Here is a 101,327-nt window from a genome sequence, read left to right on the forward strand (position 1 = left end):
TTGCCCAGGTGGGTCTCGAACCCACGGCCTCAGGCAATCCACTCACCTCAGCCTCCCAAGCGTGGGATTACAGGCTGAGCCATTAAGCCCAGCTTAGACTCCTTATATATTTTTAAAGAATTACATCCTTTCACTTTGTTTTCAAGGAATTTCTCAAGATATCTATTTGCTGTTGTGTACTTCCTAGTTTAATCTTCATATCTGAAAATATTTTTATCTTCATTGAGACACTGCTCACATACCACACAACTCACCCACTTAAAATGTACAATTCAATGGTTTTTGGTATATTTATAGGCATGTACAGCATGCCAGTGAATTTTAGAACATTTTCATCGCTTCATGGAAACCTCCAACACCTTTTGGTTATCTTCCTCTACTCCTCTGCCCACTAAAGCACCCACTAGTTATTTTCCGTCTTGGAGATTTCCCTATTCTAGACATTTCAGAGAAATGGAGTCATGTATGTGGTATTTTGTAACTGGCTTCCTTCCTTCAGCGCAACGTTTTCTAGGTTCATCCATACTGCAGCATGTATCAGCACTTCATTCATGCCCCATATTCTATTGTATGGGTGTATCACACTTTTCCTATCCATATATCTTTTAATGGACACTTGGGCCTTTCTCCCTTTTGGCTTGATGAATGACATTGCGCTCAGAATAAAGCCTCTATGCTGTGAGGGGGGCGCAGGCCTCAGAAGGGAACTTCAAGCAGAAAAGCCAACTCGATGTTGAATTTTCGAGTGATGGCTCTGGCATTGTTTGGAGGTCTGCCAAACTGGCAACCACGGGTATAGACGACTTCGCGGCTAAAACCAAAATCAAAAGATACCAAGAGACTAGGACTTGTTGAGATTTCACCCTTCCTTTATCATCTATTTGCCATAACTGAATTACTGTAGACCATACAGAATCTGGTTTATCTGCCCAAAGGTGAGGGTCTGTAGCTATCAAGGGACTCAGCCCCAAGCTGGCTCAGAACTAGCTTAGGTGGTTGAGAGGGTGGATCACAGACAAGGCTGTAGCCAGCCCCCTGCCAGCATAATGAAGTTGAGTATTCTGGGGTGTCAAAGCTCCTTTCGAGTTCTATTACATTAAGGTAAAAATTGAGGGTCCATAGCAGTATTTAGACAAAAACCTGAAACTTACCTTGGAAAAATTCCTCTCTGTTCTTTCTATAGACTGTGGTAGACTAAATGGCCTTGCCTCCAAAAGCCAACACTCAAATGCCTGCAACCTCTGACTATATTACATGGCAAAAGAGACTTGGCAGCTGTCATTAAGATTACAGATCTTAAAATAGGGAGAGACATGGGTGGGTCCGATCTCAGCACAAGGGATTTTACAAGCAGCGCACTTCCTCTGGCTGGGGCAAGAAAGATGCAGCAGAAGGGAAATGCAGACAGATACGAAGCATGAGAGGGGCTTGATCCACCAACGCTGAAGGGAGCCAGCTAGAAAGCACGAGCAGGAATGCGGTCAGCTTCCAGAAACAGGACCAGGCTGCAGCTAACAGCCAGCAAGGAAATGAGGAACTCAGCCCTACCATGGCAAGATACTGAAGTCTGCTGACACCCTACATGGCTAGAACTCATCTACAAGCTCTTCCCCCAGAACCTAGTTAAGAAAGAGCCTGGCCTAACTGACAACTTGATCTTGGCCTTGTGAGGCCTTAAGCAGAGGACCCAGTTGAGCCACACTGTACCCAGACTTCTGAGCCATGGAACTGTGAGATGATAAATGGGTGTTGTTTATGGTGATTTGTTCTGGTGGCAAGAGAAAATTAATATATAAACTTCTTTTTTTTTTTTTTGAGTTGGAGTCTCACTGTCACCCAGGCTAGAATACAGTGGCATACTCATGGCCACGCTAGTGTTGACCTGCTGGGCTCTGGCGATCCTTCCGAAACAGCCTTCCAAGTAGCTGGAACTACAGGCATGTGCTACCATGCCTGGCTAAGTTTTTTAAAAATGTGTTGTAGAGACTAGGTCTCATCAAGTTGGTTGGGCTGGTCTTGAACCCACGGGCTCAGGCAATCTTCTCTCCTCGGCCTCCCAAAGTGCCACCGAGCTCGGTCATAAACGTATTTTTTAAAAGCAAGCAGAATTCACAAGCGAAAAAGACTCGGAGCATAATTCTGTCTTCACTGCAAATATGCAGTATGTGGACCTATCCTGCCATCTGTGCCCCACAGCATGTGGTTGTATCAGGTGGAAGACGGGGCTCTCTTTTGGGGATTTTCCCTCCAAAATTTTCTGCAACATCCTGAAATGGAGAAGGGATTTCAGTAAGATCAGGACAGCAGCAGGAAGATTACCCAGCTACTGTAATAATCCAGTTGAGGAATGATGGAGCGGGGTTAGCTGGTATGGAAGAGTCAGATTGGAGAAGACTGATGTTGATTCCTAACGGTTCTAGAAGGGCTTCCTAGCTGGAAGACAGTACTAGTGAATCAGAGAATTCAAGAGAAGGAATAAGCTTGGGAAGAGATGATCACAATGGAAGTTTTGCTTGGGACATGCTGAGCTTGAGAGGCTTGGAGAATTTCCAGGTGTCCAGGAGATAGCTGGGTATTGAAAACTGGAGCTCAGTTGATTCTCGAATTAGAGACTCCAATTTGGATATGGAAATTGGTAAAATAATGTAAGTAGAAGTTACCCAGGATATGCTTGTGGGTTTTCTTTAAAATATAATAAAAGGAGGAATGAGGAAGAGATTGTTTGCTTGAGGTAAACTAGAAAAGGATTGGGGAGAGAAAGGAAGACGAGGGATAGAAAAGATGAGAAAGAAGCTGACTAAGGTAGAGTTCATTGGTATATTACTAGTGAACTACAAAAAAAACAGAAATGAATAAGAAGGTGGTACGTGATCTCCCTTAGAGGGAAAAAAGGAAGTACTGGGAAGGCAAGAAGTTGGGGAAAGTTCCTGTGAGCCACCAGGGAGCACGGCCAGTCCAGGACAGCTGGATTCCTGCCTGGGTGGACGACGACGGGGTGGAACTGGCCGTGGACAAGGGGGGCACAGGAAACAGGGACCACGTCCAACCAGCCACTTGCACAAAGGGAGCTTCATGCTGGGTGTCTGTTACTTGGGAGATGTTAAGACTGTGTTCTCTTGAGTACATCATTTACTCAGTGAAGATTTAGTGAATTACAAAATCATCTACAGGGAAATCGGAGACTCCTTCCATAACCTTTTCTGTGGATGCATGCTGCTGCACGAAGACTGAAAAACGCAAGTTGGCTTATGCAGAAGCTACCTATGCATTCAGCAGTTTCCCCCATGAAAAGCTCACGATGACTTTTCTTGATACCCTTTGCTGAATCCCAATCTGTGAAAGTATTTGAAGACTGAACACAGCAGCAGGAAAGAGAATAAGATGCCCACACTCCAGATCCTAAGAGGGTTCCCTGCCAAACTACCAGCTGTGGAGAAACCAGCCTAGCCAGGGAAAGAACCATTCAGGACAGAATGTTCCTCATTTTCCCAGCTGGTCGAGATGAGTTTAAAAAGAATTAAACTTCAACCCATCCCAAAGCACCAAATGATAACTTTAGGCCACAGACTGGATGCGATACTTTCATTCTCTTTTCTGATGCCTTTGTTTTTGGCTAAGAATCACAATAGCTATCAAGGATCTCTTAAGCTCTAAAACACTCAGTCCAAATGTGCATGTGTGAAGTGGCTCTGGTATGTTTTATTGTTGCCCTTTAAAAATTGCCTTAGACACTGGCCCAATATTGTTGCATTCAAACATATTTCTGCCACAAGGACTGAAGAGTACTTAAGTATAATTTTATTCTACTCGCATCAATGCCATTTACACACAAAAAATGTTTGGATCACTTCGTAAGTTATAACATTCCAGGTTTTAATATTATAACAAGGACATAAACGATCATTTCCTGAGTTAACAGTGCAATGGAAAATTTAATCTGTATTGCTAGTAAGACATTTTACAGCATAGAAACATGATCAAAGTGATCATTTACTTTATCATGTCATAAAACACAAGTGATTATTATAGAACAGTGATACAATTCAAATGGTAAGGAATCTGTGATTCATAACAAAGAATCCTGTATGTATCTGTTGCCATGATTGACTTTCCAGGTCAAATATCAGTAGTAAAATAAGTTACGGTACAAAAGAAGTTACCTATATCGAAGGAACGTCTGACTTCATTTAAGAAACTGAAGTCAGGATTCTAGTTAACCTTTTATTATATACAAAAATGCTCTCTTAAAAAATCCTAAGCAATCACAAATTTAGATAAGCTGGTTGAATAAAGGACAATGGCAGCTCTTCATGCTGTAAAATCATGGATCTCATCTTCAGAAAAGTTGAGATCATGCAGAAACCTGAAACAATAAAAAACATGTTTCTAGGGAAAATGTTTAAAAATAAAGAAATAAGATCAAGTTTACCATCATAACCATAATACTTTCCCATTTTCCCCATTTAGTATGAATTCTTTGAAAAAATTTATCACTTCTAAAAAATTAACACAAATTCCAAAACATCATCAAATATCTAACTCATAAAATATCAAATATCTAAATATCAAAATATCATCAAATATTTAAATATCAAAATATCATCAAATATCTAAATATCAATTGTCTCATAAATATCATAATTTTAAAAAATAGTTGGTTTGAATCAAGATCCAATTAAAGTTTACTCATCATGATTGGCTGATTAGTCTTTTAGGTTTCTTTTGATCTGTAAGTTCCCTCTCATTTCCCCTGCCACCATCCTTTAATTTATTTGTTGATAAAAAATCAGATTTTTACGTGCTGCATCTCCCACAATTTTCATTTTGGGGCATCCCTGTGGTATCTCCTGACAATATGTTGCTATGGCCTCAAATGATCCTCCCATCTCAGCCTTCCGAGTGGCTGGGACTACAAGCATGTGCCACCACATCTAGCTAATTTTTTTATTTTTTTGTAGAGACAAGGTCTCACCATGTTGCCCAGGCTAGTCTTGAACTCCTGGGCTCAAGCAATTCTGCCTTGGCCTCCCCAAAAGCTGCGCTTACAGGTGTGAGCCACCATGCCTGACCTTTGTTATCTGTAGTCACTGTGCTAAGCACTTCACAGGCCTAAGTCACATTGTTTCTTCCTTTTTACAGGTGAGTGCACTAGAGTTTAGAAAGGTCAAGTAACTGGCCCTAGGACTCCCAGCAAATGATTGTAGGATGCTTGTAAGTGGTAGGTAAGTGGGATTCAGACCCCACCTGGCAGTTTCCAGAGCACACACACGTTATATCAAAGAGGACCAGTAGGGCCCAGACATGAGGAGGCCACCTGGTGCAGCAGTCGAGCTCGTCACACCCATCCTACTCTTCCAGCCACATATCCCGCCTCTCCCAGGCAGGTGGCTTCATTCTAGCCAAGCCATCGAGTCTTAAGGTGCACCCTTAATGCACCTGTTCATTCTCTGGCTGCTCTGCCCCTTTCTGGACTGGAATTTCTCAGTCATCATACCAAGCCCAGGTCTTTTTTGAGCACGCAGCTCCCGATCCTCTAACACACACACACCTAGGCAAAAGTGACTCCTCACTCTGAATTCCTGTAACACATTGTTTTTAATGCTAATAAGAGTATTTACAATGTTCTGAGTAATATTTTAGTTACCAGTATGTGCATTTGTTTCCACCACTAGACAGCATGGGCCTTGAAAGCAGAGACTGTTTGGCCAGGCATGGTGGCTCAAGTCTGCAATCCCAGCAGACTTTGGGAGGCCAAGGTGAGAGGACTGCCTGAGCCTGCAGGTTTGTGACTAGCCTCGAGCAACATGGTGAGACTTCGACTCTACAATAAATCAAAAATTAGCCGGGCATGGTAGCACGTGCCTGTACTTCTGGCTACTTGGAAGGCTGAGGTGGAAGGATCACTTGAGCCCAACAGGTCGATGCTGGGGTGGCCGTGAGTGTACCACTGCGCTCTAGCCTGGGTGATGGAGTGAGACTCCAACTCAAAAAAAAAAAAAAAAAAAAAAAAAAGCAGAGCCTATTTTCTCCATCCCTGTAATGAAGTGGGTATTGAGTGGATGAGAGATCCACTATTGGTTGCGAAGTTATAAGCTTCTTCTTCATTTATTTTTTTAAAAACGGGCGCCCAAGTCTGTCTCTGTTTCCCCATCATACAAATTGACAAATGTTTACCAAATATGGAGAGCATGTCTGGGAGGGCTATATTTCTAACTCAGGTAGCAGACACGAGGTTACCTTGAGGGGAGCCTAGGAGTGGGGATCCCACGAAAGAGTCGTTCTTAGCAAAAAGTGGGATGTGATGAAAGATCTCTATGATGGACAACTTTTTAAAGTGCCACATCCACGAGGCTGACGAAGACAAGTCGGGCTTGGCAGCTGCAACTCCAGTACTCGGGAGGCAGAGGCGAGCGGACTGTCTCAGCCCAGGGGTTCAAGACCAACCTGGGCAACTAGAAGAGACCCTGCCTCTGCCGTAAGTCAGAATATTAGCTCGGTGTCGTGGTGCCTCCTGTAGTTCCAGCCGCTTGGAAGGCTGAGGTCGAAGGACTGGCCAGCAGGTCGGGTCCTCACTGAGAGTCTTAAGGGCAGCTACTATGAAAAGCAAGTACTGATTTGAATCAAGCCACATCTCCGTGTGCTACGCAGCAGTGCACGGGTGAGCGACAGCAGGGATCTGTGTGTGGCTTCTTGGCAATGTTGGGAAAGCCAGCTAGAACAGCACTGAGAGATTTGCTCTCAGGTAAAACAGAAAAGAAAGCTATACCGGTGACAGTCAACTTAAAACATGCACACAAAAAAAGATGCTAATTACTTAAAAGTATTATTGACCAGGCTCAGCGACTCAGCCGGTAATCCCAGCACTTTGGGAGGCCAAGACGAGTGGATTGCCTGAGCCTACGGGTTCGAGACCCACGTGGGCAACTTGGCGAGACCTCGTCTCTACAATAAAGCAAAAATTAGCTGGGCATGGTAGTGCATGCCTATAGTTCCGGCTACTTGGAAGGCTGAGGCGGAAGGAATCGCCAGAGCCCAGCAGGTCGAGGCTGCGGTGGTCAAGAGCGTGCCACTGCACTCCAGCCTGGGCGACGGAGTAAGGCTCCAACTCAAAATAAATAAATAAATAAATAAAAGTATTACTATACTGCAATCTATGAAGTACCATTGAGAGGCTTCTAATATGACAGTGTCAATACAGTGACGGTAAGATTCTTAGTCTTTTAAACCATATCATTCATTGTCACTATAATTTCAACAAATTTGCTTGAGCTTCAAAAGACTGAAAGTTTAAGTGGAAACTTAAATTTTTTTTAAAATTGGGAGACACTAACTAGAAGCACATTTTTCAGAAAGTGTTAAAATCCAGCAATATACTTATATTTAATTAAAACGCTTTTTTGTTTTAACTTCTTGTATATTTTATTATATATTGTATTGTTTTTATTTTTTTGAGTCAGAAGTCTCATTCTGTCAGGATGAGAGTCAGTGTCATGATCACGGCTCACTTCAGCCTTGACTCCAGGCTCAGACGATCCATGTACCTCAGCTTTCTGAGCAGCTGGAACTACAGGCATGTGCCACCGTGCCCGGCTAATTTTTAAATTTTTTTCGTAGAGATGAGGTCTCCTTATATTGCCTAGGCTAGTCTTGAACTCCTGGGCTCAAGTGATCCTCCCGCTTCGACCTTCCAAAGTGCTGGGATTATATGAGTAAGCCACTACACTCAGCCTAACACACTTTTTAAATACAGTATGGAGAGAAATACTTTGTAATGCCTTTATTTATTGGCTGGGGGGGGTCAATCTTTTTTGTAAGTAAAATTAAAAACAAAATAGCAAGATATAAAATTATCTAAAAAATGTTAGGCTCAGTTATAGACTAACCAAGAAAAATGGGACATTTAACACAGCCATATTTTAAGACCATCTAGAAATATAATAGTGACTATATTTAACAAAATATTTTACCATGTCATCTTACAGTTACATCTCATCAAAGTGAATCTGAAACAGGATGGTTACTACAACTGACTTTTCATTATCCAGGCTTCAACTATTAGTCTTGCCTTATTTATGTTATAGTCTCTTCCTTTTGTCTTGCTGCCTTGGCTTTTGATGACTTATTTATGATTTACTAACTTTCACCCAGTTGCAGAGGGTGAAGATCAAAAGCTACAATGAGATGGATATTGCTTACTAATGACTATATATTATAAAACTTTGGGACGATTATGCAGTCATCAAAAAGGACAGAACTTCACAGCAACCTGGACAGACTTAGACTCTATTATACTAAGTGACCTATCTCTATCACAGAAACAAAGAACCGAGTACCACATGTTTGCACTTACAAGCGAACCTTGAGCAATTACTGCCACACCCTAAGAAAGGGATTGGCAGCAGTGGGAAACGCCAGGGAGGGTGGGGTGCAACAGGCAGCAGTGGGAATCTGCTGGGGGAGAGGAGGCAACCTCATCAACAAGCGTACGTGTGTAGCGAACATTCGTATGCCTAACCCTGAGTTGTACCCCACATCCAAAAAACAAAAAATTCATCCATCCATCAATCAAGCCTTGATGGAAAAAGAGGCTGAGCCTAATGTACCAAAGAAGCTTGTGGCTCCAACCTCGTGACTGTGTCCACACTGGCAACACTGACTGCTGCCCAAACCTAACTTTTGTGTTCACACGAGGGGTGACCCCCCAAACCAGAACTTTCTCTTGGAGGGCAGGCCCCTTGTAGCGCCCTTGGAACTTGTTTCGCAGGATCCGACGGTCAACCAAAGTTTTTATCCGAAAGTTTTGAGAAGGTTGCATCATGACTTGCAGAAGAAACATCCCAAATTGGGGCAAACAGGTGACTGGTTCTTCCACCATAACAAGACATCTGCCCACACCATGCTGAGTGCTCAGCAGTTACTTTTTGACCAAAACCTGCATGACCCCATGCCTCACCCTCCCTATTAGCGCGATTTCAGCCCAAGCAACTTTTTTTTCGTTTTCCTGGTTGAAAAAAGTCCTCAAAGGGAAACGTTTTGTGGATGTGAAAGAGGTGAAACCAAAAAACGGCAGACGCGCTAAACGGCATCAAAACTGTTAATTCAAAAACTGTTTTGAGAGGTGGAAAAAGTATCTTGATAGGTGTATTATATCAAATGGAGAGTACTTTGAAGGTGACTGACGTTTCAACATGTAAGAATAAATACACAATATAAATACATGGCAGTTTTTTTTGGGGGGGTCCTCCCTCGTAATCCAACACTATGGATAATCCTGGCCTCCAATCCTTCAACTATATGAAGATTAAAAGGTTTATTATTTGCTTAAACTGTAGCAGATTACTAAAGTGCAAGTCCATATGACTAGGAAGAACTGAGAGATAAAATCCCTGCTATCTCTGAGAGATCTTCATTGCCAAGTGCTGGACATTCTGTTTCCGGCCACATACACTGCGACTCACCTTAGTCCTTGCTCTGTGAATGGTGCTGGTCCACAAATGCAGATGAGGACTCTGGATTTGTCCACACTTCTTTGCAAAAATTCAGAAAGAAGAGCTGGTGAAATGTGTCCCAGTTTGCCATTCCATTCAGAAGTAGGTGCTGAGAGAACAAATTCAACATCAAATCTAGGGAGAATAAATAGTTTTTAAAAGTCAATTATTTAAAAAATATATCATAACATTTTTTAAGTTCAATAATACATTTCTCCCCCCAAGTAACAGTTTAATATATAAAGATCGACGTACTTGCTAGAAAACCACTGGGATGGATGAATTATAAGTAAAGGTTGAACAAAACATACAAGTAAATCCGTATTTACTAAGGATTGGCTTTTCCTATAGATAAGAAAAGTCATTTGGCATTTTTTTTTTTGCGGTGGACCTCACTCTATCACCCAGGCTGGAGTACAGTGGCACACTCATGGCCACCACAGTCTCGGCCTGCTAGACTCAGGCGATCCTTCCGCCTCAGCCTTCCAAGTAGCCTGAACTACAGACGTGTGCTACCACGCCCGGCTGATTTTTTATTTATTGTAGAGACTACATCTTGCCCAGTTGCCCGGGCTGGTCTCAAACCCACGGCTCAGGCAATCCACTTGCCTTGGCCTCCCAAAGCGCTGGGATTATAGGCTGAGCCACCGAGACCAGTCTGTAACTTGGCATTTTTTCATTGAACCCAATAGGATGAGCGCTCCAAGGAATCTCAGAGAATGCCACAGTCCTATGAATAATCTGCTGGCGTAAGTCACAGTCAAGAGCAATCACCAGTGACACATGAATTTTCATCTCTGGCTCATACCTCTCCAGCGACTTCCATACCCTAATAACCGGCTAACTAAGAAAACCACTGACTTGGCCGTCTCAAAGGCCCCCAGCCTCAACCTGTGATCTCGGAGCTCCAGACCCGACATCCTGAGACCACACAAGCCAGAAACCCGGGATTTATCCTGAGAACCTCTGGGTCTCACCCTCACCTCCGACGTATCACCAAGTCCTGGCTCGACTTCTCAGCCTTCGCTGCCATAACACTGCCCAACCTCTTCCTTCTGCAGTGTTTCTGCCGCCCCTACCACAGCATCAGCTCCAGGGAAGCCCTGTAGCTCCACCAGCCAGGCGTCTTTGTTTTGTGTGTCGCCGAGATGTTTTCCCACTCACAGCCCTTCCTTCCGGTTGTAAACACGCAGTCCCCAAGACCATGGCTGCATCGTCTACCTCCCCAGGGGCCGTGTCTGCTTTGGTTATCACTGTGGCCCCAGCGGCCAGCACACAGGAGACAGACACTCAAGTACCGTGGAAAGAAACCGATGAAAGTAAAAGAAAGGGCACAGAACCAACACAGAAGGGAAAACACCAGATAAGGTCTCACAATGTCAACTACAAACCATTTCTTCCCACAGGCTTAGTCATCTACTACATAAACTGCGGGCTTTTCGAAAAGCTGCAATAAATTCAAAATTCTCTACTCTGTTGCATTTTGGCAAACATGATGAATTCTTACTATTTCAATAGCATCACACCAAACGCATTCCTACATGTTCCAGTGAGTAACTGAGATATTTTCTGAAGAGTTGCAAAGACTGGTGGCACATTAATTTAAATCTTAAGAAAACGTTGACGTGAACAGCGTCTCTTGTGAGGGCTGAGACCCACAGAGGAGAACAGCAACGCTGCGAGGCTGGCACAGCTGCACTCACATCTGTTTCTCAGCGGGGGCGAAGTTCCCAAGGACTGAGGTGCCTGGCACAGCAGCACTGACCAAGAACACCAGCCAGGACTCGAGAGCTAGTCCCAGCTCTGCATGCAGTCCCATCTTCAAGGTCCTACGTGCCCATTTGTGGAATTTCTCACGATTCTAATATTCGATGATTGTAGGCTCAAAGTGCCTGCAGAATTCGGTTTACTTCTTACCTGCAAGGTTCCCCTTTAGTAGGAGCAGCAATACGCGTCCACCCTACACAAAGCAGTCTCCCCAAATTCTTTCGCTAGCCCTCTTTTTCCTTCTGAGCGCCTAAAATCAAGACCATTTTAGATCATTTCAGGGTGTGTGCAGGATTCGTGTCTGTCCTGTTCACTTCTGTAATCAGGCCTTGCTCAATGCAAGCACACACAAAGTATCTGCTGAATAAAAAAGGACTTTACTGACAAAGAGGCCACATCAGCCAAAATAAAAGCTGTGCTGAGGATGAAGCCATGTGCTGACATCTATGAAGCGACATAAAAATGTACATGATTTCATAAGTGCATTTTTCTGGGGAGAAGATCCGTAATCTTTTATCAGATTATCAAAGCGGACTCAAAAGCAGCCATAAAACCACTATCTTAAGAAATTTCCAATTATACACAGATATTTGGATAAAAGATAGAAATTGCCCTATTGAATTAAAAGATAAAAAATGGTTTTCTGTGGTTCTATTTCCAGTGATCCTACCTTTGGGATAAAATTGCTATGATATATAAATTACGGCTGAAGTCTCTATAATCTTCAGTAAGTGCCTATTCATAATTTTCCTTTTCTGGGATGCTTAAAAAAAAAAAGCCTAATCAGTGGCTACTTTCTGCAGACATCTACTAAATGGAAATAAATAACCGAGATTCTTACATAAATGGGGTAAACTTCTCATGCACTTTGTGTTTATTCACATACTGGTACCTTGACTGTAATTCTAGGCACTCAATGGAAAAAGTAAATAAGCAGTTTGACTACAATTTAAGGATACTGTAAAGAGGCTGCTAGCCTGCTTATCTCCTCCATCTTAGGACCAGAAGCAATCCCAAGGTAAGACTCAAGAATTCTCTAACGACGGATTTCTTGTAACATGTCAAAACATACACGGTTCCTGTGGAATCTTCTCTCCTGGATTTTTCTGAATACAGGCCAACTTATTGTCTGAAACAATTATAGCTTTGAGATGCTAGAGGCATGGGGGGACGTTAGTAAACATCCTAAAATTCTTTCATAATTTCAAAGTGCCAGAAGGGACTAGGACCCTTGAACAAGTTACTTGAAAATAAATTCAGATAATTCAAAGCATCACAAAGAAGTGAGAGTATAGACCTGCTATTGATGAATGCCTATGTGGTCTAAAACGTCAGTAAGGGAAACAAGCTTGTCAAAAAATTTATTGTAAAGTAGGCTGATAGTGATCTGACAGCAAAAGTCTTGAAATGCAAGACTTCGGTGTACATGACATGCAAGCCTGCTGCCATCCAGCAATTTATTCCCCCCTCTAGCCAATCAGCTTTGACACCGACCTCCTCCCTATTTCTCACTTGTCCCCTACCTCCCCATTTTTACTGCCACCATTCCAGATCAGGACCTTATAGCTCTTGTCTAAACTACTACACTAATAGCCTTCGCCCTTTATCCATCTGACACACCACCGCCCTTCATTCTCCTAACAGTCCATATCCAATCTTGCAGCTTCTTTGATTAGACAGTTTCAGTGATTTCTCATTGCCCACAGATTAGGATTTCAGAGTAGCTTAGGCCCCAGCTTTTCCTGGTCTTTCCAGCTAAAGAAAAATACTTGGAACTGCAAGAAAACTTGCTATTTGCTCATGAAAAAAATAGCTCACAAAGCTAGGAGTGGAAATTAGATACAATATACATAATTATGGGAACATTTCTCAAAATGAATCTGATAAGACACTAGCATGCCTCCAGCTGTTAGTAGTTATTTCATGAAAACAGGCTAAGTATCAAATAAGTTTGGGTTTTAAAAAGTTAAATGCATTTCTCTAGAATTTTGGAAAGTCTTGAATATGCTAAGTTCTTCAAGAAGGTATATATTGTTTTTCAAACTTATTCAATCATAGAGCCCATAGGGGGGAACACACAAACATTGCAAGGAGCACATTCCAAGAAACACACCATTGGAGGAACACCTCCTGGGAGGAACAGAAAGTGGTATAAGGGTCTGGATTAGGGGCCTGCACATCTGTGTGTATCAAAGGCTGGGGAAAAAGGGGAAAAGTTCCAGCGTATTGTTCAATTTACGTATGCTTCATAATCATCAGCTTTCTCTATCTGAAGTTGAATGGATACAGCGTCAGTCCCAATACTGACAGCAGAGTACAGAAACATACAGGCTACAGAGCCTGCCTGTACCACAGGGAGGAGCGCGCAGGCGTCACCGGCCTTCCTCCCACGTCCACCCAACATGCAGTATTGACGTAATGTATGAATTGCATTCAAGTAATGTCGTAATGTATGAATTGCATTCATCACCTGATCTTAGCCTACCCTGTTCCTCGACCGTAACACATCACGAAGATTCCAAAACCGATGGAAGTTTTGGTGGGTTTATTTTTATAGTCATTTCATAGTATCCTTCATGCACAGTATTCAGTTCAGCGAAACACCTCTGCTCTGTCACTGAAACACGAGAACATCCCAGCCCTCATGTCTTCACTCATGCCATCCCACGACCCCAATTCCCGTCAACAGAAATGCTGTTTCCCAAAGCCCCTTCTTACATGAGGCTCTGATGTCCCTAGTGTCACAAACATGAAATTACTTTCTTCTCCCTAGAATTCCACCACATGCTATCTGTTCCTCTCAAGGCACAAACTACACTTCAGACCTTCTCCACCATTAGGGCAGTCTTCCTCATCTACAGCATCTTCTCCCCATGCCAGACACACTTCGCAACCAGTGAGTCCGCGAGTGCTTAAGGCGATGCAGGCGATCTTCTCCCTCCTGTTGGGGCAATAACTGGGCAGACGGCCCTCTCTTCTTCTGACCCCTCCCCAGTTGCTGGCATCCTCCTCTTCTTCTCTTCCCCTTATGCCCCCCATCAGTAACTCATCCTCCATTTTAAGGGGAAAATAACCACACTAACAATATTAAGTGTGTTGGGTAGAATATTCTGTGCTGATTACTTTTATCTTTCAGAGGCTACTTAGGAAAATGTATCAACAGCCTGAGAACACTTTGACCTACTGCTTCTGATAAACTTTTGTCCTGAATAGCTAGAAAGGTACAGGGTAACCTCTAATCACCATGTCAAATAGTAGGGAATTGGCTAAATAAATTATGGTGTGCCCGGATGACTGAATATAATGCAGTTTTAAAAACCATGGTACACTGCAGGGTTTTTCAGCAGGCTCTACTGGCTATTGGCACTTGGCGCCAATCATTCTTTACTGTGGGGAGCTATGCCCGCAGGATGTTTAGTAGCATTCTTGCCCTCCACCAACTAGATGTGAGTAGCATCTCCTCCTCACTTGTGACAATCAAAAATGGCTCCAGACATAAATGCTCCTGGGGCAGTGGTGCTGATCTAGGTTGAAAACTACCTGTTGATAACACTCTATACATAGAATATATACAATGCACTAAGTACAAAATGTAGTTGTTAAAAGAAAAGTCAGTATGACTACATTATTTTAAAAATACAAACGAAACAAAAAAAGGGCTCTGTGTGTGTGTGTGTGTGTGTGTGTGTGTGTGTGTGTGTGTGTATAGAAAGATATAGACTTGATGTTAATAACTGCTCTTTGGGTAACAGGATTATGGGTGATGTTATTCCTGTACTTTTTCATATAAATATGTATTAATTTCATAAATAGAAGGGAAAATAAGCAAAGACTGTTTATAAAAAGAATGTACCACTAGTTATACTAAAATAAGGTTAATTACCTCCAAAACTGACTTCTTTGAAAAGGAAGGAAGATAACTTGTCATGTTTACATATTGCAAACTGCTTCACTATCAAGCTGTCCCCCTCCTCCAAACGAGCTCTGCAAAAGCAGAGAACTCACAGAGCCAGCGCAGTCTGCTAGCTGGCAGGGTGGCAGTGGGCCCACATGTGAGACAGTCAGCTGAGCCTTGTAGCACTGTTCATGTATTGGAGAGAAGAGTAAGTGATCTTCAATTTGGACTTCAGTTTTACACGGTATTAGTCAAACCTGCTACTGCCCATAATTTGCCTTCTGTTTTCTCTCATTTTTTCATGAGAAAAAACTAAGATTTTACTAGACTTAGAATGCTGTGAATTGAACCTCAACTTCTGGAATTAGCAGTCAAGTATAATAATACATTTGGATAAAATTTGGGTAAACTAATTTTCTTCTGTTCAAACTTCATACTTAATGACATGAAAACTGGATTTAAATGCCAAACAAATCCTAAAAAATTATTTATAAAGCATCTATATTTTCACAATTCTATTGAGAGTAGCACTAAGGGAAAATGAAGAGACATTCACTAAACTGCATGAAAAAAACCAACGCAGTATCTTTTCACGTCGTACCCTGTGCACAGGCATACAGTACATGCCTAAACATATTTCATGAATGAAGGAAGTCTGTTAGAAACACGATAATTCTGGGCTAGGCACCTACACCTGCTAGCTCATGGATCACCATACCCATATGATTCTATAATGAAGGTATATTTCCGTTTTATAAGTGGAAAAATTGAGGCTCAGCCAGATCAAGTAATTTACCCAAGGACACAAGGTTAACAGTTTCTATTATACAATGTTATTTCAAGGAATTTCATTTACTAATAATATTATCTAGGTGAACTCTAGCATGCTTGCTGAAAATGAAAATATTAGCTCATACCAGCCTCAGTTTCCATCCTACCTCCTTGTTCTACAAGGACTGAGTAAAAGGCTGAGACCTACAGAAAGGAGGGCATTTTACCGTTTAACTACAAAATTTCAGAGATTTTAAAAAATACTCACAGTTCAATAATAATTTAACCAAGAAAATATGTTTAGGTAACATATGTGGTCATCAGAAAATTTATTACTAAAACCAGAAGTGACATAGGGGAGTCAAGATGTGGGAAAGGGTAATTTAACATATTTAAGAAGTAACAGCCTTAAATGCTAACCAAAATATATCTGCAAATAATTAAAATTATCTTCTATGTAACTGAACTTTTATCTTCCTTTTTAGTGTATGGGACACAACAATTATGTTTTGACTAAACAGTACTACCAAATCCCATCAATGAGCCTTTAAGGCTAAGGTTCTCTTATTTCAGCACAGAGTCTCAGAATATGGTATGTTTTCTGATAAACCAGAGCTGTCCACATAAGCATCGCATTTTTGTTTTCCAGAGAGGATCTGATCTGATCTTGACCTCACTCAAAAAAAAGTCCATGAGTCTACAGGGATGGTGAATCGTACAAGGTAAGAAGACAGTGCCAAGAATGCCTCGAGCATGGAGAGCAGTCTCCAGAAAGAGGAAGGAGAAGGTCAGGGAGGAGAACGCACACATGATCCAGCAGGGGAGAGCGAGAAGGGAGGAGAAGGCTGGAAGAGGGAGGATCGCGCCAGACCAGAGCCGTCTCTCGGCAAGCGGACGAGGGTCGCTCGCCTGGTGAGTGCTGCTAGGGCCAGGCATCCGGAAGTGGAAAAGAGGGGCCTTTCCTCATCCTCAAAACTCCAGCCTATGCAACTCCACCAACCCAAATTTCGTGGACCAAAACAAAACAGAACAAAAACACAGCGGACTCGGTTAAAAGACACTTATGTTCAGAGGCTGCCACACATTCCTTCTTACCAATCAATCTGTAAATCGAGTTTAACGCCTATTAATAAACTAAAAGTCATGTCTACTCATTCAAATACATTTCTTTAAGCAATTTTACAAAATTTCTTTTATAAAGGAACTAACTTAATACCTTTACCAAAAAACTACCAGGAATACTTTTTTAAAAACTTAGCTAAAAAAAGCTTAGCTATGTCTGTTCAAAATCTTTTAAATGTTTGTTTAGGAAAACAGAAACTCTAACAGATAAGACAGAAAACAAACACACATAGATACAGAGGTCCTCTATAACCACAATTCAAATATTGAGGGAGGCTTCACAGGTCCCAAGCATGTATGTGATTCTTCTCCAAATCTCACATTAGCTCCATGAAGCAGGAAAGATGTCATTATTTTATTTTGAGGATAAAGAGGCCCGTACAGCTTAGTAACTTTTAACAAAGCTTCAAGCCAGTGAGAAGTAGAATGGGAACTAGAATTTAGATCTTTAGGCTTCTTGATAAATGCTTCCAATTTTCCTCTTTGAAAATCAGTGTAAGAGATACTAGAAAACCTAAGAATTTGTATTTCTGTAAATTATTCTTAAATTGCCATGCTGCTACCTAAATATAGTAAATATCCTTAGGTTTATGTTCTTAGTATATAAAGAATAGTAAATGCTTCATGGATAAATAAAGGTCATCCATTATTTGTGAAAGTCATTTATTAAAAGAAGGGGGAGGAGGAATGATGGGAGACAACAGTGAGAAGGAAAAAAAAAAGCTAGAACAAACCACAGCCCTAACTTATTATGCATGTTCAGAAAATATTCAGAAGAACCTGGAGCCCCTGGGGCAGCCAACTGAATTCTCTCTAACTTTTCTGCCTCGTTCTACTACTGAGTTCAGCCTAATCAGAACTTTATTCTGTTGTCTACGCCAACATTTCCCATAGTGTATACTTATGCTGAGGACCACTGGTGATAGGGCAATACATGCTAATGTAAGCAAGCAAAAATGAAGAGAATCCTGCTAAACAATGCATAAGAAATTCCTCTCTTGGAAAGTCACAGTGGATATTAACATGTGGAAGGTTCTAGGAAATCCTGTACTATGTTTAATTTTGCTTAATCTGTTCTTAACAAATTTAGATTATCTGCCCCCCATTATAACAAGAAAATATTGAATTACAAAACTGGCTACTCTGGAACATTTTCAATGTAACATGATCATAAAGCCCAAAATACACCTTACTGATTCATATATGAGGTTATTTAGATCTTACTAGATAGTGTTTCTTGGGGAGGGGCATTAACAATATTTACATTTAGATAATTATTGATTAGTTCATTTTTTTCTTTGAAGGGGCTTCCAAGCTTATTCAAATCTCTAATCAAAGAAGATAAGGCCTAGACTTACTACACAGGTATAAATATTTAAATGCAGAACTAAACCAGTTTAATACCTTTTCTCTTTAAATGCTAATTTTTCCAACTGGTTTCTCCAAATTATATCATCCTCTGTTTTATTGAAGAACATCAGCTTCACTTTCCTTAAAAGAAGAAAAGAAAAATTCAGAAAGAACTGATTAATTACATTTAAAATATGCACAAATGGAAGTGAAAGTGAACTAGGTTGAAAGTTTTAGTACCGGGAATGTAATCCAAAGTATCAAAAACAGAAATGAGATAAAAGAACCAAGTTAAGAAAACAGGTAAGACAGGAAAAAAACAGAGCAAGACATGATGAACAAAGGAATGAGAATATGCCTACCAAAGTCCAGTGAGTAATCAATTTAGAATAACTTATACTAATATAACAGCCTCAAAAAGGCTAGTAATTATAGATAAAACTACATACCTGAGACTGGGTATATTAGTCAAAGCATAATTCAGTATTTTAACCATTGGTGTGAAGCCTGTTCCAGCTGCCAGCAAAAAGAGATCTTCTAATTCTTGGAACTTGGATATTTTTAAATTGCCCTCAGGACTGCTTACAGAAACAAAATCTCCTAAATGATAAAATATAAATGAAATCAGAAAAAAATAAAAACAAAACAAAAAACCCAACAGAGAAACTAGGAGACTAAAAAGCAGCTGAATTTAGAACACATAACACAGGATGAATACTTGACTTGCAGACTACCTATCAGTCTTTAAGTTACATGAGGAGTTTTAGGGGTAATCATTAGGCTCCAAGTATGTCTGGATTATATCATTATAACCAAATTAATAATAAGGTTTATGATGTCATTTCCATTATTTTCTCAAACTATCTAAAGCCTGAAATTTATGAACTACTGCAAAGTACTCATCCACAAATTATCCATAAAGAATTGCTTGCTAAACTAAATTATAAGAACCTCAAAAACAGAGTCCATGTATACAGAACTGCCTTGGATGGCACACGGTAGGAATAGATATTCACTATTTACACATCAGTTATTAACTGTAGTAACAGGATTAGTAGGAGAGAAAATTGAAATAGAAACGTATTCTAAAATTAAGTTGGTAAATATGCTAACTTCGTCACCAAATTTTTGAAAATACCTATCAATTAAAACAAAAAGGGCTGTTCTGAGTTTAATTCCTATAAAAACAAAAAGATGAGAAATGCAAACTGGAATTGGAGCACCCCACTTTACAATCCAGTATCAACACAGGTGAGAAATCAGTACCCATTTTCTATAGTGCAGCTGGTATAATCACCAGGTACCACTCATATCAGAAAACTACATTTAGGACTAGATTCAGGAATTTCCAATGTAGTTTTTAAAACGAAAAAATAAAACTGTCCATAATTTTGAAATGATTTCAAATACTCTGGTTCATTTAAAAACAATTCCTTTACTTGCCACTGCAGGGTAGTTAAGAATCTTGTGATAATTGATGTATTAAGTATTTAAAAATAATAGAAACTCCTTGTTATAGTTTGAAAGAGACCAGAAGACCAGAGTGTCCTTCAGAAAAAGGCAGTTAGTGGCTTACAGGATGCCTCACAGGATGGTATTAACTTGGTAACTTTTATCCACAATCAGGTCCTTCCAACATTACAAAATTGATTAGACTCAGGCAGGATAACTGATACTAATCAAATTCACAAGAGATTAAAGCACACATGCCAGAGTGGTAACTGATTTACAGCTGGGGTTATATGTATCTAGTGACCTGAGCATTACATGTCCCATCCAGGGTATCTTGTTTCCAGTATTAGAACACTTGAAAGGCCAAATTGATCAAATAAAAGTTGCTTAGTGAGATGGCACTGAAACAAAGATGTGGATAATTGAATGGGGACATTCATTTAGGCCACGATGCATCTTCAAGAGTTATTACTCCCATACAAGCATACAGTTCTCTAAGTGATGCAAGTATTTGTGCCATGTCTAGCTTCCCTAAATAAAGTTGCAATAACAGTTCATCGTGGTCTTTGGGCTTTTCTTTTCCATGCTCTAGGCTAACTCTACACCCTACTATGTTCATAAAACTTCTATAAGCTGGTTATAACACCATTTGCTAAGTTTCCACTTACTACATTACAATCATGTGTCAGTCCTTCTCTCACAAGGTGATTGTCACCTTCACTAGATTTGTGGGTATTCCAAAGTACTTCAGGTACACATTCATATACAATATTTTGGTTTATAAAACCAAGGATAACTAATAACAACCACTATGTATAGATTTCTACGCTTAACTTTCAGAGAATAACATAATTTTCTTTATTTCCAAACTTTAGTGGTCCACTTCACTGTCAGCCCAATATACTGCTAATGCTGTCTTAGAAAGAAGAACCTTTTGCCATTTAGGTAAAAAGAAATGAAAAGGAAACACAGAAAAAGAAGAAGACACAGAGGGCTTTAAATCTCAATCTCATTATAGTTCTCTATTCTTTCTTAAAAAGTACATTTACTGACAGCCTATTTTGTGCCAACTGCCACACCAGGTGCTGGAAATATAAAGACAATTTCTGCCCTTAAACTCAAAGTTCTGTAAAGAAGATTTTATTCTAACTCTTATTCAATGAACAAAGTGCTTCTGGGGGTTCACAGAAAGAGGGAGGCTTCACAAAGAACGTGATATTTCGTTTGGGTCTTTAAAAAAACAGCACTTGACAGGCAGAGAAAGGGTGGATGGGCACCTAACGTGTGGCAACTATGTGTACCTATGAACGAGGGTGACAAATGTGTGGAACTACAAGTAGCACAAGTTTTTTGTACAGCAAGAGATGACGCTGGAGGGACCACCAAAGTCTTTGCAGGCCACAGAGTACAGGAACTGGGGACCCATTGGGGGTTTCAAAGCTGCAGAACAACAGAATTAAATTTGTCCTTAGGGAAAGTTTGGAGGAAAACACTGGAAAAAGCAGATGAATAGAAAAATAGAGACATCAGTTAAAGTCAACTGTGAAAGACCAGTTACAGGCCATGCTGATGAGGCAGATTCACCAGAACTCAGTGGCTGCCTGGACTGGGAGAGAGAGGGGGGGAAGAATCAAGGATTTAGTCAAGGATGAACAGTGATGCCGAAAGTAATCAAGACAGAGAACAGGGAGTATGGCTAGTTTGGGTGGGAAAAAGAGAAGATGACTTTGGTGGTAGACATGCTGAGTTGGAAATATTTGAGAATTCCCACACAGAAACAACTAGAGGGCGGCTGGATTCAACACAGAGTGTAAATGAGGTTAAAAAATGCAAAAGATACTAACCAATCTGAAGATGATCAAGCTCTGGTGTGAAGAATCCAGCAGGATAGATTTTGATCAAGAAGTAAATGTATTTATTGTTGGGAAGAGCTGGTTCCTTAAACTCTAAGAGTAAGGAATCAGATACAGGTGTATATGGCTTTACTATTTCTGTACCTAGAAAGAAATCACAATAAAGAAATTAAATTCTAAAAATCCAAAAATTCTTAATGAAGATAAAACAAATTTTATGATGCTATCAGCATATATTTAAAACGATATACCCAATATGTATGTGATTCTGTGTTCTACATGTATATAATACATTATGCATATACACTACAAGCCTGTGTGTGCTGAAGTAATTTTAACAAATCAATACCTTGCTCATAATATAAACAATCTGTGTTTAAGTGTGGTCTAATCAAATAAGAATATATGTATTAATAATTTTAGGTGGCTGGGCTCGGTGGCTCACACCTGTAATCCCATCACTTTGGGAGGCAGAGGCAAGAGGACTGCCTGAGCTCAAGGGTTTGAGACCAGCCTGGCAACCTAGCAAGATCTCATCTCTACAATAAATCAAAATATTAGCCAAGCATGGTGGCATGATTCTGTAGTTCCAGCTGCTTGGAAGGCTGAGGTGGAAGGATCACTTGAGACCAGAAGATTGAAGGCTGTGTTGACTGTTAGCATGCCACTGCACTCCACCCTGGGTGATAGAGTGAGACTCTGACTTCAAAAAAAAAAATTTTTTTTAGGCAATCATCTATTCCATTAGCACATAAACTTTGTAATGAATCACAACAAAAATAACATCAAAAGTTTACCAAGCAGAAGTACATACATACTAGTTTTAATTATACACCAAATTGTTAACAATGGTTACTTATGGCCAATGGGCTCATTTGGAGGAGAGAAAGGGAGCCATTTCATGTCTTACTTTACATATTTTGAATTGTCCTAATGTTTTAACGTATTATATATTATTTTGGTAACTGAATGAAAAGAATGTCAATATAGCTACTTCTACAAATACATTATTTTTCTTAAGGGTAAAATAAGTAAGAATTCATTCTATATTTTTAGCTAGCCAAATTTCAAAAAAAGAAAAAAAAGTCACGACACATTTGAAAGGCCAAATTTTATTCGTGGCTTCTTGACATATACAGAATTAATCTATATGTAAATTAAAATACACTGGCAACAACTACACTGGTGAAGATACAAGCTATTGAATGGTAACCTGGTATTAAATGGTGACGAAGAGAAAAACTTAATAGTGCCATCATAATATACCTTTATCTATCAAATCCTAGCTGGCAGCCTGTTAGACTGATTGCTGGAAACACTATGACTGACATGAGAAACCATTTTCAGCCTTAAAAGGCCAAGGAAATGTTGGACATCAAAAAGAATAGTATTTAAAACAAGCGAGGTAGTTTTAGGATGAAAATGAGGAAAAACAAATTCACATTTATACATTTATAGAGCTTCTTATGTTGGTAGCACACACAAGAAAATCATGTATAATTATCCACTCATTTGAATTTTATAGATTCAACTTCACAAATGAAACAGCCCTAAGTAGCTACTAAAAGATCATATGCGTTTCTAGTAGTCACACAGGACCATTTGTGTAGTCCCTCACTTCTTTCCTTTAGGGTTTTGTTAGTAATAAATTTCAATGCTGGTATAACTATCTCTCCAACGACTGGCAATGTCCCTGTTCCATACAATACTGTGGCATAGCTTAGTTCCAACAAGTAGGAAACACTGCATCCACAAACCTAGCTGCCAGAAAACATTTATTACTAACTTAAATGGTTGCTTCCTAAAAAGATTAGTTCTGATTGTGAACAGCTTTTAAAAAAAGAAAATGTTTCCCCAAAGCCTCCATTTACCTTACCTGCAACAGTTAGCTTGAGGTAAACATGTTGCCCAATGGGAACCTGAAGATGAGTGCTTGGTGGCCGCATCAGACAGAAAAGCTTCGTATCATGAGTAATATCTTCCTTGGAAATTAACTGGCACTTTCTGTAGTATAAACCTAAAAAGTGATTTACTTTTTCTTATTGATACATAAATTATTAAGAAGAAATACTATACCACGAGAAAGTACTCAGCTTTTGCTTTCTAGAAGGTTTTGATTTCTCTAAAGCACCTCTACATTTAAAAAATTCATCAGTATTATAAGGTTAACTTTTTCACTTTATTTCCTGAGATATCTCGTGTCCAATACCTGTAAATATTTCTGTAATTTGAAAAATGAACTTTATAAAATGAATGTTTTTTTCCCCATGTAAGTTACTATACCATGTTAAAACCATTACATTCTAAAAAATTAAGCTTAATGTATTTCTCATTCACTTATAAGATAATTCCATCTTTTAAGTTTTATAGTTACAATTATATAATTAAATTGTACGTGTGAAAAATATTTCATAATGAATAAATTTATATTCCAAAGTCTTTTTTATACAACAGAAAAGTTCTGAAACTTAAGTTTTAAAGTTCAGCAATATGAGCACTACTAAAAATATGTCTTTGATAAAGGCAAAAAAAACCCCACATTCATGTCTCTGTTTGTGCATATGTATTCTATTTATATGAATTACAGAACGTTTTGACTGTCAAAAATGATTAAACAGAAAATAAATTTTTATGCTTAAAGGTAATAAATTTTAGCATCTGAAAAATTAATTCAAGTGAAAAACTGAAGATGCTAGGTCTGTGGTATTAATACACAAATTTAAAAAGGAATCAAGTATTCCTATAAATGCTGGAAATATTTTAAATTAATTTCCCAAGTTCAGAAAATAATATTTGTATACAGAGCAAAATAATACCATCTGGATTAGAAGAACTTATTATTTAGAAGTTCTGGAAGAATTACTACTTTCACTTGTAAATTCTCTTTGGATCTAAGCAGCATACAAGAATAGACTGAAGATAATCATTTCTTAAATTATTTCTTCTCATAAAACAGTATTTACAAAAATGTAAAGAAATCAACCCTGATAGTGCATTTCCTATCCTAATCATTCTCTCTCTCTCTCTTTTTAAACCTAAAAATATCTTAAGTAGGTACAGAAAGATTTTTGCCAGATCTTAGAAAGGGAAGGCCCAACTGCTAATAATCAATGCTTAATGGAAAACTGAAATTCACATATAATCCTAAGAAATCATTTTGGCTACAGGTGAATCCAACTTCTCTTCTCCCTTTTGCCCCTCAAAGATCCCAGTCACTCAGCTGTCCACCTGCTACCATGATGGCAGTAAGTACGTAAGTTTAGAGTGCACAATTTCACACAGAAACCTCAGGGCATCTTCAGGTCACAGCGCCAGGACATAGGCTTGGACCCGATCATGGCTAGGAGCACCACCCTAAAATTATCCTGGAGGGCCTAACCAGCACTGGACTAACCAAGGGGTCAAAGGACACACGCCCACCCACAAGGAGAATGAAGGTACAAATGATCTTATTTCTTTCTCCAGATTTTTTCTGGAATCCACTGTGAGAACACGGTCAGAGAGTCACCTACCACATATGCCTAAATATTTTTAAAAGCTATAAATCAGAGAAACAACTGTCAAATAAAGTAGGTTCTAAGCTGCACTTTGCAATATGGGCCTTCATGATGTTCTAGAAGGCTGGGTTCAAATTCAGAATCTTAAGCTCCTCAGAATACCACACAGTGAGATGGCAGCAGATGAGACCTGCATGCTTGCTGTCTGCTCCTTGCCTCATCCTTGGCTCTGTCGGACCCTGGGGCCTTACATGAACCTGGACACGCTGGCCCCTACATTCAAGCTCATCTACCAGCTCTCTCCCTAAACAGCCCTCGCCATCCTTGGATGGAAGATTTGGAGCCATATGGGCAGGGAGTTCCAGGGCCCCCGACACCTGGAGCGCAGTGTCACAGGGAAGAGGGTGTACTCCGGGTAGACGCTCCTTGGTCTTGCATGCACTGGCTGTGGGGGGGGCGTGGCTGAGGATGGCCATGCGGGCTCACCTCACCCAGGACAGGGCCCCTCTTGCCCAGTTCGAAGTGCCCGGGCTTTCCTCTGATCAAATCTGGTGTCGGCCATCCCAATGAGCGCTAGATGAAAACGTTCAGCTTCTGATTTGACAGCTAATTTCTACTCTGGCATTTGCCAGAACACATTTGCTAGATTATGCATCCCTCCAAATACACTTAAAACACAAGGAAATACTGGGTTATAGTGATTTACTGACTCTCCTTGTTAAAGGTCACACAGTATGCTTGTTATTTAACACCACAGAGATAATTATTTCAGTATTTTACTTACTAAAGGCTGACATCATTTCCAAAGAACATTCAAACTAAAGATTCTAAGAGTTTTCAGAAAGGGTGAGTTTTCACCTTTCAGCTGCACTGAGGAGAAAGACAGCACAGACAGATGGGAACTGTAGCATATGAGGAAAAGACGTATAAAGCAGATGGCATCAGCTACTTCAGTCTGGACAGTACCATTGTACAGATGTCAGGTTTTTGGCTTTGTATGCACAGATAATAAAGACAAATATAAGATGGCCAAACAAAAACATAAAACAGAAACAGTTCTGCTCCAAACCTAACTTCTTATATAAAATATGTATGATTAATATTGAAATACTCAGGATAATACTGAAATACTGAGGGTAATCTGATAATCTAGGCATACTTTCTTCTATTTATTTATTTTTAGAGACAGGATTTTGCTTTGTGGCCCAGATTGGAGCACAGTAGTGCAATCATGGCTCAGTGTAGCTTTGAACTCCGGGCCTTAAGAGATCCTACCACTTTGGCCTCCCAAAGTGCTGGCTGGGATTACAGGCATAAGTCACCGCACCCTGACCTCACTTTTTTCCTAAGGTTGTTTTCTCTTCTAAAAAACAGAATTTTTCAAGGCTAAAATGGGAAACAGACAAATTCTTTGATGAGAGACAGAAGTCACCAGGAGTCCACACTGCCTTCAATTGGGGTTTCCTTCTTGCACTTAGTACACTTTTAAAGCACTCAGTTATTCTTATTTTCCCTGCTGGAAACAGAAGCTTACAGTAGTAAAAAAAAAAAAATCCTGTCCAATGTCACAGGACACCTGAAGAAGATGTGGGATGGAATAAGACGCTATTAGGGTTTCCTGCTCAACTCAGTAGGCCTTCTTTAAAAAGTTTGAGAACCATGTTCTAGATTAACATATTGTTTTTTAGTGTCTTTCTGCTTATTTCAAGCATGTCACAGCCGGGCTCAGTGGCTCAGCCTGTAATCCCGCGCCTTGGGAGGCTGAGGTGAGTGGACTGCCTGAGCCCGCGGGTTCGAGACCCACCTGGGCAACTTGACAAGACCTCATCTCTACAATAAATCAAAAAATTAGCCGGGTATGGTAGCGCGCCTGTAATTCCAGCTACTCGGAAGGCTGAGGCGGAAGGATCACCGGAGCCCAGTAGGCCGAGGCTGCGGTGGCCGGGAGCGGCCACTGCACTCCAGTCTGGGCGACAGAGTGAGACTCCAACTCAAAAAAAAAAGGATGTCACTCTAAGCACAAATATTTATAGATTATCCCTCCGCCCTTTATAATTTCCTAGTGACTATTTAATGTCCAAATTTAGGAACCAGCTTAGCAAGTCCAGATTTCTCCCAGGTACGTTTCTTCCTCAACATCCCCATTTCTCTACCATTCTGATTAACAATACTTTTTTCTTAGCATTTTTTACTACTTTCAGTTATCTAAATATCCTTCATTTGTCTACTAATTTATGGTCTACTTTTTCTCATTTCTTCCTCCAAGAACTCCCTGAATCAACATAGGACAACCAACTAGCAGGACTCCATAATTAAAAATATAGTATATGGGGGAAAAAAAAACTCAAAACATACTAACATCTACAACACTTAAGACTACATAGACATGAGTACTTAGATATGACCACACAGGAAAAAAAAAAAAAAAACGCACTCTACAGCCACTCGATTCAATGGACATTTAGAATTTGTCACAGTTCATACAGCAGGAGCCAGGCTGCTTTAACCTTGCTGTCCGTTTCTTCTAAGACAGCGACTTTGGTTTGAGTGAACTTAACGGCAGAAATGATGCTCAGAATGCTTGAGAGCAAACTGTTTTCAAGCACTTTATAAATGTCTATTAAAATTATAACTGATAAAATAACTTTAAAAATCATCATACCTTCCTATACTAAAAAATAAAGTTTGAGTCGTGATATACCTTTTAAAAATACTATATATATATTTTGTTACTTTTAAAAAAAATTATTTAGCATTTTCACTAATTTTAATAAGGCTTCCATTTAATTTCTAGTGGTATAGTTTCATTATCCTCACCCAAACTACTCATATGTATAAGTAATATATTTAGAACATATCTTCAAACAGTAGGGATGATAAATCTCTATAGGCACATATCTATTTATATATTCGGGTAAAACATGGTGAATCAGAATACTCAAGGAACGAGACTTTCTACATATAATTTTAAAATTAGTATTATTAAATTGAAAACAAAGCACAGAGTTTTGGGGGTTTTTTTCGAGTTGGAGTCTCACTCTGTTGCCCAGGCTGGAGTGCAGTAGCACATTCACGGCCACCTGTGTCAACCTGCTGGGCTCAGGTGATTCTTCTGCCTCAGCCTTCCAAGTAGTCAGAACTACAGCATGCTACCACACCTGGCTAATTTTTTGATTTATTGTAGAAATGAGGTCTCGCTAAGTTGCCCAGGCTGGTCTCGAACCCCTGGGCTCAGGCAATCCTCTCACCTAGTTCCCAAAGTGCTGGGATTACACGCTTGAGCCACCGCACCCGGCCTTCCTTTTTTGTTTTAATTATTATTGTGAAAGATATTCCTGAAGCGTATTAAGATGTTTTGCTACTTCAGGGAAACTGATGAACCTTTCTTTCAAAGTAAGGGTTTTATAGAGTTAAGCATTAGCCTTAAGCTAGAAGAAAGGCAGCTCTTTCTCCAAGCTCAGATTCAGTGGGGCTCTTAGACAACAAAGCCATTTGGCAAAACTGTCACTAGCTGTGAACTTTCCTACGCCCCTCACCTTTCCTCACATTCCCTAAGCTAGGGGTCACCAACTCCCAGGGTCATGGACTGCTACTGGCCTGCGGCCTGTTAGGAACCAGGCTGCACAACAGGAGGTGAACAGGAGGTGAGAGAGCTAAGCTTTATCTCTGTTTACAGTCACCTCCCATCACTCACATTACCACCCGAGCTCCGCCTCCTGTCAGATCCGTGGTGGCACTCGAGTCACAAGGGAGTCCAAACCCTATTGTGACCTGCACATGCGAGAGATCTAGGGTACTTGCTCCTTCTCATGAGCATCGAATGCCTGACGATCTGAGGTGGAGCTGAGGTGGTGTTGCCAGTGCTGCGGAGCGGCTGCAGGTACAGACGGACAGGAGCAGGGAGGCCTGGCTGCACAGAGACCGGCATAAACCACTTGCTTGCAGACTCATATCAAAACCCCATCAGTGAGTGGCAAGCGAGTTGACGTACTTCAGTTGTACAGCTGCATCTGGTGGCAAGCTTTAAGTCAGAATCTGACACTTAATTTAGTCCTCGCATGGCCTGCCCATTATTTTATTTACTATTTCTATCCCCACCTTTTTAAAAAAATGGCGAGTTGCATAATTATTTCATCATATACGTCCAGGTAGTAATAACAGAAATAAAGGGCACAATAAATGTCAGGCGCTCAAGTCACCCCGAAACCATCCCCCTCGATCCATGGAAAAACTGTCTTTGACAAAACCGGTCCCTGATGCCAACAGGCTGGGGACTGCTGCCCTAAGTAATAATTCAGCTGACCTTGTGTGTGGAAGTGCTGGAAACCCTTGAATTCTAAGTTTTTAAGCTTCTCCTATTCTATCTTTCAAATTTTTTACTCAACCACAGACTGCCTCATCTGTTTTATGTTTCTTCAAATGTCATATTCAGGCCATTCTGATAGAAATTAAAATAAGACAGTAAGATGCCTAAGCACTTTACAGTTATTGTGCAAGCAACAACTTTATGTCTGCTTCTCAGAAGCAGCAATTTAAGGTGAGAACAAAGCTCAGTGAAGTTTATTTGCTGTGCACAATATATCTTCATTTCTAGTAATTCTAATGCTTATTTAAGGCAGCAAAAAAGCATGAACGCACAAGCAAGAATTGAGCAGAAGTAAGGGTATTTTCTATACACTTGCAAGTATACCTGTGAGATAGTACTCCACTGTGTATGTGTTGTCAATAGCTAAAAAACCCTAATGAAAGAATAGGGAAAACTGTGTGAAAATGATGTTTTTCTGTATTTAAAAAAAAATCAAATATACACAATTTCATATACCTAAACTTGAATTTAAAAAGACAGTTACAAATTATGTGTATATCAATCTCTCTATATAACATATGCATACATATATATTTTACTTAAGGGCTTATATATATGCATACCATGAAATATTGTGCTTTGTGGATATTGTCTATTTTACAAATGGAGGGTTTCTGCAACCTTTGTCAAGTAAATCTATCAGTGTCATTTTCCCAACAGCATGTGCTTACTTCATGTCTCTGTGTCACACTTTAGCAATTCTGCAATATTTCAAATTTTTTATTTTTATGTCTGTTATGGTGATCTGTGGTCAGTGATCTTTGATTTTATCATTGTAATTGTTTTGGGGCCCTGTGACCACACCCATCTAAGATGGTGAACTTAAATGATAAATATGTGTGTTCAGACTGTTTCACCATGGACATTCCCTCATCTCCCTCTCCTTGGGCCTCCCTATTTTCCCTGAGACTCAACAGTAACGAAACAAGGCCAGTTAATAACCCTATAGTGGCCTCTAAGTGTTCAAGTGGAAGGAAGAGTTGCACTATCTCTCACTTTAAAATCAAAAGGTAGAAATGATTAAGCTTAGTGAGGAAGATATATTGAAAGCTGTGAAAGGCCAAAAGCTAGGCCTCTTGTGCCAAACAGCCAGGTTGTGAAGGCAAAGGAAAAGTCCTTGAAGGAAATTAAAAGTGCTACTCTAGTGAACACAGAACACAAGAATTATCAGAAAACAAAACAGGCCCAAGGAGAGGGAGATGAGGGAATGTGTATTCATGAAACAGTCTGAACACACATTTATCATTTAATGCTGACATGAAGAAAATTTTAGTGGTCTGAATAGAACAAACCAGCTACACCATTCCCTTAAGCCAAACACTGATCTAGATCAAGGCCCTTCCCTTACTTTCTTCAATTCAAGGAAGGCTGAGAAAGCTGAGGAAGCTGCAGAGAAAGTCTGACGCTAGCAGATGTTGGTTCATGAAGTTTAAAAAAGCGAACCATTTCCATAACACAAAAATGCAAGGTAAAGAGCATGTGCTGATGACCAAGCTGCAGCATGTGATCCAGAAGCTCCAGCTAAGAAGATCAATGAAGGTGGCTCCACTACAACAGATTTTCCACGGAGATGAAAGAGACTCCTATTGGAAGAAGATGCTATCTGGGACTTTTATAGATAGAGAAGATGTCTATGCCTGGCTTCAAAGCTTCCAAGGACAGGCTGACTTTCTGGTTTAGGTCTTAATGCAGCGAGTGGCTTGATGTTGAAGTTGATGTTCGTTTACCATTTCAAAAACTGTAGGGCACATCTATCTACAGCATGGTTTACCGAATGCCCACTATTGAGACCTAATTCTCAGAAAGAAAGATCCTTTCAAATTATTAGTGCTCATTAACAACGCACCTAGTCACTCAAGAACTCTGAAAAAGATACACGAGAAGGTTAGTGTTGTTTTCCTGCCTGCTAAGACAACATTCATTCTGCAGCCCATGCATCAAGGAGTGATTTTGACTTTCAAGTTTTATCATGTAAGAAACACATTTTGTGAAGCCATTGCTGCCATAGATGGCGATTCCACTGAAGGATCAAGGCAAATAAATGAAAGCCACCTGGAATAGAGTCACCACCCTAGATGCCATTAAGAACATTTGTGGTTATGGGAGGAGGTCAAAGTATCGACATTTAGAGGAGCTTGGACAAAGCTGACTCCACATCACAGAGGAACTTGAGGGGTTCAAGACTCCAGTGAAGGAAGCCACTGCAGTGGCGGAAACATCAAGAGAACCAGATTGAGAAGTGGAGCCTGAAAATATGACTGAACTGCAGCAATCTCATGATAATACTTGAATGGACGAGGAGTTACTTCTTATGGATGAGAAAAGAAAATGGCTTCCTGAGATGAAATCTACTCCTGGTGAAGATACTATGAACATTGTTGAAATAAAATGGATTTAAAATATTACACAAACTTAGTTAATAAAACAGCAGCAGAGTTTGAGAGGATTGACTTTAACTTTGAACTAAGTTCTACTCTGGATAAAATGCTTCCAAACAGCTTTGTATGCCACAGAGCAATCTTTTGTGAATAGAAAGGTCAGTTGATGTGGCAAATTTCACTGTTGCCTTATTTTAAGAAATTTCCACAGCCACTCCAACCTTCAGCAAACACTACCCAGATCAGTCAGTAGCCATCAACACTGAGGCAAGACCCTCCACCAGCAAAAAAACTCTCATTTTTCTAGTAATAAAGTATTTTTAATTAAAGTATGTACATATTTTAGACAAAATGTTATTGCACACATAACAGACCACGTATAGTGTAAACATAACTTTTATATGCACTAGAAAACTTAAAATTTGTATGATTCACTTTATTGTGATACTCATTTACTGCAGAGGTCTGAAATCAAACCTGAAATATCTCCAAAGTATGCCTGTAAATGGCTGTTGACATATCAAAATTATGAGGCAATTTTTAAAAAATCTTATTTCTTAAGCATATAGAATAGTACAATGGACCCTAGAGACTCAGAAGAGAGGAAGTTTGGGGAAAGCAAAAGGGATGAAAAATCATCCATCAGGTACAATGTATACTGTTTGGTGACGGGTACACTAAAAGCCCACACTTCACTACTACACAATTCATTCATGTAACCAAAAACCACTTATACCCCGAAAGCTATTGAAAAAAAAAATCCTGCTTCCTAAGGCTAAATTACTAGGTTGTTTGTTGGTAGATCTTTAAAACTACTTTTGTCTGGCAATCAAAGTTTCTATATTACAGGCAGTAAAAAAAAATGTACCACAGCAAATTTATTTATTTTTATTTATTTATTTTTTTTGAGTTGGAGTCTCACTCTGTTGCCCAGACTGGAGTGCAGTGGCCGCTCCCGATCACCGCAGCCTTGACCTGCTGGGCTCCGGCGATCCTTCTGCCTCAGCCTTCCAAGCAGCCAGAACTACAGGCACGCGCTACCATGCCTGGCTAATTTTTGATTTATTGTAGAGAGGAGATCTCGCCAAGTTGCCCAGGCGGGTCTTGAACCCACAGGCTCAGGCAATCCACTCACCTCAGCCTCCCAAAGGCGTGGGATTACAGGTTGAGCCACCGAGCCCGGCTCCACAGCAATTTTTTAAAGAAGTTATTGTTACGTTGGGTACAGAAACAGTAACACCTGTACCCAGTAATGATGTGTAGCTCCGCCTGGACAGTTTTCATTTTGTTTTGTTTTAAAACCATGGACTTCACTTTCCAAGCACTGCTTGAAATTCATCTCCTTCAGGCAGTCATTCAAGATCAAATTCAGCCGTGTCAAATTCAAGATCAAATTCAGCATGGGAAACCACCCATGTGATCAGAGAACTGGCATCTTCAGCCCCATGTCCAGACCTCCTAGGATGGCAGAGGGCTGAGGTGCTCACCAGTGATCAATGACGCCTCCATAAAGCCTGCAGGCACAGGGCTCCAAGAGCTTCTAGAAAGCAGAAGCGGAGGAGCCGGGAGGGTGGGACGGCCACGGAGGGCATGCAAGCTCAGTGCCCCTTGTCCACACTTCTCCCTGTGCATCTCTTCCACCCGGCTACTCCTCTGCATCCTTTACAATATTCTTTGTAACAAGTGGATAAACTTAAGTGTTTCCCTGAGTTCTGTGAGCCATCCTAGCAAATTTCCAAATCCAAAGAGGGTGATGCAACAATCCTGATTTAGAGGTGGTTGGTCAGACGGCACAGGCCACATACCTGGGCTTGTGATTGGCACTTGAAGTGGAGGGCAGCCCTGCGGGACTGAGCCCTTAACCTGTGGGGTCTGCACTAAATTTCTTGAGTAGAGTGGTAGGATGCTCAGTTGGTATCAGTGTAGAGTTGGTTGCTGGGGGGAAGAAATCTCCACACATTTTGGTGGTCAGAAATGTTCTGTGTTGAGTGGTGAGAGCAGGAAAAACATTTGTTTTTGTTTTTTTTAATCTCATGTAATAACTTAAAATATTTAAAAATTATAAACTATATAGTTAGTTCCTTCTGAATTTCCTAAAATAATAGCAAAGAGGACCATTCATTGGGGGGTTTTTTCATGCTTTTTTTTTTTTTTTTGAGATGTAGGCCCACAAAGACAGAAAGAATAGAAATCAGAGATGAAAGCAACAAACTTTGGGAGCTGAGAAGGCAAAGAGACGACTGGTAACTGACTCAGCAGACCTGGGAAAGTTGAATCCTAAGCTACATGTATAGAAGCCAAAAACCAACTCATTTGTAATATAAATTCCCTTTAAGGCTCAGAAACTGGCAGGACCAGCAGGTACCCCTGTAATCAGAGCCATGACGGAGCTAAAACCCTTTCTTGACGAAAGCTCATTTAAGAAGCTTGCATGTCCTCCCCAGTCCCCTGAAGTCTCTTCCCACTTGGCACAGCCATGACTAACACACTCCCATCCTGGTGAAATAGTAGAAGTTTGTTCTCTGGAGGCGTAAAACAAAGGATCTCTGGATTAGGTCTATGCAAACTAATGTCGTATGAAAGAAAAGAAAAGAAAAGAAAAGGAGGGGAAGAAATTCAGTGATGTTTACAGATACCCGAGCAGCCTTCTTTCCACACATGGCTTCAGAAATGTTGGGTGCAAGACAGGAGACTATTCACCTTAGAGACTGGCAAAATACCTGGCACTGGACTTTTCTTGAAGAAACAATCCAGTCATACAGTGAATATAACTGTTGACGAACTACACCCATATGCTGTTTCCAATCAGCTTTTAGAGACTGCCCTGAAATATGTGCCGATAGCAAAGGATCAGCAAACATTCAAAGAAAGCATTTAGTGTGAAAAACACCAAAACACACAACAATAAGCCTGGGGAACACATACAGAGATTACGCTGGGAGAAGGAAACTCTAAAACGTCATCACTAATTCTTAAAAAGATAAGAAAAGCTGGTAAGAATAGGATGCTAAAACACAGGAAAAGAAATCATAAGAGTTCTTAGAAGTTAAAAATATGAATAGAAATAAGTAACTCAATAGAAGAGCTAGAAAATGCATTTGGAGAAATCTCCAAAAAAGCAGAACCAAAGGCAAAACTGAAAATAAGAGAGACAAGATAATGAAAGAACTGGTTAAAGAGATTCAGTATCTAGAAAGCAAAAATACACCATGGGTGAAAAAAAAAAATCGGTAATAGTTCCAAGGACTAAATGTCATGTTTCTACATTGAAAAGATTAACACAAAGAATTAACACCCAGTATGAGGATAAAAATTGAGCCACGTTATAGCATACCATTGTGAAATTTCAAAACACTTGGAACCAGGAGCACATCCTATCAATTTCCAAAGGAAAAGAAATATAATGTATTCATTTTGTGAAATTTCACCAAGTAGAGCACATGTATGATAAACTTAGATCAAAAGCTTAAAAAATGGAAGTGAATAAATGGCATCATCCTTTTGGTATAAACTGAGAAATGAGTTTACTTAAGAAGAAAAATAGTAAGCTTGTCCTCCTTAATAGAAAAAAATCAGATATGCATACAAAGCATAAATGTAAATTTGTTTTTGTCTTTCATAAAAGGGGACCTGAAAGAGTGAATGGTTTCAGCAGTTTAAGCACAGTGGGCCTCTCCATTCAAGGTATCATTCATTATCTAATGCCTTTGTTATGCCTAAACAGTAGCTATTAGAGGCTGAAATTTAATTTCTGTGGGGAAAAAGGACAACAGACACAATGTCCCTTTTAAACTTCCTAGAGGGAGCTACAAGAATTTTTCAGCTCATTCCAAAGCAGCCTTTCAAACCCTGGAAAAATTGTGCATCTAACACAACTATTCATAAACATGAAATCAACATATAGAAGAACAACACAGCATACCTCTTTCTTTCCTTGGAATCAGTGAATTATGATTCTCTAGGGGATGACCAAGAAACTTCCAAGAAGTATTCTCTTTCTTCTTTAGGACAATCTCGATTTTTCCTACATTCTCAACAACCCGTACTGAAAAGAAGATACATTCTATTCGTATTAATTGATTCTAATTAAGACTTTTATGTTGAAGCCCATATTTCTCAAACGGTCCAAATGTCTTGATCTAGCATAACTGACAATGATCATTGGTGGGATAAATAAGATTTTGTTCACATATTCATCACAATTGTTTATATCTTATATGGTGTTAAAACCAGCTTAATTTATTTTCAGTTCAGATGAACTTCTTTCAAACTAATTTATCCAGGGTCAAACTAATATGTATTGCTAGTTTTTATACAAACTCAAACTCAGCCACGGCAACTAACTGGCACATACCAAAAAACAAAAACAAAAACAAAACAGTTGAGGCAGAGCACAGACACACCTGTAATCTGAGCACTTTGGGAGGCCAAGGTGGGAAACACAGTTCTCACTGGGGCAACACAGTGAGAACTTATCTCTACAAAATTAAAAAAAAAAAATAGGGCTGAGATATACAAATTTGCCACTGAATGTACTCTTAAAATCAAATTCATTTTACCCCTTTTTAACATGTCTGTTAGAATCTGAGGGGCTATTATGAGTAAATTCAGTAGACCAATACTGAACCTGATAAACATAAGAAAGCCTCAGGAAAATGAGTCCCAAGTAAATTAATAAAGTGCATGTAAATCTTTGATAGTTACAAAACTTTAAATAAATTCTTTTATTTTTTGAATGATTAAAATGTTCAGAATATATGGGTATGATAAAATATAGACTTTTATACACTGATTTAAACTTTATAAATTGAACATGCTTTTAAAAATCATTTTTCTTAGAAACAATGTATCTGCTCTCCCTCACTGTGAACTCAGAACCCAGAAACAATTTAATAACTTTTAAAGATAGATTAGTTGTATGAATTCAATTCAATGAGCACTGATTTGAAGCTTAATCACAATCAAAACAATGTCCTTGACTTTAAAGATTTTAATGTCCACAATTTTCAGGGTCTATTATGATATATAGAAAAGAAGAGACACATCCTATCCTTAACAGCATCTGAAAACAAGAAACCACTCTTCTATAATGAGTCTTCTGTTTTAGAGAGCTGTGTAAAATACAACCTGCATGTTTACACGCAGCAACACCCATGATTTAGTATGCTCTGTCAACAGCAAGCATTTAAATGCATATATGTAACAAAAACTCATCTGATCTAGTATATCAGTGTATTTCTACAATATGCATGTCAGGAGTAGGGCAGGGATGAGGAAGGGATAATGGAAAAGAGACAATAATTTTTTTTTTAAGGAGGATAAGAAAGAAAGGGTAAAGGAAGGAACAAGAGGAACAAAATAGGAAAAGAAAGAAACTTGAAATGAGAGTGAAGAGTTATTTTAAAATGAATGCATTTGTTAATATAGAAAACACACCTTTGTTTTGAAATGTACACATACTAATAGGACTAATGCTAACTTTTCTTTTTGTTCCTCACTCTCTTTGTGCTTGTGTGTTATATGTATATGTATGTACATACATAATTTTTGGTTTTTGGCAACTTACCAGAAAAATCTTCCTGAACCTCATGGCTTAGCTCTAGGATAGAAAAATGTATTTAGTTAAAATCTAATTTCAAGTCATATAGTTTATGAACACCATATATCATTTAAATTATTCTTGTGTGCATTACTTCAAATCCCTCAAGACAAGAAGAACATGTTCTGAGAGACCAAAACCAAGAAATTGTACGCAATCAAAATGAAGAGTCACACTATCTAAATACACATTTCTTCAATTGTTCCAGTTCTTGCCTTATTATCTGAAGAGTAGCTACTCAAATTGCTCACAAGTGGGGGACCCATACTAGTCCAAGAATGATCCCAGACTGACAATCCTACAAACTGAGCAGGGAGCAGACCAGGGAGAGAGGTAGCACTGGAAGCCCAGCACGTGTGCCTGCGCAAATGTGAGAAGAGGCCAGGCCTGGGACTAGCTCACTTTCCTTCTCCTCAATAGTTTCTCTGAAGCTGAATATTCATTCAGTTATTGAAAAAACATCTACTGAGCACCTATGTGTGACAGGCACTTTCTACGTGCTATGAATATAACAGTTGACAAGGGAGAAAAATTCCTGCCCTTATGAAACTCGTATTTCGGAAGAGGGGGGATGTGAGAAACATTTTTACAGATGTCTGCTTTAAATTTCACTATGTTCACCTGATTGTCTGTAATTTACAATTCTGCATTACTTCAGTCCTTCCAGTGCAATACTGGCAACTAAGAGTTTCACATTTTTGACTCTGGATTGTTTATTTTTGCATGTGTCGGGTCCCCCAGTTTGTCCCACTTTTTTCCCTCTGTCCTGACCGAAAACCATGAAGCTGCTCTTTGGCCACAAAGGGACAGACAGTGGAGAGACGCAACACACACCTGCAGTCCAGGCTGCTTTGCTGCGGTCTCTAACGTCAAGCAGCAGAGCGGCAAGAAACAGGCCGACGGAACAGGCCACTCAGTGATGAGAGCTCACGAGGAGCGTGGGGCCAGCAGGCCTTGGAAGACTTGTGTGTAGGTGTCACGTTCAAGAGGCTTACCAAAGCTGGGCCAACAAACATTTTACATTGTTGATTTTGATTGTATCTAATTACTTGAACTTAAAAAGGTGAGGTCACATGACCATTTGCTAGCACTTTCACTAACGTAAGGAAATAACAGAAAAAAACAGATAAAAAAATGACAAACCAAATGACAATAACAGATAAGTTATCATAGTTACCTCGAATGTACATCAAATGAATAGACCATATTTAAAGGAAACCAGAGCTATTTCCACTAACAAAAATACTCACCAATATGTATAAGATATGAACAATTCTTGATAACTGTTTCTGCTCTAAAGGCATCATCTTGATGGTCAACTATTACTGAGTCTAAATTGATGTCCTTAAACAAAAAGCAAAAACAGAAAGATTAGAAAGCCAATTTTTTCCCCCAAACTTCTACAACTATACTTTTAAGGTGATCCATGGATGTTCACATGGTGTCTCTTTACCAAACTCCCAAAACAAATAAATGTTACTCCTTTTTTGTCTGTTTTTTCTCTTTTATCCAACCTAGTTCTTCTCCTTCAAAGCACAAATAACATTTTTAATTACTATATATTTGTCTCTGGTTAATATTTATCTTACCCACTAATCTCTAAGCTGTAACCTTAAGAGACTAGCTTTAGAATATTGCTTGACACCTAGTAGGTGCGCAATAAAGAGGTGTTGAAAAAGTAATGTGGCCAAATAAAAATTACAGACTGAAAACCAAGGAATTTGTTGTTTATTTAAATCTTTCCACTGTTGTGTGAGGCTGGGCAAATTACAACCTCAGCTTATCAAAAAAATCAATTCACTGACACATTTTTAGATGTCTCTAATTTCTACATAACCTCGGGGAAGGTATTTTAGCACCTAATCATTTGTCCCATACACGGAACAGATTATTCCACACGGAAACCTCCTCCTTCCCCTTGGCCATCCATCCTCTGGGCCCCACAGGCATTACCAGTGGGAGCGGACTCCCTCGGCCCTGTGCTCTCGGCTTTGGGCTGCACGAGGAGCAGACAGCAGCAAGAGGGAGGGGGGACACTGGCCCTCGTGGCAGTAGCAGGCAGAGTTGGTCCCTACTGCAGAATGGTCAGATCACGCTGCAAGAGTAAGAGGAACCCACTAGCTCAGGTGTGGTTCTGCTGTGCAGAAGCAGTATGAACTCACAAAGATTCCCAGCTACCAGAACTGGACTTTCTATCTGCATGACTCCTCAATGTATGGGAACCTTAACAGGGGCTGGAGGATGTGCTTGGAGACGTAAGTTGTCTGCTTATTGATCTGATTTTGCAGCTGGACAGTAAGTCCTGTGAAAGCCAGGTCTCTATGTATCTGGCCCATCCTGAGATCCCTGACATCTAAGGCAGTGCCTCATATAAATATTTGCTGGCTGGGCTTGGTGGCTCAGCCTATAATCCCAGCACTTTGGGAGGCCGAGGCGAGTGTACTGCCTGAGCCTATAGGTTCAAGACAAGCCCGGGCAACTTGGCGAGACCTCGTCTCTACAATAAATCAAAAATTAGCCAGGCATGGCAGCACATGCCTCTAGTTCCGGCTACTTGGAAGGTTGAGGTGGAAGAATGGCTGGAGCCCAGCCTGGGCAATAGAGTGAGACTCCAACTCAAAAAAAAAAAAATTGCTAAATGAACAATCTCCCTAACATGAGTTTCAAAAGGGTACCCGAACACCTTTATTGGCTTAACATACTAAGCCACAGTGATACTGTCTCTCCAATCCCAATTTATGTTCAGGAAACTTGTTCTTATGGTGAAGTTAACTGAGATTTATTTTTGCTATTCATGCTTTAAAAAACACAGAAAAGCACATAAAATACTACCTAGTCTAATTTTTAAGAAGCGATAGCAATGGTTGTTAAGAGTATATATGCTCAAGAGCCAGACTGCATGTGTATCTGCTATCTAGGGTGTAACTTTGGATAAATCACTTAGTGTCTCTGTTTCTTTTTCTGTAGAACAGGGATAATAAAAGTATGTATCTCATAGAGTTGCAGTGAGAAGTAAATGAGAACGTGCTTAGAAAAAGAGCTGGAGCATTTATTGAGGGTTTACTTTTTTTCTGATTTTAAAGACATATTTGTTTACCTTCTGTTTAGTATATATGATAATGGTGACTAAAGAGTCTGTCTGGAACCAGTCATAGCTGTAAGATATTAAGAAAAGAATGAATAATAACACAGAGGATCCTGTGCATTAATACATATCTATAAGTGTTTAAAATTTATAGTGATAAATATATTTCTCTAGGTTAAACTTTTTTCTAAATAAGCAGTGGCCTTACCATGTTATGCTCTTCATTAAATAGCTGACAATTATTTCCAAATTTAAAATATTTATACTTCCATGTATTCCTACTTGAATTAAAAAAAAAATCCTTAACAAGACACCTTTTATAAAGGTTACATGTCTCCTTACTAAAGTCTTCTTTTATCAGAGCAGTAGCAAACTACAACATGTTGTGCTGAGGAGCATGAAGAAGTGTACATGCTTATTACCTTTGTTCCTCCCTGTCACAAACATACTAATACTGAAGAAATTAACTCATCAAGGTTGTTCAACAGGCTGATAGTAAAACTTAAGGTAAAACTAAGTCTTCGGTTTTGCTGTAGCTATTGATCAAATCGACACTCTTTTTTGCACTTACTTTCTACAGCCAGGTGAATCTAGAGGAGGCATCCTCTGTCCCTGAAGTTATTGTGTATGAAATAATTTAACATAGGATACTGCTGTTAGAATAATATAGACTTGTGGCGGGGGGAAGGGTGATAAAAGAACCACAGAGAACTAACGCCCTTGAGGGCACTTGAGGTGTCATTAACAAAATACAAAGGTATTGCTTAATTTACTGTTAAATGTTTAAGACAGTAATTGTGCAATGCTTTTTTTTTTTTTTTTTTTAGTTGGAGTCTCACTCTGCTGCTCAGGCTGGAGTGCAGTAGCACGCTCACGGTCACACAGCCTAGGCCTGCTGGGCTCAGGTGATCCTTCTGCCTCAGCCTTCCAAGTAGCTGGAACTACAGGCGTGTGCCACCACACCCGGCTAAATTTTTTTTTTTTTTAATTGTAGTGATGAGGTCTTACCATGTTGCCCAGGATGCACACTACATTTTACAAGATTTCCATTAAAAATTGATAAAATTGGCCAGGCACAGTGGCTCATGCCTGCAATCTCAACCACTTTGGGAGGCCAAGGCAGGAGGATCACTTGAGCTGTGTTCAAGACCAGCCTGGGAGATACAGTGAAACACCGTCTCTACTTAAAAAAAATTTTGATAAAACAAACTAGATATACAAAAAATAGAACAGGTAAACTATTGTATGGTCATATAAAATGCAGAGAAAAAATGTTTTTGAAGAATATTTAGTGACAAATTGAAAATGCTCACAGAATATATTATAATACCAATATAAAAATAGAACATCATGGAAGTAGATATTATATGTATTAAACTAGAGGGAATAAATCAAATGCTAATAGTACATATTTAGGGCTGATAGGATTATAACTGATTTTTATTATTCTTTTATATTTCTCTGTTATTTTCCAAGTTTTCTACCATTAATGAATATTTTTTATCATCAGAAAAAATATTTAAATAATTTTGTAAAGTACTGATGTTTAAAATAGATCACACTTCAATTATACTTAAAATTCACATTTATGGAGTAGCCCATTCACTAACAATGTCTAATAGATGAGGCATTATATGTAATTCTTCTTTCAAAGATGCATGATTAATAGTAAGTAAAAAATCAAATCCAGAGTTACTTTATTTTTTAAAAGTCTGCTCTTTTGTATAGAACTGATTTAGTTATAAAAATGAAAAGCAAGAATGCATACCTTGGAGAACTGGGACCGTCTTTGGCAAGTGTATCTGTTACTTGGCTCTTGGGAAGCATGCCTTCACAGAAAGAAATAAAATAACTATTCACCTATAGCATTTTTCTTTTCCATCTGTCTTTTCAGTTAACTTTTTATTGAAATACCACATAGACACACAGATGGACACAAATCATAAAGGTGCTGCTCCCCAAGATTTAATAACGTGAGACACATCCCCGCTGCCAGCACTCCCCTTCGCAGCCCCTCCAATCGCCGCTACTGCCCCAAAGGCAACCACATTTCTGACTACTAACACCATGTTTCTGAGTACTAACACAGTTTTTGCCTGGATTTGAGCTTTATATAAGTGAAATCATAAGATATGTTCTCCTTTGGTCTTGCTTTATTCCCCCCAACGTTACAGTTCTTATGTCAAAAAAGCATGATCAATAATAAGCAATAAAACAAACCTGGGACTTTCTGAGATTTTATGCTGCTGAATGCATCAGTCATTTGTTTTTTTTTTAAATGACTGAATAGTATTACATTGTACGAATACTCCACAATTTATGAATTCTCCTGCTGATAGACATCTGTATTGTTTCCAGTTTGGAGCTATTATGCATAGTGCTGTTAAAAATATTCTTTTACATGTACATGCATATTCTTAAAGAACACATACTACATTTCTGCTGGGAATATAGGGTGTGTGTATGTTTAGCTTTAGTAGAAACTGTTAAACAGCTCTTCCCAGTGGTTGTACCAATTTACTCTTTTTTTTTTTTGAATCGGAGTCTCACTCCGTCGCCCCGACTGGAGTGCAGCAGCCGCCTCAGTCTTCCAAGTAGCTGGAACTACAGGAGTGCGCTCCCACGCCTGGCTCATTTTGATTTATTGTAGAGATGTGGTCTCGCCAAGTTGCCTGGGCGGGTCTCGAACCCGCGGGTTCAGGCAATCCACTCCCCTCGACCTCCCAAAGTGCTGGGATTACAGGCTGAGCCACCGAGCCCGGCCAGTTTACTCTTTTTACCACAGTGTTTCAGAGCTACAGCTGCTCCACAACCTGTTTTTTTCCATTGCACTCATTCTCATGGGTCTGCATTAACACAGCATTTTAAAAGCCCACTAAAGCTGTGGTTTTCAAATCCTCTCAGAAAACCCTGAGGCAGAACAACTTTGGATCCTGTAAACATTAAGTGTTTTCCTCCTGTAATAGGAGTGCTAGTTTGTATCTATAAGATTAAGTTTAGAAAAAAAGGAGCACTGCTGCCAAGTGACTTTTGAAAATCACTGCCTCAATTAGATTACTATTTCTCAAACTATGTAGGGAAAAAGATTAATGTTTAGTTTCTGGAGAGTCTTGGAGTTCTCAAATTAGAAATCACAGTATTTTACATAAAGCTAAAGTTAGGAGGCACCATTGAGACAAGCTAGTTTAGAGGTTTTCAAGATTCTTTTTAGCCACAAAAACTTTTGCTTAAACACAAGCTCAAGTGCAAGCATAAGATGTAAAATGGGCGTATTTTTCGGAATAAGACTGGTGGTGAGCCCTGAGTCCAGGCCTTAAGCACTCAGCGTCCATCTCTTCCCACATAAATCTGCAGAACACACATAATTTTCAGATAAACCAAGAAAGTCTCAGAGACGTGACTGCAAGGACAAAGTTGTGAATTAATTAGTAGTGGGCACTAAAAAAGAATGCTTTTCTACAAAACTAGAGGTTTTATGAAAATTAAAATGTATTTTTTCTAAAATGGCAAAAGAAAAGATTATCTTACAAATTATGTAAGAAGTGCTGAAAAATATTGAAGAGAAATTAATGTAATTTCTCTTTGGAGGTCTCAGGTATATAAGTAAAAGTCAAATGCATCACAATCTAAGAATTTCTGTAAGAAAAAGCTATAAACAGAATTTATGAATTTTAATTTAACTTTGATCTTATATGATCTGATTAGGACCAGCAAAGCTTGACTTCAATTCAGTCTCAGCACTGTGATCTTATGCAAACCACTGCTCCCTCTTCCTCAAATTCAAACTAGCAATGAAATCTGTCCTGCAATCTCACAAGAGCAAATGACACTACTCCCAAGCATTCTAAAAAACCATAAAGGGCCGGGCACAGTGACTCACACTTGCAATCCCGGCGCCAGCACTTTTGGTGCCGAGTCAGGAGGAATGCTTGAGCCCTGGAGTTCGAGACTAGCCTGGGTAAAATAGTGAGATCTCCTCTCTACGGAAAATAAAAAAAATTAGCCAGGCATGGTAGTGTCTGTAATCTCAGCTACTCAGGAGGCTGAGGCAGAAGGATCACGTGAGCCCAGGAGGTCGAGGCTGTGATGAGCTGTGATTGTGCCACTGCACTCCTCCAGGCCGGGTAATAGAGACTCCCACTCAAAACAAAACAAAACAAAAAACAAACACAGCACTATAAAAATATAACTTACTGTGACACAGAAATATCATACACTGTGGGATGGACCTTGATTTCAACATTTGAACACACAAAAAAACTAAAAACAGGGCCGGGCTCAATGGCTCAGCCTGTATCCTAGCACTTTGAGAGGCTGAGACGAGAGGACTGCCTGAGCCCAGGGGTTCGAGACCAGCCTGGGCAACTTGTCGAAACCTTATCTCTATAATAAATCAAAAAATTAGGTGGTAGTGCATGCCTGTAGTTCCAGTTACTTGGAAGGCTGAGGCGGAAGGATCGCCTGAGTCCAGCAGGTCGACACTGGAGTGGCTGTGAGTGTGCCACGGCACTCCAGCCTGGGTGATAGAGTGAGGCTCCAACTCAAAAAAACCCAAAAAAACTAAAAACAAAACTAAAAAAACCTTACATAATATTCTTTTGAATAAGTTGAAAAATTAAGTGGTGAATGTGGAGTGAAGTAAAATAACTAAATGAAGTAGGTGGATTGAATGAATGTTCCTCTTCCCTAAAGTGCTGACTGATGGATACCAATTTTGATTGATGTCAGTTTGAAGGGATCAGATGTCTAGTGGCATACGAAAGTATTTCCTCCCATTCAGTATTTTAAGCATCTGTTGGAATAATGATATAAAAAGCAGGCAGAACACATTTGTAAATAAATAGATTTACCACATAAACTTAAATGAACCAAATGTGAAAACAGTTAATAAATATACATTTAGATATGTTACAGTTTACAGGATCCAGGTCACAAGAGGTAATGGGTCTAGTCAGACCACTTATGGAGTGCTATATTCCATTCTTAAAGCCATCTTTCACTGAAATAATAGTTAAATGCAGTGCATCCAAAAAAGGGGTACAGGAAAGGAAAGATTCTGGAAGCCATATGTGGTGGGAAAGGAAATGCCCAGTCCATCAGCAATCAGTCATAAAACAAGAGTTGTGTTCATAGCATCACAGAGGAGTCAATCATCAGATGAAACTTAACATCAGTGCCTCATTTAATGCAGGTGAACAACTTCAGGTACCATCTACTGCATAACTTAGTCTAAAAGTAGACTGTTTCCTCTAGTTAAAAAAGAAAGGCAACTCATCTGGCAATCTCACTTGGTAGCTACATGCCTATAGCTTTTTTTTGCAAATAAAGAGTATAATTTACTTCTTTTTATAAATTGATATGACTTACCGTTTAAGACTTTCTTTTCCTCACGATTGTCTGTATAGTGATACAGAAAAAAAGTCAGATAAGAATACTGTAATGTCAAAAAGAATATCAGTATGTATTATTGATTTAAAGATAAAGTTATTCTTTCTTGAAGAGCTTTCTTCTAAGGCCCGAGGAGAGAAATGAGCTAATAGATGGGTTTTGTTTCAAATAAGAACGCTTAATCTCTGAAGACTGTCAAGCGATTTCTCCAAATGTCTGTCTCTCATTTCACCTGCATTTTTTTCTACTTCTTTAGTCACTTTTTTCTAGTATGTTGGTTAATTTCTTTAGCGAGCATATATAAACCCTGTTTCATCCAGGTCATCACATTCTAAATTAGTCTAAATTTATCAGAATTTATTAAATTATGCTTTATAAATAAAACACACATGTTAACAACCCAAAGGAAAATGTCTTATCTTTCTATTTTACTGAGGTCAGCACATAAAATGATCATTATTACTATAGGTCTAAGTGGTTGAAATATTGAAAACATGTTAAGACTTTCCTATGTATACAAAATGCAATCATTAGAGTTACAAACCCAGAAAAAAAAATTAAGAAGTATTTTCTTTCAAGATAGCAGCCAATTCACAAAGCTATATTACATTGTAATAACCACAAGTGTTATAACATTACGGTTAAAATAAAACCCTTAGCAAGTTGTGAGAGGTTTAAAAAAAAGATGACAGGCTAACACAAAATATCCAAGTAGTCAAATAAAAATCATTTGTTAAGTTGATATCACCTGTTTTAAAGAAAAAGAAACTAACATTCTTGCTTTCAAATTCTTATACTCCATTTTTTTGTTTTAAAAGAGTCAGAGGCTTACTCTGTCTCCCAAGCTAGAGTCCAGTGGCATGACCATAGCTTACTGCAGCCTTGAATTCCAGGGCTCAGGCGATCCTTCCAAGCATGAATGGAGACCCCTCCATCCCCCCAAATGCAAAATTTATATAAAAAATTGTGTGTTTACCCTGACATGTTTAAACTTGTACTCTCCATTTGAAGCAATACACCCACTGAGATGCTTTTTCCATTGCTCAAAAACAGTTTTTGAACTTGTTAATGCTTCTGTCCTTTTGTTTCACCTCTCTTACATCTCAAAACATTTTCCTTTGAGCAGTGGTCCCTAACCTTTTTGGCATCAAAAACCAGTTTCGTGGAAGACAATTTTTCCATGAACTAGGGGTGGGGAAGGAGAGGGGGAATGGCTTCAGAATGATTCAAGTATATAACATTCATTGTGCACTTTATTTCTATTATTTTTACATTTTCATATAATACAATAATTATACAACTCACCATAGAAAAAGAGGGGTAGACAAAAGTGGTAAATAAAATAATGGGCAGGTCAACCATGGACTAAAAGAAGGTAATTCAGATCATCTAAGTAGAAGTTCTCTTCCTACTAGTACTTCTTAGATTAAAAAAAAGACTTAAATCCAACTGAGTTGGATTTTGACTTAAGCCTGCCACCACATGCAGCTGTACAACCTTTGTGGAAAACAATGTGGCATTTTCTCAGAGAAGGAAAAATTGAGCTACCGTACCACCCAGCAATCCCACTCCTGGGAATATACCCAGAAGAACATAAATCACTCTACTGAAAAGGCACCCGCACACATATGTGCACTGCAGTACCATGCACAACAGCAAAAACATGAAGCCAACCCAGAAGTCCACGAAGAGTGGACTAGATAAAGAAAACATGGTACATATACACAATGGAATATCACACAGCCACACAGAAGAAAAAAGAAACACGGTCTTTGCAGTGACATGAATGCAGCTGAAGACCACCGTTCTAAGTGAACTATCACAGAAACAAAAAACTGAATACCACATGCTCTCACTCACCAGTGAGCCCTAAGCACCGGACATGCCCGCACAAAGGTGGGAACAACGGATGCGGAGCACCGTTGAGGAGGGGAGGGAGGAAGGGAGGGAAGAAGGATAAGAGGCCCACAGCCACCCACTGGGTGCCACGTTCAGCCCCGCGGGAGGGCGGGCTTGTTAGAGCCCAGACCTCACCTGCATACCATTTGTTTATGCAGCAAACCCTCCCATGTGTCTCACAAGTCTAAAGAAAGTGCAGTCATCACAGCTTGCAAGGGATCACTGATGGCCTTGCCTGGTCACTTACTTTCACCCTGTCAGTTTTATCTCTTTGCTGTTGCAGTTGTGACTATTTATTTTATCTTAGAGATTCACAGCAACAAGTAAATTAAACTATTTTCAGTGTACAACATCGTTGGAAGTTGGACAACTCACTTATTATTTTATGACAGTTATTTTCAAAGATTTTGAAAAATTGTCCCAGGTACTCTGTCTCTAGGAAAAAAAATTATCTCAGATGATTACTTCATACCCAATATGAATTGATTTGAATCTATCAGAACTTTCTGGATTCTGCTAAATTGGTCATTTTTTCCTGAGTCTTTTTTTAATCTAAGAAGTACTAGTAGGAAGAGAACTTCTACTTAGATGATCTGAATTTCCTTTAAAAACTCTACTAGCCTACTTTTGCAACTCTTTAAAAAAAAAACAAGTCATAGAAATAGTAGAGACCATTTTCTACTCCATAGCATGTTTATATCTGAATAAATGGCACAAATGCCAATCAAATTTGTATCCTCTCATAATGTTGGTGAGAACCTCTATTTCTGGAGCGACCAGAATCATTTAGAAGACCAGCACTGTGATCTAATCGCACTCTATTCTCCCTTGGTAAGGATTTTTAATTATGACTCAAACCTAGTTTACCCCTGCTGAGTGGAGATACAGCAGAATCCCCTGGGATAAATAAAGAAAAACTGTTTTACCAACATGCTCATTCATTTCATAAACAGCTGCTGAGCATCATCTTAACAGAAATATTGGCACAATATGATACCACTTGAACAAAAGTTAGAAAAATAAGAAAATATATTCAGTTTGCTTATATATACCTAAAGATAATTTGGAAAGATTTACAACAAAACTAATAATATAGTTACCTTGGTGTGTGTGTAGGAAGAGAAGCAGTAGATGGGAAGCAGAGGTATGATGGGGCACTTCTTGAGTCGTGTGACTGCATTACTTACTAAAAATAAATACACTGAATTAAAGCTATCAATATGCTCTTTTTAATAGTACATGATCAAAAAGAGGCATATAGACGATGTTATGGATGCATAGAGGAGGAGCATTTCTACTTGGAAGTAATTTGAAAGGACCCCACTGAGAAAGTAGTATTTTAGCTAAATTTTTAGGATCTGTAGGCATTTGCCAGGAGTCCCTGAAGAAAAGCAGTCTAAGAAAAAAAAAAATGGTGAGTATTTATATTTGAATGTTTTATAGTTATCTTATAGCAACATAGCTCATCTCCCTTTCTTATTTGAATAAGGCTGGTATCATATCCCCGTCAGATATGAGCTCAGTCTTTTTACCAGAAATCTTATTTACAAAGTCCAAAATTTACGACTTAATGCTTCTCAGCTGCTTAGCTTTGCCAGAAGACTCTGGTTCTCTATAATATCGTTAATAACCGTTTTTCTCTAGAAATTCTTTCACATCTCTAAACAGAGACCTTCATAACACAACTTGGGCCTAATTCCTGTTTGGTTTCAAAAGTTATTATGCTCATTTCTCAGATCTTATAAAACCTAATAATTTCTATATTTTTAAACTGCTTTATCTCTTACTTTCCTCTATTCATCTTTGTAATCATCTTCTGAATCATCTTTCAATTTCATACAGCTCTTAAATTTCAAACAATTCAATAGCAGGATTGAAATGAAGATTTAATAGTTCAAACAAATATTATGAAAAATCCCAGGATTAAAAAGCTTTAAAAGCACCAGAGTACTTTCTTATTCTAGGATCAGTTTTTCCTCCATTACTGATTTTGCTAATCACAGCATATGCTGCATTTTCGCCCAAAGTTGGCTATACTTTGTTGGGAGCTGGCCACGGAGGCCCATTGAGCGTTAGGGATCAGGGAGGCCCAAGACCACTAGGATGCGTTTGGGAGCTGTTGACCCCATTCCCTCCTCCCTTTTTCTATGTAGCACACTTAGCCAAAAGGAACTCTGCTGACCTAAGCTGAAGGCTCTGTGACTGACAGGTATGGCTCACTCTAGAAACTCATTGCTCCTGTTTCCCATGAACTGCGGTTTCGGCTTAGGTATTAGATATAATTCAAACTCAGGCCACATTTGAGAGCCTTCTATACGGTACAAGCTTCTTTATAAGATTTAAAAGTATATTTGGAGAATTAGTATATACATATGGACAGCTGTTTTCAGCTTTAGATGGTATAGATGATTATCTAGAGTTACCAGAAATGGCCCAGCATGAATTTTGGGCTGGGCCACATTCCTAATGGCCCAGTGCGTACTTTGGACTGGGCTGCATTCTTTTAAACTGGTTTTAGTTACAATTAGTGTAGGGTTTTTTCTACTTATTATAGAAACTGAATTTATTTTACTCATAGAAAGTATTGTAGAAGAGGTCGTGCTAACGTCAGGGAATTATGTCAGTTCAAGCATGATCAAACATGATATTTTGAGGCTTAATAAGAATACAGCTAACTTTAGAAATTTCATTGTTCCCATTTTCTACTAATTGCAGTTTTGGTCTTAGTACAATGTACAGTTTATATTTGGGTTTTACTTTTATAAGCTTTATTACTGATGATCAGCTTTATATATTAGGATTAGGAATTAGAAACTTTTATAGAAGTTAAGATAGATATATAGGATTTTAGAATAGCCATTTTGTTAAGAGATTGTAATCAAATGTTCCTAAAAACAGCCCAGCGTGATCTTTGGACTGGGCCACATTCTTTAGGAACTGGTTTGAGCTATAATTAAGAGTTTCTAGAGTGTAGGTAGAATTAGCACAGAATAGAAAGGTATTAGGATTTAAGTTAGTTATTAGGTTTTGTGTATGTACAAGTTTTAGAAGTTATTGATTATCAGAAACATTGTAACAAAGATTACTATGTTGCTTTTAGGAACATTAACCAAGCATAGGGAACAGTGAGATAATTTGGGGATTGTCCTTCCTCATGCTTGGGAAAACGCCTGGTGGGTGGGGGACGCCCCTTATCCACCTGGCTTTGTATTCACGTAAAAGTCTTGTGATTTAATTGGGATTGCCCTTCCTCATGATTGAGGAAACGCCTGGTGGGGGGGCTCTCCTCATCCACCTGGCTTTGTGTTCACGTGAAAGTCTTGTGATTTTGCCTGTGAAACTTTAGGATAAAAGGCTTATGGTTTGTCCCATTAAACGGCTTCTGCACTAGACAGAGTCCAGTCTCTTTCTTTCTCCCCCCTTTCTTTCCTTCTCTTTATATCCATCCCTCCATCTTTCTTTCTTTTAATATCTATCCCTCCAGTTTAATCGCCAACGCCATCTTTCCTACCAGAGACCCCCAATATCTGCAGGGGCTAGCCCCTGCAATACTTGTTGGTTTTTATCTAATTGTCCAAATTATCAGTTATTTTCCATTCCTGCCCTATCATCTAAAGGATTAATGATCCCTTCCTTATTTAGAGTCACCTGCACAAGAACCTAAACATGTTCAAAAAATCCTCTTTCTCTGAAAACAAAATAAATAGTCACACAAACAAAGCATCAGTCAGTCACACCAGTATAGCAAGACACTTCCTGTTCAGGTCTATATCGGCCCCTTAACCAGGGACTTCTTACCTCCCATTTTTAAATACCTTTCTCTTAAATCTTGCTGGTGGGAATCATCCACACAACTGACTCCATAGAAGCAAAAGTAAATTAAGGCAGCCAGACTTAAATAGCAAATCTGGCCATGCAGCAAAGCTCAGCTCACTGTGACCCCCGTCTCTTTCTCTCTCCACCAGGAACTTGCTTCTCCCCGACCAGTTGGCCTCTGAACTCGTGCTCTGCTTAGCTGAGCAGTCCCCATTTTATGGAGGCTCCTCGTAGAACAAGCTTTGGCTCTACACAAACGAAACTTCCCACGGACAACCAGTCCATCCAGTAATTGCTTCATCCTTGCTCACAGTGCCAACTTAGGGTGAAAATACAACACATGCTGTGATTAGCAAAATCAGCAGTGGAGGAAAAACAGATTCTAGAATAAAAAAGTACTCTGGTGCTTTTAAAGTAACAGGACTCTGGAATTAATGTCTCAGTACCCTAGGAGTCCTGGTGCCTATCTGGATCCCTGGATCTACAGATGCCAGGGTTTGCCTCAGATGAACCAGAGAGTTATCCACTGTCGGCAGGCCAACTTAATATGCATGTGCCACTAATACTGTGATTTTTAAAAATAAGAAACTAACCATATAAGAGCGTTTCTCTACTTCAACACTATTAACATTTTGGGTTGGATAATTCTGTGTTGTAGGAGTCTGTCCTGTGCAGTGCAGGACAGCATCTCTGATATTTAGCCTACTCGAATACCAATAGCACCTACTTTAGTTGTGACAACCAAAAATGTCTCCAGACATTGCCAAATGTCTCCTGAGGAGCAAAATCGACTCAATTAAGAACCAATGGCCAATACTAAAAGAAAATAAATTATGAAAAGGCAGATAACATTAATGAGGTGATTCTCTGCCTTACCTAAGGAGATATCCACAGTTTCTCCAAACAGTGGGCTTCTCCAGTAAAATAACCTGTAGCCTTCAGTAAGGTACACATACCTATAAGCCTCAGTATCTTTATTTTTCAATCCTTCTAAATCCCTCCTACACCTTTAGGTGTTCTAGTAATGGACAGTTCTAAGTGCTTAACAGTCATTAATTGCTAGACAGAGAGGGCATGAAATATAAAAACAATTAGAATCTATGATAAAGCAATGAGAAATTAAGAAGAAACATTCCTGAGACTGCGTTATACCACTGGGAAATATGACTATTTTTTTAAATAGCATATTCACTTTTTAGAAAAATTATACTTATGGTTTAGCACAGTACAGTTAAAAAGAAATATGTAAGTCACAAGTGAAATCTAATTTATACTTATGGTTTAGCACAGTACAGTTAAAAAGAAATATGTAAGTCACAAGTGAAATCTAATTTAACCTTTTAAAAAATCTGGTTATTAGAAAATTTAAAACTGCATTTGTGGTGTGCATATTTCTTGTGGACTACACTGTGCTAGACTATAAGTATACTTAAAAAAAAATGAATATGCCATCTCAAAAAATAATCGCATTTTCCAGTGGCATAACGCAGTCTCAGGAATGTTTCATCTTAATTTCTCATTGCTTTATCATCCCAGTACTTTGGGAGGCAGATGCGAGAGGACTGCCTGAGTCTAGGGGTTCAAGACCAGTCTGGGCAGCTTGGCAAGACCTTGTCTCTAAAATAAATGAAAAAGTTAGCCAGGTGTGATGGCACACACTTGTAGTTCCAGCTACTTGGAAGGCTGAGGTAGAAGAATTGCCTGAGCCCAGTGGGCCAAGGCTGTGGTGGCCATGAGCATGCCACTGCACTGCAGCCTGGCAATAGTGTGACTCCAACTCAAAAAAGCAAACAAATAAATAATACATTTTTACTTAGCTCAATATATCCAGAATAGCATCATTTCAACGTGTGATCAATGTAAAAATTATGAGAGATTTTACATTCTTTTTTCATACTAAGTCTTGAAATCCAGTGTGTCTTTTACACGAATAGCATATGTGAATTGTAATAGGCACATTTCTAGTTCTCAACAGTCATATGTGACTAGTAGCTATAATAACAGTCAAAGTACGGGTAGAGAGTAAGAACTCATTTTTCGTCTTTACCAGAGAATGAAGTGTTCCACGTGTACAAATTATCAATAACTGAAGCTTACCTTTTCAAGTAAAACGTCTCCTTTTATTCATTTTTAATACATCTTTCTAAATACAATACAAACCACCCTATTTTCAAGACAAAAAATTATGATAAATACAACCAATTCTTTGTCTGGTAATAATAGACTCCTATGGCATTACATATAGGGTTTCGTCCACAGTTCTTGGCTCATTACTCCCACAGCTCTAGGTATAGTCTTTTGTACAACGTTGGGAGTGTTAGGCCTCAGATGCAGGCCTCAGGAAACAGAGTGTCTCTGGCCTTCTCCTGGCTTCTCTTCCCCGACTCCATCCAAGGCAGGACTCTAATCCTCCCAGCCATTCAGACTGTAGGGCTTCAGACCTTCCCCAGAGAGGGTCCTGCCCCATACCCTGGAGGAAGGAATGCTGATATAAAGAAGCGTTCATAAAAACTCAAGAAGACGGGGTTCTGGGAGCGTCCAGATAGCTGAACACATGGAGGTTCCTGGACAGTGGGATGCCCAGGAGGGCACGGAAACTCTGTGCCTCTTCCCCCATACCTCACCCTACATATCTCTTGATCTGTATTCTTTGCAGTATCCTCTATAACAAACCAGTAAACATAAGTAAGTGCTTCCCTAAGATTTTTGACCCACTCCAGCAGATTAACTGAACCCAAAGAGGTTCAGTTGAAGCTCAACTTGAAGCTGGGAGGTCAGAAGTTCTGGAGACCTGGACTCGCAACTGGTATCCAAAGGGGGGCTGGGCTGGGGCAGTGTTGGGGACTGAGTTCTCATCCTGTGGGCTCTGGCACTCTCTCCAGGTACACAGTGTAGGAACTGAACTGGAGGACACCTGACTGATGTCCACTGCTTGATGTGGGGAACCCCCCCCCACGTTTGGTCCCAGAAGTCTTCTGTGTTGACGACTGCTGTTATAGTGGCATGAGAGCAGATGAAAACTGTGGTTTGAAAGTTTTCCCAAAAACCTGTATTATGTTTTATATTCTTAGTCTGTTAGCTTTTCTGTTTTACTCCTAGATAACCAGGCATTTCACCATTGCCACACTAGAAACCATCAGATAAAAATTAAAACTAGCCTCCCAGAACCGTTCAACTGTGGGAATATCCACAAAATGCCAGTTCTGGATCCCCTTGCATTGAGTTGTGGCAGGTCACTTCAACTAACAGACTCGGGCTTCTGGCATTGAAAGGAGCCCACGTATAAGATTCCTCTTCAGTATATTCACCATCCCACCAACTCCCATGTCAGGAACAATGTCTTTTTACCTTCTGTCCCTACTTTACCCTGTTTTCATCCTCTCTTCCCACTTCACTGAGGAGCTCTAATTGCAGGGTGAACATATGCTCTGGTTTGCTAGAGGGAGTGACAGTTTACCCCTATTGTCCTCGCATAATTACTAATAGAACCCCTTTCATTACTGAAACTCGCCTAGTTTGGACAATTGCACAGTTACCCCCTCTTGTGGTCTCTATCAGTAAGTCTCAGGCCAGCAGAGACTGATCACCAATTCTTGCCTACAGATAAAGAGCACAAGAGTTACTATCAATTATTATGAACATTTCTTATTCCCGACACATTAACTCTTTCTCTACAGATGCTTTGTCCCCTTCATAGGGTCTCCTTGTTCTGGCTGGCCTCGAGTTCTAACTATATCTTTCTAGATCTTACCTAATACTTGACCCCAACCCATTGCTTGTTTAGTCTGACTTTTGATCTCTGCGTGTGTGCATCTTAAATCTCTACTACTACAAATGTCCCTTTACTCACAACCAACATATTTCTGAGTTGTAAAATTCTTGTCTTTGATTCCTAACGCTTTGCAAGTTGTCTCAGCTCACTCACTATTTGCTATTGGCCTCCCCCTAGCAAAACACTCATGATGCAAAAAGACTTGATAGTGAAGCGAAGACTGATTCACAACCCACTCTCATATGTCCTTCCAATAATGATATTAATAATACCACATTTTTTTCACAGAAACAGAATCATCTCTCATGGCAAAACACATCAGTACATGCTGGCTTATACTTTATAATTGCAGGGATATATAAAGGAGTCAAAAATAGATTCAGCATTGCAGAAGTGGAGGGGTATATTTTGCTTTGTAACGACAGGAATAAAAAGAAATAATCCTTACTGATTATCCTTTACACTCACTCTGCAAGGAATCATCGTGCAGATTGAGGCTCAGAGGTGGAAATTCATCCAATGGCTGCACAGTCAGTAGGACATGGTTAAGGTTCAAACTGTGATATTTGCATATTGCCAATTGAAACTTCTCTCAATAGAGCCTTGAATTACAAAATTCATTGAATTAAGTAGTGAAAGACTCTGAAGAAGCCAATTTACTCCTAATTTTAGTATCAAGGTCGAGAGTAAACAACTATCATTCCTTCATAGAAAAGGGCTATGCAAAGCGTTCCTGCGACTACAGTTCCATGTCTAAAATTTTCAAAGGGTGCCCTCCTGACAGAATCTTAGTAAGTGAAGAGATGACCCAGATTGCAGAGTCTCAGCTCAGAGATAATGGAAAGAAATGCATTATACTTTAAAAGAAGTATAAAATAAGATTAGAGGCTATCTGTAGCAAGGAGCAAGGAGTGGGAGACAAATCTTGAAGGGAAAATTTCACTGTATAACATTTTATATGTTTTGATCTCTGAATCATGTGAATGTATTACTTACTCAAAAAACGAAATGCTAAAACACTGGTCTAAAGTCAACCCTGAGCTGGGAGCAGTGGCTCACACTTGTAATCCCAGTGCTTTGGGGGGGGTCGAGGGAGGACAATCGCTTGAGGCCAGGAGTTCAAGACCAGCCTGGGCAACATAGCAATACCCTATCATCGCTACAAAAAATTAAAATATAAGTGGGCATGGTGGCACGAACCAGAAGTCCCAGTCGCTATTTGAGCAACTGAATCAAGAGGATCGTGTGAGCCTAAGAGTCTGAGGATGCGGTGAGCTGTGATCACACCACTGCACTCCAGCTTGGGGGAAAGAGCAAGACCCTAACTATTAAAAAAAAAATCAACCCTAACCAAGCTAATCTGTCATGTAAAAACAGAATCACAGACCACTGAAAACTAAACAGAGTAAATAAAGTTCCCTCACTTCTACAATGCTTACTACTCCTCAGATCATAAATTTTCTCTCTAAAGCACGTCAAAATGCTAAAGGAAATCACTAAGTGATTCTAAAGAACTAAAGTGAAACCTTTAGAGTGGGTAAACCATGAGGCCAATGAAAATGTAAAAAACATAGACTTATTTAAATCTACGTGTTGAAACTCAAGTAAAATAAAAGTACATGAATATCACACATCAGTGGCGGGTGACACCAGCACCATTTACCTTTCAGCACGGCGGGTTTCACTGCCATTCTGCCAATCAGGCATTCTTTCAGCATGGATTCATAATTGACCCAACGATGAACCTGGTACAGAAGACAAATAACAGTAAAGCACATGACTCTAACTCCATAGCACACTTCCATGGTATGAAAAGCAAAATCCAACCTTCTTAAAGCACTCTGAACACACACCGCTAAAAACCGAGAGGCAGATTCAATTAGCCAACAAAGGAGCTACAGAAAGGCAGCGTGGAGGCAGACTGCTTCGAAGTGCTCTCCAAGAACTGTCTGTGGACTTCGGGAGGTTCCTGACACCCTTGCAGGTATCCAGAAGTCTCAATGTTTCATGCTAATACTGATAAAAAAAAATTATTTGCTCTGAACTATTTTGACATTTGAACTGATGCCACAAGTCGATAGTGGGCAACATGGCTGGCATCTTAGCACCAATCAAGGCAGTGGTTCCAAACTGTACTAGTGACTGTCATGTTCTTATCACCATGGAAGGGAGGGCAGGGGAGATAGTTAAGCACATCCTTCAAGTAATAGAAAAATTATTAATTTACTTAAATCCCCTTGAGTACATGTCTTTGCTATATTTTGTGTAACAAAATGAGAAATTTCTAAAAAAACACTACGCTGCAAAGCATGATGGTTGCCCCAAGGAAAAACAATTAAACAACTGTTTAATTTGCAAATAAAACTGGACATTTTTCATCAAAGGCCATTTATACATGAAAGAATGGCTGAGAAGCAAACATTATTCAGACTTGGGTGTTTAACAGACATTTTCTTGCAAATGAATGAAGTGAGACTGTTGCTTCAAGGAAAACAACTGATAATATTTGCTACCAGAAACAACTGGTGGGAATTAAATTTAAACAACTTTTCTAGAGGGCACTTTCTAAATAAGCATTAAAGGCCTTAAAACATGCAGCTCTTTCACTCAGATATTTAGGAATTTGCCTTTGAAAATATCTGCATATATACAAAGATGCAGGTACTAGGATACTATCATAGCACTATGTGAATTAGTAAAAGACTGGAAACAACCTAAATGTCCAACTGTAAAAGGCCAGTAGCAGACGACCATAATATATTCCTTCATAAAGTACTATTAATCACTAAAATAATCAGGCCAAATAATATTGAAATCAGAATTGTTATGGTATGCTCCTGAGTGAATAAATATACACCAAAACAATAAACATATAAAAAATGGAAAGAAGACAGCTAACTAGAGGCATTTTATACTCACTTCCTCCACTAAGAAGAACCAAAACAGCTAGTAAATAATCACACTTTGAATAGATCATCCAAGAGAGAACACCGGAATCCAACAGAAAAGTGACGGAAGCAAGGCAGCCTGCTCAGCCAGGATCAGCTGGGAATCCAGAGAACCTCCCCGTCCGAGGAAAGGGGAGGGGAGAGGCACTCCACTGTCCACATTCCCACTGCCAGCTCCTGCAGTCCTGGTCACAGGAGAGCCCCTTGACTCTCGTGGCCCTGATACTAACACAGGGGTCACTGGAACATTGTCTGACGGTATTGCTCCAGGTCTCACACTCCCTGAGGCCCCAGCAGTTACAGCAAGGTGCTAGTTTAGAGTCCCACCCCGAACAGACTGCACACAATGGCACTGGGGCTGAGGTAGAAGAGAAGTCTGGCTGCTGTCCCCAGGGCCCCAGGAGCCACAGACTACTGCACCAGGGTCTGAGGCACAACCAGAGCATGGACCACCACCACAGAGGCAGAGGTACAAGTAAGATGCCAGCTACTGCAGCAGGGCTGAGCCCAACAGCTGCCGGGGCTGAGGCACAGTTCGCACATGCAATCCCTACCCACTGGCCTAGGCTATCTCCCACCAAACGTGGTACCACCCTACGCAGCAGTGGGGTAGCAGTGCCCCCAACCAAACATCCCACTGGTGGCCTGAGGATCTCCCTGCTCCCGCCTATCATGGCCGGCACCCACACTCACCACGGAAAACTTGAGGACAAGCATGCCTGACAGTCTGGGAGAAGAGGATTGCTATCCCAGTCCAACACCAATAACACTTGAACATTCTCCTCGGGGCATGGCGTTAGGCCTACCCACCCAATCACGGCCACCACAGCTGGCACCTACCTGTATGTACCACCTGTGGGCCTGGAGAACGGCTTGTACAGCCCATAACAGCCATTACCAATGCCAGCACACACCACTCAGGATCGAGTGCCATCCTGCCACTGTCAATGCCCACAGCATGCCAGCTGCCTAGAACCCTGAGTACCATCCGGGCCACTACCAGCATTCAAGTACGCCACTGGGAGGCCCCAAAACTGCCTGCCTGGGCCTATAACACCAGTGCCAACTTTTTCTGACCTGGGATTCAAGAAAAGACACATTCAGCCCAACATTGCCACCATAAGGGCCCAAAGACTGACCTAGCAGGTTTCCCAGTACCCAGTAAAACTTTACTACAGTCCTCACTAATAACTGCACCCAAAGTCACACAAAGGAAATCACAGATACCACTGTCACTGTTTACAGCCAAAGAAATTAATAGAGACTATACTATGGCACATACCCAAAATAAAGACCAGGTGTCCCACATCAACATCCTCTGAAAAATAATGCATGGAAGTCAGAAAAACAATTCAGGATATAAATGAGAAATTTACCAAAGAAACAGACATCATAAGAAAGAACTAAAACTAAAGAACTTATTGAATGATATACAAAACAAATTTGAAAGCTTTCAACAGACTAGATCAGGGAAAAAAAAATCTCAGAACAAAAAGACAGATCTTTTAAAATAATTCAATCAGGTGAAAGAAAGAAAGAAACAAAGAGCAATGCCTTCATGACATATGGGACAAGATAAAGCAACAAAATTTTAAATTAGCAGAGTCTCAGAAGGCAAAAAGAAAACAAATGAATTAGAAAAACTATTTAACAAAATAATAGCTGAAAACTTCCCAAGTCTAGCAAGAAATTTAGACAGCCAGATAAGGAGGTTCTGAAATCCCCAAAGAGATAAAATGCAAAAAATGTCTTCTTTAAAGCACATTATGTTCAAACTGTCTAAAGTCAACAACAGAGAGAATTCTAAGAACACCAAGAGAAATGCATCTAGTGACCTATAAGCAACCTTCCCTCACTCTCCCCACCCCCAAATCAAACTAATGGATTTCTCAGTAGAAACCTTGCAGGCCAGTAGAGAATAAATAATATATCTAAAGTGCTGAATGAAAAAAGATACAGCCGGGCTCGGTGGCTCAGCCTGTAATCCCGTGCCTTTGGGAGGCTGAGGTGAATGGACTGCCTGAGCCTGCAGGTTTGAGACCCGCCTGGATAACTTGGCGAGACCTCATCTCTACAATAAATCAAAAAATCAGCTAGGTGTGGTAGCGCGCGCCTGTAGTTCCAGCTACTCGGAAAGCTGAGGCGGAAGGATCACCGGAGCCCAGCAGGTCGAGGCTGTGGTGGTCGGGAGCGTGCCACTGCCCTCCAGCCTGGGCAACAGAGTGAGACTCCAACTCAAAAAAAACAGAAAAAAGATACAAAACAAAAAAACTCACAGCCAAGAATGCTATACCCAGCACAACTATCCTTCATAAGTGAAGCAAAAAGTCTTCTCCAGATGGCCAAAAGCTGAGGGAATTTATCACCACCAGACTGTCCCTATAAGAAATGCTCAAGGGAATCCTAAATCTGGAAGCAAACAAACAACATTTATCATCATGCAAACATACAAAAGCATTAAAATGACTGGTAAATACTCAAATGAGGAAGAGTAAGGACTAAAATGACATCACTACAGAAAACCACAATGACTAACAAGAGAAAAAGAAAAAAACAGAGAACATACAAAACAGTCAGAAAACAATTACCAATATAACAGGAATAAACACTTCACATATTAATATAAATATAACCTTGAATGTAAATGGATTAAAGTTTATACTTAAAAGATACAGACTGGCTGAATGGATTAAAAAACCCAACTTTATGCTACCTACAAGAAACATACTTTACCTGTAAAGACTCATACAGACTAAAAGTGAAGGAATGGAAAAGGATATTCCACACAAACAGAAACCAAAGCAAGCTGGAACAGCTATGTTGATATCAGATAAATCACACTTTCATTAAAACACAGTTAAAAAAAATAAAAGACAAAGAAAATCATTATATAGTAATAAAAAGATCAATCCAGCAAGTGGATATAACAATTCTAAGTATATATGCACCTAACACTGAAACATCCAGATTTATAAAGGAAATATTACTAGCTCTAAATAGATAGGCTCCAATACTTTAATAGTGGGGGACTTCAACATCCCACTCTTAGAATTAGACAGATCATCTTGACATAAAATCAAAAGAAACATTAAATTTAAATTAGACTTCAGAACAAATGGACCTTGCAGATATTTACAGAAAATTCTATTCAACAACTGCAGAATACATAGTCTTGTCACCTGCACATGAAACACTGTCCAGGGTAGAGTCTCAACTAATTTTTACAAATCAAAATCATGTTAAATATCTTCTCAGACCACAATGGAATAAAATTAGAAATCAATCCCAAGAGGTACTTATACAAATACATGGAAATTAAACAACATGCTTCCAAATTACCACTGGATCAATGAAGAGACTAAGATGGAAATTAAAACATTTATTGAAACAAATTAAAATGGAAACAGTATGTCAAAACCTGTGGGAGACAGTAAAAACAGTACTAAGGAGAGCCTATAGTAATAAATACCAAGATCAATAAAATAGAAAGATTCCAAATAAACAATCTAAAAATACATTTCAGGCAACTGGAAAAGCAAGAACAAACCAAACCCAAAATTATCAGAAGAAAATAAATATCAGAGTAGAATGAAATCAATTGAGGTTAAAAAAAATAATACAGAGGATCAATGAAATGAAAAGCTGCTTTTTGAGAAGATAAACAAAATTGATAAACTAGTAACTAAACTAATAAAGGTGACATTACAACTGACATCACAGAAATACAAAAGATCATCAGAGACTATATGAACAACTATATGCTAACAAACTGGAAAACCTAGAGGAAATGAATAAATTCCTGGAAATGTACAACCTTCCAAGACTGAATCAGGAAGAAATAGAAAATCTGAACAGACCAATAACGAGTAGCAAGATTGAATCAGCAATAAAAAGACTGACAAAAAGAAAAGTCCTGGGCCAGATGAACTTACTGCTGAATTCTACCAAACATATAAAGAAGAATTAATACCAATCCTTATTAATCTATTTTTAAAAACTGAAAAGACAGAGATTCTACCTAACTCATTCTGTGAGGTATTACTCTGATACCAAAACCAGACAACAATAACAGCAACAACAAAACAAAGTACAGGCCAATATCTCCACTGAACACACATTTTAAAAACCTCAACAAAAATACTAGCAAAATGAATGCAATAGCACATCAAAGATAATACATGGTAGAGTGGGATTTATACAAAAGACACTGGCTGGGTTAACATATGCAAATAAATGTGATATATCACATCAACAGAATGAAGGACAAAAGTCATATGATCATCTCAGTAGATGCAGAACAAGCATCTAACAAAGTTCAACTTTCATGATTTCATGATAAAAAACTCTCAACAAACCAGGCATACAAGGAACATACCTCAAAATAACAGAGGCCATATATGACAAGCCCACAGCTAATATTATACTGAAAAGGAACAGTTGAAAGCTTTTCCTTTAAGAACTAGCACAAGACAAGTGTGTGTACTTTCACCACTCCCATTCAACATAGTACTGGAAGTTCTAGCCAGAGCAATCAGGCAAGAGAAAGAAATAAAAGGCAATCAAATTGGAAAAGAGAAGTCAAATTGTGCCTCTTTGCAAATGATATGATCTTGCATTTAGAAAAACTAAAAGACTCCTATAGCTGAAAAACAAATTCAGTAAAGTTGCAGGATACAAAATCAACATATAAAATCAGCAGCATTTCTATACACTAATAATGAAATAGCCAAGAAAGAAATCAAGACAATTCCACTTACAATAACTATATTTTTTAAATTCCTATGAATAAATTTAACCAAGAAGGTAAACAATCTGTACAGGTAAAACTACAAAACACTGATGAAAGAAATTAAAGAGGAAACAAACAAATGGGAAGACATCCCATGCTCGTGTATCAGAAGAATTAATATTGTTAAAGTGACCATATGTCTGAAGTAATCTATTGACTCAATGCAATCCCTATTAAAATACCAATGTCAATTTCTCACAGAAATAGAAAAAACCATAAAATTAATATGAAATCAAAAAAGAGGCAGAATAGTCAAAGCAATCTTGAGAGGAAAAAAGCTGAAGACATCACACTACCTCACTTCAAAATATACTACAAAGATCTAGTAACCAAATAGCATGGTACTGGTATAAATATAGACACACAGACAAAAGAAACAGTATAGAGAACCCAGAAATAAATCCTCATATTTATAGCCAACTGATTTTTAGCAAAGGTGCTAAGAATATCACTGAGGAAAGGATACCCTCTTCAATAAAGGGTGCTGGGAAAATTGGCCAGCCACATGCAGAAGAATGAAACTGGACCCCAGTATCTCCCTATATACAAAAATCAAATCAAGATGGATTAAAGCCTAAAATGTAAGACCTAAAACTATACAACTACCAGTAGAAAACAGGGAAAACTCTTTAAGACATTGGTTGAGGCAAAGATTTTATGGCTAAGACCTCAAAAGTACAGACAACTAAAACAAAAATAGGCCAAGCGCAGTAGTTCACACCTATAATCTCAGCACTTTGGGAGGCCAAGGCAGAAGTACTGTATGAGTCCAGGAGTTTGAGACCAGCCTAGGCAACACAGCAAGACCCTGTCTCTACAAAAAATTTTAAAAAATTAGCCAGTTATGGTGGTACACACCTGGAGTCCCAGCTTAGGAGACTGAGTAAGAAGGATCACCTGAGCCCAGGAAGTCAAAGCTATGGTGAGCTGTGATTGTGCCACTGCACTCCAACCCAGGTGACAGAATGAGACCCCAACTCAAAAAAAATTTTTTTGCCCATCAGGCATTTGTAAATGTAAGACAAGAGGTCAGCTGTGGGATCAAAACGAAGAAAGAAATAGTACAATAGAAATTACTTAATTTTCTTTGTACACTCAAACACTAGGCACGAGTAAATTCTCATGTCAAAAGACGCAAGCTTCATCGCAGTTTCTAGTTTACTTCCATGATGAGTGTATGTCATAAATAATTTAAACATTACTAGTCTTATTAAAGACACAAGGAATGCAGCAATTTGGTAAATATTGTTTTAGCTGCTAAGAAACTTAATATGGCAGTTCTTATGACTTCTCCAAAACAAGCTTTCCTTAAATAGGGTTCATGTAATGTTGTAACACTGAGGAATAGAAGACAAACTAGATTTTACTAGAAATTCTCAATCCGCATCAAGAGGTTACAGGGAAAATACAAGAGAAAAGTACGGTAGACAAGTTTTTAGGAAAATGTTCCTAAACATTTCTGTTTGGCTTGCACTGCTGGATAACAACAAATACCAAATAACAAAGAAACTTGCCTTAAAACAGCAATAAGAACCTCCCAAGGAGAACGCTATTACAACCAGAGGGCAAACATGACTATTCTCCAACCCAGGAAGACTATTAATAGCAACTGAGATAACGCCATTCAAGTAGATGCACATAAGTGCTTTCAAACAGAAGTGACCCTCAAACAATATAGGTATGTACTGCACAGGTGTGTGCTTAATGCAGGTTTTCTTCTGCCTCTGCCATCCCTTATGTCAACACCTCCTCATCCTTCTCCTCTTAAGCCTACTTAACACATTTGTGACCAGCAAATTTTTCACTTTCCTAATACTGAGAGCAGGTGAAAATAAAAATCTGAAGCTGGTTGCTGCAAACTTGTCATTAAGCACAAGTGAAATGGTCTTTTCTAAATTGTCACCTTTTTCACAATACAGCTGAAAGTTACACATATATACAGTATTTGCCTCAGACACCACCTGGCATTCCACACTTTGTATTTTTATTTGGATTATAAATACAAAAAGACAGTCTTGCACAATGAGGTATCATAGATTCATCTAAGGAAAGTTCTTGTTCAGGTTTGCACATAGTGTAGAACTTACTTAAAGTAGAATTTATTATGGGCTCAATTTTGCATAATCTGCTTGGATTTGACTGCATTTTTGCATTACTGGAAAAATGCAAAAGTTGCAAAACTTATAGGAATCTATTTCATGACTCATTCTACTCATTATTTTTTAAAAGGAAGGCGTCACAATTGATGGGCGTGTTGAACAATCATCATGCATTGTGGTTTCCTTCACTTGTCCCATCAAAATAATTTAATTTTCTCATTTCAGACACGATAGTATTGCTCCACTTTTTTATTTCTTTGGACATTTATTCCTTGTGATGCATCTGATCATAATACCTGATAGTTTCAGTTGTAATTATTTCTATAAAATCGTCTCCAGTAAATAGTCCGGCAACTTCACTTATACTTTGAGGATGATTTGGAAATACCTTGACACCTGGATGACCCATAAACGCTTCTAAGTTTCCTTTTGGATCATATTTTGTCCACTCAACGTCTGATTCGTTCTCACCAGATTTACTGTCATAGATTATCTACATTACATTTCTTCGTTTGCATTGCATTATTACATCACTACCTGTCTCACTATCACTAATAAGTTCACTGGATTCACCTTTGACCCTGGAAATCTCATCAGCATATACTTCTTTATTTTCCATAGTTAGGGTAAATTATTTTTAACGTTGAAGTACAAAAGCTTCTTAGGAGTTATTATAATAAAACACTGTGACTCACACAAAACAAAGAAGTATAAAAGCCCCGAAATATCAAAATACGGTATACAACACTAATCACACCAAAAAATGACCAACTTGCAGTTTTCGCCAACTACCGTAAATCAATAACAACACTGCACAGTCAATATTGGATAATTATCTCAATTAACTTTCTCTCTCCTTGCCTGACTATTACTCATTTTTAAGCAAAATATAATAACACGTATACATGACAACATTGCAGCATTCAGAAACAGAATTTGCAAAGACGTAAATTAACATCAGTGACAACCAGGAACAGAATTTAGAATGACATAAATTCATATCAGTGGCCACGAATGAGTTAACATGAAGACAGTGAGGATGAAAACCTTTATGATGACCATTTCCACTTAATAAATTAAAAACATATTCTACCTTCCTCATGATTTTCTTAACATTTTCTTTGCCCTAGTTTATTGAAAGAATACAATATATAAAATATATAGTATACTTATATGTGTAAATTGACTATGTTATGAATAAAGCTTCTGGTCAAAGGTAGGCCGTTAGTAGCAAAGTTTTGGGGGAGTAGAAAATTATTTTTTATTAAAAAATTATTTATAATTATAAATGGATTTTAAACTGTGGGGGGATCAGCACCCCTAACCCCTGCATTGTTCAAGGGTCAACTGTATAAATGCATGATATTTCTGGTGATATGATCAAAGAAATAATGGTAACATAACTCAATCTGGTTCAGGTATCTCAAACAATAAAAATCCAGTACTACAACATGGTATATGTGAGGCAAAGGCAAATTTCCATCCTTCTAAAGGTTGTTGTCTCCAAATAACAGTTAAGCAGATTGACGGTAATTAACATATTCTGTATGACTTAAATATTATAAGAGTTAATGCTTGCTTTTAGTAAATAAAAGGAGAAAAGTGCTAACAAATATCTTTTAAGACATCCATATAGAATCACTATTATCACTCTAGATATAATAAGTTTCTATTCATTAATCAGCCTCATGTAACTTTCTGCATGATATGCAGATTCAGTACAGCAAGGAAGGCTGAACGTATAACAATCTCCAAATGAGAAGACTAAGAGCAAAGTAGCTAAGTGACGAGTCTAAAATGATTCAGCAAGTTATCAGCAGATCCCAGCAGTCTTTCTTCCAACGATCATTGCCTCCCATAAGTCAAACATCATCACTACTAAAATTAACTAAGACTAGGTAAGCACTTGCCAGCAGAGGAGGCAGCAAGCACTTAAAAGCAGACTCCTAGACACAGACTCGAAATCATCTCTAAAATTTTAATAAAGTAAATCAAAGGCAAATTAAACGAACAGCTTCTCTTTGTGAACATCTTCCCACACTTCAAAATCCAAGCCAACACATCTGAAATCTATGCAACTATTTCCTTTCTTACTACAAATGTCACACTGTTAATCTCTCATTGGACTACTTTGATTACTTTCAGCACATCTTACCTGATCAAAAAGGTCAGTGCCATCTGATCCTGCTGCTCTCATTAGCTCATCTTCTCCACCAGGATGATACTCCATATATGGGCTGACATTATAAACAAACCCTGTATCAAAGCAAGGAGAAATAATATCCTAACTGAACTTACTAAAAATTGTACAGCCTATAAATGTAAGTTCCAATAAATATTTCCAAATACATTCCATTTAACAAACCATTACGATTTCAAAGCATTAAGAACTAGAAAGGCTTTGAGATTCACTATACTTGCAAGCTAACAATTTAACATGCCTGTTTCATGGGTTCTGGCAGATAACCTGAGACTCCGAGGTCAGCGACAAAGAACAGTTTAGCATTTACATCAGTAGCAGTGGCTGGAGTGTTAACATTTGTGTCAGTTCACTGAACCCCAACTCCTACAAAGCTATGTGAAGAGAGCCAGGTAACACCTGCACACTCCATTACAGGAGAGGAACCTTGAGCTTAGGAAACTCAAATCTTTTCTAAGTATGCTTTCTCTGTTCCTGAGGGAGACAGTACCTTTATTATACTGTACAGTAAGCAAATTTGTCCTTTGCTCTAGAGGGAGACACTCTATCATCTAACGTTGTTCACTATGCAAACATCCTTTAAAAGACTGTCTAGAAAGACAATCAGTGGCTCTGCTCACAAGATGTGCAGAAATGCAAAAGACTGATAGAAAATTGCCTCCCAACACAAAGAAACACTGTGTATATAATTTCTGAAAGTACACACACACTATACAGCAATAATATTTCTACTTCATCATCCTCTACTGCCCTGGTCGGAGAATCTGATAAAAAAGAATCAAGCTCTCATTCATGCGTCTGATCATTTCAGCAAAAGCCAGGCAATGGCAATCATTTAGGCCTGCTCTGTGAAAAGAAAGTCCAAGTCTTCACTGCAATTGCCCAAGGAATAAATATTACTTAAATCTTAATCATTTTATCTTCCCCTAATATTTATTTCATCTATTCAACTATTATTATCTTTTAAGAAAGAGGAATAGGGAAAAACAAAGCAAACAATCTCAATGAGCAAACTGCCTTCCCAAGGATGTAAGTTGCTTTTCAAGTCTTTTCTTGAAAACTAGATTGTAGGCAAATCCACCCCTAAAGACACCTCAAAACTGCAATGAGAACAATGGGATTTTTATATCTAGGACTATTACCACTCTATGTGATAACTTCGATGAATTTACTAATAACATTAGATAACCTTAAATGTTCACCCTATATAATAATCTTGGAGAAGCTGAATTTCAGACCTAAAAACAGCACTGCAGCTTTTCCACCAGTTAAATTTTAAAAAACAACCAATCAGTCCAGATTTCTTTATAAAACTACTTAAAGGTAAGCACAAAAGGAAGTAAATTCACATAATTCTTTTCAGCAGTCCTCCAAATAAGCCTGCAAAAAACCTAGTTGGGTTACCAACTTTCTCCATCCTAGTACACATCTATAGCCACCAAATTTACAAGAAACTTTTCTCATTGTTTAAGGCTCCAAAATCCACAGACCACAAATGTAACTAGTAATGATTAGGATAAAAATCATTCCTCACCAGCATCTATTATTTCCTTCCTTTTTTTCCTTTTCAAAAGCATTTTCTAACAACGAAAAACTCGGATCTCTGAATATGGCAGAAGAAAACAAACACAAAGAATAAACTTCATGCTTTTCCTTCAAGCTTTATTATACAGGCATACCTCAGAGATATAGCAGGTCTACTTCCAGATCACTGCAATAAAGCAAATATCACAATAAGGAGAATATTGCAATAAAACAAGTCACATGAATATTTTGGTTTCCCAGTGTATATAAAAGCTATGTTTATACTATACTGTATTATATTAAGTGTACAATAACATTATGTCTAAAAACTGTGCATATGTTCATTAAAGAATATTGACAAAAACTTTCAACAATCAGCTGAGCCTTCAGTGAGTAACAATCTTTTTGCTGGCGGAGGGTTTAGCCTTGATGCTGATGGCTGTTGACTAATCTGGGTGGTGGTTGCTGAAGGCTGGTGTGGCTGTGGCGATTTCTTAAAACAGGGCAATGATGGGGGTCCGGGCAAGATGGCGATGGAACAGGTCGGGCTGTGAGAGTCTCCGCAAAAGCAAGTGTCCATACAGACTCTCTGAATGAGCGGGTACGTGCCAGTGGGTGCGCGAAAGTCGAGCTGAGGGGAGACTCAGGTTCATGGACCTGGGCTCTCCTGCAGAGGTGACTGTAACCCACCACCACCCTGAGACTGGAGACCCAGGCGTGCGAGACCATCTGCCATTCTTGGGGCTCTCTTGAGAGGAGGCAGCTGAGAACAGCCACCCCTCACCACCTGGCACCCGGTCCAGCCATTACCTGCTAGAGCAGACTGGGGCACAAGCAGGAAGAACCATGGAGAGGGCAGGTTATGGAAATCCGAAATAAAGCTCCAACGCCAGTGATGAGATGCCCATGGGTGCCATCTTCTCAGTCCCCAGCTGGGCAGAGACTTGCATTGTCCCCCAGCTCCGCCCAGCCTCCAGCTTGGGACCCAGAGACTGTATTCTCATCAGACTCAGAGAGGCAGATGCCCCTCCCCCAGGTTGGAACAGGCACAGATGCTTCAGCTCTGAGTGGGAGACTTGACAGCAGCAGCAGTGAGTAGGGTGAGTCCAGATCTGATCCACCCTCCTCCCATAGCAGTCCATGGGGCCTCTGATCCACACTGACAGTAATCCTACCAGTCTGTGCTGAGAGCAGATGGGAAGGACTGGAGACCAGAGCCGCTTCCTAGGGCAGAGGCCTGAAGGGAACCTGGAATCTCCCACTCAGATCTGAAGCGTCTGTGCCTGCTCCAGCCTGGGGGAGGGGCACCTGCCTCTCTGAGTCTGATGAGAAGAGAGTCTCTGGGTCCCGAGATGGAGGCTGGGCGGCGCTGGGGGGACAATGCAAGTCTCTGCCCGGCTGGGGACTGAGAAGATGGCACCCATGGGCATCTCATCACTGGCGTTGGAGCTTTATTTCAGATTTCCACAGAGCAAGTTTCTGTGTGTATGTATGTGTTTGTTGCTTTCGTTTTAGGTTTTTTTTCCTCTCTTTCTATTTTTGTTTACATTTTGTACTTGCTTTGTTTCTGTCATTTTAATTTTTTTAAAGATTTTTGTTTATGTATGGGTATTTATGACGGAGAGCACACCAACAGGGGAGACTTGTTTGTTTGTATGGTTGTCTGTATGCTTTTTGTCTTTTGGCTTTTTCTGTCTTTGTCTCTCTGTTATTCGTTAGTCTGTAGCCAGTCTGCTTTCCCTCTTCTTCGCTCTCGCTACCTCCCGGCCATCTTCCTCTTTCCTGTTTTCACTCTTTTCCCTTTTCTCTTCTCATTTTGCTGTCAGGGGGCAGACAGACACCCCCACTACATGGACAGACTGAAGGCAACGGGACGTGGGTTCCAGGGGGCCCACACGCCTGTCAGTGGATGCTGGGATCCGCAGAGAGCTTCTGAATCACGGCTTCCTTCTCAAGTAAATCTCAAAACTGCAAAGAGCACAGGCTTCTACCCTAGTCCAACTTCAGAACTGAACAAAACCAGAGGATTTACAGAAGGAAGAATATTGAGCAAGCAGAAATAAAAGCGCTCCCCACATTACTGAGCAACAGAATCAAAAAAGAAGTTGCTGGGGAGGAAAACCTATACAAATGAAGAAACACCAAAGGAAGAATATGAGTCTCATCCAGACCCCTAGGAAGTCAGCAACTAAGAATACAGACTTCACAACTCAAACAATGAAGAGCCTCCAGAATGACTGGTCTCAAACCACAAACCCAGATATCAAAATATTAATAGAGAGAATAAATAGAAATCAGGAGAGACAAGAGGAAAGAATAAAGGGTTGATAACTGAGATAACAGCAATCAAGAATACAGTGAATGAAACAAACAACAAACTGATAAGCATGGAGGACAGAATTAACCAACCAGAAGAAAGAATCTCAAAGCTTGAGGACCAAAATATGGAACTAACTCAAACTGTTAAAAACATAGAAAAGGCCAGGCTCGGTGGCTCAGCCTGTAATCCCGCACTTTGGGAGGCCGAGGTGAGTGAATTGCCTGAGCCTGCAGGTTCGAGACCCGCCTGGGCAACTTGGTGAGACCTCATCTCTACAATAAATCAAAATTAGCCAGGTGTGGTAGCGCACGCCTGTAGTACTAGCTGTTTGGAAGGCTGAGGCAGAAGGATCACTAGAGCACAACAGGTCGAGGCTGTGGTGCCCAGGAGCAGCCACTGCTCTCCAGTCTGGGCAACAGAGTGAGACTCCAACTCAAAAAAAAAAAAAAAATAGAGCTTAAAGAGACAGAACTAAACCTCTCAGAAATGAGTGATTATTTCAAGTGGCCAGACCTAATATGAACTGGATAGAGGCAGAAAGAGAGACAGAGATCACCCTGGAACAAACATTCCATGAAATTATCCAAGAAGACTTCCCTTATCACATCAGGGAACACAAGAGATTCAGAGAACCCCTACAAGACAACAAATGAGAAGACCAACTCCTAGACACACAGTAATTCATCCACACAAAATAAGTATACAAGAAAAAATCCTAAAGGCAGCAAGACAGAAAGGTCAGACTACCTACCAGGGAAGATGAATTAGAATAGCAGCAGACTTATCTACAGAAACACTTCTGGCTAGGAGAGCTTGTTGCCTAATCTTCAAAGTTCTCAAAGATAAACAATTTCAACCAAGAAATACCTACCCAGCTAAGTTAAGTTTCATCAGTGATGGAGAATTAAAATCCTTTCTAGACATTCAATCCCTTATAGTTTATACTGCCTCCAGAACAAGCTCTATAAGAAACATTTAAGAAAGTATTAAACACAGAAGAAAGGAAAAAATGAATGACAACACCCTTCACAAGAATGCAGGAAAAAGATCGAAAACACACATGAATCAACTCAAAAGCCAAAAGAAAGACAACAAACAAACAACAGCAATGGCAACAAACTCTATAAGAACCTCATGACAGGGATAAACTCTATCTCAATAATTAGCCTGAATGTGAATGGACTAAATGCACCACTGAAAAGACACAGAATGGCAAATTGAATGAAATATCATGAGGCTACAGTATACTGTCTCCAAGAGACTCATCTCACCAGAAAGGACACTCATAGACTCGAAGTAAGAGAATGGAAAACAAAATTTCATGCGAATGGAACACAAAAGAAAGCAGGAGTTCTGATCTTAATATCAGACAAAATACCCTTTAAGCTATCAAAAATTTTAAAAGCTACAAAAGGTCACTACATAATGATAAAAGGTTCAATCCATCAACAAAAAATATCCATCCTAAACATATATGCACCCAACATAGGAGCACCAACTTTCATAAAGCAGATTCTAGGTAAACTAAAAAAAGAAATTGACTCTAACACTATCATAGCTGGGGACTTAAACACCCACAAACAACCCTAGTCAGATCATCAAGACAACAAATCAACAAGGAGATGTGGAACCTCAATATGACACTTGATCAAATGGACTTTTGATATCTACAGAACACTCCAGCCAACAATCACAGAATATAAATTCTGCTCATCACCACATAAAACATACTTCTAAGATCGACCACATCCTTGGTCATAAATCAAGCATAAACAAATTCCATAAGACTGAAATTCTGCCATGTAGAATAAAAATAAATATCACAGTGGAATAAAAATAAATATTGACACCAACAAAGTTCCCCCAAAACACACAAAGACATAGACACTAAACAGCATGATGATAAACATGCTGGCTCAACACAGAAATCAAAACAGAAATCGAAAGATACCTGGAAACAAATGAAAATGAAGAAACTTCTTACCAAAATCTCTGGGATGCCATGAAAGCAGTACTAAGAAGGGAATTCATATCTCTATGAACACACATAAAGAAAGTGGAAAGACCACAAGTTAACAGCCTAAAAAATCACCTAAGGAAGCTGGAAAAGCAAGAACACCAAAAGCCTAACTTCAGCAGATGAATCCAGATTACCAAAATAAAAGCCCAAATTTGGGACATAGAAGACAAAAATATAAAACAAAATCAACAAAACAAAAAGCTAGCTTTTTTTGAAAGGATAAACAAGATTGATGGACCTCTAGCTAGAATGACCCAAAAAAAGAGAGAAAAAGGCCAAATAAACACAATCGAAAATGCAAAAGATGAAGTCACAACTGACCCCAAAGAACTACAAAAGATTCTCAGAGATTACTATATACAACTATGGATGGAAACTAAAAAATCTATATGAAACAGAGGACTTTCTTACATCACACAACCCCCAGCCCACGAACTGGGAAAAAATATTTGCCAACTCTCTATCTGAAAAAGGCCTAACATCTAGGATCTACAAGGAACTCAAACGGGCCACAAAAGAAAAAAAACAAACAGCCCTATTACAAAGTGGGCAAAAGATATGAATAGACACTTCTCAAAAGAAGACATATGAGTAGCCAACAGATACATGAAAGAATGCTCAGCCTCACTAGTCATCAAAGTTTTAAATACAAATTAAAACCACAGTGAGATACCACCTAACTCCAGTCAGGATGGCCATCATCGATAACTCAAAAAGCAACAGATGCTGGAGAGGATGCAGGGAAAAGGGAACACCTTGCACTGTTGGTGGGAGTTTAAATTAGTACATCCTCTGTCTAAAACAGTGTGGTGATTCCTAAAAGATCAAAATCAACCTCTCATACAACCCTGCAATCGCCCTACTGGGAATATACCTGGAGGAACTCAAATCACTCAATGAAAAAGATACCTGCACACACATGTTTATTGCAGCATTGTTCACCTTAGCAGAAACATGGAACCAACCATGCACCCCATCAAAAGAAGACTGGATTTAAAAAATGTGGTACATATACACGATGGAATATTACGCAGCCATAAAGGACAAAATTATGAACTTCACAGCAACTTGGATAGACTTAGAGTCTATATTACTGAGTGATATATTACAGAAACAAAGAACCAAGTATCGCATGCTCTTACTCATAAGCAGAACTTGAACAACAATCATAATACTATATGAAAGGGATTGGCAGTAGTAGGGGGCACACCTCATCAACAAGGGTACCTGCATAATGAATATTTGTATACCTAACCCTGAATTGTACCCCACATATTTAACATGTAGAAAAAAATAGGGCAATGATTAAGTCTGCCATATCGACTGACCCTTTCTTTTACAAGAGATTTCTCTGAGGCATCCAATACTGTTTGATTGCATTTTACCCACAATAGAACTTCTTTCAAAACTAGAATCAATCCTCTCAAACTCTGCTGTTTCATAAACTAAGTATAAGTAATATTGAGCTTTGTTGTTATTTCAACAATGTTCAGAGCATCTTCAACAGGAGTAAATTCCATCTCAAGAAACTACTTTCTCTGTTCACCCATAAGAAGCAACTAACTCCTCATTCATTCAAGTATTATCATGAGATTGTAGCAATTCAGTCACATCTTCAGGCTCCGCTTCTCATTCTGGCTTTCTGGCTCTTTCCACCACAACTGCAGTGACTTCCTCCACATGAGTCTTGAACCCCTTCAAGTCATCCATAAGGTTGGAATCAACTTCTTCCAAACTCCTGTTAGTACTGATATTTTGAGCTCTTCTCATGAATCACAAATGTTCTTAATGGCTCCAGAATGCTCAATCTTCTCCAGAAGGTTTTCAATTTACTTTGTCCTCATCCATCAAAGGAATCACTATATATGGCAGCTATAGCCTTATGAAATATATTTCTTAAACAATAAGACTTGAAAGTAGAAATTACTCCTTAATTGATAGGCTGTAGGATGAATGCTGTTTTAGAAAGCATGAGGTACTATCATGCCGGCTTTGTTGTTCCATTTACAGAGCACAGGCAGGGTACTCTTAACATAATTCTTAAGGGCCCTAGAATTTTCAGAATGGTAAATGAGCGCTGGCTTCAACTTCAAGTCACCAGCTGCATTATGTCTTAACAGCTTTGAAGCCAGGCATCGACTTCTCCTCTCTAGCTATTAAAGTCCTAGATGGCAATTTCTTTCAATAGAAGGCTCTTTCATCTCTATGGAAAAATCTGTTTTTTAGTGGAGCCACTTTCATCAATGATCTTAGCTAGACCTTCGGGATAACTTACCACAGTTTCTCCATCAGCATGTGCTGCTTCACCTTGTATTTTTATCTTAATAAGACAGCTTCTTTCCATAAACCTCATGAAAAGTTGGAAGCAAGTAGAGACTAGCTTCCAACTTTTCTTCTGCAACTTCCTCACCACTCTCAGTCTTGCTAGAATTGAATAGAGAAAGGGCCTTGGTCTGGATTAGGCTTTGGTGTAAGGGACTATTGAGGCTGGTTTGATTTTCTATTCGGACCACTAAAATTTTTTCCATGTCAGCAATAAAGATGTTTTGCTTTCTTATCATTCATATGCTCACTGAAGTAGCACTTTTAATCTCCTTCAAGGACTTCTCCCTTGTGTTCACAACCTGGCTAACTGTTTGCACAAGAGGTCTAGCTTTTGGCCTTTCTTGGCTTTCAACATGCCTTCCTCACTAAGTTTAATCATTTCTAGGTTTTGATTTGAAGTGAGGGATGTGAGAGATCCCTTCCATTTTAACACTTAGAGACCATTTAGGGTTATTAATTGGCCTAATTTTCAAAATTGTTGGGTTTCAAGAAATAGAGTGACCCAAAGAAAGGGAAAAAGATGAGGGAACAGCTGTCAGTGGAACAGAACACACACAATTTATTAAGTTCACTACTTTATATGGGAGTAGCATGTGGCACCCCAAAACAATTACAATAGTAACATCAAAAATCACTAATCACAATTCACCATAACAGATATAATAATAATGAAAAAGTTTGACATATTGCAAGAATTACCAAAGGTGACACAGAAATACAAAGTGAGCACACGCTGTTGGAAAAAAAGGTACCAGTAGCTTTGTTTTAAATAAAGTTGCCATAAACCTTCAATTAAAAAAAATCCATTATCTGTGAGGTGCAATAAAATGAGGTGTGCTTATACTCTACTTATATTACACAAGGCTTTTAGGAATCAAATCTCTCATGTGCAATGTCCTAGCTGCCTATGAATTCTTACCATCTGGCTTTTAGAAACTAATTTTGTAATTTTCTAAATTTCCCAATGACACAATTAACTTCTTCCTACATCTCTAATTGCTCAGCTGGCAAATTTGAGCACTCAACTGCCCATTAAATAGAAATAAATAATATTCATGGACCAACAGACATAATCTCAAAATGATGCTAGGCTATTAGTAAATTTTGTAAAACAAATATCCAAATATTAACCATATTGCTCAAAAGTAAGTGGAAACAGATTCATAAAACATCAATCCTGAATGTTGCAAAATTGGGCTGTGACCAAGGATTTAGTGATCACCCATCATTCACATGGGTGATCTTCAGTGGTAGAGGCAGATTTAAGAAGGATCTCTCTCTCTCTCTCTCTCTCTCTCTCTCTGTGTGTGTGTGTGTATATGTGTGTGTGTGTGTGTGTGTGTGTCCCTCTGTCTCTGTCTGTCTCTCTCTTCATCCATTCATCAACTCCTCTCCCCCACTTTATGCTAATACTTTATTTAATGTGTGTGTTTTTAAAACTCTAACCAGGAGCAGACACAAAAGAGAGGACTGACTGAGAATTGTTAAGAGGAACAACTTATGGGGGGGGGCACGTGGCAACACACCATGTACCCAGTCCACTATTAGGGGGAGAAATGACCAGCCAGAAGCTCAAATTTCACCTGCATGCAGTCTACTTATGTAGTGAATCCCCACTTGCACCCCACACTCTAAAACAAAAAATACCAAAAAAAGAGCAACTTATTAAGATTAAAGTACAACAGTTGTCTTAGGAAGGTATACTTCAATGTTTAAGGAAGTCTTTTGTAAATGCCCTAACAATATTCAGAGGGATCATGTATAGCTAATTAATCCTAGCAGAGCTGAAGCACAATTGAAAGCACATACTCAGAACAACAACTACACTGAGTTCCTTTAGGCATGTACTGGTTGTACCTATTCTTAATATCTTTTCACACTGAATTCCCTCTTTTTTGTTATTGCTGGAAGTCTGAGATCTCACATAAGCTCTTAGGATAAAAATTACTCATTTAAAAATTGCCAGTTAGTACTTTGTACTGTCAGAAATTTATACTCTAATTCAATAACAGAATGAGATCTTAACACAGGGAAAATTCTAAAGGCAATCTTTAGTCTGATCTCTCATCCAGCACAAGATTTGCCTCTAAAATATCTGGAGACAGGGCATCACCCACCATCTGCTTCAATAGTTTCAGCATCTACTAGCTCACCACTCTTCTAAAAGCTTAGTCTGAGGATCATTTTTATACTTCAAAATTAATCTTGCCTTTTTATACAGAAGAAAACTCCATCTTGGTAGACAGTATCTATGGTTTTTCTTTTTCTTTTATATATATATTTATTATTATTATTACTATAAAGATGTGGGGTACAATTCAGGGTTAGGAATACAAACATTGATTATGCAGGTGCCCTTGATGAGGTGTGCCCCTCCCTCCCCTAACAGTTCCCCTCAACTGCCAATCCCACCGCCCTTCCCCTGACAGTTTCCCACTACTGCCAATCCCTTTCTTATAGCATTATAAATTGTTCAAGGTCCACTTATGAGTAAGAATATATGGTACTCTGTTCCTTGCTTCTGTGATAGATCACTGAGTGTGATCGACTTTAAATCCATTCAAGTTGCTGCGAAGTCTCTGTTTGTCCTTCTTTATGGCTGCATAAAATTCCATTGTGTATATGTACATTTTTTAATACACTCCAGCTTCGATGGGCAGCATGGTTGGTTCCATGTTTTTGCTATTGTGAATAGAGCTGCAACAACCATACGTATGCAGGTATCTTTTTTGTGGAATGATTTGAGTTCTTCTGGGTATATTCCCAATAGGGGAATTGCTGGGTCATATGGAAGGTCAATTTCTAGTTGTTTTAAAAATCACCACACTGTTTTCCAAAGAGGTCGCACTAGTTTGCATTTCCACCAGCAGCGTAGAAGCATTCCTTTTTCTCCACATCCTTGCCAGCATTTGTTGGTTGTTTTATTAGATGGTCATTCTTACTGGGGTTAGGTGGTATCTCAATGTGGTTTTGATTTGCACTTTTCTAATGATGAGTGAGGCTGAGCACTGTTTCATGTGTCTGCTGGCTGCCCATATATCTTCTAAGAAGTGTCGAGACAAATCCTTCGGGTCTCTCTGTCCTCTCAATAAAAATACTGCTTTCTAAAAAAAGGGGGGGGGAGGGGGAGAGAAGTGTCTATTCATGTCTTTTGCCCACTTTTTAATGGGGCTGTTTGTTTTTTTTTCCTTTTGGCATGTTTGAGTTCCTTGTAGATCCTAGTAATATCTAGGAATGCCATTGTCAGATATGCAGTTGGCAAATATTTTTTCCCATTCTATGGGCTGTCTCCCTGCTCTCTTGATGGTTTCTTTTGCCTTGCAGAAGCTCGTCAGTTTGATGAGGTCCCATTTGTCTATTTTATTTCTTAAGGTATGGGCATTTAAGATTCTGATTAGGAATTGGGTGCCCAGTTCCAATGTCCATAAGGGTGTCTCCTGAATTTTCTAATGTCCTTATAGTTTGAGGTTTTACAGTTAGGTCTTTGATCCATTTAGAGTTAATTTTTGTGTATGGTGATATAGGGGTCCTGTTTCAATCTTCTGCATGTGATCAGCCGGTTTTCCCAACACCATTTACTGAATAGGTTCTCCTCTCCCAGTGGTTGTTGTTGGAGGCTTTGTCCAAGATGAGTTGGTTGAAAAATTGAGGCTTTACTTTTGGAATCTCTATCCTATTCCATTGGTCTATGTGCCAGTTCTTGTACCAATATCAGGCTGTTTTGATTACTGCTGCCTTACAGTAAAGTTTGAAGTCTGGATGTGTGATATCTCCTGCTTTATTTCTTTTGTTAAGGATTGTTTTGGCTATCCGTGGTCATTTATGTGTCCATATGAATTTCTGTATTGTCATTTCCAGGTCTGAGAAGAATGATGTTGGTAACTTAATGGGTAATGCATTGAATCTATAGATTGCCTTTGGTAGGCTGGACATCTTAACAATGTTGATTCTTCCTATCCATGAGCATGGAATATTTGCCTATGGTTTTTCAAGTGTACTTTTTGTTTGTTTTTAATTTAAACCTCAATTGCCTCTAATAAAGATTGTGGACATCTTACAATAAAATACTTACCTTTAAGTTTGTGTGAAAAAACTTAAAAAAAACCCAAACAAAATATATCAAAGAAAAGAAAATATACCAGTTGCCTAACTTAGCGACGTGTTACTGTGAGTGAGCATTTATTATTTTCCTGTACTGCCTAGCAACCAATGCTAATAGAAACAGTAGTAACAGTAGTCTCATTACCTGAGCTTAAAACGTATTAAAACAAAACAACAAAAGGCGACTCATTAGTTCTTTAAAAGGGAGAAACTCTTGATATTTTAAGGAATGATGAGCCTGACTGTGAGCAGCATAGCCAACCAAATAAACATCAATAGGGAAACAGGAATATTTTAACAGAAAATATTGGTGTAAGAAAGGTGTGTGCACATCAACCACAAAATGGACACTACAACTGAACAACATACAGAAAAATCCTTCATAAAGCATTCCTTTCATCCTCCCTGCCCTTCGGTGGCCACCACTAATTTTTATCTACATAGACTTGCATATCCTGGAATTTTATATAAATCGAATCATACAACATGTGGTCTTGTGTGACAACTTCTTTCACTTAGTATAACATCTTCAAAGTTTATCTATGATTTGTTTCTCATTATTTTTCCTTTTTATGGCTAGATAATATTCCTTGTATGGCTATATCGTATTTCGTTTATTCATTTATATCAGTGAAAGGGTATTTGGGTTTTTTCCACTTTTTTGGTTTTAAATGTCTGTCCCCTCCAAAACTCATGCTGAAATTTAATCCCCAACGTGATGGCACTGAAAGATGGGACCCGTAAGACGTGACTGGCTCAAGAGGGATCAACTCATCCATGATTGCTGGGTCACCACGAGAGTGGGACTGGTGGCTCTACGGAACAAAGATGAGAGGCCCGAGCTAGCACGCTCAGCACCCTGGCCACGCGATGCCCTGCCCCACCTCATGCTGAAATTTAATCCCCAATGTGACAGCACTGAAAGATGGGACCCGTAAGACGTGACTGGCTCAAGAGGGACCAAGTCATCCATGATTGCTGGGTCACCACAAGAGTGGGACTGGCAGCTCTACGGAACGAAGCCGAGAGGCCTGAGCTAGCGCGCTCAGCACCCTGGCCACGCGATGCCCTGCCCCACCTCAGGACCCCACAGAGTCCCCACCAGTATGGCTCTCCCAAAACGGGGCCCTCCACCTGGGATTCCTCCCTCTTCACCACTGTAAGAAACAGATTCCTCTTCTTTATCATCGCCCAGTTTCAGAAGTTCTAAGCAACAGACAATGGACTGAAGGACACTTTTCCATTATCATGAACACTGCTGCTATAAACACTGTACATGTTTGTGTGTGGACATAAGTTTTCATTTCTCTTGAGTACATACCCAGGAGTAAATCTGGTAAGTTACATATAGGGTATACCCATTCGAAAACTTGCCACCTTGTGCTTACGTTGGCAGCACTGTACAACTCGGTAAGGTCATAACCTTGGTATATCAGTGTCTCACAGTTGTGTTCATGCCAACATGTGGCAGTGTCTTGCTGAATGGCATTCATTATTGTTGTGGCATGTTTTTGTGTGCCGTCATGAGAATGTCAGAGCTTGAAATGGAGTAGAAAACAGACATAAAATTTCTTATTAAACTTGGCAAGAGTGGGAGTGAAATTAGGGACATGTTAGTCCAAGTTTATGGGGATATCGCTACGAAAAAAATGGCAGTGTACAAATGGATTAAACGATTTTCTGAAGGAGAGAAAGTGTCACTGATAAAGAGAGGTCAGGATGGGCAGTAATGAACAGAACTGATGAAAACATTGCAAAAATTTGTCTAATTGTGCATCAAAATCATCAACTGACTGTGAGCAGCATAGCCAACCAAATAGACATCAACAGGGAAACAGAAATATTTTAACTGAAAATCTTGGCATAAGAAAGGTGTATGCAAAAATGGTCCCAAAGGGGCTCTTGCATCATGACAATGCACTTGCTCACAAAACACTATGAGGGAGTTTTCAGCCAGTCAACAAGTAACTGTACTGGAACACCCTCCCTACTCACCTGATCTGGCCCCCATGACTTTCGTCTTTACCTGAAGATAAAGCAAACACTGAAAGGAAGACATTTTCATGACATTCAGGACATCAAGGTTAATATGATGACAGCTTCGATAGCCATTCCAGAAATAGTTCCAAAATTGCTTTGATGGGTGGATTAGGCACTGGCATCAGTGCATGGCTGCTCAAGGGGAGGACTTCAAAGGTGACTGCAGTGATATTCAGTTACGAGGTATGCAGCGCTTTTTCTAGGATGAGTTCGTGAACTTAAGTGTCGACCTAGGATATAATACGTTTAATCTTTTCGGGAACTTCTAGACTGCTTTCCATTAATACTGTAACGTATGAAGGTTCCAATTTCAGAGAGCTCTTGTTCAGTCGCTACTCCAACACCTCACACAGAGGAAAAACCCTTTCCCACACAGAACCTGAATCACACCACATAGCTCAGATGACTAAATTCAGAAACAGCTCGCAGCATGCTCCAACTTAATCTCACACCCAGCTCTACAAGACAGAGTTTGCTTAAAGGCAGCACAATGCAAGACTCAAGTGACGTGTTACACCCATTAATCTATCTTCCAGACAAAGCTCCCTCAAGAGTTTAGGTTAGGTAACCATACATGTGAACCATAATGGCCCACTAATAAGGAATGAGCAGCATCTCCATGGTTCAGGCTGCACACCCACTGACTAATAATTGTTCATTTCTTCTTTGTGCTCTTCTGTAAGTCAGAGTCTCTAAGTATGGTCCAGAGACTACTGAGGAAGCTCTCTTGGTGGTTCAAGATCAAAACTTTTTCACAATAAAACTAAGATGTCATCTGTCTCTTTTTACTCTCATTCTTTCACTAGTATGGTGTTTCCTAGAGACTATATGACATGTGATATAAGATATAATGCAGGTGAGACTACTGTTGCCATCTATTAAGTCACACTTTACAAATATTTGCCGATATGCAAAACGATGCTACTTTTCTACTTTTTTTTTTGGAAAATACAGTTTTTTTTGCATAACATAGGTACTATTTATGATAACATATAGTGGGGTTGATTTTTTATTTTCTAAGTAATTTTTTAAATGTTCTTTAAATTTCTTAATTTCTGAACGGTAAATAGCAACAGACATGTCATAAACAAAAGTCCTTTGAAGTTCTCAATAATTCTTTAAAAAGTAAAGAGATTTTAAGACCAAAAAGCTTGAAAACCGCTGCTTTAAGTAAAAATGATATTTTTGAAATCAGATTAAAAAATAATTTTTGGTTTTAAAATTCAAATATTTGACTCCAAAGACTCATATTATATTCATTCAACAAAAAACTTATGTAATGCCTGTCATGAATGTACCAAGATTATGCCACCATCCTGCAATATTCCTATTTATTTCAATTATTCATCATTGTCCATTTTGTTGGCTCTAAAATGACAGGAAAAGATGTGATTGCATAGTAAAATTATGACATATTACACTGTATGCAAATATACAGGTCAATTTTTGCAAATACTGTGACTACTTTGCCACCTTGTGTTCAGTAAAGAAACTGCATATTATTTTCATTATTTTATTTCTACACCGAAAGAAGGTGTTAAAATATGCAACTATGATTGAAGAATTTAATTCTACCCCTCAATTCCATTAATGTTTGCTTCATATATTTTGAAGCTTTGCTATCATAGGCATAAACCATCATCTTAATGAACTGACCCTTTCTATCATTATGAAATGTCTTTATCTCTGGTAAGGTTCCTTGTTTTTTGTCTAGTAATCCTTTCTCATCTGATATTAACATAGGCCAATCAGTAAGGTTCAACCTACAATACTGCTTATTGGATGAATAGTGTACTTTTTCACCCACACATTTACTTTCAATCTGTGTTTTAAAAGTATATTTGTTATAGACATCATGTAGACTTGATGATAACACACACAAATATAATCTCTTTTAATTAGAATGCTTGATTCACTTACTTTTAAATTAAGTATTAAATGTAGTTGAATTTAGATCCACTTGTTTACTAATCCTCCTCCCCAGCCCCAAGTTTTTCGTTTGTCTCTGTTCCCCTTTTTTGGCCTTCTTTTGGGTTAACCACAATTTTTTTAGAATTCACTTTATTTTAATTCATTGGCGTTTTAGTCGTATCTCTTTGCCTTATATTTAAGTGATTGTTCTAGGAAATTGTAGTATATATCTTCAACTTTTACCTGCTTACTTAAGAGTTAATATTGCACCCTTTACATGTAATATAAGAACAATTTACTGCTCTCTATCACCTATTCCTTAGGTAATGCCACAACACGATGTTATACTTTTTGCTTTAAATAGGCATTCTTTTTAAATGAAAAAGCAATCTTGATTCTCACTCATATTGTTACCACTACTGAGGATTTCAGTTTCCACCTGGTATCACTACTTTTCAAACTGATTAACTTATTTTAGCACTTCTTGTAGTACAGATCTGCTGGCAATAAATTCTCAGTTTTCGTTTATCTGAAAAAGTCTTTATTTCATCTTCAGCCTTAAAGAATTATATATCTTTACAGATACAGAATTCAGGGTTGATAGTGCTATTTTTTTTTTTTTCAGCAGGCATTTTCATTGTTTCCTGGTGTGTTTTCTCTGGCTGCTTCCAAGATTTTCTTTGTATCTTTGACTTTTAGCAGTTTGAATAGGCTATGACCAGTTGTGATTTTCTTTATATTGATAATACTTGGATTTGCTAAGCTTCTGAATTCACAATTTTACATCTTTCACCAAATTTGTGAAATATTTGGCCCCTATTTTCTCAAATATTTTTCAGTCCCATTCTCTCACCCCTCTCTAGAACTTTCATTCTTTTTATGAATTCTATCTCCTCCACTTTCTAGCTACTACAGGTGTCCCCATTTCTACGATCTAGTTCTTCAAGTCAGTAAAACTGCGTGTCACCATCAGGGTTTTAGCCATCCTTCATGGCACCAACACTCACACATAACCTCAAGTTAAATGCCACAAGAGGCCGGGTGCAGTGGCTCATGACTGTAATCCCAGCACTTTGGGAAGCTGAAATGGGAGAATTGTTTGAGCCCAGCAGTTTGAGACCAGCCCTGGCAGCATAGCAATACTTTGTCTCTATAAAAAATTAAAAAATTAGCTGGGCAAGGTGTCACACATCTATATACTCCCAGCTACTTGGGAAGCTGAGGCAGAAGGATTGCCTGAACCCAGGCGGTCAAGGTTGCCATGAGCCACAATGGTGCCACTGTACTCCAGCCTGAGCGACAGAGTAAGACTCCGACAATAACAAACAAACAAACAAATAAACAAACAAACAAACAAACAAAATGCCAAAGAAATGGGGAATTCACCCATTAACATTTCTTCTAAATATGCGAACTTTGCCCTCTAGTTTCTGTCTGCTTATGGTTGTTCACCAGTGTCTTCAGATAGCTATTTTTAAATATTTTGATCTGAGTTTATAGTTGGTATTGCTGGTCTAACAGGAGCTAATCAGCTATAACCAAGTGGAACCCTGCATATTACTTTAGAAAACCAGTCAATAAAACTTACTAATTTCAACAAAGACAAATGGAAAATAAGTCAATGAAAGAGAAACTGATTTTATAATGACTTAAAGTAAATGTGTCCTTGGTACATTTAAGAATAGTAACTAAAAAGTAGGTTTGAAAGGTGTTATTAATAGTAGAGAATCTTAGGACTTCTAAATTAAAAGAATTCATTTGTCTCCCATAATCCTGAAACTTTCTAAAATGACTGTAAAGAATAAATAAAACCAGAGACACAGAAATCAGAAGAGAAGACAACAAAGTTTTGGAAGTCTGAAAGCTAAATGGGTGAGCAACAACATGCACAGCAGAAGGAAGAAAGGTGAAAACAAAGCCTATGTATAAGTTGGATGGGAGCCTACATAAAAGCCAATTTGTTTAGCAGAACCCCCAGAAGGTACAGGAATGAGAGATTCCAGGTAGTTCTGAAAGTCACAGTGCCAGAAGGTCTCAAATTCAAAATAAGAAGCAGTCTGACCCCAGATCCCCTCCCTTTATCCCCCAAAGTCAAGCAACACCCCTGCTACCCAACACTGTGAGAGGTGTAGGTTTACCTCTGGAGAGGAGGAACCAGAGACACTACCCTCAGGGAAACAGACACACTTGAAGCACGGAGGGTCTGAACTAAAAACAAGCAAAAGTCTACATGTCACAACATTAAGCTCTGCCTCCTTCCACCACCACCCATCCACCAAATGGCTCCCAAATGACTGCAAATTCTTCCTAGGGGCGCAGACCAGCCCAAGATTGATGCCAATGCTAGAGGAAAATAAATTTTAAGTAGCTACCTCCATAATAAATAGAATGAGAGAAAAGTCTCTAAGCACTTCAGAAGGTTAAGTGGGCATAATTATCAAAGATCATCTTATGTGACACTATTAGTATTAGGAAAAACAGTCCTGACATTTAACTAAAACTAAAAGAAAATTGAACGTCAGTAAAAACATTTTTTTAAAAATCAGCAATCTAAGCACTTAGTTGCACTCAGATATATTTGGGGGAAAAAATGTATAAACTTCTCCTAGGAAGACTAGAAGTCATTAGCAATAGCCACACTTAATTAAACTGAATTTGCAATTTACATCTATATTACACAAGTATCCTCTTTCAAAAAAAACAGTTTTTCTGTCTTTCTCCATCTCTTTCCAATTCCATAGGGGCATTTCCCTCTGTCTGTTTATGCCTTAGATCTAATAGTGACAGTTACCAGCACTTAACTTTCTTGATATTAGTTGCTTGGAAGGGGGGAAAAAAAGTTGGACGAGAACCTACATAAAAGCCATTGGCTATTTCCTATGTTCCAAAACAAGTCAGCTGCAAAGATTCATTTAGATGAAATGAACTTAAGGAGACTGCATATATCCATCACAGAGAAATGATAAGCATTTGAGATGATGAATATGTAATTACTCTAATTTGATCATTACACAATGTATACATGTCCTGAAACATCACAATAACTCATAAACATGTACAATTTATTATGTACCAATGAAATAATTTTTTAAAACAGTGGAAAAAAAGTAGAAAGCTGTAAGAGAACATTGCTCCCATCTCTAACAAAAAGAAAAAGGTAGATAGATAACCCCGAAGAAATCATGAATTTTTTAGCTCACAGAGCAGTGAGGTCAGAAGGTAATCAGATAAGGTAACTTCTACAGGGTAACAAACTCCTCTGAAGAGATGGAACACATGAACCACTTCAACTTTGGCAATGTCTAGAAAAAAAGCGACATCACTATAAACAACTAAGAATTTAACAAACTCTTAAGGGCCAAGCGTGCACAAGAGCATTTAGAATTCCTGAAAGCCTCACACACAAAGGCTTTTGTGCCCATGCACCAGTACTTCCTTCATATTCTTGCACCTCTTGAAATGCTTACGAGAAATACTGTGAGCAAGGCAGACCTGAGAAAGGTCCACTGGTGGGACATGTGCGCCAGGCCTGCACCGAGACTGGAGGGTAGAGCAGGAATACCATGCGAAGTCCAGCCACACCTGGGCCTGCAGGAGTACAGCATGATATCCTCCTGCTGGGGTACAGTGAGAAACTTGACCACTCCACAGATCCAACCCTAAGACAAAAGGCTTCGGTTGCTGGGGAGGGGCAGCAAAGTCCTCCCCCCAGCACCCAGAGTCTGTGCTGATAATGGGCAAAGACTAACTGCTGCTGCACTGACACTCGGCAAAGGCTAGCTCAGTCCTGGGGAAGGAACAGAGAACCTAGTCATACCCAGATTCTGCGCTGGTACAAAACAGTGATCCCGCACTGGCAGAGAGGAAGGAAAATACTCACATCCTACAGCCTCTGCCCTGCTCTCCTTTCACCCCTACTGAGAGAAGGCAAAGCTCAGCTGCCATGGAGAGGAGAGGCAAGAAACCTGCCTGCATTCAAGATCCTGCACTGAGCAGGAGGCAGAAAGTGTCTTCCTGAGGAAGTGACAGAAGCATTGAGGAAGCTCCTGGGGCTCAGGGGCTTATCACCTTCCTAAGGCTGAGGCTGAAACAGGAAAACTGCAAAAACCCTTTCTATCCCCAATACAAGTCTTGTGGGATAGGAGCAATGGAAAAAGACCCTACATATCCATATCCATATCCATATCCATATCCATATCCATACACATATACATATACATGGTAAGCTGTCAACTAAGAATGGAACAAGAATAAGAAAGTCTCTAGCATTGCAAGCCCTACATTAAAAACAAAGTAGCAGTGGCTCACAATTGGAAGAATTTGAAGTCTCTGGGACTCTGATGATAACAGCAACAATACACTCCCAAAGCCAGCTCAACTACTAATACTAACTAGAATAACTCAAACTAATTGCCTGCCAGAAAAAATGCACCCACTTCTGAGTGTACTATTCATCTGTATGTAATGTGTGACATTCAATCAAAAATCACAAGACACATCTTTTAAAAAAAAGATAAAACAACTCATTGTCAAAAGAGAAAAGAGCAACACAACCAGACATTCAGATGGTCCATATGTTGGAACTATCAGGCAGGAATGTTAATGCATAATATTTTTAAAAATCTAGCAGGAAATGTGGATGACACTTAACAGATGGAAAATTTCAGCACAGAGGCTGGAACTCTAAAACAAAATCTAAAGGAAATATCAAAAATGGAAAACATAACATCAGAATGAAGAATTCCTCCAATGGGCTCATCAGCAGACTGGACATAAACGGAAAGACTCTGCAAACATTAAAAAAAAAAAAAAAAAAAGACCAACAGAAATTATCCAAACGAAACAAAATAAAAAAAAAAAAGAGAAAAATTGAATGGTATATCTAAAAGCTCTGGGACAACATGATCTAACATATTTGTAACTGGAATTCCAGAAGAAGAGATATTTGAAGAGAGAATGGTTGAAAACCTGTCAAAATTAATTTAGAGACCTCCAAGCAGGAAAAATATAAGGAAAACCAAATCACAGTCAAACTGCTAAGAACCTCAAGGGAAAATCTTAAAGGCAATCAGAGAAGAGACCTGACATCCTGCTATGGTTTGATGCTTACCCCCTCCAGACTTCTTGTTGAGATCTGATCCTCAGGGTTGGAGGTGGGGCCTAAGGGAAGGTGTCCACCATGAGGGATCTCTTAGGAATAGATTAAAGCCCTCACTAGGGGGTGAGTGAGTTCTTTTTCTATCCCTTTCTGTGAGAGCCGGGGGTTAAAAAGATCCTGGCAACCCCCCCTTCCTCGTCCCTTGTCCTCTACCACGCCATCTCGTGCAGAATGCCTCCCCTTTCCCTTGAACACGAGTGGAAGCAGCTTGAGGCCCTCACCAGACGCTGATGCCCTAACTTGAACCTGAGAGCACCAAAAGCATCTAAGCAAATAAACCTTTTTTGTTGACAAATTACCCAGCCTCGTGTATTCCTTTATACCAACATAAAAACTATGAGAAAAAGTTAAGAATGATAGCAGAGTTCTTTCTCATCTATGCAAACTAGAGGAGTGACATCTTTAAAATGATGAAAAGAAATCTGTCAAGCTAGAAATGTATACCTAATGATAATGTATCTATAAGTGAGGGCAAAAATAAAGACATTTTCAGAAAATCAAAGCTTGTTTATAGTGAACAAACTTGCACTACAAAAAAAAAAAAAGGTTAACTGAAGTTCTGGAGAAATCTGAATCAACACAAAGGAATAACAAGCACTGAGAATGGTAAATCTATGGGTGAATATTAAGGGTTTTTTTTCATTTTCTAAATCATTTTAAAAGTGACTGCATAAAGCAAAAACAGTAACATACTGTGGGGTTTAAAGCTTTTGTAAAAGTAAAATGAATAACGATAATAGCACAAGACACAGAAAAGGAAAACGGAAGCATATTTTTATAAAGTTCTGGTCAGGAATAGTGGCTCATGCCTGTAATCCCAGCACTTTGGGAGGCCAAGCTGGGAGGATTTGCTTTAGCCCAAGAGATCGAGACCAAAACGGGCAACATGGTGAGACCCCCGTCTCTACAAAAAGATCTAAAAATGAGTCAGGCATGGAGGCGAATGCCTATAATCCCAGCTACTCGGAAAGCTGAGGCAGAAGGACAGCCTGAGCCCAGAGGTCAAGAATGCAATGAGCCGTCATGCCACTGCACTCCAGTCTGGGTGACAGAGACTCTGACTCAAAAAATAAAAATTAAAATAAAGTTCTTATACTATTTGTGAAACAGTATTTTATCTGAAAGACAACTGTGGTAAGTTAGAAATGTATATCATGAATCCTTAGAGCAACGTCCAGCAAAAAAGTATAAAGAATAAGTCAACCATCCTCATGGATTGGAAGAATCAACATTGTTAAGATGTCCATCCTATCCAAGGCAATCTACAAATTTAACACAATACCCATTAAATTACCAGCAGCATTCTCCTCAGACCTGGAAACAACAATACAAGAATTCATATGGAAACATAAATGACCACAAATAGCCAACATAATCCTCAGCAAAAAAAATAAAAAAAAAAAAAGCGGGAGGTATCAGACTCCCAGACTTTAAACTTTATTATAAAGCTACAATAATCAAAACAGCTTGGTATTGGTACAAGAACAGACATACAGACCAATGGAACAGGATAGAGGTTCCAGAAGCAAAACCTCATTTCTCAACCAACTCATCTTCGACAAAGCCTCCACCACCAATCACTGGAAAGAGAAGACCCTATTCAGTAAATGGTGCTGGGAAAACTGTCTGACCACATGCAGAAGATTAAAACAAGACCCCTACCAATGCCATACACAAAAATCAACTCTAAATGGATCAAAGACCTAAACGTAAAACCTACAACTATAAGAATCTTAGAAGATGCAAGAGACACCCTGATGGAAATTGGAACTGACAACCAATTCCTGGTCAAAACCTCAAGTGCCCATGCTATAAGAGATAAGATAGACAGCCGGGCTCAGTGACTCAGCCTATAATCCTGTGCTTTGGGAGGCTGAGGTGAGTGGATTGCCCGAGCCTGTGGGTTCGAGACCCGCCTGGCCAACTTGGCAAGACCTCATCTTTACAATAAATCAAAAAATTAGCCAGATGTGGTAGCACGCGCCTATAGTTCCAGCTAGTTGGAAGGCTGAGGTGGAAGGATCGCCGGAGCCCAGTAGGTCAAGGCTGGGTGAAAGAGTGAGACTCCAACTCAAAAAAAAGATAGACAAATGGAACCTCATCAAACTGACAAGCTTCTGCAAAGCCAAAGAAACCATTGAGAGAGTAGGAAGACAGCCCACAGAACGGGAAAAAAATATCTGCCAACTGTATGTCTGACAAAGGCCTAGCATTAAGGATCTACAAGGAATTCAAACAGGCCTTAAAAGAAAAAGACAAACAGCCCCATTACAAAGTGGGTAAAAGGCATGAAGAGACACTTCTCAAAAGAAGACATACAAGCAGCCAACAGATACATGAAAAAATACTCAGTTTCACTAGTCATCAAAGAAATGGAAATTAAAACCACACTGAGACACCACCTAACTCCAGTTAGGATGGCCATCATCAATAACTCAAAAAACAACAGATGCTGGAGAGGCTGAGGGGAAAAGGGAGCACTTCTACACTGTTGGTGGGAGTGTAAACTAGTACAACCTCTGTGGAAAACAGTTTGGTGATTCCTAAAAGATCTAAAAATTGACCTCCCATAGATCCCACAATCCCCCTACTGGGAATACACCCAGGAATACACTCAAAAGCACTCAAATCACTCTTTGAAAAAGATACCTGCACATGAATTTTTATTGCAGCATTATTCACAATACCAAAAACATAAAACCGACCATGCTGCCCATAGAAAGAGAACTGGATAAAAAAAATGTGGTACATATTCACGATGGAATATTACACAGCCACAAAGAAGAACAAAACTAGGAACTTCGCAGCAACCTGGAAGGACTTAGTCTATAGTGCTGAGTGATCTATCACAGAAACAAAGAACTGAGTACCACATGTTCTCACTCATAAGCAGACCTTTAACAACTACCGTAATACTATAAGAAAGGGATTGACAGTAGTGGGAAACTGCCAGGGGAGAGGGGGCACATGAGACTACCTACATAATGAACATTTGTATATCTAACCCCGAATTGAACCCCACATATTTAAAATTAAAACAAAGAAAAGAATAAGTTAAATCGTGGCAATAAAATGGCTTCATTAAAATATAGTGATGACTATATCAGCAATGGATAGATCTAGGTAGGCGAAGAACTTATGAAATTCACTTCAGCACTCTTGCAACTTTTTTGGAAATAAAAAAGCTTAATTAAGTAACACCTAATGACAAAAATGGCCCTTAAGAAATCTTCAACATTTACCTAATCCCCACAGCATGCAGAGTCTACAAAAGAAAATACAAAACTAAACAAAGGAAAGAGAGCATCTATGATCCCCGTCAGGCTGTTGCTCATTCTCAAGTGGGGCTAAAACTGAAATAACAGACCATGAATCTATATCAGAGAACTGTCCAGAAATAACAAAGTTTCTGATTAAGGAATTCATATATTCCCTAACTCCCGGGGCCAATAATATGAAACATCTAAAATGAAAGTCCTTTAACTGGAGAATATCTTGTGAAATCATTGGAATTTCTATACCATACTGTGGTTTAAAAGTCCTGCACATCCTGTAAAGACCCAGTTACTCCAAAGGCAGAGGAAGAAGGATCCCTTCAGCCCAGGAGGCAGAGTCCAGCCTGGGCAACATAGTGAGACCCCATCTCTACAACATCATTTGAAAATAAAAAATTCTACATATATCAAAATCTACACTATTCAAAGAACACTTCTTGAACACTAACCATGAGACATGCCCTCAGCTAGATGCAGGGGATATAGAGATAGAATTTGCATATTAATAATCTGAAATTCAATTTAATAATAAAGAAATATAAAAAGTAGGCAAAAACATAACAAACATTCTGACAGGTCCTATGCACCCAGTACTGTGGGAAAATGCCCAAGGGAAAGAGAAAGTCAAGAGGGTCAGAGTGGAATTTTCAAAGAGACCTCAGGAAAGAAGGTGAGAATTGAGGATGTCAAACAATGTAGGAAGAGCAACAGCCCAACATCATTGAAAAGGTGAGAGAGGACTGATAAGAGCACATAAAGGGATTTACTTAGAAAATGTCTTGGGAAGAATGATGTCATTAAAAGGAGTATGTCTTTCTGATACAAGAGAAAGAAAAGACAAGAGTACAGATACCATATATCAGAACATTGCCTTGTTTGACCTCAGGTAGGAGCGTGCATATCAGGCAACACACATTTCTCACTATTTCGATCAAAAAATCACTGCAAGTGTTGACACTGAGAAAACAAATAAGTGTTACAGAGTAGGTAAATCTGCAAATATAAAATCCATGAATAATGAGGATCAACCACATTCACAAAAATTTATACTACCACCGACTTATGAGTAAATTTCAAAAGGTTTATTGTAAATGAATCTAGAAATCTAAAAAATTTCTAATATAAGTATAAATACTACTTCTTGAGATCAATTTGCCAACTTCTAAAAAACAGTTTCAAAATATGAAAAATACAGACCGAATTTTTTTGTCACTTTTTCAGTGGCCTCAAGCAGGGCTCTTCAATTTACTAGTACATGGCCAGCAGCATTAGGAGGAATCAAAGTATATGCATTCCTAAATTATAAATGAAATCCATTCAATCCCATTTGGAATACCTAATCTGCTCAATTTTTAGCAGTAGAGCCACTAGTCCTTTGCCTGTAATCAACTTTTTTGACATACCATCTATCCACATGGACAGAGTACAGGCCACACATCCCTTACCCTCACTAAGATCAAAAGTTGAATTAAGCCGCCAAATGATGATTTCATGACTTAATATGCCATTACCAATATTGATTACATACTACAATAAAATACATCATATATACTAAAACAGTCTGTCTAGGCTCTCCAGAGCTGAATGAGTGATTCAGCTGCTTGCTCAAAGCTTCACATGTGTAAATCATCTTTAGTTCTTAAGAGGAGAAGGGAGAAAGAGCAATAAGGTAGAAAACTATCAAAACAAAGCCAGAATGGCAAATTCAATACTTTCCTTTTCTTTTTTTTTGGATTCAGGGTCTCACTCTGTCACCCACGTCGGAGTGTAGTGGCATGATGACAACAATCATGGCTCATGGAAGCCTCAACCTCCTGGGCTCAGGAAATTCTTCCACCTTAGCATTCCTGGCACCTGGGACTACAAGCGTGCACCACCATGCCCAGCTGAAATTTTTAAATTTTTTTTTGTAGAGACAGGGTCTCTCTATGTTTCCCAGGCTGGTCTCAAACTCCTGAGCTCAAGCAATCTGTCAGTCTTGGCCTCTCAAAGTGTCCAACCACAAGATTTTTAAAAAGGCAATAACTCCCCTCCACCAGCCCATTTCTTCAACATTCCAACTAACTACTACTACATTACAGCAATTACATACTTAGCAGAAAATGGTGAAAACTAAATGTACAAATTAGGAATCAACATATTCCAGAACATTTTACAGCCTGCTGCCAGTCAAGTGCTCTTTTTATACCATCATTTTTAAGTGCATAACCATGCTCAGCAACCTGAAAATGAAGCAGAAATGATATTACATACTCAAAAAGAGAAAAGTAGTCTGCAAAATATAAACATAAAAACTGAAAGGACAGAGCCCAAAATGGAATGTGTCTTTCTGGTCTCCTTGAGTTCCCCACAATAATATTTACCCAACAATCTTTTCTTAGAACCCCGGCCAAGTCACAAGACACTGAGATTAATATCTCCTAAAGAATTTGTCTTTCAGCTAACAGACCTGCCTCTCTCATCTGTGTGACTAACCCACCCATCTGCCTCCCATCCATTCCTGTGACATCAGTTCCTGTGCTACCTGTCCCCCTTTGTGATGACATAAAACAGACCACCACTCAATCACCTTAACAACCTGCCCCCATCAAAGGAAAGGTTTAAAAAGCATTCAGCCTCAAGCAGTGTCCACCATACTTTTGTTAAGTTTTGGCCCCCTCCTTAATCTTAGGGAGGTGAATCTTCTCTCTTTCCCTCTAATCTACTTTCTAAATAAACTATATTTTCCAATCTAATTTCTGTGCAATTATATGCATCTTACCCACAGCATCAGCTCACTGACCTAACAAAAACCCACACCAAATTACATATTTTCTAAGATTTCTTGAAGAGACTGTGTCTCCCTCATCCTGATCACCTGAATTCAGACCTAATCTAAAAATAAGGAACTGTTAGAAAATGAATATTTTTAAAAAGGGAAAAATATGACACTATAATTGCTTTCCTGTAGTAGAATTCTGAATAAAACTTGGGTCCAAACATTATCTCGACCTTCGAGGCTAAAGATGGCATACATTCCCCCATTAAGAATGTTTTATTCTATCAGTAGCCAGGCGCGATGGCTCATGCGTGTAATCCCAGCACTTTGGGGGGTGGAGGCGAGAGGACTGCCTGAGTCCAAGGGTTCGAGACTAGCTTGGGCAACATGGCGAGACCTCATTTCTATAATAATTCAAAAAGTCAGAGGTGGCTCATGTCTGTAGTTCCAGCTATTTGGAAGGCTGAGGAGGAAGGATCACCTGAGCCCAGTATGCAGAGGCTGTGGTGGACATGAGCATGCCACTGCACTCCAGCCTGGTTGCCAGAGTGAGACTCTGACTTTAAAAAAAAAAAAAACCACTATCAATAATATTTTAAATTAGAACAACTTTGGAACAAAAACACAAAACAATTACATTTAGTCATGTATTCTTAGTTTCATTTGGGATTACGTAAGAAGTTACCCACAATCTGCTTGTCTCACGATCATACTACTTTCCATCATTTGTCAACATCTGGGTTCACTTCCTATTACCATCTGAATTTCAGCTAAATGCTTTCCTTGTCCCATTTCAATCCACAGCACCTACCACCAGACTAACCTCTACAAGGCACACTCTGATCACATCGTCCCCATGTCCAAATCCCTTCGACAGCTCACACTGCCAACTAAATGAAGAACACATTTCTCAGTCTGGCTTTTAGGATCATCTACAGTCTGACCTTCCCAGCCTTCTTTCTTGTAATTCTCCAATAGCTAATCTAAGCTCCAGAAGACCTCGGGCTTTTCTGTGCCTGTACCTCTATTTAAGCCTTTCCGTCCACTTAGGTGCACCTCCTCATCTCCTGCTGAAATCCTGCCTGCTGCTTCCAGGCTTATCTCCACCACCAAAGCAGCCCCGACTTTCACAGCCCACTCGACTCCCTCCCTTCACTCTGCTACTGCCTGCTCTGTAGCCTCTTGGGAAACTTCACTCCACCAGTTGCCTAATAGCCATTGATCCCTGCTCCAAGGCCTAAACTGAGGGTTTCCCAGTCAAATAAAAGACCAGATGTCAAAAAGAAAAAAAAAGATACATCTTATTTCTGCAAGGGGGGCAGTGATAGAGAAGGACACATTCCCCAAAAGAAAGTTTAAAACTTCACGATTAAATCAACAACATTACCAGAAGAGGTGCCAAACATTCAAATCCTTACACGAAATAAGGAACTGGGAGCAGTGTCCAGGCTGAGTATCCCAAATCAAAAAACAGAAATGCTCCAAAACCTGAAACTTTTTGAGCTCTGACATGATGCTTAAAGTAAATGTATAATGGAGCATTTCAGATTTCAGATTTTTAGACTCAACCAATAAGTATATAATGCAAATACTCTAAAATCTGAAAAAAAATCAATATTGGAAACACTTCTGATCCCAAGCACTTTGAATAAGGTATACTCAACCTATATTTTCAAACACAGCAATCCAGTCCCTTATCCCCATCAATACGTCAAGTGAATAATAAAGTCTAGCTGTTCTAATCGCGTTCTAATAATGTCTCATTTATCTAAGATCACTAGGACATGAGAGTTCACATGATCAAGTTTTCTGGATAAGTGGTTTCCTATTGCAGGAACAGAGCTCAGGTAGGCCTACAGCCTGGGCCAGCAGAAAGATGCTCATGGGAAACTAGCCTTGACTTCACCCAGTCTAGCAGAAAAAACTCAGGCACAGTTGGGAGGTCATGTTGTACCAGCTACTTGCACCTGGTAAACAAGTAGGCAGCATGAAGGGAGGGTGAGGAGGGCAATAAAAAAAACCCCATAAAATCTTTAAATTGGCAAAATGAGCTTTTTGCAGAATCCTCATGCCAGGTTGCTGGTCCTATCATTTGTGTATCCCTGAGGAACTCAGAGTTGACCACCGTTCTGTCTCAAAGCAAGCTATGTCATCACCTGCTGGAAATTTTCATACCCTTTGCCATTGAAAAAGTCATGCTCTAATTGTGTCTGTTGTTAATTGAATTGTGTCCCCTCAAAATTCATAGGTTAAAGTCCTAACCACCAGTAGCTCAGAATGTGACCTTATTTGGACATAGGGTTGTTGTAGATGGAAAATTAGAGGGGGTCATACCAGAGTAGGGTTAGCCTCTAATAGAAAATAAATCTAGGGTTTGTGTAAAAATGAAAAATCTGGACACAGACAAAAAACACATAGGGAGAATGCCATGTAAAGAGGAAGTCAGCTACTGAGTGACCTACAAGTCAAGGAACTCCAAAGTTTGCCAGCAAGCCACCAGAAGCTAGGCGAGAGACATGGAGCAAATTCTTACTTGCAGTCCTCAGAAGGAACCAACCCTGCTGACACCTTGATCACAGACTTCTAGCCTCCAGAACTATAGGACAATACACTTCTGCTGTTTAAGCCACCCAGTTTGTGATATTTTCTTATGGCAACCACAGGAAACGAATACAGCATTTATTGGTGCCCTTCCATTAACCATATCACCAATCCACTATGACAATCACCACATACCTTTGTAAGTAACCACACTTCTTAAAAATAAGTGCCACATTCATTCAACAAACACATAGTGATGGCCGCTATTTGCCAGGAACCAAAGAGAGAGCAATAAGTAAGAGTGACATGGTCCCTGCCCTCCTACAGGATAACTGACAGCAAACCAAAATTAGAGAATGGTAACTTACAATCATGATAAAAGCAAAAATGAGACATTTCCCATCCTCTTTAAGCAGACAGTAGACAGAGGGAACATGTACGGAGCCTCACTGCACAGTGCCACACCCACCACTGCTGCTCCCACTTCCCCTAGACGTCAGATTGCTGGCTACTATGAAGTCTGCTTGTATCAGCTACTCTCTTGTCTCTCTGCTCACTTCCTCCAGTGCTCCCATTTCTAATTTGGAGCTTCTAACTTTCAATAAGATTTAAAAAATAAAAAATAAATCAAACAACTTATAACAAAAATTGCTGCCAGTGAGAACTGAAGATCTGGCTTTAATGCCGGACTTTCAAGATTCCTTTAGGCTCTCAGAGATATTGTTTCCAACAGAATTCTGTTACGAGGTCCTAAGGAAAAAAGTTATTGTCATATAAACTGGATGTTACTAAATAATTTTATTGTACTAGGTTGCCTGGCAAACACTTGTTTCCTTTCAACGGAAATGTAGAACAGGGATGCTAGTAAAAAAATTTCATTTCAAAAGTTTACTGTTTTCTGAACAGAACATAATGGTTACGTATGGTAGAATTATTGCCCCAAGTCAGAATGATGTAATGTATTGTCCAGTACAAGGTACATTTTTGTCACATGACTGTGAATGATATCACCAAATAACATAGCTATAGAGTTATACAGCATTATAACTGAAAAGCCCAGCAAAATTTTTTGCGTACTTAATAAACATCGCCCACCTCTTATGCATATCCAACAATCGTCCTTTTTGTTGTGCTTTCTAAGTTCTTCTTCAGTGACTTCAATTAACCTGCCTTTTAATCCTGTTAGATCGTTCCCACTTTTGGTCAGTCGAATCCAATCCATAAGACTTCGGCCCTGTTTTAAAGGTACCTAAAAAAGGAAAAAGGGAGAATTAACTCTGGTTTCTTCAAGCTAGTTGTTTTCCCTTCTCCTTCCTGCTGCTTGTCCTCAGACTACTACATTACTGCTAACCCTATTTTCTTTTTTTGAGTTGGAGACTCACTCTGTCACCCAGCTGGAGTGCAGTGGTGCTGATGGGCCCAGGCGATCCTTCTACCTCAGCCCTCCAAGGAGCTGCAACTACAGGCACGTGCCGCCACACCCAGCTATTTTTTTTTTAATTGTAGAGATGAGGACTCACCAAGTTGCCCAGGTTGGTCTCGAACCCATGAGTTCAGGCAATCCTCTCACCTCAGCCTCCCAAAGTGCTGGGACTATAGGTGTGAGCAACTGCCAATCCCATTTTAAAAGACAATAAACCTCAAATTTAAGGATTCTACAAGTCCTTTTACAGCTTTAGGAGGCTGTCAAAGGTGTTTTTGCTGTATTTCAAATTATAAAAAGAACACTACTTGAAATATTTAGGTAGGACTTAGAAACTCTGTCACACAAATTTTCATAATGGCATCATAGCACAGTTCTCCCTCAGTATACTCAGGGGATTGGATCCAGGACTTACCCCCTCCCCCTCCTCCATACCAAAAACTGTAGATGCTCAAGTCCCTGATAGAAAATGTCATGGCCAGGCACAATAGCTCACGCTTGTAATCCCAGCACTTTGGGAGGCTGAGGAGAGAAAACTGACTGAGCCCAGGAATTTGAGACCAGCCTGGGCGACACGGTGAAACCGTCTCCATAACAAAGTTTTTTTTTTTTTTAATTACCCTGGCATGGTGATGCACACCTGTAATCTCAGCTAGTTGGAAGGCTGAGGCAGACGGTCCCAGCAGGTAGAGGCTGTGGTGGCCATGGCCGTACCACAGCTTGAGTGACAGAGTGAGACTCTGACGGATGATGGGTGCTTGGAAACTGTAACTTCAAGCAAAACTATGTAAAATGAAACTAGTTTTACCATAGAGTTAAGCTCCTACAGCATATTTCAGGTCACAAAAATACCACCAGACTCCTAAACAAGACCAAAATATTTCTAATATTTAACACTGAAATAATGTTTGCTATATACACATTTAAGAAAGATTAATTTAAAAGGTAAGATAATCATTTACCCAATTACTTCAGCGCAGGGTCATGGGTGGCCAGAGCTTGCCCCAGCAGCTCAGGGCTCAAGGTGGGACCTGACTCTGGACAGGCTGCCATTCCATCATGGGCACACTCTCTCCCGCCCTGACCCCCACAGGGACGGAGACCATTGACATATGCCAGTTAACCTACATGCACATTTTGGGGCCGTGGGAGGAAACCAGAGCACCTGGAGAAAAACCACATAGGCTTGAGGAGAACATGCAAACTCCACACAGTGGCCCCAGCCACGAACCAACCTTTTTCTCTTCAACGTTTTAACAGTATGATGTTGAATGCAACATTATTAGAGGGCCTGCTGTATACTAGACAACTTCCTCAACTAGGTTCTATTTTCTCAACCTCTACGCATTCCATCCAATCCTGACTAAGCTTCTAACGTGTTCAACACAATCTTGTTTCACAAAGTAAAAAAAAGAACAAACTGAGTTTTCCTTTGAATTGCAGAATAATCTTACTTTGTTCTTTTTGGACCACAGATTCACCTTTGCCATCACCACCTGTATGACTTCTTGTCACTGCCTCTATTTAAATGGATGCTGAGAACACGGTTGGTAGTTTTAATGGAGAAGGGGAGCAACTCAAGTTCTAATTCGGGGTCTCTCTGGAAAGGCCATACTATTCAGCCGATTCAGCGTACAGAAGCGGTCAAACATCAGAGAGCCACATGGCTGGAGGGGTGATACTAGGATCAAGAAATGAAATTTCACAGCAGAACACGACAACAGCCTTTTAGGTGCTGCGGCAATATTTCTTAGCCAGCTTTCTGAGAAACGGAGATAATAAAACCTTTCACTTCACAGGACCATGGTGAAGACTAAATGAGTTCGTACACGCGAAGCACGGAGGACGTCCACCGCCATCAGTAGGAACTTAATAATCTTAGCCGTTACTATTACAGTCGGGTTACAGATCTCTGCACGGCAAATGAAGGCGACAGACCCCTTCACCCGTTGTCTGGCCTAGGACCAGAACTCCAGGTCTAAGTGGAGAAAAATAAGAAAGTCAGTGAAGGTCGCAAATGAGGCTAAGCCTCACGGGTCCGGAAGTGAGAAGAAAAAGGCGCAGACCACGCAGGGAGAAGCCTCGAAAGAGGAAAAAGGAAAACGAAGCTGCGGTTTCAGAATGAGGAACTACCAACTAACAGAAGCGAGCGGCAAGCACGCTGCCGGGATCACAGCCTGCATTAGGTTTTGCAGACCTGGAGTGCTAAACACCTTCGCGTCACCAGGAGTCCCGCAGAAGCTCCCAAGGCAGCAAGTGGCACTGGCAGCAAAGGCAGTGACGCGACGATCGGCACCAGAAGCAGACAGGAGTGCGGCCCGGGGAGACGCCTCCGCCAGCCCGCCCGCCGGGGAGCAGACCCCGGCCCCGCCCCCCACCTCCCCGGCGCCGGAGGTC

General features: G+C 39.4%; 1 protein-coding gene across 2 annotated transcripts; it reads right to left on the reverse strand.

The window, feature by feature from the left end:
• Positions 1 to 3,776: 3,776 nt before the first annotated feature.
• On the reverse strand, positions 3,777 to 98,752 carry LOC103265450 (cytochrome b5 reductase 4). Of its 2 annotated transcripts, XM_008063112.1 has the most exons (15): positions 98,603 to 98,752; positions 67,490 to 67,590; positions 57,162 to 57,243; positions 45,991 to 46,020; positions 42,392 to 42,452; positions 40,636 to 40,693; positions 38,789 to 38,882; positions 37,506 to 37,538; positions 35,862 to 35,984; positions 23,575 to 23,715; positions 21,690 to 21,842; positions 18,843 to 18,993; positions 18,448 to 18,534; positions 9,459 to 9,623; positions 3,777 to 4,363 (listed from the first exon to the last, which is right to left on the reverse strand). In XM_008063112.1, exons 1-15 carry the CDS (start codon positions 98,727 to 98,729, stop codon positions 4,309 to 4,311), a joined length of 1,461 nt encoding a protein of 486 aa, XP_008061303.1. In that variant the 5' UTR covers positions 98,730 to 98,752; the 3' UTR covers positions 3,777 to 4,308. The 2 variants fall into 2 exon arrangements, with proteins under 2 accessions (XP_008061303.1, XP_008061304.1); XM_008063113.1 differs by lacking the exon at positions 35,862 to 35,984.
• Between the last annotated feature and the right edge of the window lie 2,575 nt (positions 98,753 to 101,327).

This window comes from Carlito syrichta, unplaced genomic scaffold (assembly GCF_000164805.1).
Source record: "Carlito syrichta isolate Samal-C Ts95f unplaced genomic scaffold, Tarsius_syrichta-2.0.1 Scaffold306592, whole genome shotgun sequence".
In the NCBI taxonomy this organism is placed as follows: domain Eukaryota; kingdom Metazoa; phylum Chordata; class Mammalia; order Primates; family Tarsiidae; genus Carlito; species Carlito syrichta.

Excerpts from the sequence above, each read along its gene's own strand:
- LOC103265450 (XM_008063112.1), bottom strand. The coding sequence starts at position 98,729 with ATGGATTGGATTCGACTGACCAAAAGTGGGAACGATCTAACAGGATTA. Across the intron at positions 38,883-40,635 it reads TCATATATACTAAACAGAAG|GACATCAATTTAGACTCAGT; the intron begins GTAAACAAATAT and ends TTTTTGTTTAAG. Across the intron at positions 21,843-23,574 it reads CCTCAAGCTAACTGTTGCAG|GTACAGAAATAGTAAAGCCA; the intron begins GTAAGGTAAATG and ends ATTTCTTTCTAG.